This window comes from Phyllobates terribilis, unplaced genomic scaffold (genome assembly GCF_046119375.1).
Source record: "Phyllobates terribilis strain yellow unplaced genomic scaffold, ASM4611937v1 Scaffold_7__3_contigs__length_470593459, whole genome shotgun sequence".
Taxonomy (NCBI): domain Eukaryota; kingdom Metazoa; phylum Chordata; class Amphibia; order Anura; family Dendrobatidae; genus Phyllobates; species Phyllobates terribilis.
The window spans coordinates 155,808,213-155,952,391 of record NW_027362767.1 but is presented as its reverse complement, the minus strand read 5'-3'; the positions used below and the strand labels follow the sequence as shown (position 1 = coordinate 155,952,391).

Sequence of the window (144,179 nt, the reverse complement as noted above, 5' to 3'; positions counted from 1 at the left end):
CTCCTCTCTACACTGCTCTTTCTCCTCATACACTGTGCTCCTCTCTACACTGTGCACCCACACTGCCCTTTCTCCTCATACACTGTGCTCCTCTCTACACTGTGCACCCACACTGCCCTTTTTCCTCATACACTGTGCTCCTCTCTACACTGTGCACCCACACTGCCCTTTTTCCTCATACACTGTGCTCCTCTCTACACTGTGCACCCACACTGCCCTTTCTCCTCATACACTGTGCTCCTCTCTACACTGTGCCCCCACACTGCCCTTTCTCCTCATACACTGTGCTCCTCTCTATACTGTGCCCCCACACTGCCCTTTTTCCTCATACACTGTGCTCCTCTCTACACTGTGCCCGTACACTGCCCTTTCTCCTCATACACTGTGCTCCTCTCTACACTGTGCCCCCACACTGCCCTTTCTCCTCATACACTGTGCTCCTCTCTACACTGTGCCCGCACACTGCCCTTTCTCCTGTTACACTGTGCCCCTCTCTATACTGTGCCCCCACACTGCCCTTTCTCCTCATACACTGTGCTCCTCTCTACACTGTGCCCTCACACTGCCCTTTCTCCTCATACACTGTGCTCCTCTCTACACTGTGCCCCCACACTGCCCTTTCTCCTCATACACTGTGCACCTCTCTACACTGTGCCCCCACACTGCCCTTTCTCGTCATACACTGTGCCCCTCTATACTGTGCCCTCACACTGCCCTTTCTCCTCATACACTGTGCTCCTCTCTACACTGTGCACCCACACTGCTCTTTCTCCTCATACACTGTGCACCTCTCTACACTGTGCCCCCACACTGCCCTTTCTCCTCATACACTGTGCCCCTCTATACTGTGCCCTCACACTGCCCTTTCTCCTCATACACTGTGCTCCTCTCTACACTGTGCACCCACACTGCTCTTTCTCCTCATACACTGTGCTCCTCTCTACACTGTGCACCCACACTGCCCTTTCTCCTCATACACTGTGCCCCTCTATACTGTGCCCTCACACTGCCCTTTCTCCTCATACACTGTGCTCCTCTCTACACTGTGCACCCACACTGCCCTTTCTCCTCATACACTGTGCCCCTCTATACTGTGCCCTCACACTGCCCTTTCTCCTCATACACTGTGCTCCTCTCTACACTGTGCACCCACACTGCCCTTTCTCCTCATACACTGTGCCCCTCTATACTGTGCCCTCACACTGCCCTTTCTCCTCATACACTGTGCTCCTCTCTACACTGTGCCCCCACACTGCCCTTTCTCCTCATACTCTGTGCTCCTCTCTACACTGCCCTTTCTCCTCATACACTGTGCCCCTCTCTACACTGTGCCCTCACACTGCCCTTCTCCTCATACACTGTGCAGCTCTCTACACTGTGCCCCCACACTGCCCTTTCTCCTCATACACTGTGCTCCTCTCTACACTGCCCTTTCTCCTCATACACTGTGCCCCTCTCTACACTGTGCCCTCACACTGCCCTTTCTCCTCATACACTGTGCTCCTCTCTACACTGTGCACCCACACTGCCCTTTCTCCTCATACACTGTGCTCCTCTCTACACTGCCCTTTCTCCTCATACACTGTGCCTCTCTCTACACTGCGCCCCTCTCTACACTGTGCCCTCACACTGCCTTTTCTCCTCATACACTGTGCTCCTCTCTACACTGCCCTTTTTCCTCATACACTGTGCTCCTCTCTACACTGTGCACCCACACTGCCCTTTCTCCTCATACACTGTGCTCCTCTCTACACTGTGCCCCCACACTGCCCTTTCTCCTCATACACTGTGCACCTCTCTACACTGTGCCCCCACACTGCCCTTTTTCCTCATACACTGTGCTCCTCTCTACACTGTGCCCGTACACTGCCCTTTCTCCTCATACACTGTGCTCCTCTCTACACTGTGCCCCCACACTGCCCTTTCTCCTCATACACTGTGCTCCTCTCTACACTGTGCCCGCACACTGCCCTTTCTCCTCATACACTGTGCCCCTCTCTATACTGTGCCCCCACACTGCCCTTTCTCCTCATACACTGTGCTCCTCTCTACACTGTGCCCTCACACTGCCCTTTCTCCTCATACACTGTGCTCCTCTCTACACTGTGCCCCCACACTGCCCTTTCTCCTCATACACTGTGCACCTGTCTACACTGTGCCCCCACACTGCCCTTTCTCCTCATACACTGTGCTCCTCTCTACACTGTGCCCCCACACTGCCCTTTCTCCTCATACACTGTGCTCCTCTCTACACTGCCCTTTCTCCTCATACACTGTGCTCCTCTCTACACTGTGCACCCACACTGCTCTTTCTCCTCATACACTGTGCACCTCTCTACACTGTGCCCCCACACTGCCCTTTCTCCTCATACACTGTGCCCCTCTATACTGTGCCCTCACACTGCCCTTTCTCCTCATACACTGTGCTCCTCTCTACACTGTGCACCCACACTGCTCTTTCTCCTCATACACTGTGCTCCTCTCTACACTGTGCACCCACACTGCCCTTTCTCCTCATACACTGTGCCCCTCTATACTGTGCCCTCACACTGCCCTTTCTCCTCATACACTGTGCTCCTCTCTACACTGTGCACCCACACTGCCCTTTCTCCTCATACACTGTGCCCCTCTATACTGTGCCCTCACACTGCCCTTTCTCCTCATACACTGTGCTCCTCTCTACACTGTGCAACCACACTGCCCTTTCTCCTCATACACTGTGCCCCTCTATACTGTGCCCTCACACTGCCCTTTCTCCTCATACACTGTGCTCCTCTCTACACTGTGCCCCCACACTGCCCTTTCTCCTCATACACTGTGCTCCTCTCTACACTGCCCTTTCTCCTCATACACTGTGCCCCTCTCTACACTGTGCCCCTCTCTACACTGTGCCCTCACACTGCCCTTTCTCCTCATACACTGTGCAGCTCTCTACACTGTGCCCCCACACTGCCCTTTCTCCTCATACACTGTGCTCCTCTCTACACTGCCCTTTCTCCTCATACACTGTGCCCCTCTCTACACTGTGCCCTCACACTGCCCTTTCTCCTCATACACTGTGCTCCTCTCTACACTGTGCACCCACACTGCCCTTTCTCCTCATACACTGTGCTCCTCTCTACACTGTGCACCCACACTGCCCTTTCTCCTCATACACTGTGCTCCTCTCTACACTGTGCCCCCACACTGCCCTTTCTCCTCATACACTGTGCTCCTCTCTACACTGTGCACCCACACTGCCCTTTTTCCTCATACACTGTGCTCCTCTCTACACTGTGCACCCACACTGCCCTTTCTCCTCATACACTGTGCTCCTCTCTACACTGTGCACCCACACTGCCCTTTCTCCTCATACACTGTGCTCCTCTCTACACTGTGCCCGCACACTGCCCTTTCTCCTCATACACTGTGCTCCTCTCTACACTGTGCCCTCACACTGCCCTTTCTCCTCATACACTGTGCTCCTCTCTACACTGTGCCCCCACACTGCCCTTTCTCCTCATACACTGTGCTCCTCTCTACACTGTGCACCCACACTGCCCTTCCTCCTCATACACTGTGCTCCTCTCTACACTGTGCCCCCACACTGCCCTTTCTCCTCATACACTGTGCTCCTCTCTACACTGTGCACCCACACTGCCCTTTCTCCTCATACACTGTGCACCTCTCTACACTGTGCCCCCACACTGCCCTTTCTCCTCATACACTGTGCTCCTCTCTACACTGTGCCCCCACACTGCCCTTTCTCCTCATACACTGTGCTCCTCTCTACACTGTGCACCCACACTGCCCTTTCTCCTCATACACTGTGCTCCTCTCTACACTGTGCACCCACACTGCCCTTTTTCCTCATACACTGTGCTCCTCTCTACACTGTGCACCCACACTGCCCTTTCTCCTCATACACTGTGCTCCTCTCTACACTGTGCACCCACACTGCCCTTTTTCCTCATACACTGTGCTCCTCTCTACACTGTGCACCCACACTGCCCTTTCTCCTCATACACTGTGCTCCTCTCTACACTGTGCCCTCACACTGCCCTTTCTCCTCATACACTGTGCTCCTCTCTACACTGTGCCCCCACACTGCCCTTTCTCCTCATACATTGTGCCCCCACACTGCCCTTTCTCCTCATACACTGTGCCCCTCTATATTGTGCCCTCACACTGCCCTTTTTCCTCATACACTGTGCTCCTCTCTACACTGCCCTTTCTCCTCATGCACTGTGCTCCTCTCTACACTGTGCACCCACACTGCCCTTTCTCCTCATACACTGTGCTCCTCTCTACACTGTGCACCCACACTGCCCTTTTTCCTCATACATTGTGCTCCTCTCTACACTGTGCACCCACACTGCCCTTTCTCCTCATACACTGTGCCCCTCTATACTGTGCCCTCACACTGCCCTTTCTCCTCACACACTGTGCTCCTCTCTACACTGCTCTTTCTCCTCATACACTGTGCTCCTCTCTACACTGTGCACCCACACTGCCCTTTCTCCTCATACACTGTGCTCCTCTCTACACTGTGCACCCACACTGCCCTTTTTCCTCATACACTGTGCTCCTCTCTACACTGTGCACCCACACTGCCCTTTTTCCTCATACACTGTGCTCCTCTCTACACTGTGCACCCACACTGCCCTTTCTCCTCATACACTGTGCTCCTCTCTACACTGTGCCCCCACACTGCCCTTTCTCCTCATACACTGTGCTCCTCTCTATACTGTGCCCCCACACTGCCCTTTTTCCTCATACACTGTGCTCCTCTCTACACTGTGCCCGTACACTGCCCTTTCTCCTCATACACTGTGCTCCTCTCTACACTGTGCCCCCACACTGCCCTTTCTCCTCATACACTGTGCTCCTCTCTACACTGTGCCCGCACACTGCCCTTTCTCCTCATACACTGTGCCCCTCTCTATACTGTGCCCCCACACTGCCCTTTCTCCTCATACACTGTGCTCCTCTCTACACTGTGCCCTCACACTGCCCTTTCTCCTCATACACTGTGCTCCTCTCTACACTGTGCCCCCACACTGCCCTTTCTCCTCATACACTGTGCACCTCTCTACACTGTGCCCCCACACTGCCCTTTCTCGTCATACACTGTGCCCCTCTATACTGTGCCCTCACACTGCCCTTTCTCCTCATACACTGTGCTCCTCTCTACACTGTGCACCCACACTGCTCTTTCTCCTCATACACTGTGCACCTCTCTACACTGTGCCCCCACACTGCCCTTTCTCCTCATACACTGTGCCCCTCTATACTGTGCCCTCACACTGCCCTTTCTCCTCATACACTGTGCTCCTCTCTACACTGTGCACCCACACTGCTCTTTCTCCTCATACACTGTGCTCCTCTCTACACTGTGCACCCACACTGCCCTTTCTCCTCATACACTGTGCCCCTCTATACTGTGCCCTCACACTGCCCTTTCTCCTCATACACTGTGCTCCTCTCTACACTGTGCACCCACACTGCCCTTTCTCCTCATACACTGTGCCCCTCTATACTGTGCCCTCACACTGCCCTTTCTCCTCATACACTGTGCTCCTCTCTACACTGTGCACCCACACTGCCCTTTCTCCTCATACACTGTGCCCCTCTATACTGTGCCCTCACACTGCCCTTTCTCCTCATACACTGTGCTCCTCTCTACACTGTGCCCCCACACTGCCCTTTCTCCTCATACACTGTGCTCCTCTCTACACTGCCCTTTCTCCTCATACACTGTGCCCCTCTCTACACTGTGCCCTCACACTGCCCTTTCTCCTCATACACTGTGCAGCTCTCTACACTGTGCCCCCACACTGCCCTTTCTCCTCATACACTGTGCTCCTCTCTACACTGCCCTTTCTCCTCATACACTGTGCCCCTCTCTACACTGTGCCCTCACACTGCCCTTTCTCCTCATACACTGTGCTCCTCTCTACACTGTGCACCCACACTGCCCTTTCTCCTCATACACTGTGCTCCTCTCTACACTGCCCTTTCTCCTCATACACTGTGCCTCTCTCTACACTGCGCCCCTCTCTACACTGTGCCCCCACACTGCCCTTTCTCCTCATACACTGTGCACCTCTCTACACTGTGCCCCCACACTGCCCTTTCTCGTCATACACTGTGCCCCTCTATACTGTGCCCTCACACTGCCCTTTCTCCTCATACACTGTGCTCCTCTCTACACTGTGCACCCACACTGCTCTTTCTCCTCATACACTGTGCACCTCTCTACACTGTGCCCCCACACTGCCCTTTCTCCTCATACACTGTGCCCCTCTATACTGTGCCCTCACACTGCCCTTTCTCCTCATACACTGTGCTCCTCTCTACACTGTGCACCCACACTGCTCTTTCTCCTCATACACTGTGCTCCTCTCTACACTGTGCACCCACACTGCCCTTTCTCCTCATACACTGTGCCCCTCTATACTGTGCCCTCACACTGCCCTTTCTCCTCATACACTGTGCTCCTCTCTACACTGTGCACCCACACTGCCCTTTCTCCTCATACACTGTGCCCCTCTATACTGTGCCCTCACACTGCCCTTTCTCCTCATACACTGTGCTCCTCTCTACACTGTGCACCCACACTGCCCTTTCTCCTCATACACTGTGCCCCTCTATACTGTGCCCTCACACTGCCCTTTCTCCTCATACACTGTGCTCCTCTCTACACTGTGCCCCCACACTGCCCTTTCTCCTCATACACTGTGCTCCTCTCTACACTGCCCTTTCTCCTCATACACTGTGCCCCTCTCTACACTGTGCCCTCACACTGCCCTTTCTCCTCATACACTGTGCAGCTCTCTACACTGTGCCCCCACACTGCCCTTTCTCCTCATACACTGTGCTCCTCTCTACACTGCCCTTTCTCCTCATACACTGTGCCCCTCTCTACACTGTGCCCTCACACTGCCCTTTCTCCTCATACACTGTGCTCCTCTCTACACTGTGCACCCACACTGCCCTTTCTCCTCATACACTGTGCTCCTCTCTACACTGCCCTTTCTCCTCATACACTGTGCCTCTCTCTACACTGCGCCCCTCTCTACACTGTGCCCTCACACTGCCCTTTCTCCTCATACACTGTGCTCCTCTCTACACTGCCCTTTTTCCTCATACACTGTGCTCCTCTCTACACTGTGCACCCACACTGCCCTTTCTCCTCATACACTGTGCTCCTCTCTACACTGTGCCCCCACACTGCCCTTTCTCCTCATACACTGTGCACCTCTCTACACTGTGCCCCCACACTGCCCTTTTTCCTCATACACTGTGCTCCTCTCTACACTGTGCCCGTACACTGCCCTTTCTCCTCATACACTGTGCTCCTCTCTACACTGTGCCCCCACACTGCCCTTTCTCCTCATACACTGTGCTCCTCTCTACACTGTGCCCGCACACTGCCCTTTCTCCTCATACACTGTGCCCCTCTCTATACTGTGCCCCCACACTGCCCTTTCTCCTCATACACTGTGCTCCTCTCTACACTGTGCCCTCACACTGCCCTTTCTCCTCATACACTGTGCTCCTCTCTACACTGTGCCCCCACACTGCCCTTTCTCCTCATACACTGTGCACCTGTCTACACTGTGCCCCCACACTGCCCTTTCTCCTCATACACTGTGCTCCTCTCTACACTGTGCCCCCACACTGCCCTTTCTCCTCATACACTGTGCTCCTCTCTACACTGCCCTTTCTCCTCATACACTGTGCTCCTCTCTACACTGTGCACCCACACTGCTCTTTCTCCTCATACACTGTGCACCTCTCTACACTGTGCCCCCACACTGCCCTTTCTCCTCATACACTGTGCCCCTCTATACTGTGCCCTCACACTGCCCTTTCTCCTCATACACTGTGCTCCTCTCTACACTGTGCACCCACACTGCTCTTTCTCCTCATACACTGTGCTCCTCTCTACACTGTGCCCCCACACTGCCCTTTCTCCTCATACACTGTGCTCCTCTCTACACTGTGCCCTCACACTGCCCTTTCTCCTCATACACTGTGCCCCTCTCTACACTGTGCCCTCACACTGCCCTTTCTCCTCATACACTGTGCCCGCACACTGCCCTTTCTCCTCATACACTGTGCTCCTCTCTACACTGTGCCCCCACACTGCCCTTTCTCCTCATACACTGTGCTCCTCTCTATACTGTGCCCTCACACTGCCCTTTCTCCTCATACACTGTGCTCCTCTCTACACTGTGCCCCCACACTGCCCTTTCTCCTCATACACTGTGCTCCTCTCTATACTGTGCCCTCACACTGCCCTTTCTCCTCATACACTGTGCTCCTCTCTACACTGTGCCCCCACACTGCCCTTTCTCCTCATACACTGTGCTCCTCTCTACACTGTGCCCCCACACTGCCCTTTCTCCTCATACACTGTGCTCCTCTCTATACTGTGCCCCCACACTGCCCTTTCTCCTCATACACTGTGCTCCTCTCTATACTGTGCCCTCACACTGCCCTTTCTCCTCATACACTGTGCTCCTCTGCCTACCATAAAAGAGGAATCTTCGACTGATTCGGCTCCATGGAGCGCCCACCCTCGCACTTTCTTTCCCGCCTCTGCGGCAGAGCAGTGACGTCAGCAGCGTGCTCGCACGTCCGGACTGGGCGTTGATTTGCGCTTCACTGCCCCGTACAGCGCATGCGCAGGGATCGGTGGCAGAGCCCTGTGGACTGACTTACTGACAGCGCCCCCGTGTGTGCGTCTACAGCAAAGACGTGTTCTAGGTTTATGGCTCATTTATTGGTGATTGTAACTGACACTGTAAATGGGGTTCTCATTTATAGGGTTCAGTCACTGTACATGGGGGTTCATGAGAATCTCACTATATACTGTATAGATTTCTCGTTTATAGGGTATGTTTCTTACACTTTATATTGGGGTACTTTATATCAGATTCTGTATATGGGGAATCAGGCTTAAACTATATACTGTATATATAGTTATATATATAAAATCACAATCTTTGAGTGGCTCATTTAAATTCATGTTATGTCAGACATTGTATATGAGGGTCATGTGTATGACACTGTATATGGGGGGGTCATGTGTATGACACTATATGGGGTCATGTTTATGACACTGTATATGGGTGTCATGTGTATGACTCTGTATATGGGGGCAGGGCTGGTTTTAGAAAAAAGTGGGGCCCTGGGCAAAAGTTTAAAGGGGGCCCCTAATGCTGACACATTGCCCCATCACACAGAAATATTTCGGTTGTATTTACATGTGCTGAGTTCAGGCCATTAAAAAAGCGGTCGACAATATTGAAGTCGTTCGGCGATTGTTTCCCGGCTTCTTTACACCAACTGAGGAAGAATGATGGCGACCGAACGATCAATAATAGATCAATCTGTCCCCATACACATCATGTTATCAGCAGTAAATCTGCAGATTACACTGGGCGATGTGCTGCCGAGAACAATGATTTTTGTTCCGGCATAAGCAATCCAATCACTCAATGAATAGGCAGTATTAATGCACCCCATAGTCCTCCATATAATATAATGCAGAAGCAATAGCCCTCCACATAGTATAATGCACCCCATAGTCCTCCATATAGTATAATGCACTCCCCATATTCATCCATATAGTATAATGCGCCCTAAAGTCCTCTATATAGTATAATGTACCCCCCATAGTGCTCCATATAGTACAATGCACTCTCCATAGTCCTCCATATAGTATAATGCGCCCTATAGTCCTCCATATAGTATAATGCATCCCCATAGTCCTCTATATAGTGTAATACACTCCACACAGTCCTCAATAAAGTATAATACACTCCCCATAGTCCTCCATATAGTACAATGCACAGTTTCATGTAGCCCCCATATAGTATAATGCAGCCCCATATAATGTAACCCCCATATAGTATAACGTAGGCCCTGGTATAATATAATTCAGGCCCCCATAGAGTATAATGCAGCCCCCATATAATATGATGCTGCCCCATACAGTTTAATGCAGTCCCATATAGTATAATGCAGCCCCCAAATAATATAATGTAGACCCATATAATAGAATGTATGCCCATATAACATAATTTAGCCCCCATATAGTATAATGCAGCCCCATACTGTATATTGCAACCCCTTATAATAAAATGCAGCCCCCATATAATATAATGTAGCCCCCATATAGTTTAATGCAGCCTCCATAAAGTATAATGAAGCCCCCCATAGAGTATAATGCAGCCCCATACAGTATAATGCAGCCCCCATAGAGTGTAATGCAGCCCCATAAAGTATAATGCAAGCCCATATAATATAATGCAGCTCCATACAATATAATGCAGCCCCCATATAGTATAATGCAGGCCCATATAATATTATGTAACCCCCATTATAGTATAATGCAGCCCCATACAATATAATGCAGCCCCATATAGTATAATGAAGCCATCATATAATATATTTTTGCCCCCTTATAGTATAATGCAGCCCCATATAGTGTAGTGCAGGCCCCCATAGAGTATAATACAGCCCTCATATAATATAATGTAGTCCCATATAGTATAATGTTGTCTACATATAGTATAATGCAGTCCATATAGTATAATGCAGCCCTCATATAATATATTTTAGCCCCGATATAATATATTTTAGCCCCCATATAGTATAATGCTGCTCCATATAGTACAGTCATGGCCAAAAGTATTGAGAATGAGACAAATAGTAATTTTTCCAAAGTTTACTGCTTCATTTTTTGTAATGGCAATTTGCATATACTCCTGAATGTCAAAGAGTGATCAGCTTAACAGCAATTACTGTTCTTGCAAAGTCAATATTTGCCCAGAAAATGAACTTTAACCCCCAAAACACATTTCAACATCATTGCAGTCCTGCCTTAAAAGGAGCAGCTAACATCGTTTTAGTGATTGATCCATTAACACAGGTGTGGGTGTTGATGAGGACAGGGCTGGCGATCAATCAGTCATGATTAAGTAAGAATGACATCACTGGACACTTTAAAAGGAGGCTGGTTCTTGGTATCATTGTTTCTCTTCAGTTAACCATGGTTATCTCTAAAGAAACACATGCAGCCATCATTGCACTGCACAAAAATGGCCTAACAGGGAAGAGTATCGCAGCTACAAAGATTGCACCTCAGTCAACAATCTATCGCATCATCAAGAACTTCAAGGAGAGAGCTTCCATTGTTGTCAAAAAGGCTCCAGGGCGCCCAAGAAAGACCAGCAAGCGCCAGGACCGTATCTTAAAATGGTTTCAGCTGCGGGATCGGATTACCAGCAGTGCCGAGCTTGCTCAGGAATGGCAGCAGGCTGGTGTGAGTGCTTCTGCACGCACTGTGAGGCGGAGACTCTTTGAGCAAGGGCTGGTTTCAAGGAGGGCAGCAAAGAAGCCACTTCTCTCCAGAAAAAACATCAGGGACCGACTGATATTCTGCAAAAGGTACAGGGAGTGGACTGCTGAGGACTGGGGCAAAGTCATTTTCTCTGATGAATCCCCTTTTCGATTGTATGGGACATCTGGAAAACAGCTTATTCAGAGAAGAAGAGGTGAGCGCTACCACCAGTCTTGTCTCATGCCAACTGTAAAGCATCCTGAAACCATTCATGTGTGGGGTTGCTTCTCAGCCAAGGGAATCGGCTCACTCACAGTCTTGCCTAAAAACACAGCCATGAATAAAGAATGGTACCAGAATGTCCTCCATGAGCAACTTCTCCCAACCGTCCAAGAGCAGTTTGGCGCCCAACAATGCCTTTTCCAGCATGATGGAGCACCTTGCCATAAAGCAAAGGTGATAACTAAATGGCTCATGGAACAAAACATAGAAATTTTGGGTCCATGGCCTGGAAACTCCCCAGATCTTAATCCCATTGAGAACTTGTGGTCAATCATCAAGAGACGGGTGGACAAACAAAAACCAACAAATTCTGGCAAAATGCAAGCATTGATTATGCAAGAATGGACTGCTATCAGTCAGGATTTGGTCCAAAAGTTGATTGAGAGCATGCCAGGGAGAATTACAGAGGTCTTGAAGAAGAAGGGGCAACACTGCAAATATTGACTTGCTGCATTAACTCATTCTAACTGTCAATATAACCTATTGGTCCTCATAATATGATTGCAATTATATTTCTGTATGTAATATAAACATCAGACAAACACTAATAAAAACCAGAGGCCAGCAGATCATGGGAAAATATAATTTTGGTGTCATTCTCAAAACTTTTGGCCATGACTGTATAATGCAGCCCCCATAGAGTATAATGCAGCCCCCATAGAGTATAATGTAGCCCCCATATAGTATAATACGACCCCGATTTAATATAATGTAGCCCCATATAGTATAATGTAGCCTCCATATAGTATAATGCAGCCCCATATAGTATAATGCATCCTCAATTTAATATAATGCAGCCCCCATATAGTATAATGCAGCTTCCCATTGAGTATAATGCAGCCCCATATAATATAATGCAGCTCCCACCCACCCCCACACCCCCACATACAGTATAATGCAGGCCCACAGTCCTCCAGTATTATGGCCACCATTTACTCACTGATGTAAAAAATAAATAAATACATACTTACCTCTCCTTGTTCCTCCAGTCTCTGCAGCGCGTCTCAGCAGCTCCACTGCCCGGGCGCATGATGAAATTACGTCGTCGGAGGCAGTGTCACGGGTGTATCAAGTGTGACAGACAGTCGCTCTGGATCCGGTTGTAGAAGGTCACTGCGCTTGGCATTGCAGATGCCTTCTTGATCCTCTCATCTCTGTAGTGTAGTGATATCCGTCTTCTTTTAGGACCCAGCAGCGACCTCCACCTTCTGCTACTAATTTACACACCCTTGTTTGGTAGTTAAAAACTCTGTGTCTCCAGAGAGTCGCCGGTGATAGTTCTTTGTTTCTCGTCCATGCCCGGAGTACTAGTAGTTGGCTAGTTTTTCTCGGTCTTCCCTTGGAGGACAGTTGGCGTTAGCTCTCTGGTGTTTTCTCAAGCTAAGTGTATCCCCTTTGTTTCTTTGCCTTATTGTCTTTAGTTACAGTGGGGCCTGACTAGTGTTCACCCCGCCCCCTCCCTACCTAGGGCCTAGCTCTAGGGACATTCAGGGATTAGGTTTCCTGCTCGGCGATAGGTGCAGAACCTATATAGGGATGATAGGGTAGTCAGGGTGATATTAGATCTGCCTAGGGATCTCCACTCCCCCTTCCCTAGTTGTTGGGCTCCCTTCCCCCACTTCCCGTTGTTGTAAACTTGTTCCTTCCTTCACCTTGCGTGACAGGCAAATGAGGAATGATAGGAGAGGAAGCTGCACATGACACTGTCTCTTCCATTATTGCTTTCAACTGTGATACAGTTGAATTCATGATGCGGGTGAGGGGGGCGGTGCCAGCACCACATACTCAGGGGCCCCATAGCAGCTATTAGCGTCATGCCACTGGCTGGGGGCCCCTGGGAGAGTGGGGGCTCTAGGCAGATGCCTAGTCTGCCTTCCCCTAACACCGGTGTATGACACTGTATATGGACAGTTATGTGGATGACACTGTATATGGGGGGATCAAGTGGATGACACTGTATATGGGGGGTCATGTGGATGACACTGTATATAAGAGGCCATTTTTCTGCACTTCTCTCCGCTGTCCTGATACTTTGTTACAATGTATCAGTGCAGCGCCTGAATCTCGCCGGTTTCTTTCTGGAGAAATGGATTTCGATCTGTAATAATGGGGCCGCTGTGACCCTTGTGAGCAAACACCCAGCCTCTCCTTACCAGTATCCTGAGGAGTGGAGCTCCGATAACCCCGACACACAGAGCGTGCAACGCTCTTTATAAATGAGACACAGTGAATAGAGGCAGCGGACAAGCGATGAAAAGGCTTATCAGGGTGGAGCGCGTCACCTATCTCCATCCCATCAACCCGGGGGGCCCCCACCCAAAGCCGAAACTGCAGACGTCACTCCGAAGAATCTGGAGCTGCAATATCAAGTAAATATACACTGACAATATAATATAGGACGAGAGGTCACCAGGGACATGACAAGGGGAATCATCCTGCACCCCAAGGGTCAGTGTCATTATCCTGCACCCCAAGGGTCAGTGTCATTATCCTGCACCCCAAGTGTCAGTGTCATTATCCTGCACCCAAAGTGTCAGTGTCATTATCCTGTACCCCGAGTGTCAGTGTCATTATCGTGGACCCTGAGTGTCAGTGTCATTGTCCTGGACCCCGAGTGTCAGTGTCATTGTCCTGGACCCCGAGTGTCAGTGTCATTGTCCTGGACCCCGAGTGTCAGTGTCATTATCCTGTACCCCGAGTGTCAGTGTCATTATCCTGTACCCCAAGTGTCAGTGTCATTATCCTCTACCCCGAAATGTCAGTGTCATTATCCTGTACCCTCAGTGTCAGTGTCATTATCCTGTACCCCGAGTGTTAGTGTCATTATCCTGTACCCTCAGTGTCAGTGTCATTATCCTGGACCCCGAGTGTCAGTGTCATTATCCTGTATCCTGAGTGTCAGCGTCATTATCCTGGACCCCGAGTGTCAGCGTCATTATCCTGGACCCCTAGTGTCAGTGTCATTATCCTGTACCCCCAGTGTCAGTGTCATTATCCTGTACCCCGAGTGTCAGCGTCATTATCCTGTACCCTCAGTGTCATTATCCTGGACCCCGAGTGTCAGTGTCATTATCCTGGACCCCGAGTGTCAGTGTCATTATCCTGGACCCCTAGTGTCAGTGTCATCATCCTGTACCCCAAGGGTCAGGGTCATCATCCTGCACCCCAAGGGTCAGTGTCATTGTCCTGTACCCCAAGTGTCAGTGTCATTATCCTGTACCCTCAGTGTCAGTGTCATTATCCTGTACCCCTAGTGTCAGTGTCATCATCCTGTACCCCTAGTGTCAGTGTCATCATCCTGTACCCCAAGGGTCAGGGTCATCATCCTGCACCCCAAGGGTCAGTGTCATTGTCCTGTACCCCAAGTGTCAGTGTCATTATCCTGTACCCTCAGTGTCAGTGTCATTATCCTGGACCCCGAGTGTCAGTGTCATTATCCTGTACCCCTAGTGTCAGTGTCATCATCCTGTACCCCAAGGGTCAGGGTCATCATCCTGCACCCCAAGGGTCAGTGTCATTGTCCTGTACCCCAAGTGTCAGTGTCATTATCCTGTACCCTCAGTGTCAGTGTCATTATCCTGGACCCCGAGTGTCAGTGTCATTATCCTGGACCCCGAGTGTCAGTGTCATTATCCTGGATCCCGAGTGTCAGTGTCATTATCCTGTACCCCTAGTGTCAGTGTCATTATCCTGTACCCCTAGTGTCAGTGTCATCATCCTGCACCCCAAGTGACAGTGTCATTATCCTGCACCCCAAGTGTCAGTGTCATTATCCTGTACCCTGAGTGTCAGTGTCATTATCCTGGACCCCGAGTGTCAGTGTCATTGTCCTGTACCCCGAGTGTCAGTGTCATTATCCTGTACCCCGAGTGTCAGTGTCATTATCCTGTACCCTCAGTGTCAATGTCATTATCCTGTACCCCGAAATGTCAGTGTCATTATCCTGTACCCCGAGTGTCAGTGTCATTATCCTGTACCCCGAGTGTCAGTGTCATTATCCTGTACCCTCAGTGTCAGTGTCATTATCCTGGACCCCGAGTGTCAGTGTCATTATCCTGGACCCCGAGTGTCAGCGTCATTATCCTGTACCCCTAGTGTCAGCGTCATTATCCTGGACCCCGAGTGTCAGCGTCATTATCCTGGACCCCGAGTGTCAGCGTCATTATCTTGTACCCTGAGTGTGAGCGTCATTATCCTGTACCCTCAGTGTCATTATCCTGGACCCCGAGTGTCAGTGTAATTATCCTGGACCCCGAGTGTCAGTGTCATTATCCTGTACCCCTAGTGTCAGTGTCATCATCCTGTACCCCAAGTGTCAGTGTCATTATCCTGTACCCCTAGTGTCAGTGTCATCATCCTGTACCCCAAGTGTCAGTGTCATTATCCTGCACTCCAAGTGTCAGTGTCATTATCGTGCACCCCGAGTGTCAGTGTCATTATCCTGTACCCCGAGTGTCAGCGTCATTGTCCTGTACCCCGAGTGTTAGTGTCATTATCCTGGACCCCGAGTGTCAGCGTCATTGTCCTGTACCCCGAGTGTCAGTGTCATTGTCCTGTACCCCGAGTGTCAGTGTCATTATCCTGTACCCCGAGTGTCAGTGTCATTATCCTGTATCCCGAGTGTCAGTGTCATTATCCTGTACCCCGAGTGTCAGCGTCATTATCCTCTACCCCGAGTGTCAGTGTCATTATCCTGTACCCCGAGTGTCAGTGTCATTATCCTGTACCTCGAGTGTCAATGTCATTATCCTGTACCCCGAAATGTCAGTGTCATTATCCTCTACCCCGAGTGTCAGTGTCATTATCCTGTACCCCGAGTGTCAGCGTCATTATCCTGGACCCCGAGTGTCAGTGTCATTATCCTGTACCCCGAGTGTCAGCGTCATTATCCTGTACCCCGAGTGTCAGCGTCATTATCCTGGACCCCAAGTGTCAGCGTCATTATCTTGTACCCCGAGTATGAGCGTCATTATCCTGTACCCTCAGTGTCATTATCCTGGACCCCGAGTGTCAGTGTAATTATCCTGGACCCCGAGTGTCAGTGTCATTATCCTGTACCCCAAGTGTCAGTGTCATTATCCTGCACCCCAAGTGTCAGCGTCATTATCCTGGACCCCGAGTGTCAGCGTCATTATCCTGGCCCCCGAGTGTCAGTGTTATTATCCTGGACCCCGAGTGTCAGTGTCATTATCCTGTACCTCCAGTGTCAGTGTCATTATCCTGTACCCCAAGTGTCAGTGTCATTATCCTGTACCCCGAGTGTCAGCGTCATTATCCTGGACCCAGAGTGTCAGTGTCATTATCCTGGACCCCGAGTGTCAGTGTCATTATCCTGGACCCCGAGTGTCAGTGTCATTATCCTGGACCCCGAGTGTCAATGTCATTATCCTGTACCCCGAGTGTCAGTGTCATTATCCTGGACCCCGAGTGTCAGTGTCATTATCCTGGACCCCGAGTGTCAGTGTCATTATCCTGGACCCCGAGTGTCCGTGTCATTATCCTGTACCCCGAGTGTCCGTGTCATTATCCTGGACCCCGAGTGTCAGCGTCATTATCCTGGACCCCGAGTGTCAGTGTCATTATCCTGTACCCCGAGTGTCAGCGTCATTATCCTGTACCCCAACTATCAGCGTCATTATCCTGTACCCCAAGTATCAGTGTCATTATCCTGTACCCCAAGTGTCAGTGCTATTATCCTGTACCCCAAGTGTCAGTGTCATTATCCTGCACCCCAAGTGTCAGTGTGACTGTATTTGCTGATAATCACAGTTTAGCGGTATAATGCTACGTAGTTGCTGCCTCGTTGATATTAGAGGGATCTCTGTAATAAGATGCCCCTTCTCACATCACGGGATGGATGATGTATTATGGGGCTGGCGATGTGATGTCTCAGCTGATTCAGGCATTGTGCCAGTGCAGGAAGTGGGTGAGGGGGTACAAGTAATGATGTTGGGGAAGTGGCGAGAAGAGCTCCCCATCTTGATTTTACCACGGTACATAACCACGCAAGTCACGAAAGCGGATGAGAGGAAACTGAGTGTGGGATTGGGAACAGAAGTCGTCCCTGTGGGCGCACGGTCATCAGAAGAGTCACTGAGCTGACGGTGATGCCACCAGTTTCAACACACTGGTTTCTATAGATAGGATTTTCTGTAGACTCTATATACAGCCTCATCAGATGCAGAACGCACATTCAAGGGGCTGAAATTGGTAGGTGGTCCTAAAAAGGGGGGTGTCAGGATCCTACCGCTCCAGTCACCGTCTATAGGAGAGGTGGTTGCACACGCTCACTACCGCTCCAGTCACCGTCTATAGGAGAGGTGGTCGCACACGCTCACTACCGCTCCAGTCACCATCTATAGGAGAGGTGGTCGCACACGCTCACTACCGCTCCAGTCACCGTCTATAGGAGGTCACACTCGCTCACTACCGCTCCAGTCACCGTCTATAGGAGGTCACACTCGCTCAGTACCTCTCCAGTCACCGTCTATAGGAGGTCACACACGCTCACTACCGCTCCAGTCACCGTCTATAGGAGGTCACACTCGCTCACTACCGCTCCAGTCACAGTCTATAGGAGGTCACACTCGCTCACTACCTCTCCAGTCACCGTCTATAGGAGGTCACACACGCTCACTACCGCTCCAGTCACCGTCTATAGGAGGTCACACTCGCTCACTACCGCTCCAGTCACCCTCTATAGGAGGTCACACTCGCTCAGTACCGCTCCAGTCACTGTCTATAGGAGGTCACACACGCTCACTACCTCTCCAGTCACCGTCTATAGGAGGTCACACATGCTCACTACCGCTCCAGTCACCGTCTATAGGAGGTCACACTCGCTCACTACCGCTCCAGTCACCGTCTATAGGAGGTCACACTCGCTCAGTACCGCTCCAGTCACTGTCTATAGGAGGTCACACACGCTCACTACCTCTCCAGTCACCGTCTATAGGAGGTCACACACGCTCACTACCGCTCCAGTCACCGTCTATAGGAGGTCACACTCGCTCACTACCGCTTCAGTCACCGTCTATAGAAGAGGTGGTCGCACACGCTCACTACCGCTCCAGTCACCGTCTATAGAAGAGGTGGTCGCACACGCTCACTACCGCTCCAGTCACCGTCTACAAAAGAGATGGTCACACATTCTCACTACCTCTCCAGTCACTGTCTATAGGAGAGGTGGTCATACATGCTCACTACCTTTCCATTCTTCGTCTATAGGAGAGGTGGTCGCACACGCTCACTACCGCTCCAGTCACTGTCTATAGGAGAGGTGGTCGCACACGTTCACTACCTCTCCAGTCACTGTCTATAGGAGAGGTGGTCATACATGCTTTTTACCTTTCCATTCTTCGTCTATAGGAGAGGTGGTCGCACACGCTCACTACCGCTCCAGTCACTCTCTATAGGAGAGGTGGTCGCACACGCTCAATACCTCTCCAGTCACTGTCTATAGGAGAGGTGGTCATACATGCTTTTTACCTTTCCATTCTTCGTCTATAGGAGAGGTGGTCGGACACGCTCACTACAGGTCTGTGGGTATGCAGGAATCACAGGAGTTTTACAAAGCTGACTGCACAATGTGAACAGATGGTGGAGCACTCCAAACAAGTACTAAAATCTAGAGTCTCAATACTAAGACACAAGTGTCCACCAACCTCCTTTAATCCCACAACAAATAGGGCTTTTTCCTCAGCTGCAACAACATTTTTGACCACAACCGTTTTTACCATACAGATCAATGCAACAGCGCCACCAATCTCCAGTTTAGATCCAAAAGATGTCGTATAACTCAATAATATATATTGGTTTGGAAACGGCAGATACGTTGTCATAAGCGCCAAGAAAATCTGAAGAACCTGTCCTTGGTAAGACAATTAATGTAAGTGCTCCTTTAAGTTTCCGCATATGTGATTTTGAGACCTGACTAGTCAATCCAAGATTTATTATTTTGGGATAGAAGCAGCGAAGTAAGAGGTCCAAAAATCTGATGAGTCATAATGTTTCCTTTTTGAGGACACATTGGACGGCTCACCCGTGGCTTTTCGTTGGGTTAACCTCTGTTTATGAACCACACAGGCTAAAGTGAAGATGGAAACAAGGATGACGAGCCGATCTGACACCAAGAATACAGGGATATTTATATCCAGCTAGCCGCATGTTCCCAACACCTCCAATACAAGCCTATAATCACCACCCCACGTCCCCAGTGATTACCAGTAATACAAGCGTCAGGATCCGGGCGACTCTGACTCTGCCAAACTGTGATGTGTAGAGGACTGGGCCAGGGCATCTCCAGAATATGGCGGATCTTGTGGGAAGTTTCCGGTATACAGTGGGTCCCGCTGTGTTTTTCCGGTATACGGCGGGTCCCGCGGGGTGTTTCTGCTACACGGCGGGTCCCGCGGGGTGTTTCTGCTACACGGCGGGTCCCGCGGGGTGTTTCTGCTACACGGCGAGTCCCGTGGGGTGTTTCCGGTATACGGCGAGTCCCGTGGGGTGTTTCTGCTACACAGCGGGTCCCCTTGGGTGTTTCCGGTATACGGCGGGTCCCGTGGGGTGTTTCCGGTATACGACGAGTCCCGTGGGGTGTTTCCAGTATATGGCAGGTCCCGTGGGGTGTTCCCGGCATATGGAGGTTTTTGGCTTTTTTTTTTTTTTTTAGTGCCTAGCGGTGCAACATCAAACCCTAACAGAAATAAAAACATTCATGGCCATCATTATGACCAGGGATAATCTGACCAACGATCTTCTGTAAAAAAAAAAAAGGGGGTGAAATCTGCAGCACCTACTGACACTACAGAGCCATGCAGCGCTCCAGAAAATCAGTGGGATCAGCAACTGCACACCATCATAAAAAATATCAGTTCCATCAACAGCAACTTGCTGATGGTTTCTCGGTACCAACATAACATTTTCTTCTGCCTCCCAAAAATACAAACGAACAATTTCTTACGTTTCTTGTGACCAAAGGTGTTTTCGGACCACCCTGAAGAATATGGAACAAAACCCCTACATTTTTTTCTGAAGCTTTTCCCTTTTGTCTCCGTAATTTCTGGAGTTTTTCTCCCCCATGTGGCGGATGAATTTCTTGCAGGCCGGGACATCATCCATAAAAAAAAAAAAGCTAGTAGGAAGTGGCCACCGGTGCCTCGTCTAGACCGCAGGCTATTTATAGGGCCGGGGTATTTTTAGCCTTTATGTGCACAGTAGGAGTTTTTGGAATGGAAAAAAAAATAGAAAAAAAAAAAGTTTGTTTCGTTCTGTGTCTTAAGACCAAAGGACATTTATAGAGCGGTGTGAAGGAAGTGACTGTGCACACACCGGGGTTATCAATAGGGCCACAGTCTCTGCCCGGGAAGAACAATGGCGCTATTTTAGAATCATGAATAGGCAAAATGTGTGTGAGGCCAAGTGCCAGGATACCGGTAACCAAAAGTCACCCAACACTGCGCCGCGCTCACTGCGTCTGCCCAGACCCTGCCAAGACCCCAGCCATAATCCTCAGGAGGAATCCGGGCTGAGCCGAAACAATGGGTCACTTCTCCCCTCTATAGAAAAATAAATACATAAAAATATTAAAAATAATTAAATAGTATTAACTTCAAAAAATAAAGACTTATAACAAAAAAAAAAAAAATTAAAACATTAAACAATTATTAATAGTATTAACTTAAAAATAAAGACTGCCCATAAAAAAAAGCTGTAAAGTAAAAAATATTAAAAAAAAAAAAAATGGTAAAAAAAAAATGGACTAATGATTGAAAGTATAAAAGTAAAAAAAAAATGAACTATTAAAAAAAAAAAACAGATTAAATAGGTTAATAGGTTAAAGAAATCTACTAAATAAAATAAAAGTTGTGAAACAGAAACTGAAAAATATTAATTAAAAAAAAAAATATATATATATATATAAAACTAAAAAGAGTAAATAAATTAAAAAAAATAACCTTGGAAATAAACAAATAACATAAATGAACCATTAAAAAATAATAGATGGCAATAAAAAAAAAAGCTGAAAAGTGTATAAAGTTAAGTGCACACGTAGCGTTTTTGAAAAACCGCAGTGAAAACGTATCGGTAATCAGCCTGCCAGCTATTGCAATGGCAATCCTGATGTGCTGTGCACATGATGCGTAAATTTCGGCTCAGGATTACCATTGCGGAAAAAAAACGCAGCATGTCCCTTCTATGAAGCGTTTCCCGCATATTTTTGTTGCTTCCAAAACATTCTATTGAACGCATGTAAATCTACATGTTCACTGACCCATGCAGATTTACCGCATTCAATACATTCTAGTGGTCAAATTTCTGTTGCGGAGACTAGCGACTCCGCAGGGGAATTTGACATGCTGTGGTCCTGAAAGACGCGCCACATGTCAGTGTCCACAGGTGATCCGCAGCCTCAGATGCACGTATAGTGGACATGGGATTTCTAGAGATCCCATCCACTATGCTGTAATATCTGGACGCTGCGGGTTTGACGCTGCACAAATACGCAGCGGCTCCTGACCGTGGCCACGTACCCAAACTCACCTGCAGCATGTCAATTTCTCTAGTGAACACGCTTGTCTCCGCTGCAGCTTTTGACAGATTTAAGTGTCATTACATGCAGTGGATTCACATGTACCGACAACAAAAGTACGGCATTAGAACACAGTGTTTTGGACGCAGCAAAAATCTGCAGCGTTCAAAGCGCTGCTGAGTGCTGATCGGGGGGACGTAGCGGCTGACAAAACAGCTGTGAGCTGTTAATAAAGGCCAGAGACCACGTTTGCCTTATGGCACCTTCCTAGGCTAAAAATAGCAACTCACAGCTACCCCAGAAATTACATGAATGGAAATGCTAATGAAAATTGGGTGAATGGGATTAGCTGACACCCAACTCTTTTGTTTGGTGATGACAAGGTGTCAATCAGACCCTTTTATCACCAAATCTAATTAAAGAGTTAGATAAAACACACACACACACACACAGTAAAACACTATTTGAAATACAACAGACACATTCTTTAATCATTTAAATTAACCAATATACTCACCCCAGTTCTGACGGTAAACCAAGGGTTAAGGCAATGTCCCACCAAATTGCTTTTTGGAGCTAAAGTTTTCATTGATGTACAAAAACGCTTAAAAAAAACTGCGGCAAAACTGTATGTTTATTCCGCAGTGTTTTTACTGCCAAGGAGATGCAGAAACGCTGCAGGAATTTCTGATTCAAATCCTGAACATGCGCACATAGCCTAAAACAAGTTTTAAAAAAAATAAATAAAAGAAAATAAAAATATAAAAAGTGTGTAAATTAAAAAAAAAAATTTTTTTTTATTTATTATGGAAGTAATATTCATTTCAAGACATTTGACCACTGATTTGCTTTATTTAAAGGAAATGTCCACGGACATTAAAAAGAAAAAAAAAAAGTTAGTTGCAAATGGGCATGGATTTCACAAAACTCCTGAGACGGAAGGGATTGGAGACTATAGCTCGTTTTTTCCAAAAACAGCTCCACCCCAGGTTGTATGTGGTATTGCAGCTTAGCTCCATTCATTGCAATGTAACTGAAGTGCAGTGCCAGACATGATCCCTGGACAGATGAGGACAATCCGCAAGTCCCAGACCAGCTATTGTTAACACTGCTTTATGTAAAGCCATTTATAAAAAAATTAGTAACGCAATACCCCTTTAAGAAATCATCTGTTTTACAGCCTTGATAAATTCTTTTTCTCAGTTCTAAATTTGCCATGTGGCAAAATCTTAAACCAGAGCAGCTGGGCGTGTGCGACCCAACATGTTTTCTTAGCAACTTTCTCTTTCACAGCTGCCCAGCAAATATTATTCTACAGCAGAAAGGAGGAAAATTACCCAGAATTATACAGCAAAGCCCAGAATTAAATACTGTGTCATTAAGACGCCATCATTTCATTTTAGTATCCATCTAGAATGAGAGAAACAAATGGTAATGTTATTTGTAATAGGCTTTCCACTGGTAAAGTTACTTATTCTGTTATATTCCAGAGCTGCACTCACTATTCTGCTGGTGCAGTCACTGTGTACCTACATTACATTACTGATCCTGTACTGATCCTGAGTTACATCCTGTATTATACTCCAGAGCTGCACTCACTATTCTGCTGGTGCAGTCACTGTGTGCATACATTACATTACTGATCCTGAGTTACATCCTGTATTATACTCCAGAGCTGCACTCACTATTCTGCTGGTGCAGTCACTGTGTACATACATTACATTACTGATCCTGTACTGATCCCGAGTTACATCCTGTATTATACTCCAGAGCTGCACTCAATATTCTGCTGGTGCAGTCACTGTGTACATACATTACATTACTGATCCTGTACTGATCCCGAGTTACATCCTGTATTATACTCCAGAGCTGCACTCACTATTCTGCTGGTGCAGTCACTGTGTACATACATTACATTACTGATCCTGTACTGATCCTGAGTTACATCCTGTATTATACTCCAGAGCTGCACTCACTATTCTGCTGGTGCAGTCACTGTGTACATACATTACATTACTGATCCTGAGTTACATCCTGTATTATACTCCAGAGCTGCACTCACTATTCTGCTGGTGCAGTCACTGTGTACATACATTACATTACTGATCATGTACTGATCCTGAGTTACATCATGTATTATACTCCAGAGCTGCACTCACTATTCTGCTGGTGCAGTCACTGTGTACATACATTACATTACTGATCCTGAGTTACATCCTGTATTATACTCCAGAGCTGCACTCACTATTCTGCTGGTGCAGTCACTGTGTACATACATTACATTACTGATCCTGAGTTACATCCTGCATTATACTCCAGAGCTGCACTCACTATTCTGCTGGTGTAGTCACTGTGTACATACATTACATTACTGATCCTGTACTGATCCCGAGTTACATCCTGTATTATACTCCAGAGCTGCACTCAATATTCTGCTGGTGCAGTCACTGTGTACATACATTACATTACTGATCCTGTACTGATCCCGAGTTACATCCTGTATTATACTCCAGAGCTGCACTCACTATTCTGCTGGTGCAGTCACTGTGTACATACATTACATTACTGATCCTGAGTTACATCCTGTATTATACTCCAGAGCTGCACTCAATATTCTGCTGGTGCAGTCACTGTGTACATACATTACATTACTGATCCTGTACTGATCCTGAGTTACCTCCTGTATTATACTCCAGAGCTGCACTCACTATTCTGCTGGTGCAGTCACTGTGTACATACATTACATTACTGATCCTGAGTTACAGCCTGTATTATACTCCAGAGCTGCACTCACTATTCTGCTGGTGCAGTCACTGTGTACATACATTACATTACTGATCCTGTACTGATCCCGAGTTACATCCTGTATTATATTGCAGAGCTGCACTCACTATTCTGATGGTGCAGTCACTGTGTACATACATTACATTACTGATCCTATACTGATCCCGAGTTACATCCTGTATTATACTCCAGAGCTGCACTCAATATTCTGCTGGTGCAGTCACTGTGTACATACATTACATTACTGATCCTGTACTGATCCTGAGTTACCTCCTGTATTATACTCCAGAGCTGCACTCACTATTCTGCTGGTGCAGTCACTGTGTACATACATTACATTACTGATCCTGTACTGATCCTGAGTTACATTCTGTATTATACTCCAGAGCTGCACTCACTATTCTGCTGGTGGAGTCACTGTGTACATACATTACATTACTGATCATGTACTGATCCTGAGTTACATCATGTATTATACTCCAGAGCTGCACTCACTATTCTGCTGGTGCAGTCACTGTGTACATACATTACATTACTGATCCTGAGTCACATCCTGTATTATACTCTAGAGCTGCACTCACTATTCTGCTGGTGCAGTCACTGTGTACATACATTACATTACTGATCCTGAGTTATGTCCTGTATTATACTCCAGAGCTGCACTCACTATTCTGCTGGTGCAGTCACTGTGTACATACATTACATTACTGATCCTGAGTTACATCCTGCATTATACTCTAGAGCTGCACTCACTATTCTGCTGGTGTAGTCACTGTGTACATACATTACATTACTGATCCTGTACTGATCCTGAGTTACATCCTGTATTATACTCCAGAGCTGCACTCACTATTCTGCTGGTGCAGTCACTGTGTACATACATTACATTACTGATCCTGAGTTACATCCTGCATTATACTCTAGAGCTGCACTCACTATTCTGCTGGTGTAGTCACTGTGTACATACATTACATTACTGATCCTGAGTTATATCCTGTATTATACTCCAGAGCTGCCCTCACTATTCTGCTGGTGCAGTCACTGTGTACATCCATTACATTACTGATCCTGTACTGATCCTGAGTTACCTCCTGTATTATACTCCAGAGCTGCACTCACTATTCTGCTGGTGCAGTCACTGTGTACATACATTACATTACTGATCCTGAGTTACATCCTGTATTATACTCCAGAGCTGCACTCACTATTCTGCTGGTGCAGTCACTGTGTACATCCATTACATTACTGATCCTGTACTGATCCTGAGTTACCTCCTGTATTATACTCCAGAGCTGCACTCACTATTCTGCTGGTGCAGTCACTGTGTACATACATTACATTACTGATCCTGAGTTACATCCTGTATTATACCCCAGAGCTGCACTCACTATTCTGCTGGTGCAGTCACTGTGTACATACATTACATTACTGATCCTGAGTTACATCCTGTATTATACTCCAGAGCTGCACTCACTATTCTGCTGGTGCAGTCACTGTGTACATCCATTACATTACTGATCCTGTACTGATCCTGAGTTACCTCCTGTATTATACTCCAGAGCTGCACTCACTATTCTGCTGGTGCAGTCACTGTGTACATACATTACATTACTGATCCTGAGTTACCTCCTGTATTATACTCCAGAGCTGCACTCACTATTCTGCTGGTACAGTCACTGTGTACATACATTACATTACTGATCCTGTACTGATCCTGAGTTACATCCTGTATTATACTCCAGAGCTGCACTCACTATTCTGCTGGTGGAGTCACTGTGTACATACATTACATTACTGATCCTGAGTTACATTCTGTATTATACTCCAGAGCTGCACTCACTATTCTGCTGGTGCAGTCACTGTGTACATACATTACATTACTGATCCTGAGTTACATCCTGTAGATCTTTTATTATAAAAATGAAAAACATAATAATAATAATAACAGAAACATAACAAAATTAATAACCAGAAAATAAACAATGTAATGAACTGGTCCAGCCGCTCCCTCTCTCCTCACACACATATTATACATATATACACAATAATAACTACCTACACCATGACATCTGGTCCGGTTACCAAACAAATGATAACAATATAATAAACAATAACCGACAAATTATATACATACTAATATATACATTTTTATTTTTTTTTTTAAATAAATAAAATAAATACTAACTATACAAATATATACAAGACAAAACAAAACCCCCCACACTCGAGCCCACCAGTCCCTCCCCGGCACTGACCTGAGAGCTGGTCCTGCGCCTCATGCCTCAGTCCAACGTCCATAGGCCAGATCAGGCAGTGCCAGTTTTTCACCCAAATAACCAGTGTCCCACAAGATGAACCCACCTCCCCCCTTTTCCCTCCACCCAACCTAACACCTCCACCCAAACCCATATATACAATATATACAGAAACAAACAATACAATAATCACAACTGACAAAGCCCAAGTTCGGCGCCTGCAGCCCTACATCACTGTCTACTGATCAATAAAACAAAAATCTATGGTGTCAGCAGCAGCCCACCACCAGGAGAGGAGATGACCAGACTAGGGCACACTAAAAGAAAAGCCCCTCCAGAGGAGAGCGGCCCTCCGTGTACCCAGTCTCTCATACTCCAGAGAACGCACCTTCACCAGGTCACCGAGTATGGTCCTAAACACATCGTCCACTGGGAGGATTTTCCGCTGCGTCGATACTAAGCACCGTGCGTTCCACGTGTGATACCTAACCACTGCGCTAACTAGAAATAAGGTGCAGCGGTCCCGACCACCCAGGTCCCCGAATGCTCCATAGGCCCATTCCGCATAAGAGAGACCGGCCAGCCGGGGCCAGCCAATGGAGGCGCCCACCCTGTTGTACACCTCTGTGTTAAAGGGACAACGAAGCAGGAAGTGGTCCATGCTTTCAAGCATGGTACCACAATGCTCCCGAGGACAGTTCCTGTCCTCAGAGCTCCTACACTTCAGATTGTCCCTCACACACAGTTTCCCATGGAAGCAGCGCCAAGCTAAGTCCCAAACCTTCGAGGGGATCCTGATAGAATTCAAAAGATGCAGACCCACCCCAAGATCCCGACTTGGGCAATCCCTGAGCGCCAGAGGCCTCTGAAAATGGGTCAACAGAACCCTTTTGTCAAGGAGCTTCCTTGGCAGAGTCCTGACCTCCCACATTCCCAGACCCCACCGGCGAATTACCTTCAGAACCACGGTAGCGTAAGCCGGGAGATGTCCATGCGGTGTGCGGAGATCCTTCACTTGCCCTCCTGTCTCCCATTCCTGGAAGAAAGGCTGAAACCATCCCTTACAGGAGAATACCCACGGAGGAGGTTTGCAATATTGATCTTAATGAAGGTATTCACAAGGAATACCACAGGGTTGACCATACCCAACCCTCCTAGTCTCCTCGTACGGTAAGTAACCTCCCTCTTGACCAGGTTCAGTCTATTCGCCCATAACAGTTGAAAGAACAAACTGTAGACCCGAGTCCAGAGAGGCTCTGGCAAGATGCACACACTGCCCAGATAGATCAGCAAAGGGAGCAGGTAAGTTTTGATCAGGTTTACCCTTTCCCTTAGGGTCAAAGACCAACCGTTCCATTGGTTCACCTTCTGAGTGGCGATCTCTAGCCTGCTGTCCCAATTTTGTTTGGGGTAATCCCCCTGGCCAAATTCAATGCCAAGAACTTTTGCAGAGACTTTGGGTTCTGGAAGGGTGTCCGGGAGATCAAAACCAGCATCTCCTCCTCCCAGCCAGAGACTCTCACACTTATCCCGGTTGATCTTAGACCCGGATGCCTCCGAGTAGCGATTTACTTCTGACATCAGCCATTCTGCCTCCCCATCAGAGGAAACAAAAACGGTGACGTCATCGGCATATGCCACCACTCTCAGAGTGGCTTCCGGTGCTGCCCGGTCCATCCCGATCCCAGCTAACGGTCCACGCTCCACCCTCCTAAGAAGTGGGTCAATCGAAAACGCGTACAGTAGCGGGCTCAAGGGACAACCCTGGGGAACACCACACCCAACCTCAAAAGAGCTGCCAATCCAACCGTTCACAAGCGGGAAACTCTCTGCCCCAGCGTACAAGGTCTTAAGCCAATCAACGAACCCCCCCGGCAGGCCATACCTCAGAAGGACAGACCAGAGGTACTCATGATTAACCCGATCAAACGCTTTTGCCTGGTCCAATGACAGCATGTACCCCTTCCAGTGGCCAGCCCTACCCTGCTCCACCGCCTCTCGGACACAGAGTACAGCACTAATTGTACTGCGGCCCGGAACAGAGCAATGCTGGGCCCCCGAAAGGAGCTGGGGTGCAAATTTCACCAGCCGATTAAACAGCACCTTTGCCAAAACCTTCCTGTCTGCATTGAGAAGCGCTATGGGACGCCAATTCTCAATGCAAGATGGGTCCTTACCCTTTGACAAGATGATCAGGGCAGACCTCCTCATTGACTTTGGCAGAGTGCCCGAGGAAAGACACTCATTGAATACCTCAGTCAAGAGGGGAACCAAGGCGTCCTTAAAGGTCTTATAGAATTCAGATGTTAAGCCATCCGGACCGGGAGATTTCTTCAGGGCAAGCCCTTCAATCGCCAACTTAACTTCCTCTTCCCTGATCATCTCTGTCAAAATTCCAAGAGAGGGGTCTACCCCTGGTTCGGGGACGGCTTCAGCCAGAAAAGCCGACATCTCATCCCAATCCAGATCCCTCTTCCCCAAGAGGTGCGAGTAGAAGGATCTGACGACCTCCAGGATCCCCGATCTGGATCTTTTCAGGGACCCCGCAGTGTCAACCAGTCCTGTAACAACTTTACTATTCACTGACATCTTGCACTTTCTGTAAGGGTCGGGCGAGCGGTACTTCCCGTAATCCCTCTCAAAAACCAAAGATGCGTGTCTATCATACTGACACCTCATTAGCAAAGATTTCACTCTGGAGATCTCCTCGCGGCTACCTCCAGTTGAGACAAGATGCTCGAGTTTCCTCCTCAGGCCCTGATACAGGCGATACCTGTCCAGGCTCCTGAGGCTCGAGAGCTGGCGGAAGAATCTCGCCACCCTTTTCTTGAACATCTCCCACCACTCTGACTTACTACTACAAAGATCCAGTAAGGGTACCTGGCTCTGAAGAAAATCCTCAAAGGACTGTCTTATCTCCGCTTCTTCCAAGAGAGACGAATTGAGCCTCCAAAAGCCTCTTCACATCCGAGGGGTCTCTGTAACATTCAGGGAAAACAAAATCAAACAGTGATCGGAGAACTCCACCTCAACAACAGATACTGCTGAAGAGACGGCTTCCTCCTTTAAATAAAACCTGTCTATCCTGGACCTACAGTTACCTCTATGATAGGTGAACCCCTCGTGGCCTGCGGTGTGCCGGATGTGGACATCCACCAGGCGAGCCTCATTAGCTATACTATTAAGGGCGACGCTATCATAAGTCAGCTTGTCTCTGGAACCTCCTCTATCCTGGGGCCTCGTGACAGTGTTGAAGTCCCCTCCAAAGACGACCTGCCGACTCGTAAAAAGGTAGGGCTTGATCCTCGTAAAGAGACACTTCCGGTCCCACTTAGATTGGGGACCATAAATGTTAATGAGCCGAAGCTCCTGTCCCTTCATGAGGACATCTAATATCAGGCGCCTCCCCATTTCTAACTCAATAACCCGTCGGCATTCTACTGGTGCTGTAAAAAGGACCGCCACTCCGCTATACGGCTCGGCCGCAAGAGACCAATAGGAGGGCCCGAGTCTCCACTCCCTCTTAGCTATAAACACCTCTGCCATATTTGGCAGCCTGGTCTCTTGCAAAAAGAAAATGTCAGCTTCAACCCGGCTGAGAAAATCAAAGGCCGCAAATCTAGCCATATTTGACTTAATGCTGGCGACATTAATGGAAGCCAGCGTCAACGGAGTGGGTACCGCCATCATTGATGATTGAGTTAGATGGCTTTCTTCTTCCCACTCCCTTTACCCTCTGCCTCAGAGGAGGAATCCTTCCCCCTCTTTAATGACACAGAGGTGTCCATTCCCACATTTTTCCTTCTTTTCTCGTCCTCGTCTCCGGACTCTGGGCCAGTCCCTCCCCCCAAGGACCCTGCATCCCCAGGAGAAGGAGACTCGGCACCCCCTGTAAGCTCCGCTGAAGCCGGAACCTCATCCTCGGCCTCCTCCTCAGAGGAAGAGATGTTATCAAGGGCTTGGAACCGGTTAGAAAGACCAACCAGAGGGGAGTCAGTTTTACCTTCCTTAGGTACCTTGGTCAGAGCGGGAGAAGATGTTTTATCTCCCTTCTTTTTCTTCTTTTTGGTGCCGAGCTTACGCTTGTTCTCTAGCCACCGCTTATTATCCTCATCCATACTTTCATAATTGGAGGATTCTGAGGCAGAGGCGGTTTCCTCCCTGTGGATCCTCATGACCTCCTCATCCAACTCATCATCCCTCGGGGCCTCAGCAGCAAGACTGGCATCCAGGACAGGGGCTGCCCCGGTAGTCTGGGGCTCGCCCCGCTCCCTCTCCTGTCTGTGCTTGTCTAGACGCCTCAGCTGGGCAGGCGTCTTTTTATTGCTTTTCTTCCCTGGCCCCTCAGCTCCCCCACCCCTGCTAGTCCCCTCCCCAGCAGAATCGGCCTCACGGCTTACTCCCACCGGGGTCTCGACTGCATTAGCGAAGGAGCGAGGACAACGGCTGAATGGGTGACCCAACTCACCACACAGGTGGCACCTAATCTCCACACAAGAGGCGGCAAGATGGCCGACAACCCCACACAACGCCCATTTCTGCATGGTGCAGTTTGTACTGAAGTGTGTGGGGTCGCCGCACCTGTGACAGAGCTTCGGTTGCCCCTTATAGAAGACCAGGATACGATCCCTACCCAGGAAGGCAGACGATGGAATGTGGGCAACCATACCACCTGAACGCTTAAGTTTTACCATAAACGTCCAGGCCCCTGACCAGATACCAAACTCGTCACGGTTTTTCTTTGGCATCTCCACCACCTCTCCATACCGACCAAGCCACGTCATGATGTCATAGCAAGAAAGCGACTCGTTACGAGTCATCACGGTCACTTTCTTGATCTGGTTTTGGCGAGACACTGCCTGAACGGCAAAGTCTCGCCAGCCGGGCTCATTTTTTGCCAGCTCATAATTCGCCCAGAAGAGCTCAAGCCCCTCCGGCCGAACAAAGCTGACATCAAACTCAGGCGTGGAATAGGGATGTATCAAGGCGTAGATGTCAATCGCCTTGAAGCCCATCCTCAGCAGGAGCTCCACAACTTTAGACCTTGGAGGACATGCATCACTGCCCCTCCACCGAAGACGGACCACATTCCTACGCACACTGCCTGGCCCGGCTGTTGGGAGGGACCACACTGTATCCCCACCTTTTTGCTCTCGGAAGGCCCCGAGGCCATGCCTCTCTATCCAGAAGGATAGATCAACCTCTCGACCCTCTACCATTAGTGATCTCTCCCCCTTCTTTAGAGCCTCCAGAAGGCGCCGTTGCAACATGCCGTCCCCAAAGCCCGGAGACAAGGAGGATGCCCTATTTGCCCCGGAGGTGACACTGGCATAACTCTGGACAGGTGTTGCCACCCCCGGGGGGGCAACCGGACCAGTGACCACATCAGCCCGAACAGCAACACCATTACCCACCTCCATCTCACCCTCCACCAAACCAGCAACCACACCACTAGACAATGAATTATCCTCATTCACCTCCACCACCACATTCATTCCTGCTGGACCAGTAACAATGGCGGATGACATTTTGACCTCTGCATCAGGCACAAGGGGCTCAGTCACCTCCATAGAACTGGAAGCGACCTCACCCCCGGTCTTATGTGTGCCCTCCACATCATTGGTCGGTAATTTCCGCTGTTTGGCATTCGGAATAATGTGCCGCTGATCTTTAGATGCTGTTAGGCGCCGCTGATCTTTAGCATCAGGATCTTCCGGACCAGCGACGCCAACACAAAATAGCACTTTCGTGGGAGGACTGGAACGCTCAGCCCCGACAGCCCCCTCACACTGCCGTCGCTTCTCAACTAAGTGATCAGCGGCAACAGCATTCAGAGTCGCCGAGGCTACCGGAGCTGCCCCCGACACCGGGCCGCTCCCCCCTCCCGCTGAGGAGCGCACCACAGCATCGTGGCCTGATGGAACGCCCGCCGCCGGGCCGCCCTCACTGTCCAGCCTCTCGGCTGATGCACCTCCTGCTGCGTCCCCGCTACTACAAGCAGAGACGGAGCTCTGCGCCTCACTACCGCGCTCTGTAATCTCCCCGCGCCTTTGCACCGGATCCACAGCAGAACCCGGGCTGGGCTGGGCAACGGGGCTTATACAGCGAGCTGAGCCTGCCGCCGACTCAGGGGGTACAGGGAGGGGGGCATATACGTATCTTACCGCTTCCTGCAGCCTTGGCTTGGTCTTCTTTGCCTTTTTGTGGTCCCCAGGTGCCTCTTCTGGTAGATCGTCACCAAGATGGAAGTTTTGGAGGCACACTGGGGACTCCAGGAGCTTAATCTCCGCCATTAGCGCCCCTCCCTGGCCGCTGCTGTCACTGTCCTCCCCAGAGCCAGCAGAACTGCGACCGGATGTCACTGTCGCCTGTCCTGCAGGGAGCTCGCTGCACGTGGCCTGCGGGTGACTTTTCAGGCTGCCAGGTGGGGCTTGCTGCTGGTCATCATCACTCTCATCATCCACCTGGCTCTCAGGCTGCAGCCCCATCTCCCTTTGCTCTCTGGTATCAGCCATTTCTCTGTAGCGGTCTTCATTTATAAGTTTTTCTTTGAAATGACCACTTTGCTCCCTGATTTCAGCTTTCCTAAGTTCCAGGCGTTGAATTTCACTGCTCAGTCTTTTTACCTCGGCTTGGAGCTTGGCCTTCCTTGGTTTGGAGGCCCCCGCAGCTTTGGCGCTTGTGCAGCACAGCTCCTCCCGGAGCCTCCTGATGAGCTTACTGGCATCTTCGTACTCACGGAGGTGGATCATGACCCGGGAGGCATAGGTGGACACAGACTCCCGGGGTCCCTGCAGCGCCCATTCCCCCTCAGGGAGGTCGGCTTCACCTCCGTGAGCACTCAGCTTTCCTCCGGAAGGAGCGCGATCTTGCACGCCGCTGTCAGGCTTTTCCTCCATGCTGGAAGCCTTGCGGCTTCTGGGGGTCTCCACAATCCCGGGGGGAGTAGGAGCCACATTGCTGCGACTCCTGGTGCAGCGTCTCACCCCCGAGTCCTCTGATGTGCAGGCCGGTTGCTGGTTTCTTCTGCCCCCCGCCGGCCTGGTTCGGGAAGCAGAAGCCTGGGACTTGGCTCCATCACTCATCCCAGAAACCCGCTCCCTCCCTGGGAAAGAGAGAAAGCAGGTCCCCAGGTGGAGAGGTGTTGGTTCTCAGAGATCAGGAGCTCACAGCAGGATCTGCAGCCACCACACCCGTAATCAGCACACTGACTAGCAGCTGATCAGAGCTGCACCCAGTATGATGCTGGTGCAGTCACTGTGTACATACATTACATTACTGATCCTGAGTTACATCATGTATTATACTCCAGAGCTGCACTCACTATTCTGCTGGTGCAGTCACTGTGTACATACATTACTGATCCTGAGTTACATCCTGTATTATACTCCAGAGCTGCACTCACTATTCTGCTGGTGCAGTCACTGTGTACATACATTACATTACTGATCCTGAGTTACCTCCTGTATTATACTCCAGAGCTGCACTCACTATTCTGCTGGTGCAGTCACTGTGTACATACAGGATGTAACTCGGGATCAGTAATGTAATGTATGTACACAGTGACTGCACCAGCAGAATAGTGAGTGCAGCTCTGGAGTATAATACAGGAGGTAACTCAGGATCAGTACAGGATCAGTAATGTAATGTATGTACACAGTGACTGCACCAGCAGAATAGTGAGTGCAGCTCTGGAGTATAATACAGGATGTAACTCAGGATCAGTAATGTATGTACACAGTGACTGCACCAGCAGAATAGTGAGTGCAGCTCTGGAGTATAATACAGGATGTAACTCAGGATCAGTAATGTATGTACACAGTGACTGCACCAGCAGAATAGTGAGTGCAGCTCTGGAGTATAATACAGGAGGTAACTCAGGATCAGTAATGTAATGTATGTACACAGTGACTGCACCAGCAGAATAGTGAGTGCAGCTCTGGAGTATAATACAGGATGTAACTCAGGATCAGTAATGTATGTACACAGTGACTGCACCAGCAGAATAGTGAATGCAGCTCTGGAGTATAATACAGGATGTAACTCAGGATCAGTACAGGATCAGTAATGTAATGTATATATACAGTGATTGCACCAGCAGAATAGGGAGTGCAGCTCTGGAGTAGAATACAGGATGTAACTCAGGATCAGTAATGTATGTACACAGTGACTGCACCAGCAGAATAGTGAGTGCAGCTCTGGAGTATAATACAGGATGTAACTCAGGATCAGTAATGTAATGTATGTACACAGTGACTGCACCAGCAGAATAGTGAGTGCAGCTCTGGAGTATAATATAGGATGTAACTCAGGATCAGTAATGTAATGTATGTACACAGTGACTGCACCAGCAGAATAGTGAGTGCAGCTCTAGAGTATAATACAGGATGTAACACAGGATCAGTAATGTAATGTATCTACACAGTGACTGCACCAGCAGAATAGCGAGTGCAGCTCTGGAGTATAATACAGGATGTAACTCAGGATCAGTAATGTAATGTATGTACACAGTGACTGCACCAGCAGAATAGTGAGTGCAGCTCTGGCGTATAATACAGGATGTAACTCAGGATCAGTAATGTAATGTATATATACAGTGATTGCACCAGCAGAATAGTGAGTGCAGCTCTGGAGTATAATACCGGGTAGGTAATATAACGCCTTATTATGCAGACGTGAGGTGACCGATTTCCATGAATTAACCAAACATCAGCAGTTACAGAATAATTGAGCTTTATTAAAATGAATGACAGAAAAATCAAGACAAACCAGCAATTCTGTTATTTTAAAAGAAAGCCGCCATTCGCCCGCACACAGAGGAGCGGCAGCAGTTTTGCGACTACAGATCTGTCGAAGAAATAGGGGCCAAACACTGCAACAAAGTGGAGTTACATGAGGGAGATTATTATGAAGGGGGGGGGGGGGGGTGTATAAATATTTTGGGGGTGGGAGCAGGTGATTGACGCATACACACAGATAAAAGTAGACTTGGACAATGAAGGCTTCTGCAGACCTGATGAGAAGGTCGGTTTACCGAGAGTGCAGAATGTCTGCTCGCCAGATGCGATCGGTAACCATCATAGTGGGGGAGGGGCTGACAACTACTACAGAGACTTGGTAGTTAGGTTCCCATGGTTTGTCAGGTAGATTGTAACCATTATGTATTCTGCTGAGTGCAAGAGTTCAGGCCTTGAGTGTCTAAGTTAACACTGTACATTAGGAAATGCTGGAAGTTATAGTGCTTTAGCAACTTGCATAGGTTTCTTTTCTCCAGTTTACAGATATGAAAGCTTAGGATAAGATACAGAATGTCAAAATTCCCCACACACAGCTTAAATAACGTTTTGCCTGATGCAACCACTAGGGGGAGCTCCCAGCATATTGTTTATACATTGAATTCAATAGTAAAACAGTATACTGTGAGCTCCCCCTAGTGGTTGTAGGCAGCAAAAGATGCAGAGGCTTAGGAGCTGTAAGAGCAAAGACAACCAATAAATAGATACTGTATATTAGGAATACCTGGTACACAAAGGAGCTTCTTTAGTCAGCAAATCAGCAAGGGTGCTGGGAATCAGATCCTTACAATAGGTCCCTTTAAGGAGGACATGTTACGAGTGGCCAGCTCTTGCCACTAATTTATTCCCGCTGCTCTCCAGAGTAATCCGTTTTTTGTTTTGTTTATATCGGTCATACGGTTCCAGAGATATAGGCCTTTTTATTTATCGCTGATTTATGGTCTGTATAAAAGGGGCGTGGCTCACAGGGTGATCGCGCAGAGCGGCCAAAGACACGCCCCCGAGGATCCCGCTGCAGACTAAAAGGCCCATACCTCTGGAACTATATGTCGGATTAAAAAAAAACAAAAAACGTGTTACTCAGGGAAGCAAAAGGAATAAAATAAAAACAAAAACTGACTAATTTTAATCTGGTGACAATTCCCCTTAAAATAAAGCCCAACAATGTTACTGGTGCTCTTCTCTATGTTGTTCAGAAGTCAACCATTGGCTCTCAAAGTTCCAGTCTTTGGAGAAAGTATAAACTGGTAAAAGACGAGAGTGAATGTGTTAAATAAAAATAAGTGCAGAAAATCGCTATAAGGCAAGATCAGAGGCGGATCCAAGGTGGCTCATTATGGAGGCCTCTTCCTTCATCAATAAAGACCTCTGACTTTAAATCAGCATGGTGTGTAGTAAAAGTGACATTATTGCACAAATCACTGAAATAATCAGCTTGGAAGATCAGGAAAATGACGATTTGTTCTTTCTGGCACTAGCACAAGGCTGGAAGTAAAGTTTAAAGCCTGAGGAAGGCGTGGGGCCAATAACAATCAGTTCACAGAACCATAAAGCAGCATTCAGGTTAGATTAATACATCTGCAGTACAGATATTAACTAGCAAGGAAACAGGATTCATGGAGGCACTGTGGTTACATTAGCTGCAGTTTCCCTTTCGGCCATTAGAGGGCGGTAGTCTCCCATCGCAGCAGCATGCAGTGGTGTAGTGCTCATTGGAGGCGGACAGCAGAGTTCCCGCAGATCGCTCAGGTCTTGCGGAAGAACTTCTTGTTTAGCAGGAAGATGAGTAGGTTCACGTTAATTTTGGCTTTATCGAACATCTTCATGACGGCCACTCCCTCGTACTGCAGCTGGAGGAGATCCTGGTGTGAAACGGACATAGGAGGATAAGAGGGTTAAAGGAAAGATTTCAACCTGTCTTCTGAAACAAGTAGAACTACTGAAAAAGGATAAAAGACTTTATTGCTAACTTAAAGGGGTCATGACACTTTACATAAACAAGTAATTTTTTTTTACCTGATGTAAATGCCGCTGTTGTCCTGAATCCGGCGATGTTTTTCTTTTGTTCCTGCGCCTCTCTGTTCCTGAGATATGGCCTCCTCTTCTGTCTATAAATCTAGTCTTGTAAGAAAAGTGGGCGTGGTCTCAGGAAGATGACCACAGACAAGAGTTAAGGCACACGCCCACTCAGCTAAAATGCCTGGGATTTACATACAAAGAAGAGGAGGCCATATCTCAGGGAAGGAGAGTCGCAAGAACAAAAGAAAAACATCACCAGATTCAGGAGAACAGCGACATTTACACCGGGTAAAAAAAATTACAAGTGACACGTCACCTTTAAGTTTGGGGTACTCTATTTTTAAGGCCTCTGCTTCCTGGCAGGGAATAGTAAACAGAGGTTAAAATCCCGTATAGAGCTAATATTTTCGCTTGCCTTTCTTACAATTCCAGACAGATGCAGTGATGGTGTCTCCAGAAGGCACCAAAGCAGAACCTGCATCAGTGCCCCTCCCCCGCCCATCATGTGCCGGACAGAATACTGGCATCTTCTTATGCAGCAGACGGGCCTCGATGGGTACTGAAGTCAAGGTGCAAGGTCCAGTTTGATGCCAGTTAGCTCTGATTACATGATCATAGATATATACTCAAATTTCAGTGCTCTAGTGACTTTATATTTGACAATTAACCCCTCAATCCCCATAACCTGCTCACTGACCTGATAATTAAGCTGAAACTTTTCCATATCAACTCCCAAAAATTTAGTCTTCACTTGAAACTTCCCGGGCTCCTCACAGGGGGTGATGTCAAAAATGACGTTACGAAACCTGGAAGAGATAACATAATTTGGGGTTTTGCTCTTGTAGGACTGCGACAACGTCTGCGATCTGGGGATAAGTACTGACTGGCTGAATGGGAGGTCTTCTATCTCCAGTAAGACGCCCTTCTCGTGCAGTCGGGTCGCCGTGTAGTTCAGAGCGTTCTGCTTCTTATTTTTCCCTGTCGGTCTAGGGAGGAAACAAAGGAAATCAATAAGGAGTGCAGGAGAGATTCCCTGTGCGACGATACCAGTACTAGAGAGCAGCATACTTCTGGTTGGCAGGGAGGTTGTCCAGGCAGGTCTTGATGTACTGGTTGTAGAAGTCGATCTGCTCCTCGTGGAAGGCCGTCTTGCAGTGTAGTCTCTGCATGGTTTGACGGAGCTTCACCAACTCCGCTTTTCTGTGCTGACGATATCTCCTCTGGTTACGGATATCCTAGAAGTGGTGAAAGAAAAAAACTAAGCTTCCAAATATAAAACTATTTAGCCTACACCCTGAAAAAGCTTGAAGACTTTAGACCCAAAGAATTGTGAATGCAGCTCTGGAGCATAATAATTGGAGACAGTCAACAAGTTGACAAACAATTTAGCTGAGCTAATAAAGTATTATATATTATTATACAGCGCGTGCTGTAAATATTTTCTGGAATACAAGGAGGAAATGATGAGAGATGTAAGAATTGTGAATGCTGCTCTGGAGCACAATACATAACTAAAATGCCATACAACTCCAGCCATAAAGCAATGGCCTCCAAGTCTCGGGGCATGATCGGAGTTGCTGTTTTAGAACAGCCAAATGGCCTGTGGCTGTCGAGGAATGCTGGGAATTGTAGTGCCGCTGAAATTCAGTGCAGCCAAGAGTTGAGATATAGAGTAGAGACCACCACTCTAAAGTTTAGGGTACACAGCCTATTCATTAGGTGTTATACTCCAGAGCTGCAATCACAGTTCTACTGTTACTGGACACAGCAGAATTGTGAATGCTGCTCTGGAGTACAATGTGCTGATTACAAGTTACACTGACATCGTGTGTGATGGCAGATACCTTAGCGATCGTGTTGATCATTTCCTGGTAATGGTTGTGAGAGGACACCAGGCCCAGGCTCTCCAGTTTGCGCAGATTCCGGATGACCTTGCGCTTCTTATCCTCGATTGATAGTTTACTGTTGCCCAGCAAGGATCGGTGGCGTTTCATCTTCTCCGGGGTCTGGGCATCTCTGAGGGCTCGTTGGTGCATTAAGTGGTAGTGAGACGCTTCCTGACCAGATAAAAAGTTAAATATTACGCCCTCCATTGGAGGAGATGAGCCGCCATCCAGAGGATAGCGTTCCTGTACTTGCCTGCTGAGCCGAGGCGGAGGTGTTCAGGACTTCTGCCAGGGAATCTCCGGGCTGGGACTGGATGATGTCCACCAACATGTGCTTGGTACTAGATACATGAAGAGCAGGAGTAGGAGCGTGAAAACACATGGCCTACTTTTCCCACCAACACATCAAGACATAGGGATCTCCCTGGGATGGTCCCACCCAAGCCCTCACCTTAGCAGTAGGCTGTGAGAGTCCATGTCTTCTGCACTGGCCCCGAGCAGGTCAAACTTATTTGTAAGAGTAAGAGACATCTCCAGCTTCCGGAGCTGGGCCAGAGCTGGCTCTGAAGCTGCGTCGTGCAGGTTGGAGCTGCTTTCTCCTGGAGTATAGAAGAGGTTCACAAATATTACAGTCCCCTAAAGAGGTCCTCAGCAGCTCCAGAGCACATGCAGTGTATACTGAGTTCTATCCAGTAAAAAGGTGCAGACGCTGCAGAGTCAAGATAAGCAGACCACATTTACTCCCCCTTCTATATTGCTTGATTGAGGTCCATCAAACAGGACTTATGATGACCTTCCATGCCTACAAGGACATCAGTCAAGACATATAGTGCGGAAATACAATGAGGCCAGCTTATCTGGACTCAGCAGCATCCGCACCTCCTTGACTGAATATCAGGTCATGCCTTAGCTGAAGGAAAACAATTATATTTATGCATTGTGTCAGGATGTCATGTTCAAGCGTACCACACTTTACAAGACTCAACGTTTCGATGCACCTCTCCACAAAGCTTCCCCTACACTGTTCCTGACAGGGCATGACCAAGGCAAGGGTTAACCGAATCGTTGGTCCATCTTGTGACGTCTGGTGCCCCTGAACATGACATGCCAACATCAATAAATTTAGTTTTCTTCACTGCAACTAAGGACCACTGTGGTCTTTCCTACATTATCCAGACAAGCAAGTGGAGTCGCTGCCGAGTCAAGATAAGCTGGTCACGACCTATTTCTGCACTATAAGGCCCAGTTGGCGTCCCTATAGACAAAGATCATCATCACAAGCAACAATTTTTAGGGAATTAAAGCAAGCCACATAGAGCAGGAGCAACAATAGCATCTTCACTCTGCAGCGTCTCTACCATACAAACCTCATTAGTATACAGTGCAAGTGGGCGTTGAACTTTATTCTTAGCAAAATGACCCATGGTTAACTTTGGACACCTTGGCTGCCCAAGTTCATGTGACTTTTTGCTAAAAATGAAGTTTAATGCCTGCTTGCACTGAATTCAGTCAAGGTGGAGATGCTGCAGAGTCAAGATAAGCTGACCATGCTTTGTCTCGCTGTATATAGCTTGATTATTAATGTCCCGAAAGATATGGCTTATTTTTAAGCTTTTTTCACTGTTTTCAGAACATTAACAATAAGAACATGGAAGAGTCCAGGAGCCATTTGGTGAGCTGCATATCCTGCTCCATGTTCACAGACTTGCCAGTGGAAAAGCCAGACTTCACATGCCAGAAATGCAAGCTTGTGTCCCTGTTGGAGGAAAAGTTGCGAAATCTAGAAGAGAGGTTAACTACCTTGAAAATCATTAAGGAAGGTGAAGAGTTCTTAGACAGAGCAGAATTATCTCTTCATGATTCAGAAAGAGAAGAAATTCGAACTGCACCTGACGAAACAGAGGAATGGAAGCCTGTGACCCAGAGAAGCAGGAGGATCGAGAGGCAGTCAGCACCCATACTGCTCAGGAACCAGTACCAGGCGCTCACGCAGGAGAACCATGAAGAAATACAGCAAAATAAGACTTTGCCAGCAATGAATAACCTTGTAAGCCCTCAGAATCCTCCTGGATGGAGAAAGAAGAATGTTGTGAAGAAAAAACGGAGAGTGATGGTCATGGGGGATTCCCTGTTAAGAGGAACAGAGGCCGCTATCTGCAGACCAGACATAACCTCAAGAGAAATGTGCTGTCTTCCAGGAGCAAAAATTAAAGATGTGTCTGACAGGATATCAAGACTCTTCAGACCTACAGATCACTACCCATTCCTGCTAATACATGTGGGGACAAATGACACCGCAAGAAAGGACCTGGAAACCATCTGCAGTGACTTTGAAGACTTTAGGCAAGAAAGTGAAAGAATTGTGAGCGCAGGTGGTCTTCTCATCCATCCTCCCAGTGGATGGCCATGGAACAATGAGGTGGAATAAGATTCTACAGGTGAACAACTGGCTACGTCGATGGTGCCATCAACAAGGATTTGGATTTCTGGATCACGGAATGAATTATCTATACGATGGACTACTTGCTAGAGATGGGGTGCACCTTACGAAGACTGGAAAACATGTATTTGGAAGTCGCCTTGCTACACTCATCAGAAGAGCTTTAAACTAGAACAATGTGGGAAGGGAAGCAAAAGGCCAGAAAAAGCCATACAACTGACAAATACTATTGAGATCTCTGCTACTGGAAGTGGAAAAGAAGAACAAAGACCAAAAAATCTAAATAATAAAAATATGGGAGGAAGAGAAACCAATCACAAACTAAAATGTTTTTATACAAATGCACAAAGCATGGGCAACAAACAAGGAGAATTGGAACTACTAATGCAGGAAAAGAAATATGATGTCATTGGAATCACTGAAACTTGGTGGGACGATACACATGATTGGAATAAAAGGCTAAAAGGATACAACTTATTTGCAAGAAACAGACTTGATAAACGAGGAGGAGGTGTTGCATTGTATGTTAGAAAAGCGTATATCTGCACAGAGATTGAAGCTTCAGAGACTGGGAGTTCTGTGGAAACTGTTTGGGTAAGAATACAAGGAGAGAACAACGGAAAGGACACCATTGTAGGCATTTACTACAGGCCACCTGGGCAAGCTGAAGATATGGATGAACTCTTTATGTATCAAATGACCAAGTTCTCCAAAAAATATGACGTAGTGGTCATGGGAGATTTCAACTATCCAGACATTTGTTGGGAATCTCTCTCAAGTAAAACTAACAGGTCAAGCAAATTCTTATCCTCTCTTGCTGACAACTTTATCTTCCAAAAGGTAGGGGAGAAAACAAGGGGATCTGCTACTTTGGATCTAATTCTTATAAACAGGGAGGAAATGGTTGAGGAGGTAAAGGTGGCTGGGACCCTAGGAGGCAGCGATCATGCTATTATAGAATTTTGGATAACTAGAGGAGGAAGACATGTGAAGACTCAAACTTCAAGGTTAGATTTTAGAAAGGCAGATTTTAAGAGACTCAGAAAGAGAATAGGAGGGATCCAATGGCTGGATGTCCTTAAGGACAAAAATGTCCAGGAAGGATGGGAAATTTTTAAAAATGAGATTCTCAAAGCACAATCGTTAACAATCCCGAAAAGTAGGAAGAATGGGAAGCATTTAAGGAAACCAGGATGGATGAACACAGAACTTAAACACATGCTAAAAAGAAAGAAAGAAATGTTTATTAAATGGAAAGAGGGAGGCATATCTAAAGAAGATTATAATGCAGTCTGCAGATCCTGCAGGGCACGTATCAGGTTAGCTAAAGCTGACAATGAATTAAGGCTTGCAAGAGATGTCAAAAGCAATAAAAAAGGATTTTGGGGTTATGTCAAAAGTAAAAGAAAAGTCAAAGATGCTATAGGATTTTTACAGGATGAAAATGGAGAAATGGTAAGAGAGGATGTTGAGAAGGCCGAACTTTTTAATTCCTATTTTGCATCTGTTTTCTCTCAGAAAGAAAATGTAACATCAACTGATGTTCACTGTCCTTTTAAAGGAATAGAGGAATCCAAGTTATCAGTAAACAGAAAGATTGTGAGGGAATATTTAGCTAACATAAATGAGTTCAAGTCTCCAGGTCCAGATGAATTACACCCCAGAGTACTGAAGGAGATTGTAGAAGAAATTTTAGAACGACTCTCCATAATCTTTGAAAATTCTTGGAGAACAGGAGAAGTCCCAGAAGACTGGAGAAGAGCAAATGTTGTTCCTATCTTCAAAAAGGGGAAGAAGGTGGACCCAGGGAACTATAGGCCGGTGAGTCTGACTTCTATACCAGGAAAGATCTTTGAACAAATTATTAAACAACATGTATGTAAGTACATGGATAAGAATGAAGTGATTAACCAGAGTCAGCATGGGTTTGTAACTAACAAGTCATGTCAGACTAACTTAATTTCCTTCTATGACAGAATCACTGACTGGGTGGATCAGGGAAATGCTGTAGATATAGTATATCTTGACTTCAGCAAAGCATTTGACAAAGTATCTCACATCATCCTTATTGAAAAAATGACCAAGTATGCAATGGACCAGGCAACTGTTAGGTGGATTCATAACTGGCTTAGTGATCGGACTCAAAGGGTGGTTGTAAATGGCTTCACATCCAGCTGGATGAATGTCTCAAGTGGGGTACCACAGGGCTCCGTCCTGGGACCTGTATTGTTCAACATCTTTATCAATGATTTAGATGAAGGAATTGAGGGTAAACTGATTAAATTTGCTGATGACACAAAGCTAGGAAGGATAGCTAATACTAGAGAAGAGAGAGAGAGGATTCAAAAAGACCTAAATAAACTGGAGCAGTGGGCAGCAACCAACAGAATGGTTTTTAACAGGGAAAAATGCAAAGTACTACATCTGGGCAATAAAAATGAAAAAAGCATATACAGAATGGGAGGAATAGAGCTAAGCAACAGTACATGTGAAAAAGACTTAGGTATACTAATAGATCATAGACTGAACATGAGTCAACAGTGTGATGCAGCAGCAAAAAAGGCAAATACAATTCTGGGATGTATTAACAGAAGCATACAGTCTAGATACGTGAAGTCATTATCGGTCTTTACTCCTCTTTGGTCAGACCTCATCTGGAATACTGTGTACAGTTTTGGGCACCACATTTTAAAAAAGACATAGACAAACTGGAGCAAGTTCAGAGAAGAGCGACCAGAATGGTGACTGGTCTGCAAACCATGTCCTATGAGGAACGGTTGCAGGATTTGGGAATGTTTAGCTTGCAAAAAAGACGACTGAGAGGAGACTTAATAGCTGTCTACAAATATGTCAAGGGCTGTCACATTGTAGAAGGATCATCTTTATTCTCATTTGCACAAGGAAAGACTAGAAGCAATGGGATGAAACTAAATGGGAGGAGACACAGATTAGATATTAGAAAAAACTTTTTGACAGTTAGGGTGATTAATGAGTGGAACAGGCTGCCACGAGAGGTGGTGAGTTCCCCTTCAATGGACGTCTTCAAACAGAGGCTGGACAGACATCTGTCTGAGATGATCTAGTGAATCCTGCTTTGAGCAGGGGGTTGGACCAGATGACCCAGGAGGTCCCTTCCAACTCTACCATTCTATGATTCTATGATTCTATGATATTCCTTGTTCTTAGGGACATCAATCAGGCCATATAGTGTGGCAGTAAGGCTTGGCCTGCTTATCTTGACTCTGCAGCGTCTCCATCTTCTTTACTGGATAGACCTAAACAGTATGTAGTATAAGAAGGCTGACGTTTATTGGGGGCTAATAAAGACACCTTTGAAAAGCTATCAGGCATTGATGGCACTTTGGGGGGAGGCATCAACCCAAATCAAACCATTCTTGAATATATGTGGGCATTGTTGAGGATGGTGACTCGGATCAAACTTTCTAGATTATGTACCATACCGATCAAGGACTGGACTGTAGGAAGTTCTCCGAGGTCCTCAAGGAGTTCATGTATTGGATCTTTGTGGTCCGGGGCAATGGCATCTTGGTGCTCTAACAACAACTGAAAATGCAAGAAGCAAGGCAGTAATCTCATCACCGCAGTTGAGGGTGGCCACCAAGCCCATGTGCTGGCCATCCAAACCCGTACCTTGTGTGTGTCTATCAGCTCCCCAACCGTTATGTATATGACGGGTTTAATGGTGTTGACCATCTCAGAGTACTCGTCTACATTGAATCGTTCCTCCGGTTCGGGGACATTACAAGCGGTCAAGATAAACTTCCTATTGACAAAGAACGGAGACTTGTAAGTCCGAGCACAAGCCTCGAGGATATCAAGAGGTGGTTGACACTCACCTGAACTTCCAGTGCATCTCCGCCAGATACTGGTTGACCAGTCCCAGGTGGGAATCATCTAACATCTTGTTGGCAGCCGCATGCTGAAGCAGCTTGGCGATGGAGCCCAATGTCCGTCTTTGATCTGGGTGTATGGTGCCGCCCGCTGACATGTCCACTATGTCAAAAGAATCAGGAGCCACCACGGCCGGGTTCATAAAGCGGTAGTAGAGCAAGTTCCCCACAATCTGCCGATTAGAAATATAGAGAGATAAGTGCAGGAGCATAAACCTATGTAGAGCGCTGTAGTAGATGTGAATGAGTACCGCACAGGAGAGGCTGGAGGCTGCGCTCGAGGCAGCAGCTCGCATCTCGCAGGCTCACCTTGTGGATCTCCTCTTCTCTGGCCTTTGGGAATTTTTGACCCAGTGAATTTTTCAGCACTTTCCCGACATAACGCATGCCGTAACTTAAAGAAAAGAAGCAACGAACCTTCACATACATATAAATTATGAACCTTAAGACTTTAGGGTCTCGACCGTTGGGCTCATGGCCATCTTTGTACTTACGGTATCTGGTCAACGTTGGCAAAGATGGTGGAGAAAAATCTGTCGGTCACAGCAATGAGGTTCCGGACAGAGATATCGAGACGCCTCAGTACCTCCGAGTGGGTGAGCGCCTGCTCCGGAGTGACATCGTATGGGAGCGTGCTGAAAAACCCAATGATACAGCGCAATTAAATTATTGAAGGCTTCAAGAGCCAGATCTTTTCTTCATCCATAGATATAGGAAGACATTAGTGGAAACTAGCAGACCTGTATAGAGCAGTGATGGTGAGGGCTCAGGAGCAAGTACCTTGTAACTGCAGCTTTAGCCCTAATCCCAATAATCTAACCCCCTTACATGCTGTTGTCAATATCCACAGCAGCATCTAAGCTTCTGATCTAATATGGCTAACCTATAGCAAAGTCCTGGAGAATCCCCTTAAATATCAAATATGCGTCGACCCTTTAAGAGCTGACCAGCCATCCACACTACCTCTTCTTTCCGGTCTGAGACTCCACTTGGTTCACCCAGCTCTTATAGATTTCGACTGGGTTGATGCGGATATTTATTGTTTTGTCCTGCAAAACCTCCTTCACCACGTTCCCCAGGATCTGGCGCAGGGCGTTCTGGCCACGGGCGCTGCGGTAAAAGCTGACCAGCAAGCGGATGACCGTAGGGTTCCCAGTGATGATGTCTTGTATTCTGTCCACTTTGAAGCTGCAAGGAAGGAGACAGATACATATAAATTAATGCCTGTGGTATATGGAGTTGGCGCATGTGTCCTTAAAGGGGTACTCACGTTATTTCCTCCTGGAGAGCCGTGCGGAAGAGTCTGAGGAGCAGGTAGGCTTCCCGCCGATTAGAGGCGTAGTTGTAGAGGGTGAACGTTACTGACTCCATGAATTTGGTGGATTTGTTCTGAGGCATCTGGAAGATCAGCCTAGCCATGTACTCCGGGTTTGTCTGAAAACCACAGGTTATAAGATATTAATATAACCAATAACTGTCAGTGAATGGAATGCCGTGCAGGCACACAGGCGAGGGCGGCGACGTGCAGGCACACAGGCGAGGGCGGCGACGTGCAGGCACACAGGCGAGGGCGGCGACGTGCAGGCACACAGGCGAGGGCGGCGACGTGCAGGCACACAGGCGAGGGCGGCGACGTGCAGGCACACAGGCGAGGGCGGCGACGTGCAGGCACACAGGCGAGGGCGGCGACGTGCAGGCACACAGGCGAGGGCGGCGACGTGCAGGCACACAGGCGAGGGCGGCGACGTGCAGGCACACAGGCGAGGGCGGCGACGTGCAGGCACACAGGCGAGGGCGGCGACGTGCAGGCACACAGGCGAGGGCGGCGACGTGCAGGCACACAGGCGAGGGCGGCGACGTGCAGGCACACAGGCGAGGGCGGCGACGTGCAGGCACACAGGCGAGGGCGGCGACGTGCAGGCACACCTGTAACAGGTAGCAGAGGTGCTGATAAGCCTCCAGCTTCTGCCGCTTCTCCTTGCTCAGAGACTTTAACCCTTTCTCCTTATCGATGGCCATCAGGTCCGACAGCTGCTCCTTGTTTTTCTTGGTGAGTTTCTTACAGTGAGATACGACTTCCTGCACAACAGATAAAGGGTAGTGGTCACTGTAAGTCTACCGGGGATGGATAAGCGGAGCAGGGGGGTGGCCGCGCTCTACCTGCAGGGTGATCCTGTTCTTCACCAGCAGGCCGATCTTTATATCCATCGCATTGAGGTCGTTCTCCAGCCGTTGATTTGATCGGATTTTCTTCACCACCTCCTCACGCAACTTCATCACCTCCTGCTCCTCCCAAAAATCCCGCTCACTCTGCTCCAGCAAGTGGGCAAACTTCCGCAGGGTGCTGAGAGGGGGGTTCCTGGTGTGGACTGGGACAAGGAAAGAGAAGCAACGCCGTGACATACAGCCCAGATTGGAGCTAATTCTGATCCGGGCCAAGATAAACCCTTACAAACCGCGGTGATTACCACTGCAGCGTCTAAGCAGTTGATGGGGCGAGAACTGCTCCCCCTTACACAATCATGGGATTGTGCCCGCTGGGATTGGTCTGACCGTTGTTATTGATGCCGATCACTAGACCTATGGAAGGGACTGCCAGGGGCAGAGGGACCATGGCCTCGCAGTGACCCTTACCCAGCATCCTGTAGTCCCCTCGGGCCTTGCTTGCTCGGAAGAAAGCCTGGATCTTGATCACGCTACCGACCTGCAAATGCAATAGATCAAAACAGGATTCGGACATGGCGGCTCTGATCATACAAGGTCTCAGTGTATACTACGTACATTCCTCCGTAAATATCGGAGCCTCTCCCGGTATTTCTTGCGGGCGAGCCACATCCTCACAAGGGACTGGATCTATAGAGAAAAGAAAGATTTGTCATGATCCGTTACAGCCGCACCGAAACATCCAATAGTAGTACCTTAATCACGGCGTCCACGTTCCCATGTAAATGTCTGGTCCTCTGTAGATACTCCTGTCGCTGCCTGTAGCCCCGCCAGTGCGCCTGTCAACAGCCCACATCAAATCCTATCAAAACCAGTGTCCGGCATGCTGGGAGTTGTAGTCTTACAACAGCTGGAGCGTCGGAGGTTTGTACCTGGATTAGGGTTACGGCGGGCACTTGCTTGTGCAGTAGATGGACCCTCTCGGAGAACTTCTGGCGGATCAGGAAGCCCCTCATCCGCGCTTGCAGTCTCACCAGCATGTCCGTGTTGGCCTCCCACTGCTTCTCACGCTTGAAACCACTGGTCACTTTATTAATGGTGGACTGTGCAACAGGCAGGAGTCAATACATCCCGTACCGCAGCGAAGGCCAAAACCTTCCTACAGAATCTTTCCCCTTACCTGGACTTCCTCCCGGGACAGGTGCGTCGTGCAGGGACTGAAGCCTGGCGGCTGTTCCCACGTCCCCTCGAATGAGCGCAGATGAAAGAAATAGTCACCCCTCTCCTTCACCTTGTGTCTCACCCAGTAATTGGCTGCATCCCCTGCAGTAAGCAAAGACAGTCACAAGAGGGCAGCAGAGCTCAGAAAAGTCGCATACTCAGGCCCATGATGCTTTGCGGCACTATGTAGTTTACCCCACCTCTTTTTCGTTTTGCGGTCATGACCGAGCAGAGTTCGGATTGATATCCCTGGGCGCAGTCTGACACCACCCCGCACAGCAAGGCATCCGGGTTACGGAGCACCCGCAGGGTCTGTGATGCCTTCCCTTCCTTTATGGCCTGGTTGATGGCCGCTATGCCCAGCGCCACTGAGGAGCAGAGGTGAAGAGTAGGAGAATGTAAAAATAATTACAGCCTTCAAAAAGAGGTTTAATTTTTTGGGGTACAATATAGCTAAGAAAAAAAATATAGAAGATTTTTTTTTTTTTATTAATAAACATAAAAATATATATTATTATTATTATTAACAGTAAAAAAATAATAAATAAAAATCCAGAAAAAAAAAAAAACAAACAGTTCTGTGTATAAAAAAAAACAACAAGTAAACACAAAATAGGACTGAAACACTCCAGTTTACAGGGGTTAATGACACGTCCCATTAGACATTTTGACTCACTTTTCCGGGCTCTTGCATTTTCCTGATTTGCCTGGGACACTCCTTGCTGTATTTCCTCCAACCAGAGCACTGCGGAGTCATCCCGGGTCACCTGTCACAATCACCGAAATATGGAGTCATTCCAGCCATAGCCTTGTCCCCTGCACCCACCACCAGGGGGAGCTCAGCACATGTGCATTTATATAGTGAAGATTTCATTGTCTGCAGTGAGCTCCCCCTGGTGGCAGCTACAGTAAAACACAATTCTGTCATTTTAGGAGAACAAAAGGCTGCAGCATCACCTTCTTCTTGTGCCGCAGGTCACCGGTGAGGATCTGGTGATAGAGGCAGGCTACTGGGAGGGTGAGGTCACTGAGGGCAGCCGCTGGTAGCAGCAGTGCAGCAAATGTTTTTTGGGGATCGTTCTGTTCAAGTGCTTCATTAATGAGGCTGACGGCCAGAATTTCTAGGAGATAAAAAAATAAGTATAAAATACATTTACATATATACACCATCAAATACATGCATACATACATTGGGCTGGAGTAGCTATGCAATCTCTGGAGGATGTAACGATGTAATGGGTGGCAGGGGACCAGTCTGATCCCTGATCGGTGGAGGTCTCCTCACTAGCCTTCAGGGGTCCTGCTGATCGAGGACCTGCCATGACGGGGCCGGACTCGTGCACTTACTGTCATGTTCTTCTTGTGTGGAGTGGTTGGTGTGATTGACGCAGGACTGCAGATCGTTCCAGCTGAGGTATCCGCAGACCCCCTGGGAGCGCCGCCGCCGCTTGCACAGCTTGTTGAAATACCTGAAAGAACAGGGGTCGGTGTACCTGGTGTAAGTGGAGCGGTACTGCACATAGGGGGGCACTGCAGCATCACCCCTGTGTGTGATCCCCAGGAGACCCCTCCTCACCTCTGCATGTTCTCCTCATCCACATCAGCCAGGCCCAGAGCGGAGCTGGCCATGGCGGCCCAGAAAGCATTCAGATCCCCGGCCTCCGCGGCTCGGTTCACCAGGGCTACGGCGGACAGCATCTCCACGGCCACGAACAGCTCCTCCTGCAGCAGCGAGCCCTGGAGGGAGAAGAGCGGTCACATCCAATCCTCCGGAGATGGCGGACCTGTATCATAGGCCTGTGGCAGCCATATTGCTTGTCCTCACCCGAGGACTCTGGCCCTGGAGGACGGAGAGCTCCTGCTGGTAGAGGTCAGCGGCGAAGGGGTACACGTCCGGCAGCTGTGCGTCCGGGCTGGTCAGCTCCTTTACAGTCAGCGCTGCCACTCCTTCACAAATGGCGGTATTAATCCGGGAGACGGCCTGCTCCACTACAGGAGAGAGCACAAGAGAGTCACACTTCACACCGCAGGACTGGCGCCCCCTGAGGCCAGGGCCAATAGCAGACAAGGACAACTTCCCCAAGCAGCAATGAGTTCTGCTTGCCAAAGTGGTCGCAGACCTGAGGGTACTGGCCCTCAAGCCACCCCCCAAAATATCCAAATCGGATATGATTAAGGCAATGCAAAATGGTTAAATCACATTCTGTTAATATGGACTTCCCCTTTAAGGTCTGACACATACTGGCGTGCTCTCTGACCGCGTTGTGATTGGCTGCATCCACTCCAGTTTGCAGCTCCTCCTTTTCCAGCAGATCCATGTATCCCAGCTCCTGGAACACAAAACATAGGACATGACCCAGAGAGCAGGGGAGAACTCGGAGAAATGATCAGCGGCGCCCCCCTGCTCATCAGGTCATAGGACTCACCAGCGCCTTCTGCTCCCGGTCGCTGGTCAGATGCCCCAGGTAGCAGTCAGCGTTCTCCCTCCGCAGCCTGCGCAGGAGGAGCGCCGAGTCCTGCAACGCCGCATACAGGCTCCCCACATCCCCCCTCTCCAGGGCAGCGTGCACTGAGGAGGAGAGGAGGTCAGAGCGGCACACAGCGTTTGCTACGTACGACAGTGACATCGCGGGGGAACCTCACCGTTCACTTTGTTGACGTTCCCCTGTATTTCTGCTTGTGTAAGGCAGAGATCGTAGATATCCTCACTGTCCAGGGAATCCTGCAGAATCTACAGAGAAGGTAGGAGGGCAATACAAAGCCAGCAGAATAGTGAGTGCAGCTCTGGAGGATAATACAGGAGGTAACTCAGGATCAGTAATGTATGTACACAGTGACTGCACCAGCAGAATAGTGAGTGCAGCTCTGGAGTATAATACAGGATGTAACTCAGGATCAGTAATGTATGTACACAGTGAGTGCACCAGCAGAATAGTGAGTGCAGCTCTGGAGGATAATACAGGATGTGACTCAGGATCAGTAATGTATGTACACAGTGACTGCACCAGCAGAATAGTGAGTGCAGCTCTGGAGTATAATACAGGAGGTAACTCAGGATCAGCACAGGATCAGTAATGTAATGTATGTACACAGTGACTGCACCAGCAGAATAGTGAGTGCAGCTCTGGAGTATAATACAGGAGGTAACTCAGGATCAGTACAGGATTAGTAATGTATGTACACAGTGACTGCACCAGCAGAATAGGGAGTGCAGCTCTGGGGTATAATACAGGAGGTAACTCAGGATCAGTAATGTAATGTATGTACACAGTGACTCCACCAGCAGAATAGTGAGTGCAGCTCTGGGGCATAATACAGGAGGTAACTCAGGATCAGTAATGTATGTACACAGTGACACCACCAGCAGAATAGTGAGTGCAGCTCTGGAGTATAATATAGGATGTAACTCAGGATCAGTAATGTAATGTATGTACACAGTGACTGCACCAGCAGAATAGTGAGTGCAGCTCTGGGGTATAATATAGGATGTAACTCAGGACCAGTAATGTATGTACACAGTGAGTGCACCAGCAGAATAGTGAGTGCAGCTCCGAAGTATAATACAAGATGTAACTCAGGATCAGTAATGTAATGTATGTACACAGTGACTGCACAAGCAGAATAGTGAGTGCAGCTCCGAAGTATAATACAGGATGAAACTCAGGATCAATACTGTAATGTATGTACACAGTGAGTGCACCAGCAGAATAGTGAGTGCAGCTCCGAAGTATAATACAGGAGGTAACTCAGGATCAGTACAGGATCAGTAATGTAATGTATGTACACAGTGACTGCACCAGCAGAATAGTGAGTGCTGCTCTGGAGTATAATACAGGCTGTAACTCAGGATCAGTACAGGATCAGTAATGTAATGTATGAACACAGTGACTGCACCAGAATAGTGAGTGCAGCTCTGGAGTATAATACAGGATGTAACTCAGGATCAGTACAGGATAAGTAATGTAATGTATGTACACAGTGAGTGCACCAGCAGAATAGTGAGTGCAGCTCCGAAGTATAATACAGGATAAGCAGTGGGAGTAGGGTCGGGTCAGTCAGCACATCTTGCCTTGTTGTGGGCATTTGCCATCTTGGCTTCCTTGGCCTGGTGGAGGAGCTCTTGGTACACTGCGGCCAGCTTCTCCTGGAGGTTCACCAGCATGGCATTAGGATTGCGTAGGGCGACCATGGTGTCCTGCACCACTCCTCTCTCCACAGCTTCATTAATGGCAATGACAGCTGCATGTACTGCAACAGACCGACACTTTGGGTTACTTGTTTCTATAGCGGAGGGTTTGCTACAGTGTGTCCAGTGCAGGAAATCCTTCGGATTCCAGATGGAAACAATTTGCCAGCGCTGACACATTGTAACAATCTCCGTGAGAGATTAGAGCTGCGGCACATTCAGCTTCTGAATGTAAATGTTCCCATTCAATGACAGCAATCAGAGAAGTGGAGACAGAAGGGACAGAGTCGCTGACCTGCAGCTTCGTCCACAGATAGCTCGTTGGCCAGGATCCCCCCGATTTTGCTGAACGCCGGCATCTGTAACCCGTACTTGTCCAGCTCACATTTCATGTGGTTGATTTCCTCCTCTGGATGGAGAATGGTATAATAAGAGACCCCATTAGACCCCCGACACCATGCCCAGGTCAGGGGGGCACAGGTAAGAAATACCATATTTACCTGTAAAATTCACTTTCCCGTATAAATCCTGAATCTGAGAAGCCAGACCGAGCTTAAAGAGGTACAGACTGCAAAAAGATAAAAACAAATGCTGGAATAATAGATCCGGCAACTTAAAGGGCAATTCCACTTATATTCAAACATCCGTCTGAAGGGTTTGTTAACCCCTAAGAAAAAAACATTTGACATTGACATCCCCTTTATATCTAACAAAATGTCCGGTCTCACCTGAGGGCATGCACACAGTACACCACGCGGGGCATGTTCTTCTTGTCGTATATGTCCGTGGTCTCAGGCTGAAAAAGCTGCAACAAAATGGCGGCTTATGTACGGATGGACTACAAGTCCCAGCATAGTAGTGACAGCTCGTACACACAGACACACGGGGGGGCGCTGTATTTCTTTTGCAGTCTGTGGACACATTAGTTCGCGCAGATGACTCATGACTTACTGTCGGCAGGCCAATGTGACTCATAGCGTGGCGCCAGTGGTTGATGTTATCCGTGTGTCGGAATTGAAGGCCCGCTGCCTGCAACACAGTTATTCGGGGGGTTAATCGACAGCCGCAATCACCCATTTACTTGCTGCAATACTGGAATAATATCGGGCCGGTGTCAGATCGCTGCCATTTAACAGTTTAGATGTCAAGGAGCGCCGACAACCCGCCGGCAGCAAACAACGGTGGAGCACCGATGGCGGCAAACAACCGCGGAGCGACAATGGGCCGCCGGAGGCAAATGTGGCAACTGGTTTGATATGGGGTTAAAAAAAAATAATAAAAAAATTATTAAACAAAAGTTAAGTAAAAAAAAAAAAAAAGGAAGGAGGCTTCATCTCTTCTTGCTCACCCTGTAACGCAGCTGGTCACCGTCATAGATTTTCTTCAGCGGCACAATCTCCGGAGCAAAGAAATTCCCCAACTTGGCGAGGACGACGCCATTGCGCAGACTCTCCTCCAGCTCAGTAGGGGGCGGCAGCTCCTCATTCAGACAGGACTCCATCCAACTGCAGAGAAAACCAGGAGACGCCGTGAGGACACGAGAACAGAAGCCGCCGGCGATCACGAGCGGTCACGTGCTGCTCACCGCTTCGCCTCCTCCAGGTGGCACAGGTACTGATAGGCGACATTCTGACGCCGCTGCTCGTCCATCTCATCCGCCGTCAGACGCTCGTCTGGGAGAGATGGAGATAGAACATTATATTATATGTGGTGAGGAGCGGGAGCCGGTCTAATAACACTAATAAACACATTTAAAAAAAAATTACTTTTGCATCTTAGTAGATAATATTGGCCCCTTCACAAAAAAATATTTGGGGGCACTTTATAGAATTCAGGTGCCTCATTGTATAACCGGCACCAATTATATTATAATGAGGTTTCTCATCAGGGAAAAAAAATTTATATATAAAAATAAATAAATATATTTTATTCTGTCATTTTCTGGTGAGAACCCTTAGGGTATGTGCCCATGATCAGGATATAGCAGCGTTTTGGAAGCAACGTATTTTCGCTACATCCGATCACGCAGGTGATCACTGAACCATGCAGCATTACCGCACCCTATACATTCTATTGGGGAAATTTCTCTAGCGGACACCAACGTCTCCACAACAGAAATAGACATGCTGCGGCTCATAAAGCCGCACCGCCGGTGAGTTTACGCAGCGTCTCATAGAAGCACAGCGGGCATGGGATTTCTATAAATCCATCCAATGTGCAACACAGCGGTTTGGACGCAGCACAGGTGAGCTGCGCCCAAAACGCTGCTAAAGAAATTTTACATAAAAATATTACAATGATCAAAAAACATTACAAATAATGAAAACAAGTGTAAAAATATTTGTTTAAATAAAAAAAAAAAGGAGATTTAAAAATAAATAAGTAGGTGAACAGATATCACAAAAGACAGCCCGACCAAGAAATCCATTGTGGAGGGTTGGTACGTGGTAAAGAATAAAAGAAATTTGACAAATGTTGCAATGAAACTCGATGCTGAAGTTGGTTTCTAATTTGGCAATTTCTTTTTTTCTGTTTTTTTACAGGTTTAACAACAAAAGTACAAAAATCACAATAATAAAATACAATACAGCGAGGTGCCCTGATGTGCATACGCTTTAAAGGAGGGCTGTGAAGTCGGTATAAAATGGAGCGACCCCTAAAATATATAATAAATTGGGTGCAGTAGTTCAATGCAGTTTGTGGGGAATATTTTTTCATATGAATTTGGGAAAGTTATGAAATGTCCTATAAATGTCTGATCTAAGGGTCTGGACTTTTATCTGAGATGAATCTGTGCTGCTGTAAATTTATCACTTAAACATGAGCCGTGTATGAGGGAGTCGGAGGTTTGGCTTATCGACCCCACAGCCCTGCTTTAAAGCAGCTACAAGAGTTATAAAACTGGTACAAAAATGGGCATCAAAGTTGGCACGGAAGGGCGTTATTTGGGCCACTAATCTCACACCAGAATTACACAGATAGTGATGGCCCACATCATATTCAGGGCACTCCAGCCGGGCCCAGAGGGGTTCTGGGAATGAGAACTAGCATCAAAACAGGCAAGTAACCAATTTTCACAGATTTAAAAAGGGAACCTGTCACCAGTTTTGTCCTATATGAACTATAACTTTATTCAACGCCTGTGCTGTGTTCCATAAATGCCCATACAACCCCCTGACTCCCCCTGTATACCCCCCCAAAAAACTTTTTAAGTTCTCCTGCACTGCCAATGGGCAAAGTTTCGGGCCTCTCCATCCCCCGCTCCAGGTGCCGACCCTGGAGAATCCTCACAGTGAGCGTGATGTAAGGATTCACAAGTCTGCAGTCACATAGAGAAACTGCAGACTTTTTAGATAAAACAGGACAACCGCTTTATCCCTTACAACAAATAAGTAACTTATTCAAATCAGTACAAAGTTGTAATTTGCCCACTTTGATGCCAGTTCTCATGCACAGAAAGCATTTGGGCCAGGCTGGAGTGACCTGAATTTGTTGCAGGCCATCACTATGTATGTATTGGTGGTGTGAGATCAGTGGCCCAAAGTCATTTAACCCTATCAATAACACCCTTCTGTGCCCACTTTGACACCCATTTATGTGTCAGTTTTATCATTTTTTGTAGCGGCTTTTAAGTGTATTCACATCAGGGCACCTCGCTGCATTGTATTTTATTATTGTGATTTTTTACTTTTGTTGTTAAACCTGTAAAAAAAAATATATATATATAACCAAATAGGAAATCAAAGTCAGCATCGAATAAGAAACTGGACAAATAAGAAACCAACTTCAGGCCCATTAATTCAACATTTTAAATAACAGTAAAATATACAAAAATATTTGTGGTTAATTAAAAAAAAAAAAAAAGTGAAAAAATATATAAAAAAGGTAATATACAGTATATAGAGTATGAAGAGAACATTATTAATAGAAATAAACAAAATATTAATGACCCCTATAAGTGACAGGTGACGAATAAAATCACGCTTATATAGAAATGTTAAGAGACAGAAATATTAAAAATTAATAAAGTAAAATATTATATTTTTTTAAGGGAAATAAAGTGAAAAAAATAATAAAAGTATCACATAAAAAACAATGCTACACGTTTAATTAAAAACATATACAATAAATAACAAAAAACGTATAAAATAGATGTTAAAAGAAAAAAAAAACTATTAATACTAATAATGCGATAATGTGAGTTTAGACGTCACGTGACTAAATGAGAAACATGACGGTTTTGTCTACGGGACAGCACATGTGGGAGGCTCGCTGGGACTGCTCCGGAGGCCTCCCCTGCAGGTACCGCACTCACAGCCGTTGGTGGGCGGCCCGGGCCCGGCTCTGGTCCCCATGTCTGCCCGCTGCGCTCCGTCCTCTCCTCTGCTCTCCTCTGGATTTGAATGTCCCGCCGCCAGTCACTTCCGGACCAACTGTCAGCCTGTGAGCGCTCGCCGATGACGTCACCAGAGTCACAGGCATGCCGGGAACTGTAGTCCCTGTCTCCCAGTCGCTGCTGTCGCTTGTCGATGACGTCGTGTGAGGTGCAGGGCTGCCGGGAACTGTAGTCTTTGTCATCAATAAACTGCTGTTGAACAGTGAGAGTATACGGGGCATAGTCTTCACACTCGGGATAGTAATTACATCATGTTCTATCACATCAGGGGCTAGTGGAGCATTTCCTAGTCATGCACGCTCACTAGTTGCATAATTCATTCTGGGCCATCTATTTCATGAATAAAATACTAGCAGTGAAGACTGACACGGATGCAACAAATGCATATATAGAGCTGGCGGATATAAACATTCGTTTATAAGTTGTGCAGGATCTGATCTGTGGAAAACCGGCCCCAGCCATTTTAATATCATTTTATGGGGCTTCTCAAGGGGTCTTGCATGCAGAATTGCAGGTATTCTCCTCAGTCCCCCCCCCCCATGTGCAGTGCTGTTCACCCCTGTGTGGTGCTGATATGTTGCTCATTTTAACCCTGAGGGTCCTAAACCGGGAATGGAATGCCAGAAGTGCAGTGTGGACTGACATACACTTAATTTCTTGTATTTACATATTTATTTATTTTTTATTTACTAATTATTATTTTTATTGTTGTTTATTTTCTGTAATTTATTTGTTGTATTTATTTTATTGTTGTTTTCATTTTATTCTTATTCATTTTTATCTATTTTTGTTTATTTTGTACTTTATTTTTTATCTGTGTTTATTTAGTTTTCATTTATGTATTTTTGTTTATTTACATATCTAATTTTTATTCATTTTTAATTATTTATTTTGTATTTTTTATTGTATTTACTTATTTATTTTATTCTTGTTTTATTTTTATCCATCTATTTTTGTTTATTTTGTTCTTTGTATTTTTTCGTTGTTTTTTTTTCCATTTATTTTTGCTTATTTATTGTATTTACATCTTTAATTTTTATTTATTTTTAATTTGTTTATTTTGGTATTTTTATTTATTTAATTTGTCATTTATTTGTTTATTGTTTTTTTAAATGTATTGTACTTACATATTTAGTTTATTTTTGTTTTTATTTTATTTTCATTTATTTTTCATAATTTTTTAAACAATTTATTCATTTTATGTTTTTTTTTATTTTAGGAAACAGAAGACAGTGTAGAAAGGAAAGCGTTAAAGGGGTATCCCCCAGGTAGGGTATGACTGGCATCAGGAGGAGGAGGAGGAAAGCGGCTCCGCCATTGTTGATCCCGGTTACCATGGGAGGCAGAGACAAAGCAAGATGATCTCCTCCAGGAAACTCAATAGGGCTCAGCCATAGAGGCCACGAGTCTGCGAGGCGGCGAGCGGGGACCACGGCTGCTCCTCCTGCCAGGACACTGGTATGTGGTGCCCAGACCCCTGATAATGCTCACTGTGCCAGGGGGGTCAACGCCTCACCCTGCCACCTGGTGTATAGGTGGTGTCTGAGTTGGGGACTCCACAATTTTGGGGTCTCCATTTCTTCCTTCTATGACATGTTGCCCACTGTCACCCAGTGGCATTTCTTGGCATTTCTCTGGGCACTGTATGTGGGTGTGATTATATTTGGGCACCGTATGTCAGTATTATTCTTTTAGAGCTATGACAGTTTTATTCTATGGGTGCTATTATAATTGGGCATTACATGTTTTGTAGCTATTACAACTGGGTGCTGAATGACGGTATTATTTTTTTAGGTGCTATTATAATGAGGCACTGTATGGCAGTATTATCCTTTTGGTGCTTTTTTAATTGGGTACTGTATGGCAGTTTTATTCTTTGGGCGCTATTATAATTGGGAACTATGGCTGTATCATTCCATTGGAGCTACCACAATTGAGCACTGTATGGCAGTAATATTTTTAAATCCTGCTATAATTGGGCACAGTGTTATTCTTTTGGTACTATTTTAATTGGGCACTGTATGGCGATATTATTGAAGGTGCTTTTTAATTGGGCACTGCGTGTACTGTATGGCGCTGTTGTTTGTTTGGTTTTATTATTTAGGTGCTTTCATATTTGTGCTCTATATGGCAGTATTATGATGCTCAGTAAATTGGCCCTGAATTGTAACATTATTAAGGCACTAATATTTGGGCACTATTATGTCCACAATGGCACGGTATCCTAAGATTTTATGTGACCTTTGTTGTATTTTTATTTGGTACTATATGGTGGTATTCTTATTCAGGGCCAATTATTTGGACATTTTTGTGTTGTATCACATACCAATGTTATGAGGGTTTTATACTCAGCACTATGTAGTGGTAATATTTATTGAATATGTTTTGGGCACTGTATAGCACTATTATTTGGACACTTGTGTTGGCACTATAGACTAATGTTATTAGGCTTTTTATTCACTATATGGAGGTAATATTTATTACATGTATTTTGGGCACAGTATAGCACTATTATTTGGACATTTGTATGTTGGTAAGATATACTAATATTCTGGAGGTGTTATATTTAGCACTATATGGCGGTAATATTTATTAAATGTATTTTGGTCACCATATAGCACTATTATTTGGGCACTTTTATGGGGGTACCATATACTAATGTTAATGGGCTTTATATTCAGCATTATATGATGGTAATATTTATTAAACTTATTTTGGGCACTGTATAGCACTATTATTTGGTTACTTATGTTAGTAACATATACTAATGTTATTGGGCTTTATATTCAGCAGTATATGGCAGTAATATTTATTAAATGTATTTGGGGCACTGTATAGCACTATTATTTGGTCACTTATGTTAGTACCATATACTAATGTTATTGGGCTTTATATTCAGCACTATATAGCGGTAATATTTATTAAATGTATTTGGGGCACTGTATAGCACTATTATTTGGACACTTATGTTAGTACCATATACTAATGTTATTAGGCTTTATATTCAACAGTATATGGCAGTAATATTTATTAAATGTATTTGGGGCACTGTATAGCACTATTATTTGGTCACTTATGTTAGTAACGTATCCTAATGTTATTAGGCTTTATATTCAGCACTATATGGCGGTAATATTTATTGAATGCATTTTGAACACTGTATAGCACTATTATTTGGACACTTATGTTAGTACCATATGCTAATGTTATTAGGCTTTATATTCAGCACTATATGGCGGTAATATTTATTGAATGCATTTTGAACACTGTATAGCACTATTATTTGGACACTTATGTTAGTACCATATGCTAATGTTATTAGGCTTTATATTCAGCACTATATGGCGGTAATATTTATTGAATGCATTTTGAACACTGTATAGCACTATTATTTGGACACTTTTATGGTGGTTCCATGTACTAATGTTATGATGGCTATATGTTTCCGATATCAGACATGGCTTCTGAGGACTTGCAGACCGAGCCACCAAACCCTGAAGACTCTGGGCCACCACCGCAGCCTCGGCCCATCAAGAAGAAGAAGAAGGTAAAGGAGGAGATGAAACCGTCTGGAGAGGATGGTGGAAGGAAAGATGAGGGCTCCTGCAAATCTCAGGCCGAGATAGAAGGTTTAACCAAGGTTGGACACAAGGCTCTGATGGCCGGGGACCTCCCGGTGGCTATGTCCCATTTCAAGAAGGCTTTCCTACTGTCTCTCAGCACCAAACAGAAGATCGTCCAGCGGGCCTGTGCCTTTAACCTAGGGGCCGTGTATGTAGAGATCGGGAAACCAGAGAAGGGGCTGGAGTTCCTCCTAAAGTCCCAACCAAGGGACGGAGAAGAAGAACCTAGTGGAGACCTCTTCTTCAACCTCGGCTTGGCCTATGAATCCTTACAAGACTTCCCCAGGGCACTTGAACATTTTAGGAAAGCGGTGCTCCTCTACGAGCCCTCACAGCGTGGCCACGAGGCGGACGCCCACATGAAGATGGGCTACTGCTACCTGAGCATGAAGGACAAGGCTCGGGCTGCTCAGTGCTTCCAAGAAGCCGCAGATTTCTACATGGAAGCCCAGAAGCTGGATATGGCCGCCGTAGCGCTCAACGAGGCCGCCAACTACATGCTGCAGAGTCACTGCTATGACTCAGGACACGTCCTACAGATCCTTAACGAGGCCCGAATGGTGTGTGAGCAGCTAACGAGGAAAGACCTGCTAGGTAGGATTAGTATATGTGGTAGAGAATACAGTGTCATGGTGGCCAGCTGGAATAACATAAGCATCTTCTATGTAGTGATATGGACCATGCTGGTATAACCTGGGCATCTTCTGTATATAATTATATATGTACAACTGGTATAACCTGGGCATCTTCTGTATATAATTATATATGTACAGCTGGTATAACCTGGGCATCTCCTGTATATAATTATATATGTACAGCTGGTATAATCTGGGTATCTCCTGTATATAATTATATATGTACAGCTGGTATAACCTGGGCATCTCCTGTATATAATTATATATGTACAACTGGTATAACCTGGGAATCCTATGTATATAATTATACATGTACAGCTGGTATAACCTGGGCATCTCTTGTATATAATTGTATATATACAGCTGGTATAACATGGGCATCTCCTGTATATAATTATATATGTCCAGCTGGTGTAACCCGGGCATCTCCTGTATATAATATATAATATATATGTACAGCTGGTATAACTTGGGTGTCTCCTGTATATAATTATATATGTACAGCTGGTATAACCTGGGTATCTTCTGTATATAATTAGGTATGTACAGCTGGTATAACCTGGGCTACTCCTGTATATAATATACACTGCTCAAAAAATAAAGGGAACACTTAAACAACACAACGTAACTCCAAGTGAATCAAACTTCTGTGAAATCAAACTATCCACTTAGGAAGCAGCACTGATTGACAATCAATTTCACATGCTGTTGTGCAAATGGAATAGACAATAGATGGAAATTATTGGCAATTATCAAGACACCCTCAATAAAGGAGTGGTTCTGCAGGTGGGGACCACAGACCACATCTCAGTACCAATGCTTTCTGGCTGATGTTTTGGTCACTTTTGAATGTTGGTTGTGCTTTCACACTCGTGGTAGCATGAGACGGACTCTACAACCCACAGAAGTTGCTCAGGTAGTGCAGCTCATCCAGAAAGGCACATCAATGCGAGCTGTGGCAAGAAGGTTTGCTGTGTCTGCCAGCGTAGTGTCCAGACTCTGGAGGCGCTACCAGGAGACAGGCCAGTACACCAGGAGACGTGGAGGGGGCCATAGGAGGGCAACAACCCAGCAGCAGAACCGCTACCTCCGCCTTTGTGCAAGGAGGAACAGGAGGAGCACTGCCAGAGCCCTGCAAAATGACCTCCAGCAGGCCAAAAATGTGCATGTGTCTGCACAAAATGTTAGAAACCGACTCCATGAGGGTGGTATGAGGGCCCGACGTCCACAGATGGGGGTTGTGCTCACAGCCCAACACCGTGCAGGATGCTTGGCATTTGCCACAGAACACCAGGATTGGCAAAGTCGCCACTGGCGCCCTGTGCTCTTCACAGATGAAAGCAGGTTCACACTGAGCACATGTGACAGACATGACAGAGTCTGGAGACGCCATGGAGAGCGATCTGCTGCCTGCAGCATCCTTCAGCATGACCGGTTTGGGAGTGGGTCAGTAATGGTGTAGGGTGGCATTTCTTTGGAGGGCCGCACAGCCCTCCATGTGCTCGCCAGAGGTAGCCTGACTGCCATTAGGTACCGAGATGAGATCCTCAGACCCTTATGAGACCATATGCTGGTGCAGTTGGCCCTGGGTTCCTCCTAATGCAGGACAATGCCAGACCTCATGTGGCTGGAGTGTGTCAGCCGTTCCTGCAAGATGAAGGCATTGAAGCTATGGACTGGTCCGCCCGTTCCCCAGACCTGAATCCGATTGAGCACATCTGGGACATCATGTCTCGCTCCATCCACCAACGTCATGTTGCACCACAGACTGTCCAGGAGTTGGCGGATCCTTTAGTCCAGGTCTGGGAGGAGATCCCACAGGAGACCATCCGCAACCTCATCAGGAGCATGCCCAGGCGTTGTAGGGAGGTCATACAGGCACGTGGAGGCCACACACAATACTCAGCCTCATCAGGAGCATGGCCAGGTGTTGTAGGGAGGTCATACAGGCACGTGGAGGCCACACACAATACTCAGCCTCATCAGGAGCATGCCCAGGCGTTGTAGGGAGGTCATACCGGCACGTGGAGGCCACACACAATACTCAGCCTCATCAGGAGCATGCCCAGGCGTTGTAGGGAGGTCATACAGACACGTGGAGGCCACACACAATACTCAGCCTCATCAGGAGCATGCCCAGGCATTGGAGGGAGGTCATACAGGCACGTGGAGGCCACACACAATACTCAGCCTCATCAGGAGCATGCCCAGGCGTTGTAGGGAGGTCATACAGACACGTGGAGGCCACACACAATACTCAGCCTCATCAGGAGCATGCCCAGGCGTTGTAGGGAGGTCATACAGACACGTGGAGGCCACACACAATACTCAGCCTCATCAGGAGTATGCCCAGGCATTGTAGGGAGGTCATACAGGCACGTGGAGGCCACACACAATACTCAGCCTCATCAGGAGCATGCCCAGGCGTTGTAGGGAGGTCATACAGGCACATGGAGGCCACACACAATACTCAGCCTCATCAGGACCATGCCCAGGCGTTGTAGGGAGGTCATACAGGCACGTGGAGGCCACACACAATACTGAGCCTCATCAGGAGCATGCCCAGGCGTTGTAGGGAGGTCATACAGGCACGTGGAGGCCACACACAATACTGAGCCTCATTTTGACTTGTTTTAAGGACATTACATCAAAGTTGGATCAGCCTGTAGTGTGTTTTTCCACTTTAATTTTGGGGGTGACCCCAAATCCAGGCCTCCATTGGTTAATAAATTTGATTTCCATTGATGATTTTTGGGTGATTTTGTTGTCAGCACATTCAGCTTTGTACAGAACAAAGTATTCAATGAGAATATTTCATTCATTCAGATCTAGGATGTGTAATGCGAGTGTTCCCTTTATTTTTTTGAGCAGTGTATATAGCTGGTATAACCTGGGCATCTCCTGTATATACTGTAGCTATATACCGCACCCATTGTATATCCTGATCCCGCCCTCTCTTATTACCCTACAGCGAAGCTTTACAATGATATCGGGCTGAGTTATGCCCAGCTGAAGGTTTTCGCCCTGGCGGTGGAGTGTTTCCAGATGGCGCTGCCGCTGTGCCAGGAAGATGCTTCAGAGCGACACAAGGAGGCGGTGGTCCTACAGAACCTGGGGGCCGCGTACAACACGTTGGAGCAGTATGACGAGGGGCTGGAGCACCATAGGAAGGCAGCAGCGTTACACAGTATGGCTGATTCTTCGTGTGGGGAGATCACGTATTGGGTGGGACTACGGTGTGAATATTACACAGTATATGGGGCTTATAGACTGGGATGTAATGATGTGACCTGACCACCAGGGGGTGCAGTATGACCAGTGTATAGAGGAGATGGCAGAGTGTGGTCACAGTCACACCCTGCAGTGTATATAGTATATACACTATATGTTACCTGGTGACAGTGGGTGAGCGTCATGCCTCCTCTTGTGTGTTGCAGGCTTGCTCGGTAACCGCCGGGCGCAGGGCCAGTGTTTTGGAAACTTGGCCTATGCTCTGAGTCAGCTCAGCGACCACGAGGCGGCCGGAGAGTATTATCTGCACTCACTACAGGCGTTCAGAGACTCAGGTACGAAGCGCGTCTGCTATACACCGCCGGCCTTTGCGGGAGGGACAAGTCATAGTGACAGCGCCCCCATAACAGAGACATACACAGCGCCCCCATAACAGCGACATCCACAGCGCCCCCATAACAGGGACATGCACAGCGCCCCCATAACAGCGACATACACAGCGCCCCCATAACAGCGACATGCACAGCGCCCCATAACAGCGACATACACAGCGCCCCCATAACAGAGACATCCACAGTGCCCCCATAACAGCGACACCCACAGCGCCCCCATAACAGCGACATACACAGCGCCCCCATAACAGCGACATGCACAGCGCCCCATAACAGCGACATCCACAGCGCCCCCATAACAGCGACATGCACAGCGCCCCCATAACAGCGACATACACAACGCTGCATAACAGCGACATCCACAGCACCCCCATAACAGCGACATGCACAGCGCCCCCATAACAGCGACATCCACAGCGCCCCCATAACAGGGACATCCACAGTGCCTCCATAACAGCGACATCCACAGCGCCCCCATAACAGCGACATCCACAGTGCCCCCATAACAGCGACATCCACAGCACCCCCATAACAGCGACATCCACAGCTCCCCCATAACAGCGACATACACAGCGCCCCCATAACAGCGACAAACACAACGCTGCATAACAGCGACATCCCCAGCACCCCCATAACAGCGACATGCACAGCGCCCCCATAACAGCGACATGCACAGTGCCTCCATAACAGAGACATCCACAGCGCCCCATAACAGCGACATCCACAGCGCCCCCATAACAGCGACATCCACAGTGCCCTATAACAGCAACATCCACAGCGCCCCATAACAGCGACATCCACAGCGCCCCCATAACAGCGACATCCACAGTGCCCTATAACAGCAACATCCACAGCGCCCCATAACAGCGACATCCACAGCGCCCCCTTAATAACAGTGATATCCACAGCGCCCTATAACAGCGACATCCACAGCGCCCCCATAACAGCAACATCCACAGTGCCCCCATAACAGCGACATACACAGCACCCCATAACAACGACATACACAGCGCCCCCATAACAGCGACATACACAGCGCCCCCATAACAGCGACATACACAGCGCCCCCATAACAGCGACATCCACAGCGCCCCCATAACAGGGACATGCACAGCGCCCCCATAACAGCGACATACACAGCGCCCCCATAACAGCGACATGCACAGCGCCCCATAACAGCGACATACACAGCGCCCCCATAACAGAGACATCCACAGTGCCCCCATAACAGCGACACCCACAGCGCCCCCATAACAGCGACATACACAGCGCCCCCATAACAGCGACATGCACAGCGCCCCATAACAGCGACATCCACAGCGCCCCATAACAGCGACATCCACAGCGCCCCCATAACAGCGACATGCACAGTGCCCCCATAACAGCGACATACACAACGCTGCATAACAGCGACATCCACAGCACCCCCATAACAGCGACATGCACAGCGCCCCCATAACAGCGACATGCACAGCGCCCCCATAACAGGGACATCCACAGCGCCCCCATAACAGCGACATCCACAGTGCCCCCATAACAGCGACATCCACAGCACCCCCATAACAGCGACATCCACAGCTCCCCCATAACAGCGACATACACAGCGCCCCCATAACAGCGACATACACAACGCTGCATAACAGCGACATCCCCAGCACCCCCATAACAGCGACATGCACAGCGCCCCCATAACAGCAACATCCACAGCGCCCCCATAACAGGGACATGCACAGCGCCCCCATAACAGCGACATACACAGCGCCCCCATAACAGCGACATGCACAGCGCCCCATAACAGCGACATACACAGCGCCCCCATAACAGAGACATCCACAGTGCCCCCATAACAGCGACACCCACAGCGCCCCCATAACAGCGACATACACAGCGCCCCCATAACAGCGACATGCACAGCGCCCCATAACAGCGACATCCACAGCGCCCCATAACAGCGACATCCACAGCGCCCCCATAACAGCGACATGCACAGTGCCCCCATAACAGCGACATACACAACGCTGCATAACAGCGACATCCACAGCACCCCCATAACAGCGACATGCACAGCGCCCCCATAACAGCGACATGCACAGCGCCCCCATAACAGGGACATCCACAGCGCCCCCATAACAGCGACATCCACAGTGCCCCCATAACAGCGACATCCACAGCACCCCCATAACAGCGACATCCACAGCTCCCCCATAACAGCGACATACACAGCGCCCCCATAACAGCGACATACACAACGCTGCATAACAGCGACATCCCCAGCACCCCCATAACAGCGACATGCACAGCGCCCCCATAACAGCGACATCCACAGCGCCCCCATAACAGGGACATGCACAGCGCCCCCATAACAGCGACATACACAGCGCCCCCATAACAGCGACATGCACAGCGCCCCATAACAGCGACATACACAGCGCCCCCATAACAGAGACATCCACAGTGCCCCCATAACAGCGACACCCACAGCGCCCCCATAACAGCGACATACACAGCGCCCCCATAACAGCGACATGCACAGTGCCCCATAACAGCGACATCCACAGCGCCCCATAACAGCGACATCCACAGCGCCCCCATAACAGCGACATGCACAGTGCCCCCATAACAGCGACATACACAACGCTGCATAACAGCGACATCCACAGCACCCCCATAACAGCGACATGCACAGCGCCCCCATAACAGCGACATGCACAGCGCCCCCATAACAGGGACATCCACAGCGCCCCCATAACAGCGACATCCACAGTGCCCCCATAACAGCGACATCCACAGCTCCCCCATAACAGCGACATACACAGCGCCCCCATAACAGCGACATCCACAGCTCCCCCATAACAGCGACATACACAGCGCCCCCATAACAGCGACATACACAACGCTGCATAACAGCGACATCCCCAGCACCCCCATAACAGCGACATGCACAGCGCCCCCATAACAGCGACATGCACAGTGCCCCCATAACAGCGACATCCACAGTGCCTCCATAACAGAGACATCCACAGCGCCCCATAACAGCGACATCCACAGCGCCCCCATAACAGCGACATCCACAGTGCCCTATAACAGCAACATCCACAGCGCCCCATAACAGCGACATCCACAGCGCCCCCATAACAGCGACATCCACAGTGCCCTATAACAGCAACATCCACAGCGCCCCATAACAGCGACATCCACAGCGCCCCCTTAATAACAGTGATATCCACAGCGCCCTATAACAGCGACATCCACAGCGCCCCCATAACAGCAACATCCACAGTGCCCCCATAACAGCGACATACACAGCACCCCATAACAACGACATACACAGCGCCCCCATAACAGCGACATACACAGCGCCCCCATAACAGCGACATACACAGCGCCCCCATAACAGCGACATACACAGCGCCCCCAAAACAGCGACATCCACAGCGCCCCCATAACAGCGACATCCACAGCGCCCCATAACAGGGACATCCACAGCGCCCCCACAACAGCGACATCCACAGCGCCCCCATAACAGCGACATCCACAGCGCCCCATAACAGCGACATCCACAGCGCCCCCATAACAGCAACATCCACAGCGCCCCATAACAGCGACATCCACAGCGCCCCCATAATAACAGTGATATCCACAGCGCCCTATAACAGCGACATCCACAGCGCCCCCATAACAGCAATATCCACAGTGCCCCCATAACAGCGACATACACAGCACCCCATAACAACGACATCCACAGCGCCCCCATAACAGCGACATCCACAGCGCCCCATAACAGCGACATACACAGCGCCCCCATAACAGCGACATACCCAGCGCCCCATAACAGCGACATCCACAGCGCCCCCATAACAGCGACATCCACAGCGCCCCATAACAGCGACATACACAGCGCCCCCATAACAGCGACATACCCAGCGCCCCATAACAGCGACATACACAGCGCCCCCATAACAGCGACATACCCAGCGCCCCCATAATAACAGTGATATCCATAGCACCCCATAACGGTGACATCCACAGTGCCACCATAACAGCGACATCCACAGCGCCCCCACAACAGCGACATCCACAGCGCCCCCATAACAGCGACATACACAGCACCCCATAACAGCGACATACCCAGCGCCCCCATAATAACAGTGATATCCATAGCACCCCATAACGGTGGCATCCATAGTGCCACCATAACAGCGACATCCACAGCGCCCCCATAACAGCGACATCCACAGCGCCCCCATAATGGCAACATACACAGCGCCCCCATAAGTTACAGTGCTGTCTATACTGGTAGCAGCAGCAGTGCCCCCTATAACAGTGACAGGAGCCTTCCTTGTGTAATGGTGACAGCCATAGTGCCGCCACCCTAATGTCAGTGCCATGCAGTGCTGTACACCACGCTGCCCCCGTCCAGCCCCTAATGTCACACACCGGTGTTTTGTGCCGTACCCTACATGGCCCCCTCCTGCTCCTGGGCCGGGATGTGGACATTTCATGGAATATTCGGCTGACATCCGCCATGTCCTTCTTGTCCGCTAGATGATGTCCATGGCCAGTGGCAGGCGTGTGAAGGACTCGGAGCTGCCAGATTCCGTCTGGGGGATGCGGAGAAGGCCGTTCTGTATTACAAGCAGGCGCTGGCCTTACTCTCCAAAGCCAAGGTCAGATCTCCCTGCAGACCCCGCGCTGCACATCAGGAGCCAGGCAGCGACAATGATTGTACATCTGAGCTTGGGACGGGAATCCCACTGTCGGATAAAGGGATTTTCCCTTTATATATGCTAGCTGGGGGTCCGATCGCTGTGATCCCCACCAATCCCAAACTCCTTGTCCCAATGGAGCGGTCGCACCCTACATTCACTTCTAAGGAACAACTACAGACGTGGCCAAAAGTGTTGGCAGCCTTGAAATTGCTCCAGAAAAGGAAGTATTTCTCCCACACAATTACTACAATTACCCACGTTTTGTTACACACATCTTTATTTACTTGGTGTGTATTGGAACAACACAAAAAAAAATTAGAAAAAAAGGCAAATTGGACATAATTTCACACAAAACCCCAAAAATGGGCAGGACAAAATTGTCACCTTCAACTTTGGAATAAATAACTGCAATCAATCGCTTCCTATAACCATCAGCTTCTTACATCTCTCAGCTGGAATCTTGGACTCTTCTTTTACAAACTGCTCCAGGTCTCATATTTGAAGGCGTCTTCTCCCAACAGCAATTAAGATGGGATTTAGATCCGGACTCATTGCTGGTCACTTAAACTCTCCAGCGCTTTGTTTCCATCCATTTCTGGGGGCTTCTTAAAGTATGTTTGGGGTCATTGTCCTACTGGAAGTCCCATGACCTAGGACATAAACCCAGCTTTCTGACACTGGGCACTACATTGTGACCTAAAATCTGTTAGTAATCTTCAGATGTCATGATACCTTGCACACAGTCAAGACCCCCAGTGCCAGAGGCAGCAAAACAACCCCAAAACATCTTTGAACCTCCACCATATTTGACTGTAGGTACTGTGTTCTTGTCTTTGTAGGCAAAGACAAGAACATGTGCCCACGATGCAGAAATGCTCCAGATTTTTCCTGAGCATTTCTGCATCTCCCTGGCAGAAAAAACGTGGAATTTACATGCGTTTTTCCTGCCAGGTAGAAGCGTTTGTCAAGTGTTCTTCACATGCATTTCTACATGCGGGTTGTCAAGCGTTTTTCCAAGGTATTTTAGCATCACTTGGAAAGTGCTTGACACCTTGGTCACACTATATAAATCCATGCAACCGGCATGGATTTATATAGTGTGACCAAGTTACGATGCTGCAAATGCAGCTTCAATAGTAAAAAAAAATAATAAAATGGTGAAAAATAAAAAAAAAACATTATACTCACCTTCCGATGGCCCCCGGTCTCCTTCTCCTGTGTCCTCGGCATCCAGCAGTGGTGTAAAAAGACCTTCCATGACGTCATTTAGTCATGTGACAGGTCACGCGACCACCGTGAGCAGCCAAAGAGCCAGCAGTGCCGCCGGGAGCAGACAGGGGGCCATCAGAAGGTAAGTATATGTTTATTTTTATTCCTTTTTAACTACAGGTACTATGGTACCCATGTACCATCCGCACATTAATTGCATAAGATCCGCATGACTACATATACTCATGCAGATATTAAGCGATTCAATGCAAGTCAATGGCGGCGATTATACCACGTATCCGCAAAATAAATGGTAGTGCTGCGGATTTTTCCGCAATGATAATCCGCAGCGGAAATTTCCGCAGCATATGCACAGCACATGCGGATTATCATTGGGGAACATGGCAGACCTTCTGCCAAGCGTTTTTTAAGCGTTTCCGCGGCAGAATTGCCGCTGCAGAAATGCTTAAAAAACGCATAGTGGGCACACAGCCTAACAGTAAATAGTAGAATGATGTGCTTTACCAAAAAGCTCTATCTTGGTCTCATCTGTCCATGAGACTCTGTCCCAGAAGGATTTTGGCTTACTCACGTATATTTGTTAAACTGCAGTCTAGCTTTTTTATGTCACTGTGTCAACAGTGGGGTCCTCCTGGGTCTTCTGCCATAGCATTAATATGTGGACGGATAGATCGCTCTGACACTGATGCACCCTGAGCCTGCAGGACAGCTTGAATTTCTTTGAAACTAGATTGGGGCTGCTTATCCACCATCAGTACTATCCTGTGTTGCAACCTTTCACCAATTTTTCTCTGCCGTCCACGTCCAGGGGGATTAGCTACAGTGCCATGGGTTGTAAACTTCTTGATTATTTTGCACACTATGGACAAAGAACATGAAGATCTCTGGAGATGGACTTGTAACCTTGAGATTGTTGATATTTTTCAACAAGTTTGGTTCTCCAGTCCTCAGACAGTTCTCTTCTCCTCTTTCTGTTCTCCATGCTTAGTGCGGCACACACAGACACACAATGCAAAGATTAAGTCAACTTCTCCCCTTTGTATCTGGTTTCAGGTGTGATTTCCATAATGCCCACACCTGTTACTTGCCACAGGTGAGTTTGAACAGCCATCACATGCTTGAAACAAAGTTGTTTACCTACAATTTTGGAAAGGTGCCAACAATTTTGTCCGGCCTATTTTTGGGGTTTTGTGTGAAATTATGTCCAATTTGCCTTTTTTCTGTTTTTTTTTGTTGTTCCAATACACACAAAGGAAATAAACATGTGTGTAACAAAACATGTGTGACTGAAATCATTTTTCTGAAACAATTTCAAGGGTGCCAACACTTTCGGCTATGACTGTATGTCTGCCAGTCCCATAGAAGGGAAGTGGTGGTCACGTCTGCACACTGCCGCTCCTTTCACATCGGGCACCCCTAGATCTATAGGGGTCTTTGCTGCCAGACGCCCCCATGATCATATATTTATCTCCTACCCTCACCGGGGTTGTCAAAGGAGTAAAAAAATTGTCATATTGGCCTTTGCCCATTACAGACCCTTTGAGTCGCTTTAACCCTTAAAGTGTAGAATATCATGTCTCTGTTCTCAGATAAGGGAGACTAGAAATGAGAAGGGTGGAGGTGCCCAAATCAGCAGCCTCCACTTACTCTCTGTCTTCCTCTTGTTCTCTGTCTCCCACTTGCTCTCATCTTCCTGCTTGCTCCCTGGTTTTCCCTTCCTCTCATTTTCCACTTGCTCTCATCTTACCGCTTGCTCAAAGCCTCCTGCTTGCTCTCTTCCTTTTGCTTGCTCTCATCTTACCGCTAGCCCTCAGCCTCCCGCCTGCTCTTTGCCTCCTTTCTTTTTCACTTCCGCTTTACTCTCTGCCTTCTGGCTTACTCTCTGCCTCCTGCTTGCTCTCAGTCTCCTGGTTGCTCTTCTCCTTTTGCTTGCTCTCAGTCTGCCTCTTACTCTTTGCCTCCCTCTTGCTTTTTGACTCCCACTTACTCTCTGCCTTCTGGCTTATTCTCAGCCTCCTGCTTGCTCTCTGCCTTCTGGCCTATTCTCAGCCTCCTGCTTGCTCTCTGCCTTCTGGCTTATTCTCTGCCTCCTGCTTGCTCTCTGCCTTCTGGCTTATTCTCAGCCTCCTGCTTGCTCTCTGCCTTCTGGCTTATTCTCAGCCTTCTGCTTGCTCTCTGCCTTCTGGCTTATTCTCGGCCTCCTGCTTGCTCTCTGCCTTCTGGCTTACTCTCTGCCTCCTGCTTGCTCTCTGCCTTCTGGCTTACTCTCTGCCTCCTGCTTGCTCTCTGCCTTCTGGCTTATTCTCAGCCTCCTGCTTGCTCTCTGCCTTCTGGCTTACTCTCTGCCTCCTGCTTGCTCTCTGACTTCTGGCTTATTCTCAGCCTCCTGCTTGCTCTCTGCCTTCTGGCTTATTCTCTGCCTCCCACTTGCTCTCATCTTCCTGCTTGCTCCCTGGTTTTCCCTTCCTCTCATCTTCCCACTTGCTCTCATCTTACCGCTTGTCTTCTGCCTCCCGCCTGCTCTTTGCCTCCTTCTTTCTTTTTCACTTCCGCTTTGCTCTCTGCCTTCTGGCTTACTCTCTGCCTCCTGCTTGCTCTCTGCCTTCTGGCTTATTCTCAGCCTCCTGCTTGCTCTCTGGCTTCTGGCTTATTCTCAGCCTCCTGCTTGCTCTCAGCCTCCTGGTTGCTCTCCTCCTTTTGCTTGCTCTCAGTCTCCTGCTTACTCTTTGCCTCCCTCTTGCTCTCTGACTCCTGCTTGATCTCTGCCTAATGCTCTCAATTGAATCCCCTATCTACAGTAAAACAGCATGCTTTATATGCAGTATCGTTCTTGACTCTTACAGGAGGACTCGTCCAATGCTCAGGAACGCTTAGTGAACAAGCTGACTGACGCCCTCCAGTACAAGCTGTCCTTAAACCGTCACCTCAACTACGGGGGAAGGCTACCCCTGACTGCACCTCTGGTAAGTGCATCCCTATCTGCACCGTGTGCGGTTTTCAGAGAAACCTTCCCGATTATCTATCACATTCCTGCGGCCGACCCTGATGAATGCACAGTACGACCTTGAAACCACAATCTGTGAGAACAGCAGCTGATTAACATTAATTACTGCACATAACTGCAGGGTCCTGGTCCTGATAAACCCCCCAAATAGGTCTAAAATGTAGGAAGAGGGGTGTTAAAGGGGACCTGTCCAGGTCAATAGTGGCCAGTTTTTGCTCTTTACTTTATTCCCACTGCTACCCTGAGTTTTCCAGTTTTTCTTTTTTTTTTTTCTTTTTTTTTACTCCGCCATACAGTTCCAGAGATATGGGCCTTTTAATTTAATGCTGATTTTTATGCTCTTCACACAGGGGCGTGGCTCACAGGCTTCTTTGTGGGGGTGTCTACATAACTACTCTGTGACCACCGCCCCCACGATAAAGACAATGAAATGTAGCACTAAACAAAAAGGCCCATATCACTGAAAACATGACAGATTTAAAAAAAAAAGAAAAAAAAAGTGGAACACTCAGGGGTGCAGCAGGAATAAAAGAAGACCAAAACTGTTCTCTTTTGACCTAGCAATAGATTCTCCTTAAAGGGGTGTTCCACCTTTTTATCTTGTTGTAAGGATGAAACCTAAGAAAAGAAGACAGCTTGTCACGCCACTGTTGCAGGATATCCCGGGGCTAGGGGCTCCTTAGCTATTCCTGCTCCCCTCCAAATGCCTCCTCAAACAACCAACACCTCCAACTCCAGAACCAAGCAGCATGAAACTAACACTAGTAGCATCCCTGATTGCCAGAGGCCAGTATAAATAGCTGAGGGGGGAGGCCAACACTGAACAGCTGGGACCATCAAAGCAGGAAAGCTCCAGGATCTCTAGACTGAACAGATTAACCCCTGCACTGCTAGCAGAAACCTGCACTATTTAAAATGATGGTGAAGTGCTTCTAATCAGTGCACGAGTACATGAAATCAGACATCGCAGTCTTCTGGCCCCTTTCTGTCACGGTAAACCCGTGACACAGCTACTTCCTTCTTTTATAAAAAAAAACAACCTGCTTCACCCCAAATCTCTTGATTGAGTCCTACCTTCGTGCCCCTCATCATCCTATATCGGTGCCCTATATACCATACCGTGCTAAGGATATAATTTTCAGGGAAAGGAGAAAGTGAATACTGTTTTACCATTTAACAATTTTTCTAGAGAGGATTCGGCGGAAAAATCCCCGGAGCAAAGCTTGCAAGACATCCTTCAAGCATGAACGCGGGGTATGCCACATTGATGCACATGTCTCCTCCAGATGCCCAAGAGTGAGTACAAATCTGCACTTTCTCCTACCTGTCAGTGCCAAAGAGGAGAGCCTGTACTCCAAAAGTATACAACCAGTGGCGAAACCACAAACTCCATCATGCCTGGACAGCCGTTGATTGTCTTGACACGCTGAAGTTGTAGTTTTGCCACAGATTGGACACCACTGATGATAGTTATTCCTCCAATCCAGCTACTTTGAAACTACAACCATATATCAGGGCATTTCCAGTTGTAGTTTCACAACAGCTGGAGGTCTTCAGGTTGCCGATACCGGCAGTAGGTCAACAAGGATCTTACCTAGTGCAGTCATATTGATGCCAACAGTACTGGAAAAAGAGAAGGTCGTACTCATGAGGATTTTCTGAAACACCAGCCCAGATGTATTGGCCCAAAAGTGTGAATGAGGGTTTCCAAGTTCAGGGGCCAGGACCCTTCTCTTCATTTACAATCTTATCCATTCCTCAGATCCCGAAGAACTTCCCAAAGACTAAGCCGCCCACCCCCACCTGAAGAGATGTACGCAACTATAAAGACCAGGATGACAACCACAACCAATGGGCAACCGGGCAAAGAAAACAGTGGTAGGTCGACTGTATCATATCTAATATGGAAAAACCTGATTACTGGTACGATCGATCCTACAACACTACTAATACGTCTTTCCTTTTATGCTTTTTCGAGTCCTCGTAATGATAAATCTCCGAAAAGATTGGGTACTGTTGATAATTATGGAAATAATGCAATACCTAATTTCTCCTGTGGGGGCACTGCAGAAAAATAAAGCACCTGTTGCCAGATTCAAACCCTTACTGATAAATCTCACTCTATTATGTTTTTTTTTTGAGCCATCATAATGAAATACCTCCAAAAAAGAGGAAATTAATGACAGATTACTGCAATACCTCATTTTTCCTGCAGGGGCTCTGCAGAATAATCAAACATATGATACGACAAATAAATGTCCCCTATTATTTTTTTTTCTTAAGACATCTGATGATATAACTCCAAAAAGATTGGGTAGGATCAATCAGATCTGTCAAGAAATTATGGATCATTTCTTGCAATACCTCATTTTCCCTGTGGGAATGCTGCAGAAAAATGAAGCACCTGCTGCCAGATTCCATCCTATACTGATAAATCTCCCGTTATGTTCTCCTTACGTCTTCAGAATGAAATATCTCCAACAAGATCATGTTAAGAAATAATAGGCAGATTGATGTAATACCTCATTTTCCCTGTGGGGGCACTGCAGAAAAATGAACAGAAAAAAATGCCCAGCTGATTGCCATGGATCCTACTGTACTAGTAATAAATCTCCACCATTATGTTTCTCTTGAGACCTCATAATGAAACATCCTCAAACAGAACAGGTATAATTGATCAGGATCACTAAGAAATTATTTACAGTTTCTTGCAATCCCTCATTTTCCCTGTGGGGGCACTGCAGATTCCAGCTGATTGCCATAGATTTTACGATACTAGTAATAAATCTTTCCAATTATGTTTTTGTCGAGCAATAATAATGAAACATCCCAAAACAGATCGGGTACAATCAGAGTCTTATTCTTGGGTTGGTTGTTCTTCCACGGCAATCAGCTGGAATCTAGCAGCAGGTGTTTCATTTTATTTGCAGCTCCCCCACAGGAAAAATTAGGTATTACAACCAACTGTCAATAATTTCTTAAAGGGATCCACAACTGGACAACCCCTACTTAATAAATTCAGGGCTCTATTTAAAATAAAAGCTATGGATACTCCCCTCCCACAGCGGTGATGCTATAGCTGGTGGGTGCCAATCAGTGATCAGCCGCAGGAGCTCAATATTCCATCAGAGCAGATGCTGATTGGATGCTGCATTGGGTGCGGAAAATCCAGAAGTGATTAAGCAGGGGTTGTCCAGTAATGGACCAATATAAGAATTTATTGACAGTTTGTTGCATTTGTTGCAGTACCTCCCTATAACTGCGGGGGAGCTGTAGAAAAATGAGACACTTGTCAGATTCCAGCTGATTGCTGTAGATCTTAAAAGTGGGATACCTCATGATCTCCTTATCATCGGGAGACCTTTTTAATAAAAAGGGGGTGTGCCAAAAACAGACAGATAATCTAGTTCCTCGACCTAGGCATCGACCATTTCTAGATCTTAGATAGTTTTACCAAAGTTCCCAAACGACCTGAGGTGTTCGCAGGTGTAAAAGAGTAGAGAAAAACGCAGGAAGTGACAGTCTTCTTGCAAATTACTTTAAGTGCCTGTACTGTTGCGTCCCACGAAGCACCAGTTTCTGCTCCACCTGCGGCAGATTTGTGTTTGCACCTGCAGATCTGTGTGATTTTACTGTCGCCTTTGGTAAGAGCAATCATCCCTCCTCCACACAAAGAGCGCAGCTGTAGGACCCGCTGCTTTATTTTTCAGATGTACTTGGGGAGGAGGATGACTCCGACACTCTCACGGTGGTAACTAATGCATACTCCGAGGACTGCGAGGAGACCGCCACCACCGCCGCCGATTGTTCTAGAAATTATCCTCAAGCCAACAGGTAATATATCTTCAGATCAGCCAAGATGATTCATTTAAAGAGATCCTTTAGGGCAGGGTTCCCCAACTCCAGTCCTCAAGGCCCACCAACAGGTCATGTTTTCAGGATTTCCTTAGTATTACACAGGTGATAATTGCATCACCTGCACAGGCAATAATTCCATCACCTGTGCAATACTAAGGAAATCCTGAAAACATGACCTGTTGGTGGGCCTTGAGGACTGGAGTTGGGGAACCCTGCTTTAGGGTAAGAAAAAAAACATTTTCTATTCCAAAAATAGCGCCACCCCTATCTGCAGGTTGTATGTGGTATTGCAAGCTTTGCACTATTCATTTCAATGGAGCTGAGCTAGAATGCCCAACACAATCTGTAGATAGGGGTGGCGCTGTTTTTGGAAAAAAGACAGCCCTGATAGCTTACTTTATCGCAGTGGACCCATGTGGGCACCAGGTGCCGGGTGCATCTACGCTATAGGGGATGTTCCATGATCTTCTGGGCATCGTTACTTATCTGCAGCTCTTTCTTTCAGCAATCTGAATAACACGTATCTGCATCCAGAACCGTTCTACCAGAACTGCGCCCTGCAGAATACACAGAAAAGTAAGTGGCGGGATTGTAAGAGTTAAAAAATGGTTTACAAAGGATTACGCTAGACTGGGGTCTCCACAGCTGCTAAACTACAACTCCCAGCATTAATCTTGGTGAAAATATGTAACACTGATGACATGGTAGGAGGTGGCATTATAAGAGAAAGTTTCTAATATATTCTTCTATATGTGTCAGGCAACCACGACTACGAAACACTAAAGCTGAAGACATTAGAGGCGGCGAGGTAAGACTGTAACTCCTATACTTTTCCCACAATTTCATACTCCAGAGCTGCACTCACTATTCTGCTGGTGCAGTCACTGTGTACATACATTACATTACTGATCCTGAGTTACATCCTGTATTATACCCAGAGCTGCACTCACTATTCTGCTGGTGCAGTCACTGTGTACATACATTACATTACTGATCCTGAGTTACCTCCTGTATTATACTCCAGAGCTGCACTCACTATTCTGCTGGTGCAGTCACTGTGTACATACATTACATTACTGATCCTGAGTTACCTCCTGTATTATACTCCAGAGCTGCACTCACTATTCTGCTGGTGCAGTCACTGTGTACATACATTACATTACTGATCCTGAGTTACATCCTGTATTATACTCCAGAGCTGCACTCACTATTCTGCTGGTGCAGTCACTGTGTACATACATTACATTACTGATCCTGTACTGATCCTGAGTTACATCCTGTATTATACTCCAGAGCTGCACTCACTATTCTGCTGGTGCAGTCACTGTGTACATACATTACATTACTGATCCTGAGTTACATCCTGTATTATACTCCAGAGCTGCACTCACTATTCTGCTGGTGCCGTCACTGTGTACATACATTACATTACTGATCCTGAGTTATATCCTGTATTATACTCCAGAGCTGCACTCACTATTCTGCTGGTGCAGTTGCTGTGTACATACATTACATTACTGATCCTGAGTTACATCCTGTATTATACCCCAGAGCTGCACTCACTATTCTGCAGGTGCAGTCACCGTGTACATACATTACATTACTGATCCTGTACTGATCCTGAGTTACATACTGTATTATACTCCAGAGCTGCACTCACTATTCTGCTGGTGCAGTCACTGTGTACATACATTACATTACTGATCCTGAGTTACATCCTGTATTATACTCCAGAGCTGCACTCACTATTCTGCTGGTGCAGTCACTGTGTACATACATTACATTACTGATCCTGTACTGATCCTGAGTTACATCCTGTATTATACTCCAGAGCTGCACTCACTATTCTGCTGGTGGAGTCACTGTGTACATACATTACATTACTGATCCTGTACTTATCCTGAGTTACCTCTTGTATTATACTCCAGAACTGCACTCACTATTCTGCTGGTGCAGTCACTGTGTACATACATTACATTACTGATCCTGAGTTACATCCTGTATTATACTCAAGAGCTGCAATCACTATTCTACTGGTGCATTCACTGTGTACATACATTACATTACTGATCCTGTACGATCCTGAGTTACATCCTATATTATACTCCAGAGCTGCAATCACTATTCTGCTGGTGCAGTCACTGTGTACATACATTACATTACTGATCCTGTACTGATTCTGAGTTACATCCTGTATTATACTCCAGAGCTGCACTCACTATTCTGCTGGTGCAGTCACTGTGTACATACATTACATTACTGATCCTGTACTGATCCTGAGTTACCTCCTGTATTATACTCCAGAGCTGCAGTCACTATTCTGCTGGTGCAGTCACTGTGTACATACATTACATTACTGATCCTGAGTTACCTCCTGTATTATACTCCAGAGCTGCACTCACTATTCTGCTGGTGCAGTCACTGTGTACATACATTACATTACTAATCCTGAGTTACATCCTGTAATATACTCCAGAGCTGCACTCACTATTCTGCTGGTGCAGTCACTGTGTACATACATTACATTACTGATCCTGAGTTACATCCTGTATTATACCCCAGAGCTGCACTCACTATTCTGCTGGTGCAGTCACTGTGTACATACATTACATTACTAATCCTGAGTTACATCCTGTAATATACTCCAGAGCTGCACTCACTATTCTGCTGGTGCAGTCACTGTGTACATACATTACATTACTGATCCTGAGTTACATCCTGTATTATACCCCAGAGCTGCACTCACTATTCTGCTGGTGCAGTCACTGTGTACATACATTACATTACTGATCCTGAGTTACATCCTTTATTATACCCCAGAGCTGCACTCACTATTCTGCTGGTGCAGTTACTGTGTACATACTGTACATTACATTGCTGATCCTGAGTTACATCCTGTATTATACTCGAGAGCTGCACTCACTATTCTGCTGGTGCAGTCACTGTGTACATACATTACATTACTGATCCGGAGTTACATCCTGTATTATACTCCAGAGCTGCACTCACTATTCTGCTGGTGCCGTCACTGTGTACATACATTACATTACTGATTCTGAGTTATATCCTGTATTATACTCCAGAGCTGCACTCACTATTCTGCTGGTGCAGTTGCTGTGTACATACATTACATTACTGATCCTGAGTTATATCCTGTATTATACTCCAGAGCTGCACTCACTATTCTGCTGGTGCAGTTGCTGTGTACATACATTACATTACTGATCCTGAGTTACATCCTTTATTATACCCCAGAGCTGCACTCACTATTCTGCTGGTGCAGTCACTGTGTACATACATTACATTACTGATCCTGAGTTACATCCTTTATTATACCCCAGAGCTGCACTCACTATTCTGCTGGTGCAGTTACTGTGTACATACTGTACATTACATTGCTGATCCTGAGTTACATCCTGTATTATACTCCAGAGCTGCACTCACTATTCTGCTGGTGCAGTCACTGTGTACATACATTACATTACTGATCCTGTACTGATCCTGAGTTACATCCTGTATTATACTCCAGAGCTGCACTCACTATTCTGCTGGTGCAGTCACTGTGTACATACATTACATTACTGATCCTGAGTTACATCCTGTATTATACTCCAGAGCTGCACTCACTATTCTGCTGGTGCCGTCACTGTGTACATACATTACATTACTGATCCTGAGTTATATCCTGTATTATACTCCAGAGCTGCACTCACTATTCTGCTGGTGCAGTTGCTGTGTACATACATTACATTACTGATCCTGAGTTACATCCTGTATTATACCCCAGAGCTGCACTCACTATTCTGCAGGTGCAGTCACCGTGTACATACATTACATTACTGATCCTGTACTGATCCTGAGTTACATACTGTATTATACTCCAGAGCTGCACTCACTATTCTGCTGGTGCAGTCACTGTGTACATACATTACATTACTGATCCTGAGTTACATCCTGTATTATACTCCAGAGCTGCACTCACTATTCTGCTGGTGCAGTCACTGTGTACATACATTACATTACTGATCCTGTACTGATCCTGAGTTACATCCTGTATTATACTCCAGAGCTGCACTCACTATTCTGCTGGTGGAGTCACTGTGTACATACATTACATTACTGATCCTGTACTTATCCTGAGTTACCTCTTGTATTATACTCCAGAGCTGCACTCACTATTCTGCTGGTGCAGTCACTGTGTACATACATTACATTACTGATCCTGAGTTACATCCTGTATTATACTCAAGAGCTGCAATCACTATTCTACTGGTGCATTCACTGTGTACATACATTACATTACTGATCCTGTACGATCCTGAGTTACATCCTATATTATACTCCAGAGCTGCAATCACTATTCTGCTGGTGCAGTCACTGTGTACATACATTACATTACTGATCCTGTACTGATTCTGAGTTACATCCTGTATTATACTCCAGAGCTGCACTCACTATTCTGTTGGTGCAGTCACTGTGTACATACATTACATTACTGATCCTGAGTTACATCCTGTATTATACTCCAGAGCTGCAATCACTATTCTGCTGGTGCATTCACTGTGTACATACATTACATTACTGATCCTGTACTGATTCTGAGTTACATCCTGTATTATACACCAGAGCTGCAATCACTATTCTGCTGGTGCATTCACTGTGTACATACATTACATTACTGATCCTGAGTTACATCCTGTATTATACTCCAGAGCTGCACTCACTATTCTGCTGGTGCAGTCACTGTGTACATACATTATATTACTGATCCTGTACTGATCCTGAGTTACATCCTGTATTATACTCCAGAGCAGCACTCACTATTCTGCTGGTGCAGTCACTGTGTACATACATTACATTACTGATCCTGTACTGATTCTGGAGTTGCATCCTGTATTATACTCCAGAGCTGCACTCACTATTCTGCTGGTGCAGTCACTGTGTACATACATTACATTACTGATCCTGTACTGATCCTGAGTTACATCCTGTATTATACTCCAGAGCTGCACTCACTATTCTGCTGGTGCAGTCACTGTGTACATACATTACCTTACTGATCCTGTACTGATTCTGAGTTACATCCTGTATTATACTCCAGAGCTGCACTCACTATTCTGCTGGTGCAGTCACTGTGTACATTACATTACTGATCCTGTACTGATCCTGAGTTACATCCTGTATTATACTCCAGAGCTGCACTCACTATTCTGCTGGTGCAGTCACTGTGTACATACATTACATTACTGATCCTGTACTGATCCTGAGTTACATCCTGTATTATACTCCAGAGCTGCACTCACTATTCTGCTGGTGCATTCACTGTGTACATACATTACAATACTGATCCTGAGTTACATCCCGTATTATACCCCAGAGCTGCACTCACTATTGTGCTGGTGCAGTCACTGTGTACATACATTACATTACTGATCCTGAGTTACATCCTGTATTATACTCCAGAACTGCACTCACTATTCTGCTGGTGCAGTCACTGTGTACATACATTACAGTACTGATCCTGAGTTACATCCCGTATTATACCCCAGAGCTGCAATCACTATTCTTCTGGTGCAGTCACTGTGTACATACATTACATTACTGATCCTGTACTGATCCTGAATTACATCCTGTATTATACTCCAGAGCAACACTCACTATTCTGCTGGTGCAGTCACTGTGTACATACATTACATTACTGATCCTGTACTGATTCTGAGTTGCATCCTGTATTATACTCCAGAGCTGCACTCACTATTCTGCTGGTGCAGTCACTGTGTACATACATTGCATTACTGATCCTGTACTGATCCTGAGTTACATCCTGTATTATACTCCAGAGCTGCACTCACTATTCTGCTGGTGCAGTCACTGTGTACATACATTACATTACTGATCCTGAGTTACATCCTGTATTATACTCCAGAGCTGCACTCACTATTCTGCTGGTGCAGTCACTGTGTACATACATTACATTACTGATCCTGTACTGATTCTGAGTTGCATCCTGTATTATACTCCAGAGCTGCACTCACTATTCTGCTGGTGCAGTCACTGTGTACATACATTACATTACTGATCCTGTACTGATCCTGAGTTACATCCTGTATTATACTCCAGAGCTGCATTCACTATTCTGCTGGTGCAGTAACTGTGTACATGCATTACATTACTAATCCTGTACTGATCCTGAGTTACATCCTGTATTATACTCCAGAGCTGCACTCACTATTCTGCTGGTGCAGTCACTGTGTACATACATTACATTACTGATCCTGTACTGCTCCTGAGTTACATCCTGTATTATACTCCAGAGCTGCACTCACTATTCTGCTGGTGCAGTCACTGTGTACATACATTACATTACTGATCCTGTACTGATCCTGAGTTACATCCTGTATTATACTCCAGAGCTGCACTCACTATTCTGCTGGTGTAGTCACTGTGTACATACATTACAGTACTGATCCTGAGTTACATCCCGTATTATACTCCAGAGCTGCACTCACTATTCTGCTGGTGCAGTCACCATGTAAGGTGCCCAGGGAGGTAGCTGTGGGCGAGCTGCTGCTTCTCCACACCCTGGCACCCCAGAAACACACAGTGTCCCAGTCGATAAGTGTCGTGCTGTGTACATTGCATTGTACTCCCTTGCAGGCCGGAGGCCTCTGCTCCATCCGCGTCCTTAGCTCCTCGATCAGCCGCACACTCATCAGGGCACACCCGTTTCGTTATAAGAAGTTCAACTTTACTGGACAATTCAAGTACATCAGTCTATAACATGCAGTATCGTGCACAGCACCCTCCAGTTTCATTGACACAGCACATTTCAAGCTCCTGCTCACGTTCAGCTCGGTCTATCCCTATGCCTGATCCTCCTGTCAGACTCAGGGATTTCACGTCCGGCACCACAGCACTCCCGAGATCCGTTACATTTCCCTCACGCGTTTTCCCTGTCCGGCTCCCTCTGTATGGAATGGATTAAAGCACACTTCCCAGTGCCAAGTTTGGGCCATAGGCCCTGGACGTTACAGGAATATCTGCAGGTAATTTTGTACGACCTCATGCTGCCAGAGTGCTATATGCTCCAGCCCACTGCCACTTAAACTCAAACTTGACACGAACCTCACATACTAACTCAGATTGACTAAATCAGGAAATGCATCTCCTTTTTGCTTGACCTTAACCTCCCCTACTATGCTGGGCTAGTCCCAAACATTTAACTGTATCTTATACTGTAATAAGACCCACGACTCCTATCTGCCCTAATGTTCCTATCTATCATTAACTAAGCCCTAAACTATGTTGTATACTGTCCCTACCCCTGAGCTGAGTGTACCAGGTTACCTTAGGCCTTACCAATACAGCACCCACACAGCAGCATCAGTACTTTTACACATTTCACATCATACAATAAAACGCACAAAAACCCAAGTCAATATTCACACTACAATTGTTATCTTCAGGGGCAGGAGTCTGACAGTCTCTGTCACACCCTTACAACCATGTCATATCTATTTCAGGAGTGATTGCAAGTCCTCGAATTGTCTTCATGTTCCCAGACCAGAACCTCTCGAGAAGCCAAGGAGATCCAAACTACAGTCCCGGATGTGTACCGTCATGTGATTCCCACCATTACCAGGACTGTAACATCAGCACAACAAAATTATTTTAATCTTGCCGCCAAAAAATACACCAACATCTAAGAAGGCCTAGAAATGGCCGCCATGTCCGCGTCAGCCGTGGAACATAAACGTCTACCTCTTTTTCTGGGAACTTGTGTAAATAGGAGGTTTCAAAATGGTGGTTGATAAAAGGATAAGCAGGGAAGATGACCAGGGCCCATGGTTGTGAATACCACTTTTATGGGGGCATTGTGGATGCTATTATTATGGGGCACTGTGGATGTTATTGTTATGGGGCACTGTGGATGCTATTGTTATGGGGCACTGTGGATGCTATTGTTATGGGGGCATTGTGGATGTTATTGTTATGGGGCACTGTGGATGTTATTGTTATGGGGGCATTGTGGATGCTATTGTTATGGGGGCATTGTGGATGTTATTGTTATGGGGCGCTGTGGATGTTATTGTTATGGGGCACTGTGGATGCTATTATTATGGGGCACTGTGGATGTTATTGTTATGGGGCACTGTGGATGCTATTGTTATGGGGCACTGTGGATGCTATTGTTATGGGGCATTGTGGATGCTATTGTTATGGGGCATTGTGGATGTTATTGTTATGGGGGCATTGTGGATGCTATTATTATGGGGCACTGTGGATGTTATTGTTATGGGGCACTGTGGATGCTATTGTTATGGGGCATTGTGGATGTTATTGTTATGGGGGCATTGTGGATGCTATTGTTATGGGGCACTGTGGATGTTATTGTTATGGGGCACTGTGGATGCTATTGTTATGGGGGCATTGTGGATGCTATTGTTATGGGGCATTGTGGATGTTATTGTTATGGGGGCATTGTGGATGCTATTGTTATGGGGCACTGTGGATGTTATTGTTATGGGGCACTGTGGATGCTATTGTTATGGGGCATTGTGGATGTTATTGTTATGGGGCACTGTGGATGCTATTGTTATGGGGCACTGTGGATGCTATTGTTATGGGGCATTGTGGATGCTATTGTTATGGGGCACTGTGGATGCTATTGTTATGGGGCATTGTGGATGCTATTGTTATGGGGCACTGTGGATGCTATTGTTATGGGGGCATTGTGGATGCTATTGTTATGGGGCATTGTGGATGCTATTGTTATGGGGGCATTGTGGATGCTATTGTTATGGGGGCATTGTGGATGCTATTGTTATGGGGCACTGTGGATGCTATTGTTATGGGGCACTGTGGATGCTATTATTATGGGGCACTGTGGATGTTATTGTTATGGGGCACTGTGGATGCTATTGTTATGGGGCACTGTGGATGTTATTGTTATGGGGGCATTGTGGATGTTATTGTTATGGGGCACTGTGGATGCTATTGTTATGGGGGCATTGTGGATGTTATTGTTATGGGGCACTGTGGATGCTATTGTTATGGGGCACTGTGGATGTTATTGTTATGGGGCAGTGTGGATGCTATTGTTATGGGGCACTGTGGATGCTATTGTTATGGGGCACTGTGGATGTTATTGTTATGGGGGCATTGTGGAAGTTATTGTTATGGGGGCGCTGTGGATGTTATTGTTATGGGGCACTGTGGATGTTATTGTTATGGGGCAGTGTGGATGCTATTGTTATGGGGCACTGTGGATGTTATTGTTATGGGGGCATTGTGGATGTTATTGTTATGGGGGCGCTGTGGATGCTATTGTTATGGGTGCACTGTGGATGCTATTGTTATGGGGCACTGTGGATGTTATTGTTATGGGGGCGCTGTGGATGCTATTGTTATGGGGCACTGTGGATGCTATTGTTATGGGGGCATTGTGGATGCTATTGTTATGGGGCACTGCGTTTGCCACTTTTATAGAGGCCATAGTGATGTTACTAAGCCATTAATTGTTGTGTTTTCCAAAATGGTTGCCACCATATAAGGTATAGGAGAGGCCTGTCAGCCATGGGTGCCTGACCACAGCAATGACAATAGAAAATGACAGCAGGATCAAAGTCTTTGTGGATCCACCTCCACCCCCAGAAATCTGAGGTCTCGGGGGCCATCGCCTCTTCAGTGCCCTCTATTTCTGGGATAAATATATAATGTCCTAGTCCAGCTGAGGAAGCTTTCAGCCATCTTATTATTGCACGCCGTGACTGAAGGACGGCCGCCTTGTCCCCTGGCTGATCAGTCTGCTTAGAAAATAAGAGTGATTTCCAGAGCATTCATTTTCTAAACCAAGTAGAAGATTGCTGTGGTATTAATGCGGGCAGAGAATAGACAAGATGGCCGCTGCCGGTGAGGTGATTTCTGAGGAGAGCTCTTATTGATGATTGCAGGTTCTTATTTCAATCAGAGCTCCTGTGTAATGTTCTCCAAAGAAATCACCCATCATGGCGGCGACCTGTTCTATTTATTCCCTTCATGACTTTTCACCAAGTAAAGGGCCCGGTCGAGTGATGTCTATTGCAGTGACTACATATAGCGGCAATTATGGGGCACATTTACACAGAAATCTGTGTGTCACCCTCTGATCAATACATCCTGGACGCAAGTGATTTCTTTCCCTACAGCACCTCCAGAGGACAGATGAGGTATTACACCGTTGTCATAGAAAACAATGGGCTCTCAGTGTGACGTACGGACATGTCGGGTCCTCCGAAGCCGTTTTTCAGTGAATTTAGGACGCCTTCTTCCTCTTTTATCTCAGAATTTCCTAAGTGGATTACAAATTTTATAAAAAAAAAAAAAAAAAAATGTGAAGGAAAAAAAAAAATCTCAGTTTTCTCCCCGGAGCCATGGACGAGACAGAGAAGATGAAAAATATATAAATGAAAAATGGCAGTGTCCTGAAGGCGAATCACTAGTGGGTTAACCCTGACCTAGTCAATTACGTAATAATACGGCGTAGGGAGGATGCGAGTGTCTGAAGCATCCAGGGCAGGTGCCGGCCATGTTATACAGCTGGCACCTGCTTCAAACAACAACAATGGCCGCCGTTTAACCACCTAAACGCTGCTATCAATCTCCGACAAAGGCATTTTAGTGGTGGGATCCCAGTGGGGTGTCCATTCCAGCTCCATCACCATCTCCCTCCCCGCTTTACCGCTGTGCGATCATGAGTGGCCATGGCAACCAGGTTATCCTGAAGAAGGTCACCATTGCCGCCATTTTGGTTCTCCCGTGAACACAGTCACAGAATTTTTATATATTAAACAAATCATACAAGTTTGGTATCGCCGTATTCGTACCGATCCTAGAGAGTTACGTTACCGGGTCACTTTTACAGCACGCTGGACAGTGTAAAACAAGACCCCCAAAATAATGGCAGAAATGAGGGGTTTTTTTTTCACTTTTTCGTGCAACTTGGATTTTTTTTTTCCCCATTTTTTCAGCACATTATGAGGTAAAATAAATGGAGTCATTCAAAACTACAACTCATCCCTAGAAAAATCCTATACGACTATGGGGAAGGAAAAAGAAAAAAAAAAAAAGAGGAAAAAACAAAAGCGCAAAAATGAAAATTGACTGCAATAAATTCAGTCATGTGACCAGGACAGACTACTTTATCCCATCTCGTCATGTGACTGCATACGGAGATTTTATCATCACTTTGTATTATTCGCAGGAGCCTTATAGTGTATAAAGTGTTTACATTGTATTTAAATGTGATGTCCATTAAAAAAAAATCTACTTTTTGAATGTATAGTAAATAAAATTATATTTTGTGATATTGATTCTTACTGTTTTTATCGCTTTTGGTCACAAAGTTCACAGCGCGCATGCGCGGAACTTATGTATTGCGCCTGCGCTCTAGACAAACCCGGAAAAAGCTATCGCTGGAGCTGAAGGGGCGTGGTTAGTGTCGGATGTACGGAATCCGGGCACTGTTCGGCCTCGGCCTCCTGGTTGGGGGTACTGCTCGCCTGGCAGTGAGGGCGGATACCTGTCTGCGGACAGTGGGAGACGGGAGAGTTCAGTGCAGGCAGTACCGAGCCAGTGCTGTAATGGAGGGGGGGCTCAAATACCTCAGGTGAGGGCGGAAAGGCTTTTTTATTTGTTCTATGCTCCCCCTAATGACGGCTCCTAGTGGTACAATCTCGATGCTGGAAGGGTTGCACTTAGCAACCAATCACGTTTCAGCTTTCAATTCCCTCTATCAGGTTAGAGGATAATACGCGTGATCTGATTGGCTGTTGTGGGAAACACCTCCTGCTAATTGCCTGCGCTAAATTTTAGACTGGTGTCAGACTGGTTTCCCCTAAATAAGCAAATCAGACTCATTTCTATCAATAAAAAGCAATGTTTTCTGATTATTTTCATGGCGGCTGGATTCAGAGACACATTATAGATGAAGACAGTGTTATTTATATATAGCGGATGTGACCCTCGAAGTAGGACCCCCAATTTTCTGTGCCATTGAAATGAATAGGAATTGCAGTTATTCCAGACGCTCTTACCCATAGGTTTCCGTTACCCCATTGATGCTTGTTTTCCCATCTCTTAGTCAGGCGGAGGCGCAGGCGGTGGACGAGGAGCTCTTTAACGAGTACAAGTTCAGTGTGGATCAGCTGATGGAGCTGGCCGGACTCAGCTGTGCCACCGCCATTGCCAAGGTGGGGGAGACGTCTGTGCCGGGGTCATACAGCGACAATAGACTTGTCTCTATGGTTACCAACTACAAATACACCCATTTTAGGTCTGTATTAATTGGTTAAGGCCACACCGGTCTGAACAGGAGCTGTGTACACAAAACGGGAACCGATATGTAACGAGGAACCTGCAGCGCGGCTGTTCCTGTGATATGTAGTTTATGATGTCACCGGGTGTTTCGTATGGATGGGGCTTGGCCACTTTCAGGACCTCCGCTTGCTGTCAGGCTGTTATGCGATGCATTTGTTTGGTATTGCAGGCTTACCCAGTGAGCACCTTCACGTCCGGTCTGCCCACCGTGCTGGTTATCTGTGGCCCCGGGAACAATGGAGGTGACGGACTGGTGTGCGCCCGGCACCTGAAGCTCTTTGTAAGTTTTAGACTATACTTCTCCTTTAAGGATCTCAGCAGGCAGATCAGTCCTGTAATGATTGATGGTCCCTCAGACAAAAAAAAACAAGTTACCCCCGTGACCCTGTTCTCTCAAGTAAGATGATAATCCATCACTCCCACCATCCGCGCTCGCAGCGAATGTAAGACGTTGTGGTAAAAGTTTGCTGCTTTTCAAGGACACATCACATTAAGAGCAGCCGCCCCCGAGAAAATAACAGCGAGCGAGAAGCGGCACCGCGTCGTGGAGAAAGATAGACTAGGGTGAATATTACAGTGTGCCGACTAGTTAAAAGGCCACTGCAACAGAAGAAATGTTCTGTGAGACCGCAAGAGAGAAATCAGTACAGAAAATACCGCCATATGTCAGAATAATCCTACTGTCAGGCTTCATTATCCAGTATGATCCTCCAGAGCTGCACTCACTATTCTGCTGGTGCACTCACTGTGTACATACATTACTGATCCTGAGTTACATCCTGTATTATACTCCAGAGCTGCACTCACTATTCTGCTGGTGGAGTCACTGTGTACATACATTACTGATCCTGTACTGATCCTGCGTTACATCCTGTATTATGCTCCAGAGCTGCACTCACTATTCTGTTTGTGCAGTCACTGTATACATACATTACATTACTGATCCTGAGTTACAACCTATATTATTTATTATTATAGCGCCATTTATTCCATGGCGCTTTACATGTGATAGGGATATACATAGTAAAAACATTTACATAATCTTAACAAAACGAGTCAGCGACTGGTACAGGAGAGGTGAGAACCCTGCCCGTGAGGGCTCACAGTCTACAAGGGATGGGTGAGGATACATTAGGTGGGGGTAGAGGAGGTCATGCAGTAATGTGGTGGAGCGGTGGTTACTGCAGGTTGTAGGCTTGTCGAAAGAGGTAGGTCTTCAGGTTTCTTTTGAAGGTTTCCATGGTAGGCGAGAGTCTGATGTGTTGGGGTAGAGAGTTCCAGAGTAGGGGGAAGCGCGGGAGAAATCTTGTATGCGATTGTGGGAAGAGGAGATGAGAGGGGAGTAGAGAAGGAGATCTTGTGAGGATCGGAGGTTGCGTGCAGGTATGTACCGGGAGACTAGGTCACAGATATATGGAGGAGACAGGTTGTGGATGGCTTTGTATGCCATGGTTAGGGTTTTGAACTGGAGTCTCTGGGCAATGGGGAGCCAGTGAAGGGATTGACAGAGAGGAGAGGCCGGGGAATAGCGGGGGGACAGGTTAGTCGAGCAGCAGAGTTTAGGATAGATTGGAGGGGTGCGAGAGTGTTGGAAGGGAGGCCACAGAGCAGGAGGTTGCAGTAGTCGAGGTGGGAGATGATGAGGGCGTGCACTAGTGTTTTTGCAGATTCATGGCTGAGGAATGTGCGGATCTGGGAGATATTTTTGAGTTGGAGTCGGCAGGAAGTGGAAAGGGCTTGGATATGTGGTTTAAAGGACAGATCAAGACTCCAGGGTTACCCCGAAGCAGCGAGCTTGTGAGACTGGGGAGAGTGAACAGCCATTGACGTTGATGGATAGGTCAGATGGGGAATACGAGTGAGATGGTGGAAAGATGATGAACTCTGTTCTATCCATGTTAAGTTTAAGAAATCTAGCAGAGAAGAAGGATGAGATGGCGGACAGACATTGTGGGATTTTGGTTAGTAGGGAGGAGATATCGGGTCCAGAGAGGTAGATCTGTGTGTCCTCAGCATAGAGGTGATACTGAAAGCCGTGAGACTCTATGAGCTGTCCCAGGCCTAAGGTGTAGATGGAGAGGAGTAGAGGTCCTAGAACTGAACCTTGGGGGACACTGACAGATAGGGGGCGAGATGAGGAGGTGGTGCGTGAGTGGGAGATGCTGAATGTCCTGTCTGTTAGGTATGAGGAGATCCAGGATAGGGCCAAGTCTGTGATGCCGATAGATGAGAGAGTCTGTAGTAAGAGGGAATGGTCTAGGAGGAGGAGGACAGAGTAGTGTCGCTTGGATTTGGCGGTTAGTAGGTCGTTGGTGACTTTAGTCAGGGCAGTTTCAGTGGAGTGGTGCGGTCGGAAGCCAGATTGTAGGCGGTCGAAGAGAGAGCAGGAGGAGAGGTGGGAGGACAGTTCAAGGTGGACATGTTGTTCTAGTAGATTTGAGGCATAGGGGAGTGTAACGGGTCTGGGAGGCGGAACCTCTGAGCAACTATACAAGGGGGCGGCCCTTGTAAGGAAGCGGGTGGCGCCCAGGGAAAACGGGCAGGTAGTCACAGCAAGTGACAGGGACAGTCTCTGGGTAAACGGGCAGGTGGTCACGGCAAGTGACCGGGACAGTCTCTGGGTAAACGGGTAGGTGGTCACGGCAAGTGACCGGGACAGTCTCTGGGTAAACGGGCAGGTGGTCACGGCAAATGACCGGGACAGTCTCTTGACAGGCGGGTGATCACGGCAAGTGACGGCAGAGCCTCCAGGGAGGCAAGCAGGCTGGTAGCAGGTGGACGATCCCAGGTGAGCGGGCAAGAGTCTCTGGACAGGCTGGTGGTCACAGTACGTAACGGCGGAGCCTCCAGGTAGGCTAGCAGGCAGGCAGCAGATGTGCGCTCCCAGGTGAGCGGGCAGACGGATCCATAGACAGACTGGCAGGGCTGGTAGGCAGACTGTCGGACCGCAGGAATAGAAGCAGGTTGACACGAGACAGGCAGGTATCAGACAGGAAACTGGCAGGTAACTGGAAACGGGACCTGAGGGCTGAAGCAGAGTGATGAACTGTGCTACAACATTGCTCGGGCACCTCCATTTTGGAGGAGGTGCCTTATATATGGTGAAGTCCTCCGGCCATTGGCCGGGGACTCCTTAGGACGGCGCGCGCGGCCCCTTTAAGAGAGGGGGAGCACGCGCGCCCTAAGCACTGTGGCCGGGAAGGAGCGCGCGCTGCTAGCAGAGCGGGAGGAAGACGCCGGGCACGGAGCGGAGAGGTGAGGGGAACAGCGTCCCTGCCTAGCAGGAGGCAGGGACGCCGACGCTACAGTACCCCCCCCCTTTAGGCCCCCCTTTTTTAGGCCAGACAAGAATTTAGCAAGGATGAGAGGGGCATGGATGTTCTCCCGGGGCTCCCACGTTCTCTCCTCAGGACCAAACCCCTTCCAATCTACCAGAAAAAAAGTCTTTCCTCTTACCCTTTTGGTGGCCAGAATGTTCTCTACCTCAAACTCGTCTTCAGCAGAAACCGGAGCAGGAGGCGTACCTGTAGACTTGGAAAAAGAGTTAAGTACCACGGGTTTGAGGAGAGATACATGGAAGGAGTTAGGGATCCGCAGGTTGGCCGGGAGTTTCAATTTATAGGCCACCGGGTTGATCTGTTTGATAACCTCCAGTGGGCCGATGAACCGAGGCCCTAACTTGTAGGAAGGAACCTTGAGCCGGACATACTTGGACGAGAGCCAGACTTTATCTCCAGGACGGAATTGTGGAGGATCCAGGCGTTTTTTGTCAGCGTGTTTTTTCATCCGCTCGGACGACTGAAGGAGTGCGGATCGGGTACTCTCCCAAATGGAGGAAAATTCGCTAACGAGAGATTCCGCAGCCGGATTATCCACCGAGGTGGAGACGGGAAATGGGATCCGAGGATGCTGACCGAAGACTACAAAAAACGGGGATTTGGAGGAAGATTCGCTCTCGTGATTGTTGTAAGAGAATTCGGCCCATGGCAGGAGATCCACCCAGTCTGAATGGTGGGCATTAACGAAGTGCCGGAGGTAACTAGTCAGGTTCTGATTGATCCGCTCCACTTGACCATTGGACTGTGGATGGTAAGCGGAGAAGTCCAGGGTGACGTCTAGCAGTTTACATGTGGCTCTCCAGAAGCGAGAGGTGAACTGAACCCCACGATCCGACACGATGTGGAGAGGCAGGCCATGAAGACGGAAGATGTGGCGGATAAAGTCTTTAGCCAGCTCGGGTGCAGACGGGAGGCCTGGCAGGGGAATGAAATGGGCCATTTTGGAAAAGCGGTCAGCGACCACCCAAATGACTGTACAGCCGGCAGAGACAGGGAGATCCGTTATAAAGTCCATAGCTATATGCTGCCACGGGGCAGCAGGTACTGGAAGAGGAAGGAGGCGACCGGCTGGCAGGTGTCTCGGAACCTTGTTGCGGGCGCAGGACACACAGGCAGAAACAAAGTCTATTACGTCCTTGTGCAGGGTAGGCCACCAGTAGTGCCGGGTAATAAGCTGGAGGGTCTTTTTCTGACCGGCGTGGCCAGCTAGTTTAGACGAGTGACCCCAGTGTAGGATCCTCTCCCGATCAGGTACAGTGACGAACGTCTTACCGGGAGGGAGACGATTTAGACTCACGGGAGCCACCTGCATTACTCTGGCGGGATTGATGATATGTTTAGGTTCCTCCTCTAGATCAGACACCAGGAAGGATCGGGACAAGGCGTCCGCTTTGATGTTTTTGTCAGCCGGGCGAAAATGAAGAACAAAATCAAAGCGAGCAAAAAACAAGGACCACCGGGCTTGGCGCGGGTTGCGTCTCTGGGCACTCTGGAGGTAAGCCCAGTTCTTGTGGTCAGTGTAAATTATTACCGGGTGAAGAGCCCCCTCGAGCAGGTAACGCCACTCCTCCAAAGCCAGCTTAATGGCCAATAACTCTCGGTCTCCAATGGAATTGTTGCGCTCAGAAGAGGAGAAGAGTTTGGAGAAGAAGCCGCAAGTTACCATTCTCCCGGAAGACGATTTTTGGGTAAGTACCGCTCCGGCTCCAGAGGAGGAGGCGTCAACTTCCAGGAAGAACTGCTTGTTGCCGTCCGGGCGATGCAGCACCGGGGCGGAAGAGAAAGCCTGTTTTAAGGAAAGGAAGGCCTCCTCTGCTGCGGGCGGCCATTCTCTGGGATTAGTGCCCTTACGGGTGAGCGCGGAAATTGGGGCAGTCCGGGAAGAGAAGTGCGGTATAAAGAGGCGGTAATAGTTGGCAAAGCCCAGGAACCGCTGAATAGCCTTCAACCCCTCTGGTCGAGGCCACTTCTCGATGGCAGACAGTTTCCCAGGATCCATTCGTAGGCCGCTCTGAGAAATTATGTAGCCCAAAAACAGAAGCGAGGTCTGCTCAAAGAGGCACTTCTCATATTTAGCGTAGAGGTGGTTCTGCCTGAGCCTGAGCAGGACCTGACGAACATCCCTCCGGTGAGTCTGGAGATCCGGAGAGAAGACCAAGATGTCGTCCAGGTACACCACTACGCAGGAGTAGAGAAGGTCCCGGAAGATGTCATTGACCAACTCTTGAAAGACGGCGGGAGCGTTACAGAGACCAAAGGGCATTACCAGATATTCATAGTGGCCGTCCCGGGTGTTGAATGCCGTCTTCCATTCATCCCCCTGACGGATACGAACCAGATTATACGCCCCACGGAGGTCCAGTTTGGTGAAGATTCTAGCCCCCCTCAGGCGGTCAAATAATTCAGGAATGAGCGGGAGGGGGTATTTATTCTTCACTGTAATCTGGTTAAGGCCTCTATAATCTATACATGGACGGAGTGAGCCGTCCTTCTTTTTGACGAAGAAGAAGCCTGCTCCCGCCGGGAAGGTAGATTTCCGGATAAATCCCCGGGCCAGATTCTTCTCAATATATTCAGACATGGACCGGGTCTCTGCTGCAGACAGAGGGTAGATACGCCCACGGGGAGGAGTAGAGCCGGGTATCAGGTCGATTGGACAGTCATATGGTCTATGAGGGGGTAATGTCTCTGCTTCTTTTTTATTGAAGACATCCGCATAAGACCAATAGGGAACCGGTAGACCGGGTAGATTGACTGGGGTAGGAGAAGGACGAGCAGGATGAACGGGAACTAGACAAGTCTTATGGCAGTCCTGTCCCCAGCGAAGGACCTCTCCGGTCTGCCAGTCTAGCACGGGTGCATGTTTCTGGAGCCAAGGTAGACCCAGCAAGAGTGCGTGAGAGAGTCCAGGTAGAACATGAAAGGAGATGCTCTCAGAATGCAGCATTCCCACCTGCAGAGTTATGGATTCTGTGATGAGTTGGATGGGATGTGGTAAGAGGTCCCCATCCACGGCGGCGACAGATAAAGGTACGGCCAGAGGTTTGGTAGGAATGCGGTACCTCTCTACCAGGGATTGAGAGATGAGATTACTAGCAGCTCCTGAGTCAAGTTGAGCCAGTTCGAAATAGCGGTTCTCTCCGCAGGTGATAGAGACTGACAGCATCAGGGATGGAGAGGGTTTACTTTTGTCTAGGGCGACCTCTCTGAGCGACCCTAGACACAGGCGTTTCCCGATCTCTCAGGGCAGGAACGGATCCGGTGCTCCTTACTGCCACAGTAGAAGCAGCTCCCCTCGGCACGGCGTGAGTCTTGACGGGTTTTGACCATCTTGGTCTGGTCGACCTTCATAGGCTCAGGTGAGTGTGCCTGGGGAGTAACGGAGGGAGTGACTGGTTTCTGGAAAGTAGGGGCTAGACGTGGAAACCTCCTCTCACGGGTGATCTCTTTGGCGCGCTCCTGGAACCGGATGTCAATCCGGGTGGCAAGTGTTATCAAGTCGTCGAGAGTGGTAGGAATGTCCCGACCGGCGAGTTCATCTTTAATACGGCCGGACAGACCCTCCCAGAAGACAGACACCAGAGCATCGTTATCCCAGGCCAGCTCCGAAGCAAGGGTACGGAACCGTATGGCATATTGGCCCACGGTGAGATCTCCTTGACGGAGGCGTAGCAGAGACGATGCGGATGAGGTCTTCCGTCCGGGTTCGTCGAAGACTTTCCGGAAAGCCGTGAGAAAGGCTGGCAGGTCGGACACCAGGAGGTCTCCTCTCTCCCATAGAGGATTTAGCCAAGCCAGTGCCTCCCCCGTGAGATGAGACATGATGAAGGCAACTTTGGCCCGGTCGGAGATAAACTGGTGGGACAGGAGTTCAAAGTGCAGGGTGCACTGGTTTATGAAGCCCCGAGCTTGAGCGGGGTCGCCTCCGAAGCGAGGAGGTGCAGAAAGCCGGGGTCCGGGGCAGGATACCATGGTATTGGTGGGCAGCGGCGCTGCCGGGTTGCGAGTCATGACGCTAGCGGTGGTTGCTGGTGGAGCAGTCAGAGTGTCCAGGCGAGAATTGTCATTCCGCAGGTGACCCAGGATGGACTCCTGTTGGGACCTCTGACGGGACAGTTCATGACATGGGTCCGAGAGCGAGGGAGCTTGGGTGCCACCGGGTTCCATGGCCCGAGCAAACTGTAACGGGTCTGGGAGGTGGAACCTCTGAGCAACTATACAAGGGGGCGGCCCTTGTAAGGAAGTGGGTGGCGCCCAGGGAAGACGGGCAGGTAGTCACAGCAAGTGACAGGGACAGTCTCTGGGTAAACGGGCAGGTGGTCACGGCAAGTGACCGGGACAGTCTCTGGGTAAACAGGTAGGTGGTCACGGCAAGTGACCGGGACAGTCTCTGGGTAAACGGGCAGGTGGTCACGGCAAATGACCGGGACAGTCTCTGGGTAAACGGGCAGGTGGTCACGGCAAATGACCGGGACAGTCTCTTGACAGGCGGGTGATCACGGCAAGTGACGGCAGAGCCTCCAGGGAGGCAAGCAGGCTGGTAGCAGGTGGATGCTCCCAGGTGAGCGGGCAAGAGTCTCTGGCCAGGCAGGTGGTCACAGCACGTGACGGCAGGGCCTCCAGGTAGGCTAACAGGCAGGTAGCAGATGAGCGCTCCCAGGTGAGCGGGCAAGAGTCACTGGACAGGCAGGTGGTCACAGCACGTGACGGTGGGGCCTCCAGGTAGGCTAGCAGACAGGTAGCAGGTGAGCGCTCCCAGGTGAGCGGGCAAGAGTCTCTGGACAGGCTGGTGGTCACAGCACGTGACGGCGGAGCCTGCAGGTAGCAGATGAGCGCTCCCAGGTGAGCGGGCAAGAGTCTCTGGACAGGCTGGTGGTCACAGCACGTGACGGCGGAGCCTCCAGGTAGGCTAGCAGACAGGTAGCAGATGTGCGCTCCCAGATGAGCGGGCAAGAGTCTCTGGACAGGCTGGTGGTCACAGCACGTGACGGCGGAGCCTCCAGGTAGGCTAGCCGACAGGTAGCAGATGTGCGCTCCCAGGTGAGCGGGCAAGAGTCTCTGGACAGGCTGGTGGTCACAGCACGTGACGGCGGAGCCTCCAGGTAGGCTAGCAGGCAGGCAGCAGATGTGCGCTCCCAGGTGAGCGGGCAGACGGATCCATAGACAGACTGGCAGGGCTGGTAGGCAGACTGTCGGACTGCAGGAATAGAAGCAGGTTGACACGAGACAGGCAGGTATCAGACAGGAAACTGGCAGGTAACTGGAAACGGGACCTGAGGGCTGAAGCAGAGTGATGAACTGTGCTACAACATTGCTCGGGCACCTCCATTTTGGAGGAGGTGCCTTATATATGGTGAAGTCCTCCGGCCATTGGCCGGGGACTCCTTAGGACGGCGCGCGCGGCCCCTTTAAGAGAGGGGGAGCGCGCGCGCGCCCTAAGCACTGTGGCCGGGAAGGAGCGATAGCTGCTAGCAGAGTGGGAGGAAGACGCCGGGCACGGAGCGGAGAGGTGAGAGGAACAGTGTCCCTGCCTAGCAGGAGGCAGGGACGCCGACGCTACAGGGAGAAGTGAAATGGGGCAATTGCTAGTCAGAGAGGATGGGTCAAAGGAGGGATTTTTGAGGATGGGTGTGATTGAGGCATGTTTGAAACATGAGGGGAAGACATCGGTTGTTAGTGACAGGTTGAAGAGGTGGGTTACTCTGGTAAGGTTAGGTATGAGGTGGGATGGGATTGGGTCAAGTTCGCAGGTGGTGAGATGTGATTTGGAGAGTAAAGAGGAGACTTGACCTTCTGTAATGGTGGAGAAGTGGGGTTTGGAGGAGGAAGGTGGAGTAGATAGGAGGGGCTGTGGGGACTATAGGCAAAAGCTTTGTCTGATGGTGTCAATCTTGTGCTTGAAGAATGAGGCAAAGTCTTCGGCTGAGATGAGAGGGAGGAGGCGCTGGGGGACGAAGGAGAGAATTGAAAGTGTTGAATAGCTGTTTAGGGTTGTGAGACAGGGAGGATATGAGAGGTGAGAAGTAGGTTTGTTTTGCTGCAGTAAGTGTGGACTTGTAAATAGTGAGGGATTGTTTGAATGCGATGAAGTGCTCGATGGAGTGGGACCTTTTCCATCTTCGCTCGGCAACTCTGAAGGCCCGTCGCAGTTCTTTACTAAGGTTGGTGTGCCAGGGTTGCCTGTTGATTGTGCAAGCTTTGGTATGTGTGAGAGCTGCGACTGTTGTGGTATTATATAAAGCGGCAGCAACATCTGCATCGTGTAAGGAATTTATGTTTGTAAGAGGGAGGGGGGATCCAGAGAGTGAGTGGAGGTCGAGGTGTTTGAGGTTTCTGCGAGGGTAAGTTTGTGGAATAGGGATTGTGGACCTGGAAAGGAGAGGGCAGAGAATATAAGTAGGTTGTGGTCAGAGAGAGGGAGAGGAGAGTTAGAGAGGTTAGATAGGTAACAGAGGTGGGTGAAGATTAGGTCCAGTCTGTGGCCATCTTCGCAAGTCTCTGCAGAAGACCATTGAGCAAGGCCGAAGGAGGAAGTGAGGGATAGGAGCTTAGAGAGAGATGAGTGGGAAGTGTCATTGGGGATGTTGAAGTCACCCATTATGATAGTGGGGATGTCAGCGGAAAGGAAGTGAAGCAGCCTGGTGGTGAAGTGGTCGAAGAAAGTGGTGGCTGGCCCTGGGGGTCAGAAAATGACGGCCAGTTGGAGGGGGAGTAGATGCGCACACAGTGCACCTCAAAAGAGGGGAGTGTAACGGAGGGTGGCAGTGGGATTTGGGTGAAGGCGCAGGTATCTGACAGGAGAAAACCTATTCCTCCACCATGTTTGCCATTGGGGCGGGGGGTGTGGGAAAGGTGGAATCAGCCATACAAAAGTGCGGCTGGGGAGGCTGTGTCAGAGGGGGTGAGCAAGATTTCAGTAATGGCGAGGAAGGAAAGTTAGTAATGAAAAGGTCGTGGATGTAGGAAAGTTTGTTGCAGACGGAGAGAGCGTTCCATAGAGCTCCTGTTAGTGCAACTGAGGAAGTGGGGATTAGGTGGATGGGTATGAGGTTAGAAGGGTTGCGACAGTTTGTGGAAGGTCGTGGATAGGAGGTAGAAGTAACTGTGGGGATGTGGCGAGGAGGACCAGGATTTGGAGAGATATCTCCAGCAGTGAGGAGGAGCAGAGAAAGTGTTAGCAGGTGGGAGCAGGAGAGAGCATGAGGTGGCTGTCTGCGTTTGGAGATCCAGGATTGAATGTTGAGGAATAATTCTGAGGAGGAGGTCAGATGAATGGGGAGGATGGAGGGAGAGATTAACAGTTCCTTACTAGGTGTAGAGATTAAGGGGGTTAGTAGAAAGTGGAGGACTATAGGGGAAAAGGTGAACGCAAACAAAAACATAGTTAGAGAGTAAGCGGTTAAAGTGTTGGTTACCTGACTCCTGCCCTGACTAACGGCTTCTGAAATAACTGCCACTTATCTCTGAAGCCACTTTGCACAAGTAGACGCGTGCACAACCTCACACGCATACACCCCTTAAGGAGCTTCTAAATATATAGTGCACACTAAACCATCAGGTGAGGGGCATTGTGGGAGCTGCTTGTGGCTAAATTAGCAGCTGCTCATCTCACCAGGAGATGGCTGGGTGATCAAAGACAGAGCTAGGACTCTAGGCTCTGCAGTTCAGCACCTCTACACATCAGATAAACTCTAAAGTGGGGAAAGGACAGACATATGTGAGTATTGAATGGAATGGGACAGATAAAGCAGAAATATCAAGCGGAGAATTGTACCAGTAAGTTGAATCAGGGAAGCAGAGCATATCAGAGAAGTATATTACACTCCAGAGCTGCGCTCACTATTCTGCTGGTGCTGTCACTGTGTACATACATTACATTACTGATCCTGAGTTACCTCCTGTATTATACTCCAGAGCTGCACTCACTATTCTGCTGGTGTAGTCAATGTGTACATACATTACATTACTGATCCTGAGTTACATCCTGTATTATACTCCAGAGCTGCACTCACTATTCTGCTGGTGCAGTCACTGTGTACATACATTACATTACTGATCCTGAGTTACATCCTGTATTATACTCCAAAGCTGCACTCACTATTCTGCTGGTGCAGTCACTGTGTACATACATTACATTACTGATCCTGTACTGATCCCGAGTTACATCCTGTATTATACCCCAGAGCTGCACTCACTATTCTGCTGGTGCAGTCACTGTGTACATACATTACATTACTGATCCTGTACTGATCCTGAGTTACATCCCGTATTATACTACAGAGCTGCACTCACTATTCTGCTGGTGCAGTCACTGTGTACATACATTACATTACTGATCCTGTACTGATCCCGAGTTACATCCTGTATTATACCCCAGAGCTGCACTCACTATTCTGCTGGTGCACAATGTGTACATGTATTGAATTACTACTCCAGAGCTGCACTCACTATTGTACATACAGAGCTCACATATTCCTCCTCTCTCTCTGCAGGGCTATTTACCGGCCGTATATTACCCAAAGCGTCCAAACAAGGCCCTGTTTGAGAATTTAACCACACAATGTCAAAAAATGGACATCCCCTTTCTGTCGGAGTTTCCAGAAGAGGTAACGTTTTTTTAATAGCCATATAATAGATCGCCATCTGGGAGGAGCGTCTCCCCGTACTTTTGCTCCTCCCTCCCTCCCAATGCACATGGGGGAGGGGATGATATTTTCTTTGGGGCCATTGTATTTATTGTGGGATTTTTTGTGCTGGAAATTCTCTCGTGTTATTTTCCTCCAGGCCGAAGTCATCGATGTAGCCTATAACTTGGTCATTGATGCCATTTTTGGATTCAGCTTTAAGGGCGCAGTGCGGGAACCCTTTGGCAGCATCCTGAATACCCTGAGGCGAATCACTATCCCCATCGCCAGTGTCGACATCCCATCAGGTAAGGCCACCACACCCTCGTGCATTATACTAAATCCACACCAAACCTCTGTAAAATGGACTATATTCCAGAGCTGTATTCACAGTTCTACCAGCTGCAGAGCTGGAATATTCAAGGTGCCTCTGCTTATTCAGTGTCTGAACAGGACTCATTCTGCTAATTTACATTAAGGTAAAGTGCTGTCTATAAATGCAGCGCTGAAAACCAGCATCCTCTGAAGATGTTTTTTGCGCGACCTGCAGAATAGTGAGTGCAGCTCTGGAGTATAATACAGGATGTAATCAGGATCAGTAATGTGTATATATAATTTTTGATGTTCATTTTTAGGGTGGGACGTGGAGAAAGGAAATCCCGACGGCTTGCAGCCAGACATGCTCATCTCCTTGACGGCCCCCAAGCAGTCGGCCGTTCACTTCTCCGGGCGCTACCACTACCTGGGCGGGCGCTTTGTCCCCGTGGCCTTACAGAAGAAGTACAACCTCAGCCTCCCGGACTACCCCGATACAGACTGTGTCCGCAGACTGCTCTGAAGACGCAGCAGAACGACAGCTCTACCCCAGAGACACCTGGAGCCTCACAGAGAGCAGCGGACCATCACGGAGCTTCACTTCCATCAGGACTTTCATTAGAATTGAACCTGAGCACTTTGTAGAGAAACAATAAATACTTAAATAAATTAGTTTATGAAGATGTGTATTTATTAAAAAAAGCGTTCCTAATTGTGCAGTACGCCCACCAACGACTTTCTGATCCTCCTGCTGACATGTAGCCGCTTATCCTTTGCTCATCAGATAGTAGAAGGCACGTACAAGACAAACGCATCCCAAAGTTCTGTACCCATGAGACGCTCCCACTACATGATGGAGGTCACTCCCGATTTTACTGCATGATTTTATTTTTTTTTCCTCACTTGTTAAAAATATCCCTCAGGACGTAATTATGTCCCGCTCTAACACGTCTTTTGTAGCAGAACACCTTCTGGCCTCTACAGCTTCAATCAAAGATTTTACTTCTCAAACACTAGAAATCAAGATTTGAGGCTCCGGTGGTGGACAACAAAGATCCGACCACTTGAGGACCGATAAAAAATTAATTCCCAATAATACCACAAAAACGTGGCACATCGTCATCTCCAGCTCCCGGACACTGCTCAGTCCTTGTGTTTTGACTTCTTCTTCTTCTTGGCTCTGGTGTGTTCTTCATGGTCTTCCTTATCTACCAGTTTCTTCTTTTCCAGCCTTGATCTTCTTTCTCCCGCATTCAGATCATGTTCTTCCCTGCCCTCATCATCCACTTTCCATTTCTTATTTTTTGATTTTCTTGATGGCTTCTCTTTAGCCTTGACCAACTCTTCGTGGTCTTCTGTTCTCTTCTTTTTCTTGGACTTTCTTGCCTTATCTTCTATAAATTTATGTCCCATTTCTTCGTCATATGAGTGACCATTGCTTATGGACTCTTCACTCTTGGCTGTTTTCTTTTTCTTCTTCAGTCTTTGATGATCATTTTTGTTGTCACTGATGACCTCTGCTTCTTCGACCAGCCCTACTCTCTTCTTCGAGGTCCTTGTATCGTCCTCCATACAAGGAACATGAGCATGACTGTTGGGCGCCTCTTCACAGGTTTCCTTACTTTGCTTCTTTTTCTTCTTCTTACTAAATATTTCAGAGAGATTGTCCTGTTCTCCGTCATCGAACTTTCCTTCCCTCCATTTGTCCTTCTTCTCGTCCTCACAGTCCATCGACTTTACTCCAGACTTGGACAGTTGCACCTTAGTTTCCTTCTTCCCATACTTTTCCATAAACTCTTTTTCCTGCTCTTCAATTCTAAAGAGTTTGGCGCTCATGGTCAGTCCGTGTCTCGCCCCTCTGTGGAGACATGAAGCAAAACTTTACTAAAGTGGGCAAAGAAAACGCCGCAAACTTAACCACCAAGACTCAACCATCTATCATGTCTACTGCCATCACTAGAAATGCCACCTAAACTTTACAGGTCCCCTTCTCGCTGATACAAGAACTTCACTGGACCTACTTGTGCGCCGTCCGACCACCGCAGATCTTCACGAGGTCCTCATCAGACAACCTACGTGAACAAACATATACTGGTGAACACAGTGTAGGATTTGGTGGAAATCACATTATCTGGAGCCCCATCGATACGATCCACTTTATTGATCCCGAGGGAAATGTGATCCTCTTGTGGGCAGAAGATGGGTGCAGTCATTGTACAGGAGGAGGAGGAGCGCTGTGATATCACCTATTGTGAATGGTGGATCCTTTATCTACAATATATAGAGGTGTTATCAGTCATTGTACAGGAGGGGGAGGAGGTGAGCTGTGACCGCCTATTGTGAATGGTGGATCCTGTGTTATCTACTGTGTGTGTATAATTGGCGCATTCTAATGCAAGTCAATGGCGGCAAAAACGCAGCACTTCCGCAAAATAATTGGTAGTGCTGCATTTTTGCCGCCATTGACTTGCAGTAGAACGCGCCAATTCGGCAAGACTGCATCTGTACTTGCATAATTGGCGCGTTCTAATGTGCGGATGTTACCCGGGTGTGGAGGACAGGAGACTCTCCTCCGGACCCAGGTACCATTAAAAGCTGTAAAAAAAGAATAAAATAAAGATTATATTCACCTTCCGACGGCCCCCGGACTCCTTCTCTTCGCTTGCTGACAGATCGCGCAGGACTGAAGGACCTGTGCAACATCACAGTCATGTGACGGCAGGTCTTTTCAGTACCGCGATCTGCCGGCAGCCAGCACAGGAGTGCAGCAAGTCTCGGGGGCCATCGGAAGGTAAGTATCAGTTTATTTTTAACCATTCTCTCGGGTCACACTATATAAATCCATGCCGGTTGCATGGATTTATATAGTGTGACCTAGTTGTCACAAGCACTTTCCAAGTGATGCTAATCGCTTGGAAAGCACTTGTCAACCCGCATGCGGAAATGTCAGTGAATAACGCTTCACTTCCACATGTCCCTGGCAGGAAAACGCATGTACAATCCGCATGCACAATCCGCATGTACAATCCGCATGCGTTTTTTCTGCCAGGGAGATGCAGAAACGCTCAGGAAAAAATCCTGAGCATTTCTGCAGCATGGGCACATAGCCTAAATCAGGACTAGTAAAGGTCACAACTTACTTAGTCGCAGATGACAAATCAAGTTTTGAATCCTCATCTTCACTTCCTTCTGATGATGAAGATGACGACGACGACTCTTCCACCGGCTTCTCCCCCCCTGACATCAGCGTGGCTGACTGCGAATGCAATCGGACAGAAAACAGACTCAGCCCATTAAAGGGTAACTCCACCATTGTATATTCATATAGATCATCTCTGCAGAGACTTCGTTCAGTTTAGAATATACATACTCCATTCACATCCAAAGCTGCCTTCTTAAAGGGGTTGGGTTTTTTCTTACTTAAAAGCATGTATTTGGGGCTAAAAAATTATTTTTGCTATTGGGTTTCATTAAAAATGTTTCCTCGTTTGCCTTCTGTAGCCTCCATGTTACTCTGTCTATTGCTAGCTGCAGAATGAGTGAACTGAGAATCTATCAGTGAGCTGGTTCGGACAGTGTGTAGAAGTTTGTTACTCTTTTACTGAGCTCCTCGTTATATTTGGGGCGCTGAGATGTGGCAACGAACCTTAATGAAGCGTCCGTAGAGCATGTTATTGTTGAGCATGGCCTTCCGAGGCTTCTTACTGGACACGGCGCCATCATTTCCTGAGACCTTCTTCACCTTAACACCGTCCTGAAGACAGAACGAAAGCGAGGAGGTGACGTAGCCCTTGCTGTTACCCCTTGCATGTTCCCCTCCCCCAAACATGGCCGTTGAGGAAAGTGTGAGCAGAAGATCCTGCGCTCACCTCATCCGTCTCCACCGAGATGCTGGACGCCGTCTTATTGAACACATGATCCCACCAGTGGAAGGTGAACTGCTCGGCGGAGTTATGTCCCACCTACAGGGCGAGATGTCATGTTACAAGAGGGTCCGCATACAACACGTCAGGCAGTGTGGGGTATCAGGGTCTCAATTTTCTAGGAAGCATAACAGGGCACAAAGATTGGGCTCCCCCTGACGTCAGAGAAGAAAGTTTATGGGGACCTTCTAACAGAAAGGTCCAAAGCTTATGTGGAATGGTTGTCAGGGTCCTTGTGGAGACCCCCAGAACCAGGAATATGAGCCCCTTACCCCGGCGGTGTCACACTTCACTTTCACTTTAATGGCTTTGGAAATTCCGTCCTCGCGTTTCCCAAGTCCTTTTCCTGAAGAGAAGCAGAAGACTGCAGGTAAAACACATAGACCTCTACATGGAAAGGGCGAGACCCCCAGGAGCCCCCACATTACACTGCACCAATTTATGATGCAGAAATGACACTGCCCTCTACTGACTGTGGTAGAAATACCAAGCAAGGAGGACACACAGACCAGTGCTCCACTGCATGGCCCGGCTCTGCTACATCGCTCACCTTCCGTCCAGCCGTGCCGCTGCATCTGTCGCTCTGCGAAGTTCAGGCCCGCACTCCTCATATTGGACGGGGCGTCCATGTTATATACGGACCGGCAGCTCCTCTGAGGACAGAAGTACAAGCCCGGGTTATATAATGAGGAACCGACTACAAGAAGAGAGAACCTGGGGCTCCCGCTATAGGGACACTACAACTCCCAGCATGTACAGGACACATCAGCCTCTCTACCTGCAGAGGTCTATGGGGAGGCTTCAAAGGAGGAGAACAAGTCATATGATGAGTACATAGAAGCAGTCTGCAGGCAGTAGCAGAAATAATATATGCATGGAAAGAGTCAGCAGGCAGGAGCAGAAATAATATATGCATGGAAAGAGTCAGCAGGCAGGAGCAGAAATAATATATGCATGGAAAGAGTCAGCAGGCAGGAGCAATACTAACATGCATGGAAAGAGTCAGCAGGCAGGAGCAATACTAACATGCATGGAAAGAGTCAGCAGGCAGGAGCAGAAATAATATATGCATGGAAAGAGTCAGCAGGCAGGAGCAGAAATAATATATGCATGGAAAGAGTCAGCAGGCAGGAGCAATACTAACATGCATGGAAAGAGTCAGCAGGCAGTAGCAGAAATAATATATGCATGGAAAGAGTCAGCAGGCAGGAGCAATAATAACATAGATGGAGAGTGTCAGCAGGCAGGAGGAATAATAACATACATGGAGAGTGTCAGCAGGCAGGAGGAATAATAACATACATGGAGAGTGTCAGCAGGCAGGAGCAATAATAACATACATGGAGAGTGTCAGCAGGCAGGAGCAATAATAACATACATGGAGAGTGTCAGCAGGCAGGAGCAATAATAACATACATGGAGAGTGTCAGCAGGCAGGAGGAATAATAACATACATGGAGAGTGTCAGCAGGCAGGAGGAATAATAACATACATGGAGAGTGTCAGCAGGCAGGAGCAATAATAACATACATGGAGAGTGTCAGCAGGCAGGAGCAATAATAACATACATGGAGAGTGTCAGCAGGCAGGAGCAATAATAACATACATGGAGAGTGTCAGCAGGCAGGAGCAATAATAACATACATGGAGAGTGTCAGCAGGCAGGAGGAATAATAACATACATGGAGAGTGTCAGCAGGCAGGAGCAATAATAACATACATGGAGAGTGTCAGCAGGCAGGAGGAATAATAACATACATGGAGAGTGTCAGCAGGCAGGAGGAATAATAACATACATGGAGAGTGTCAGCAGGCAGGAGGAATAATAACATACATGGAGAGTGTCAGCAGGCAGGAGGAATAATAACATACATGGAGAGTGTCAGCAGGCAGGAGCAATAATAACATACATGGAGAGTGTCAGCAGGCAGGAGCAATAATAACATACATGGAGAGTGTCAGCAGGCAGGAGCAATAATAACATACATGGAGAGTGTCAGCAGGCAGGAGCAATAATAACATACATGGAGAGTGTCAGCAGGCAGGAGGAATAATAACATACATGGAGAGTGTCAGCAGGCAGGAGGAATAATAACATACATGGAGAGTGTCAGCAGGCAGGAGGAATAATAACATACATGGAGAGTGTCAGCAGGCAGGAGCAATAATAACATACATGGAGAGTGTCAGCAGGCAGGAGGAATAATAACATACATGGAGAGTGTCAGCAGGCAGGAGCAATAATAACATACATGGAGAGTGTCAGCAGGCAGGAGCAATAATAACATACATGGAGAGTGTCAGCAGGCAGGAGGAATAATAACATACATGGAGAGTGTCAGCAGGCAGGAGCAATAATAACATACATGGAGAGTGTCAGCAGGCAGGAGCAATAATAACATACATGGAGAGTGTCAGCAGGCAGGAGGAATAATAACATACATGGAGAGTGTCAGCAGGCAGGAGCAATAATAACATACATGGAGAGTGTCAGCAGGCAGGAGGAATAATAACATACATGGAGAGTGTCAGCAGGCAGGAGCAATAATAACATACATGGAGAGTATCAGCAGGCAGGAGGAATAATAACATACATGGAGAGTGTCAGCAGGCAGGAGTAGCCATAATAATAATGTAATTTGTAAATGGAAAGTGTCAGCTGCCAGAAGCAATGACAATGTATACAGAGAAGGGGTCAGCAGCAGACCAATACTAATTTGGTCATGGAAGACGTCAGCAGGCAGTATGACGTCATGCCCCGGGCACTTACCTCACAGCTCGGGGTTCTGGGATAATTCGCGCATTCACCAGCAGAGCGACGCCGGCGTGGAGCGTAGCATGGGCGCCGCCATCTTCCCGGAAGTGACGTCACTCACGCACAGCTCCGCCTCTAGTTACTGCGGGGAGGCCGCAGCTCTGAGTATACAGTGTATACTGCTCATTGTGACGTCAGCACACCAGCTATACACTGCAACTACAAAAAAGAAACTAGGGGGCGGCAGAGCTTCCTGTCTGATAGGACAATGTGCTGTGTAGGGATTCCTGTCAGACCCAGCTACACCTGTATGGTTGAGGGCGGATTCCTCATCTCCCATAGTGACGGACGCTGTTATGGGGGATCTGTGGATGACGCGCTGTTATGGGGGATCTGTGGATGACACACTGTTATGGGGGATCTGTGGATGACGCACTGTTACGGGGGATCTGTAGATGACGCTGTTATGGGGGATCTGTGGATGACGCGCTGTTATGGGGGATCTGTGGATGACGCACTGTTATGAGGGATGTGTGGATGACGCGCTGTTATGGGGGATCTGTGGATGACGCTGTTATGGGGGATCCGTGGATGACGCGCTGTTATGGGGGATGTGTGGATGACGCTGTTATGGGGGATCCGTGGATGACGCGCTGTTATGGGGGATCTGTGGGTGACACACTGTTATGGGGGATCTGTGGATGACGCACTGTTACGGGGGATCTGTAGATGACGCTGTTATGGGGGATCTGTGGATGACGCGCTGTTATGGGGGATCTGTGGATGACGCACTGTTATGAGGGATGTGTGGATGACGCGCTGTTATGGGGGATCCGTGGATGACGCGCTGTTATGGGGGATGTGTGGATGACGCTGTTATGGGGGATCCGTGGATGACGCGCTGTTATGGGGGATGTGTGGATGACGCGCTGTTATGGGGGATGTGTGGATGACGCGCTGTTATGGGGGATCTGTGGATGACGCGCTGTTATGGGGGATCTGTGGATGACGCGCTGTTATGGGGGATCTGTGGATGATGCGCTGTTATGGGGGATCTGTAGATGACGCTGTTATGGGGGATGTGCGGATGATGCGCTGTTATGCGGGATCTGTGGATGACGCTGTTATGGGGGATCCGTGGATGACGCGCTGTTATGGGGGATGTGTGGATGACGCTGTTATGAGGGATCTGTGGATGACGCGCTGTTATGGGGGATCCGTGGATGACGCGCTGCTATGGGGGATGTGTGGATGACGCGCTGTTATGGGGGATGTGTGGATGACGCGCTGTTATGGTGGATCTGTGGATGACGCGCTGTTATAGGGGATCTGGATGACGCGCTGTTATGGGGGATCTGTGGATGACGCGCTGCTATGGGGGATCTGTGGATGATGCGCTGTTATGGGGGATCTGTGGATGACGCGCTGTTATGGGGGATCTGTGGATGACGCGCTGTTATAGGGGATCTGTGGATGACGCGCTGTTATGGGGGATCTGTGGATGACGCGCTGTTATGGGGGATCTGTGGATGACACGCTGTTATGGGGGATCTGTGGATGAAGCATTATTATGGGGGATCTGTGGATGACGCGGTTATGGGGGATCTGTAGATGACGCTGTTATGGGGGATCTGTGGATGATGCGCTGTTATGGGGGATCTGTGGATGATGCGCTGTTATGGGGGATCTGTGGATGACGTCCTGTTATGGGGGATCTGTGGATGACGCGCTGTTATGGGGGATCTGTTGATGATGCGCTGTTATGGGGGATCTGTGGATGATGTGCTGTTATGGGGGACCTGTGGATGACGCATTATTACGGGGGACCTGTGGATAACGCACTGTTATGGGGGACCTGTGGATGACGCACTGTTGTGGGGGATCTGTGGATGACGCGCTGTTATGAGGGATCTGTGGATGACGCATTGTTATGGGGGATCTGTGGATGACGCGCTGTTATGGGGGATGTGTGGATGACGCGCTGTTATGGGGGATCTGTGGATGACGCGCTGTTATGGGGGATCTGTGGATGACGCGCTGTTATGAGGGATCTGTGGATGACGCACTGTTATGAGGGATCTGTGGATGACGCACTGTTATGAGGGATCTGTGGATGACGCACTGTTATGGGGGATCTGTGGATGACGCGCTGTTATGGGGGATCTGTGGATGACGCGCTGTTATGGGGGATCTGTGGATGATGCGCTGTTATGGGGGATCTGTAGATGACGCTGTTATGGGGGATGTGCGGATGATGCGCTGTTATGCGGGATCTGTGGATGACGCTGTTATGGGGGATCCGTGGATGACGCGCTGTTATGGGGGATGTGTGGATGACGCTGTTATGAGGGATCTGTGGATGACGCGCTGTTATGGGGGATCCGTGGATGACGCGCTGCTATGGGGGATGTGTGGATGACGCGCTGTTATGGGGGATGTGTGGATGACGCGCTGTTATGGGGGATCTGTGGATGACGCGCTGTTATAGGGGATCTGGATGACGCGCTGTTATGGGGGATCTGTGGATGACGCGCTGTTATGGGGGATCTGTGGATGATGCGCTGTTATGGGGGATCTGTGGATGACGCGCTGTTATGGGGGATCTGTGGATGACGCGCTGTTATAGGGGATCTGTGGATGACGCGCTGTTATGGGGGATCTGTGGATGACGCGCTGTTATGGGGGATCTGTGGATGACACGCTGTTATGGGGGATCTGTGGATGAAGCATTATTATGGGGGATCTGTGGATGACGCGGTTATGGGGGATCTGTAGATGACGCTGTTATGGGGGATCTGTGGATGATGCGCTGTTATGGGGGATCTGTGGATGATGCGCTGTTATGGGGGATCTGTGGATGACGTCCTGTTATGGGGGATCTGTGGATGACGCGCTGTTATGGGGGATCTGTTGATGATGCGCTGTTATGGGGGATCTGTGGATGATGTGCTGTTATGGGGGACCTGTGGATGACGCATTATTACGGGGGACCTGTGGATAACGCACTGTTATGGGGGACCTGTGGATGACGCACTGTTGTGGGGGATCTGTGGATGACGCGCTGTTATGAGGGATCTGTGGATGACGCATTGTTATGGGGGATCTGTGGATGACGCGCTGTTATGGGGGATGTGTGGATGACGCGCTGTTATGGGGGATCTGTGGATGACGCGCTGTTATGGGGGATCTGTGGATGACGCGCTGTTATGAGGGATCTGTGGATGACGCACTGTTATGAGGGATCTGTGGATGACGCACTGTTATGAGGGATCTGTGGATGACGCACTGTTATGGGGGATCTGTGGATGACGCGCTGTTATGGGGGATCTGTGGATGATGCATTATTAAGGGGGCTCTTTGGATGACGCACTGTTATGGGGGATCTGTGGATGACGCACTGTTATGGGGGATCTGTGGATGATGCACTGTTATGCTGATCTGTGGATGACGCATTATTATGGGGATCTGGGAATGATGTGCTGTTATGGGGGGTCTGTAGATAACGCTGTTATGGGGGATCTGTAGATGACGCGCTGTTATGGGGATCTGTAGATGACGCGCTGTTATGGGGGATCTGTGGATGACGCACTGTTATGGGGGATCTGTGGATGACGCCCTGTTATGGGGGATGTGTGGATGACGCCCTGTTATGGGGGATCTGTGGATGATGCACTGTTATGGGGGATCTGTGGATGACGCCCTGTTATAGGGGATGTGTGGATGACGCGCTGTTATGGGGGATCTGTGGATGACGCGCTGTTATGGGGGATCTGTGGATGACGCGCTGTTATGGGGGATCTGTGGATGACGCGCTGTTATGGGGGATCTGTCATCTGCCTCAGATACAGCTCTGCAGACCTCAGGAGATCAGCGCTTCCCCTGCTTGTCGTCCACCTCCCCTCTGCGCTCATGGCTCCCTTACCGGCTATTATGGGAGGACGCTGGTGGTCGATTCTGAAGAAATGGACTTGACATTCAGCGCGGGTGTAATCACAGCGTACTCCCGCCTCGTTCTGCAGCTTTGATGTCTTTTATAAAAGGAATATTTATAGGGAGTTGTAATTTCTCCTTTGATGTCGAGTCCAGTGATTGATAACGTGTAATACAGCAACGATACATTACACCGAGCGAGCGGGACGGGAACACGCTGTGAAATTAGTGACCACTTACCATGCATTGACCCTAATTGTTCAGAAACTGAACTGTATGTAAAGTCGATGTAACATGATGTCAGATTATCATAAGATGTACGAGGTACAGACAGAACACACCATTATACCCCAGAGCTGCACTCACTATTCTGCTGGTGCAGTCACTGTGTACATACATTACTGATCCTGAGTTACATCCTGTATTATACCCCAGAGCTGCACTCACTATTCTGCTGGTGCAGTCACTGTGTACATACATTACATTACTGATCCTGAGTTACATCCTGTATTATACTCCAGAGCTGCACTCACTATTCTGCTGGTGCAGTCACTGTGTACATACATTACATTACTGATTCTGAGTTACATCCTGTATTATACCCCAGAGCTGGACTCACTATTCTGCTGGTGCAGTCACTGTGTACATACATTACATTACTGATCATGTACTGATCCTGAGTTACATCATGTATTATACTCCAGAGCTGCACTCACTATTCTGCTGGTACAGTCACTGTGTACATATATTACATTACTGATCCTGAGTTACATCATGTATTATACTCCAGAGCTGCACTCACTATTTTGCCGGTGCAGTCACTGTGTACATACATTACATTACTGATCCTGAGTTACATCCTGTATTACACTCCAGAGCTGCACTCGCTATTCTGCTGGTGCAGTCACTGTGTACATACATTACATTACTGATCCTGAGTTACATCCTGTATTATACTCCAGAGCTGCACTCACTATTCTGCTGGTGCAGTCACTGTGAACATACATTACTGATCCTAAGTTACATCCTGTATTATACCCCAGAGCTGGACTCACTATTCTGTTGGTGCAGTCACTGTGTACATACATTACATTACTGATCCTGAGTTACATCCTGTATTATACTCCAGAGCTGCGCTCACTATTCTGCTGGTGCAGTCACTGTGTACATACATTACTGATCCTGAGTTACATCCTGTATTATACTCCAGAGCTGTGCTCACTATTCTGCTGGAGCAGTCACTGTGTACATACATTACATTGCTGATCCTGAGTTACATCCTGTATTAAACTCCAGACCTGAACTCACTATTCTGCTGGTGCAGTCACTGAGTACATACATTATTTATCCTGAGTTACATCCTGTATTATACTCCAGAGCTGCACTCACTATTCTGCTGGTGCAGTCACTGTGTACATACATTACATTACTGATCCTGAGTTACATCCTGTATTATACTCCAGAGCTGCACTCACTATTCTGCTGGTGCAGTCACTGTGTACATACATTACATTACTGATCCTGAGTTACATCCTGTATTATACTCCAAAGCTGCGCTCACTATTCTGCTGGTGCAGTCACTGTGTACATACATTACTGATCCTGAGTTACATCCTGTATTATACTCCAGAGCTGCGCTCACTATTCTGCTGGTTCAGTCACTGTGTACATACATTACATTACTGATCCTGAGTTACATCCTGTATTATACTCCAGAGCTGTGCTCACTATTCTGCTGGTGCAGTCACTGTGTACATACATTACATTACTGATCCTGAGTTACATCCTTTATTATACTCCAGAGCTGCGCTCACTATTCTGCTGGTGCAGTCACTGTGTACATACATTACATTACTGATACTGAGTTACATCCTGTATTATACTCCAGAGCTGCACTCACTATTCTGCTGGTGCAGTCACTGTGTACATACATTGCATTACTGATCCTGAGTTACATCCTGTATTATACTCCAGAGCTGCGCTCACTATTCTGCTGGTGCAGTCACTGTGTACATACATTACTGATCCTGAGTTACATCCTGTATTATACTCCAGAGCTGCGCTCACTATTCTGCTGGTGCAGTCACTGTGTACATACATTACTGATCCTGAGTTACATCCTGTATTATACTCCAGAGCTGCGCTCACTATTCTGCTGGTGCAGTCACTGTGTACATACATTACATTACTGATCCTGAGTTACATCCTGTATTATACTCCAGAGCTGCGCTCACTATTCTGCTGGTGCAGTCACTGTGTACATACATTACATTACTGATCCTGAGTTACATCCTGTATTATACTCCAGAGCTGCGCTCACTATTCTGCTGGTGCAGTCACTGTGTACATACATTACATTGCTGATCCTGAGTTACATCCTGTATTATACTCCAGAGCTGAACTCACTATTCTGCTGGTGCAGTCACTGAGTACATACATTACTGATCCTGAGTTACATCCTTTATTATACTCCAGAGCTGCATTCACTATTCTGCTGGTGCAGTCACTGTGTACATACATTACATTACTGATCCTGTACTTATCATGAGTTACATCCTGTATTATACTCCAGAGCTGCACTCACTATTCTGCTGGTGCAGTCACTGTGTACATACATTACATTACTGATCCTGTACTTATCCTGAGTTACATCCTGTATTATACTCCAGAGCTGCACTCACTATTCTGCTGGTGCAGTCGCTGTGTACATACATTACATTACTGATCTTGTGCTGATCCTGAGTTACATCCTGTATTATACTCCAGAGCTGCACTCACTATTCTGCTAGTGCAGTCACTGTGTACATACATTATTTTGCTGATCCTGAGTTACATCCTGTATTATACTCCAGAGCTGAACTCTCTATTCTACTGGTGCAGTCACTGAGTACATACATTACTGATCCTGAGTTACATCCTGTATTATACTCCAGAGCTGCACTCACGATTCTCCTGGTGCAGTCACTGTGTACATACATTACATTACTGATCCTGTACTTATCCTGAGTTACATCCTGTATTATACTCCAGAGCTGCACTCACGATTCTGCTGGTGCAGTCACTGTGTACATACATTAAATTACTGATCCTGTACTTATCCTGAGTTACATCCTGTATTATACTCCAGAGCTGCGCTCACTATTCTGCTGGTGCAGTCACTGTGTACATACATTACTGATCCTGAGTTACATCCTGTATTATACTCCAGAGCTGCGCTCACTATTCTGCTGGTGCAGTCACTGTGTACATACATTACATTACTGATCCTGAGTTACATCCTGTATTATACTCCAGAGCTGTGCTCACTATTCTGCTGGTGCAGTCACTGTGTACATACATTACATTACTGATCCTGAGTTACATCCTGTATTATACTCCAGAGCTGCGCTCACTATTCTGCTGGTGCAGTCACTGTGTACATACATTACATTACTGATCCTGAGTTACATCCTGTATTATACTCCAGAGCTGCACTCACTATTCTGCTGGTGCAGTCACTGTGTACATACATTACATTACTGATCCTGTACTGATCCTGAGTTACATCCTGTATTATACTCCAGAGCTGCACTCACTATTCTGCTGGTGCAGTCACTGTGTACATACATTACATTACTGATCCTGAGTTACATCCTGTATTATACTCCAGAGCTGCACTCACTATTCTGCTGGTGCAGTCACTGTGTACATACATTGCATTACTGATCCTGAGTTACATCCTGTATTATACTCCAGAGCTGCGCTCACTATTCTGCTGGTGCAGTCACTGTGTACATACATTACTGATCCTGAGTTACATCCTGTATTATACTCCAGAGCTGCGCTCACTATTCTGCTGGTGCAGTCACAGTGTACATACATTACATTACTGATCCTGAGTTACATCCTGTATTATACTCCAGAGCTGTGCTCACTATTCTGCTGGTGCAGTCACTGTGTACATACATTACATTGCTGATCCTGAGTTACATCCTGTATTAAACTCCAGAGCTGAACTCACTATTCTGCTGGTGCAGTCACTGAGTACATACATTACTGATCCTGAGTTACATCCTTTATTATACTCCAGAGCTGCACTAACTATTCTGCTGGTGCAGTCACTGTGTACATACATTACATTACTGATCCTGAGTTACATCCTGTATTATACTCCTGAGCTGCACTCACTATTCTGCTGGTGCAGTCACTGAGTACATACATTACATTACTGATCCTGAGTTACATACTGTATTATACTCCAGAGCTGCGCTCACTATTCTGCCGGTGCAGTCACTGTGTACATACATTACATTGCTGATCCTGAGTTACATCCTGTATTATACTCCAGAGCTGCGCTCACTATTCTGCTGGTGCAGTCACTGTGTACATACATTACATTACTGATCCTGAGTTACATCCTGTATTATACTCCAGAGCTGCACTCACTATTCTGCTGGTGCAGTCACTGTGTACATACATTACATTACTGATTCTGAGTTACATCCTGTATTATACCCCAGAGCTGGACTCACTATTCTGCTGGTGCAGTCACTGTGTACATACATTACATTACTGATCATGTACTGATCCTGAGTTACATCATGTATTATACTCCAGAGCTGCACTCACTATTCTGCTGGTACAGTCACTGTGTACATATATTACATTACTGATCCTGAGTTACATCATGTATTATACTCCAGAGCTGCACTCACTATTTTGCCGGTGCAGTCACTGTGTACATACATTACATTACTGATCCTGAGTTACATCCTGTATTACACTCCAGAGCTGCACTCGCTATTCTGCTGGTGCAGTCACTGTGTACATACATTACATTACTGATCCTGAGTTACATCCTGTATTATACTCCAGAGCTGCACTCACTATTCTGCTGGTGCAGTCACTGTGAACATACATTACTGATCCTAAGTTACATCCTGTATTATACCCCAGAGCTGGACTCACTATTCTGTTGGTGCAGTCACTGTGTACATACATTACATTACTGATCCTGAGTTACATCCTGTATTATACTCCAGAGCTGCGCTCACTATTCTGCTGGTGCAGTCACTGTGTACATACATTACTGATCCTGAGTTACATCCTGTATTATACTCCAGAGCTGTGCTCACTATTCTGCTGGAGCAGTCACTGTGTACATACATTACATTGCTGATCCTGAGTTACATCCTGTATTAAACTCCAGACCTGAACTCACTATTCTGCTGGTGCAGTCACTGAGTACATACATTATTTATCCTGAGTTACATCCTGTATTATACTCCAGAGCTGCACTCACTATTCTGCTGGTGCAGTCACTGTGTACATACATTACATTACTGATCCTGAGTTACATCCTGTATTATACTCCAGAGCTGCACTCACTATTCTGCTGGTGCAGTCACTGTGTACATACATTACATTACTGATCCTGAGTTACATCCTGTATTATACTCCAAAGCTGCGCTCACTATTCTGCTGGTGCAGTCACTGTGTACATACATTACTGATCCTGAGTTACATCCTGTATTATACTCCAGAGCTGCGCTCACTATTCTGCTGGTTCAGTCACTGTGTACATACATTACATTACTGATCCTGAGTTACATCCTGTATTATACTCCAGAGCTGTGCTCACTATTCTGCTGGTGCAGTCACTGTGTACATACATTACATTACTGATCCTGAGTTACATCCTTTATTATACTCCAGAGCTGCGCTCACTATTCTGCTGGTGCAGTCACTGTGTACATACATTACATTACTGATCCTGAGTTACATCCTGTATTATACTCCAGAGCTGCACTCACTATTCTGCTGGTGCAGTCACTGTGTACATACATTACATTACTGATCCTGTACTAATCCTGAGTTACATCCTGTATTATACTCCAGAGCTGCACTCACTATTCTGCTGGTGCAGTCACTGTGTACATACATTACATTACTGATCCTGAGTTACATCCTGTATTATACTCCAGAGCTGCACTCACTATTCTGCTGGTGCAGTCACTGTGTACATACATTGCATTACTGATCCTGAGTTACATCCTGTATTATACTCCAGAGCTGCGCTCACTATTCTGCTGGTGCAGTCACTGTGTACATACATTACTGATCCTGAGTTACATCCTGTATTATACTCCAGAGCTGCGCTCACTATTCTGCTGGTGCAGTCACTGTGTACATACATTACATTACTGATCCTGAGTTACATCCTGTATTATACTCCAGAGCTGTGCTCACTATTCTGCTGGTGCAGTCACTGTGTACATACATTACATTGCTGATCCTGAGTTACATCCTGTATTAAACTCCAGAGCTGAACTCACTATTCTGCTGGTGCAGTCACTGTGTACATACATTACATTACTGATCCTGAGTTACATACTGTATTATACTCCAGAGCTGCGCTCACTATTCTGCCGGTGCAGTCACTGTGTACATACATTACATTGCTGATCCTGAGTTACATCCTGTATTATACTCCAGAGCTGCGCTCACTATTCTGCTGGTGCAGTCACTGTGTACATACATTACTGATCCTGAGTTACATCCTGTATTATACTCCAGAGCTGCGCTCACTATTCTGCTGGTGCAGTCACTGTGTACATACATTACATTACTGATCCTGAGTTACATCCTGTATTATACTCCAGAGCTGCGCTCACTATTCTGCTGGTGCAGTCACTGTGTACATACATTACATTACTGATCCTGAGTTACATCCTGTATTATACTCCAGAGCTGCGCTCACTATTCTGCTGGTGCAGTCACTGTGTACATACATTACATTGCTGATCCTGAGTTACATCCTGTATTATACTCCAGAGCTGAACTCACTATTCTGCTGGTGCAGTCACTGAGTACATACATTACTGATCCTGAGTTACATCCTTTATTATACTCCAGAGCTGCATTCACTATTCTGCTGGTGCAGTCACTGTGTACATACATTACATTACTGATCCTGTACTTATCATGAGTTACATCCTGTATTATACTCCAGAGCTGCACTCACTATTCTGCTGGTGCAGTCACTGTGTACATACATTACATTACTGATCCTGTACTTATCCTGAGTTACATCCTGTATTATACTCCAGAGCTGCACTCACTATTCTGCTGGTGCAGTCGCTGTGTACATACATTACATTACTGATCTTGTGCTGATCCTGAGTTACATCCTGTATTATACTCCAGAGCTGCACTCACTATTCTGCTAGTGCAGTCACTGTGTACATACATTATTTTGCTGATCCTGAGTTACATCCTGTATTATACTCCAGAGCTGAACTCTCTATTCTACTGGTGCAGTCACTGAGTACATACATTACTGATCCTGAGTTACATCCTGTATTATACTCCAGAGCTGCACTCACGATTCTCCTGGTGCAGTCACTGTGTACATACATTACATTACTGATCCTGTACTTATCCTGAGTTACATCCTGTATTATACTCCAGAGCTGCACTCACAATTCTGCTGGTGCAGTCACTGTGTACATACATTAAATTACTGATCCTGTACTTATCCTGAGTTACATCCTGTATTATACTCCAGAGCTGCGCTCACTATTCTGCTGGTGCAGTCACTGTGTACATACATTACTGATCCTGAGTTACATCCTGTATTATACTCCAGAGCTGCGCTCACTATTCTGCTGGTGCAGTCACTGTGTACATACATTACATTACTGATCCTGAGTTACATCCTGTATTATACTCCAGAGCTGTGCTCACTATTCTGCTGGTGCAGTCACTGTGTACATACATTACATTACTGATCCTGAGTTACATCCTGTATTATACTCCAGAGCTGCGCTCACTATTCTGCTGGTGCAGTCACTGTGTACATACATTACATTACTGATCCTGAGTTACATCCTGTATTATACTCCAGAGCTGCACTCACTATTCTGCTGGTGCAGTCACTGTGTACATACATTACATTACTGATCCTGTACTGATCCTGAGTTACATCCTGTATTATACTCCAGAGCTGCACTCACTATTCTGCTGGTGCAGTCACTGTGTACATACATTACATTACTGATCCTGAGTTACATCCTGTATTATACTCCAGAGCTGCACTCACTATTCTGCTGGTGCAGTCACTGTGTACATACATTGCATTACTGATCCTGAGTTACATCCTGTATTATACTCCAGAGCTGCGCTCACTATTCTGCTGGTGCAGTCACTGTGTACATACATTACTGATCCTGAGTTACATCCTGTATTATACTCCAGAGCTGCGCTCACTATTCTGCTGGTGCAGTCACAGTGTACATACATTACATTACTGATCCTGAGTTACATCCTGTATTATACTCCAGAGCTGTGCTCACTATTCTGCTGGTGCAGTCACTGTGTACATACATTACATTGCTGATCCTGAGTTACATCCTGTATTAAACTCCAGAGCTGAACTCACTATTCTGCTGGTGCAGTCACTGAGTACATACATTACTGATCCTGAGTTACATCCTTTATTATACTCCAGAGCTGCACTAACTATTCTGCTGGTGCAGTCACTGTGTACATACATTACATTACTGATCCTGAGTTACATCCTGTATTATACTCCTGAGCTGCACTCACTATTCTGCTGGTGCAGTCACTGAGTACATACATTACATTACTGATCCTGAGTTACATACTGTATTATACTCCAGAGCTGCGCTCACTATTCTGCCGGTGCAGTCACTGTGTACATACATTACATTGCTGATCCTGAGTTACATCCTGTATTATACTCCAGAGCTGCGCTCACTATTCTGCTGGTGCAGTCACTGTGTACATACATTACTGATCATGAGTTACATCCTGTATTATACTCCAGAGCTGCGCTCACTATTCTGCTGGTGCAGTCACTGTGTACATACATTACATTACTGATCCTGAGTTACATCCTGTATTATACTCCAGAGCTGCGCTCACTATTCTGCTGGTGCAGTCACTGTGTACATACATTACATTACTGATCCTGAGTTACATCCTGTATTATACTCCAGAGCTGCGCTCACTATTCTGCTGGTGCAGTCACTGTGTACATACATTACATTGCTGATCCTGAGTTACATCCTGTATTATACTCCAGAGCTGAACTCACTATTCTGCTGGTGCAGTCACTGAGTACATACATTACTGATCCTGAGTTACATCCTTTATTATACTCCAGAGCTGCACTCACTATTCTGCTGGTGCAGTCACTGTGTACATACATTACATTACTGATCCTGTACTTATCATGAGTTACATCCTGTATTATACTCCAGAGCTGCACTCACTATTCTGCTGGTGCAGTCACTGTGTACATACATTACATTACTGATCCTGTACTTATCCTGAGTTACATCCTGTATTATACTCCAGAGCTGCACTCACTATTCTGCTGGTGCAGTCGCTGTGTACATACATTACATTACTGATCTTGTGCTGATCCTGAGTTACATCCTGTATTATACTTCAGAGCTGCACTCACTATTCTGCTGGTGCAGTCACTGTGTACATACATTATTTTGCTGATCCTGAGTTACATCCTGTATTATACTCCAGAGCTGAACTCTCTATTCTGCTGGTGCAGTCACTGAGTACATACATTACTGATCCTGAGTTACATCCTGTATTATACTCCAGAGCTGCACTCACGATTCTGCTGGTGCAGTCACTGTGTACATACATTACATTACTGATCCTGTACTGATCCTGAGTTACATCCTGTATTATACTCCAGAGCTGCACTCACTATTCTGCTGGTGGAGTCACTGTGTACATACATTACATTACTGATCCTGAGTTACATCCTGTATTATACTCCAGAGCTGCGCTGACTATTCTGCTGGTGCAGTCACTGTGTACATACATTACATTTCTGATCCTGTGCTGATCCTGAGTTACATCCTGTATTATACTCCACAGCTGCACTCACTATTCTGCTGGTGGAGTCACTGTGTACATACATTACATTACTGATCCTGTACTGCTCCTGAGTTATATCCTGTATTATACCCCAGAGCTGCACTCACTATTCTGCTGGTGCAGTCGCTGTGTACATACATTACATTACTGATCCTGAGTTACATCCTGTATTATACTCCAGAGCTGCACTCACTATTCTGCTAGTGGAGTCACTGTGTACTTACATTACATTACTGATCCTGTATTATACTCCAGAGCTGCACTCACTATTCTGCTGGTGCAGTCACTGTGTACATATATTACATTACTGATCCTGTGCTGATCCTGAGTTACATCCTGTATTATATTTCAGAGCTGCACTCACTATTCTGCTGGTGCAGTCACTGTGTACATACATTACTTTACTGATCCTGAGTTACATCCTGTATTATACTCCAGAGCTGCACTCACTATTCTGCTGGTGCTGTCACTGTGTACATACATTACATTACTGATCTTGAGTTACATCCTGTATTATACTCCAGAGCTGCACTCACTATTCTGCTGGTGCTGTCACTGTGCACATACATTACATTACTGATCTTGAGTTACATCCTGCATTATACTCCAGAGCTGCACTCACTATTCTGCTGGTGCAGTCACTGTGTACATACATTACATTACTGATCCTGTACTGATCCTGAGTTACCTCCTGTATTATACTCCAGAGCTGCACTCACTATTCTGCTGGTGCAGTCACTGTGTACATACATTACATTACTGATCCTGTACTGATCCTGAGTTACATCCTGTATTATACTCCAGAGCTGCACTCACTATTCTGCTGGTGCAGTCACTGTGTACATACATTACATTACTGATCATGAGTTACCTCCTGTATTATACTCCAGAGCTGCACTCACTATTCTGCTAGTGGAGTCACTGTGTACTTATATTACATTACTGATCCTGTATTATACGCCAGAGCTGCACTCACTATTCTGCTGGTGCAGTCACTGTGTACATATATTACATTACTGATCCTGTGCTGATCCTGAGTTACATCCTGTATTATATTTCAGAGCTGCACTCACTATTCTGCTGGTGCAGTCACTGTTTACATACATTACTTTACTGATCCTGAGTTACATCCTGTATTATACTCCAGAGCTGCACTCACTATTCTGCTGGTGCTGTCACTGTGTACATACATTACATTACTGATCTTGAGTTACATCCTGTATTATACTCCAGAGCTGCACTCACTATTCTGCTGGTGCTGTCACTGTGTACATACATTACATTACTGATCTTGAGTTACATCCTGCATTATACTCCAGAGCTGCACTCACTATTCTGCTGGTGCAGTCACTGTGTACATACATTACATTACTGATCCTGTACTGATCCTGAGTTACCTCCTGTATTATACTCCAGAGCTGCACTCACTATTCTGCTGGTGCAGTCACTGTGTACATACATTACATTACTGATCCTGTACTGATCCTGAGTTACATCCTGTATTATACTCCAGAGCTGCACTCACTATTCTGCTGGTGCAGTCACTGTGTACATACATTACATTACTGATCATGAGTTACCTCCTGTATTATACTCCAGAGCTGCACTCACTATTCTACTGGTGCAGTCACTGTACATACATTACATTACTGATCCTGTACTGCTCCTGAGTTACCTCCTGTATTATACTCCAGAGCTGCACTCACTATTCTGCTGGTGGAGTCACTGTGTACATACATTACATTACTGATCCTGTACTGATCCTGAGTTACCTCCTGTATTACACTCCAGAGCTGCACTCACTATTCTGCTGGTGCTGTCAGTTTGTACATACATTACATTCCTGATCCTGAGTTACCTCTTGTATTATACTCCAGAGCTGCACTCACTATTCTGCTGGTGCTGTCACTGTGTATGTGGCACCCCAGGGGTCTGGTTTCCACAGTAATGTAATGTTATGTCTGAGAGCAGGTGGGAGGTCTCTTGGTCAGGAATCCTATGCATGCCACACCTCCTGCCCAGTCCTGGGAGGGGAAGGACTTCCCCTATATAAACCTGGGGCTGAGGCAGGGTTAGAGAGTTGAGAGGGAGAGTTCAGCCAGGAGGGCTGACAGGGAGCTGTGGCTCCGGCTGGGCCCAGCTCCTGGGCCATGCCAGAAGTAGAGAAGAGAAGCAGCATAGGAAGAAACAACAGGAGCTCTGTGGGAGCAGTGTTACAAAGAGTCAGGGGCTGGCAGCTGCAGAGCTCGCCCTCACTGAGAAGATTTCTTACCGGACCCGGAGTCCGAGGCTGTGGGGACTAACTCCTACCCAGCAGCAGAATCCGTCAGGCAGGGGATTTCAGGTCCTCTGGCCAAGAAACCCGAAGGCACGGTCACACGCATGGGACCAGCACCGCCGTCGTGGAGCGGAAGCTACTAGAAGGCCCCGAGTCACCGGCCATACGGGTGAGCACCACACGGTACACTCAGGGACGTGGGCTACTTATACCCGCTTCTAGCAAGGTAGCCAGAAGAGTACAGTTAGTTTGGGAGGCCTACAACTCCGCCTGGCCAGGGGAGATCCCATCTGCTCAAGGACTGACCAGGCCCCAATCGCTAGCCAGTACTCCGGGAGGGTCTATCGTTGTCACCAGTAAAGACCCTGAACTACACCGTACCGTCTCTGAGTGGTTCCTGCTACCCCCATCATCCACGTCGGCTGCCCTGAGGCCATACCCCTCCCGTTGGGGGTTATACTATCACGCTGCACAATCCTACCACCGGCCTCAGCGGTCTGCCCTGCAGCAGCAGCTCCTTAGCTGTACTCAACGGGTGGCGTAGTCGTCCAACATCTATCGCTAATACAGCGCCACTTAGTCTGACTCCCTGGGCACGGACCGGATCACCGCCACGAGACTACAACCCTCAAGAGATCCGGCTCCGGGTAAGCTCCCGCGTGCGCAACGCAGCGCGACACAGGCCCAGGGGCGCGTCAACTTTTGGCGTAGTCGGCAGGATTTCGTGCCCGCAACCACCGGGTACTGCGTGCCTGAAAAAGACTGTTCAAACTTACCAGTGGTGAAGATTCCCGCCATCCGGCGCCATCTTCTGTCTTCTTCCCGCCATCCGCGAAGTTTTCCCGCCATCCGGCGCCATCTTCTGCCTTCTTCCCGCCATACGTGGAGTTTTCCCGCCATTGGACGCCATCTTGAGGACGCCGCGCGGGAAGAAGAGGGGCGTGGACTCCGAAAGCGCGCGAGAACTGAAGCCCCGCCTCACGTCCGGACGTTGCGTAAGGTCCTGGAAGGAGCCCAGCAGACGCCGACGTCACAGGAGCGCGACGGAAGGTCCTCAACCCTGACGATCCACTGCGGAGCCGCGGCCTACGGAAGAGGATCATCGCAAGGTAGGCCACGGTCCACTAGGGGGGAGAAGGATGTCGGATACGGAGGAGAGCTTCACCGCTTCAACCCCCGCCAGCGCCACCGCTGTTGCGGTCATGCCTTTCACCATGCCCTATATCCCGGGGGCAGCCTGGCTACCCCAGTACTCAGGGGAGTCACATACCCTGCATGACTTTAGAGAAAAGCTGGATAGCCTCTTCCAGGTGTACCCCCTCACAGAGGAGCAAAAAGTGGGCATCCTGGTGGCCCAATTTACCTGGACAGCCCAAAGGGAGGTAAAGTCCTGGCCACCTGGGAGGAGGACTGTCGCAGAGATACTAACCCAGCTAACCGAGGAGGAGCTGCAGTACTACCAATACGAGGAAAGCCAAGAGGACCCGGACGGGTCTGAGGACTACCCTCAGGAGGGAACACAAAGAGGACATAGCTACTGAAGGGAAGTAGCGTGAATAAAGAGCTGTACATAGTTACCCGTTAGGGTACAAGGACTGCTGCTAATTAAAATATGGTCCCCGTTGGGATTAGTGAATTGTTCCCCATGTGCCCCTATCTTAAACCAGGCTGAGGACTGTGAGCAGCCATTCCTTATCCCCACTGGCCGAGGACTGAGAGCGGCCATATCCTGTAAATAATTATGTGTTTCTAGTAATTTTTAGGAGTCCTTGGTGGATTTACCGGGAATCCTTGTACAATTAGTTGGAGCGTAACCCAGGATGGACTAAAAGACTGATAAGGACTCGGGGCAGGACAGACCCCTACCTGGTTACGTCTCCCTGTTTTGGTGAAATGGACACCTTTGTTTCCTTCAAAGACTGCACCCGGTTGCGGACATGCCGTGACCACCTTTATGTGTTTTTCTTATTGTATTATTATTGTTTATACCTTGTTATGTTTTTCTAAAAATATGTTTAGTCCCGGAGTACTAAATTTCACTAGGGGGGAATGTGGCACCCCAGGGGTCTGGTTTCCACAGTAATGTAATGTTATGTCTGAGAGCAGGTGGGAGGTCTCTTGGTCAGGAATCCTATGCATGCCACACCTCCTGCCCAGTCCTGGGAGGGGAAGGACTTCCCCTATATAAACCTGGGGCTGAGGCAGGGTTAGAGAGTTGAGAGGGAGAGTTCAGCCAGGAGGGCTGACAGGGAGCTGTGGCTCCGGCTGGGCCCAGCTCCTGGGCCATGCCAGAAGTAGAGAAGAGAAGCAGCATAGGAAGAAACAACAGGAGCTCTGTGGGAGCAGTGTTACAAAGAGTCAGGGGCTGGCAGTGTTAGAACCTTGCTGTTAGTTTTTTTTTCCTTTGCTGGTCACATGACCTTGTTGGCCTATTTAATCCTGCTCCGCCCTTCTGGCTTGGCTGGACTTCATTGTATATCTACTTTCTAGCTAGCCTGTGCTCTGTATCTTGCTCTGTTAGTTTGCTTGGTCTACGGACCTCTATGTTCTATCTATTTTGTTTGTTCGTCTGTCTGCTACTATTTCTGTTAGGAGGTGTCCCATATTCCTCCCAGTCCTTAGTACTTGTAGGGATTCCCTCCCCACATCTATAGGTCTCCGTACAGACTAGATTAGGACTTTAGCAGGTCTGATCGCAGGATCAGGTTCCCTGTTACATCGTAGGGATTCAGCTGAGTCCTATAGTAGGGACAGATCTCCTCTCTTTCCTTAGCTTTGGTAGCAGAACATAACAGTAAGTCCAGCCTGCAAATTCTCTAAGGAAAGATTTTTTTTTTTTTTTGTTCCATCATGGTGTCGGTTCAGGATTTGGCTAAACACGTGCAGGGACTCTCTCTGGAAGTGGCCGAGCTCCGTCAGCACGTGAGTAACTGTCCTGGAGCATATTTCTTGGAGCCTAAGGTATGTTTGCCGGATTTATTTTTTGGTGAACATCAAGAATTTTTTTCATTTAAAAATGCTTGCTTATTGTATTTTCGTTTGAGACCCAAGTCCTCTGGGGATGAATCCCAGCGCGTAGGGTTCATAATGTCACTTTTGCGCAAAGAGCCTCAGGAGTGGGCCTTTTCTTTGCAACCTAGTGATACATGCTTCAGATCAGTGGATAGTTTTTTTTCTGCTTTAGGATTATTATATGATGATCCTGACCGTGTGGCATCAGCTGAGACTGAGTTGAGACGTTTAAAACAAGGATCAGGTAATGTGGAAAAATATTGTACTCATTTTCGTCGTTGGTCCACTCAAACAGGGTGGAACGATTCTGCTCTGAAAAGTCTATTTCTTGCTGGGCTCAGTGAAAGGGTTAAAGACCTGCTAATTGCTTATCCTACACCTGAGGATTTGCAACAGGCTATGCAATTAGCTATACGGGTGGATAGAAGACTGCGTGCTAGGGTTAATGAGAGCAAATCCTCTGTCATGTCAGTTTCTGGTTATGATAATGTGTGTACTAACAGTGGTGAACCGATGGAGATTGGATCGGTGGCACCTCGCTCTCAAGAAAAAGACCGTCGTTTTTCGGAAGGCTTGTGTTTCTATTGCGGAAAATCTGGTCATTTGATTAAAGGCTGTGAGCTTCGTATGAAGAAAGAAAAAAAAATGGTCAGTCACGCCCGTATTGCCTGTTTAAATTCCAAGGGTATATTTTTAGCTGCTTCCACGATTGCTCAGGAAAAATTAATGGAATTTCGGGTGTTTGTTGATTGCGGGTCTACACTGAATGTAATTGATGGGGGATTCGTGGAAAAACTCAATTTAAAACCTGAACCTTTATCATCCCCCATTGCTGTGGTTTCTGTGGATGGCTCCCCTTTGAAGAATATTACTCTCAAGGTCAGTGAATTTCCTCTCACTATTAATGGTGTTCACCATGAGAAATTGGATTTGGTAGTGTTGAATAACTTGCCTTCTCCAGTAATATTGGGTTTGCCCTGGTTAAAATTTCACAATCCTGTACTGGATTGGTCTACCAATGAAATTAAATCCTGGAGCCATAAATGTTATGACAAGTGTTGTAACGGGCGTATTGCAGCTTTGGATAGGGGAGAATTGCCTGTTCCTATTCAGGATTTTTGGAGAGTTTTTTCTGAGAAGGAATCGCAGGTTTTGCCTCCCCATAGAGACTATGATTGTTCTATTGAATTTGTCCCTGGAGCGACTCTTCCTAAGAGTCGTTTATTTAACCTTACTATTCCTGAGAGGAAGGCTTTGGAGGAATACATACAGACAAGTTTGGCCGCCGGTCACATTAGGCCCTCTAAGTCTCCTGTGGCGGTTGGATTTTTTTTTGTAAAAAAAAAGGACGGCGGTTTACGTCCTTGTCTGGATTTTCGTGAGATTAACAAAATTACGGTACGCAATCCTTACCCACTGCCATTGATTCCTGATCTGTTTAACCAGTTATTGGGGGCCAAGTGGTTCTCTAAAATTGACCTTAAGGGGGCATACAATCTGTTGCGCATGAAGGAGGGTGATGAATGGAAGACTGCTTTTAACACTCCTGTGGGTCATTTTGAGAATCTGGTTATGCCTTTTGGTCTTACTAATGCTCCAGCATTTTTTCAGAATCTGATTAATGACATCCTTAGACCTTTGATCGGTAAAAATGTGGTTGTGTATTTGGATGACATTTTGATTTATTCGCCAGATCTGGAGTCTCATTGGCGGAGCGTGCGTGAGGTATTACAGTTATTAATGGACAATTTGCTTTTTGCTAAGCTGGAGAAATGTGAGTTCGCTGTACAGAGAATTAGTTTTTTGGGCTACATTATCTCCAGCAAAGGTTTTGAGATGGATCCGGTTAAGGTTCAGGCTGTGCAGGAATGGCCTAGGCCTATTGGTTTGAAATCGATACAGAGGTTTTTGGGTTTCGCCAATTACTATAGAAAATTCATAAAAAATTTTTCTAGTATTGTCAAACCTCTGACTGATCTCACCAGGAAAGGTGCTGATGCGGTTCAATGGTCTTCTGAGGCCATTGAAGCTTTTGTGTATCTCAAGGAGAGGTTCACCTCTGCTCCCATCCTTATGCAGCCTGATGTTACTAGGCCGTTTTTGGTTGAGGTTGATGCTTCCTCTGTGGGGGTTGGCGCAGTATTGTCTCAGGATAACGGGGATGGATTACATCCCTGTGCCTTTTTTTCAAAAAAATTTTCGGAGACTGAATTGAATTACGATATTGGTAATCGGGAATTATTGGCTATTAAACTCGCATTTGAACACTGGCGCCACTTCTTGGAAGGTGCGGAATTTCCCGTTCAGGTTCTTACGGATCATAAAAATCTGATATATCTTGATGCTGCCAAGCGCCTGAATGCCCGTCAGGCTAGGTGGGCACTGTTTTTCTCGCGGTTTAATTTCTCCGTTACTTACATCCCTGGTACTAAGAATGTTAAGGCGGATGCCTTGTCTCGCAGTTTTTCTCCCATAGTCGGTGCTGAGAAAGAGGAAAACATTTTACAAGAAGGTGTTGTGATAGCTGCTTTAGACTCCGTTTTGGAAGATGAGATTCTTAAAGCACAGGAGAATGCCCCATCTAACACTCCTCATGGGAGGTTGTTTGTGCCTGGGACCTTTAGGAGAGATTTGTTTGTTGAGTGTCACGAATCTCGGTTGGCAGGTCGTCCCGGAATCTCTGAGACCAAGAGACTGGTGGGTCGCAGTTTTTGGTTGCCTGGATGGCAGAAGAAAGTCATTAAGTGGGTGCGCCAATGTACTATATGTGCTAGATCTAAGTCCTCACATACTCCTGCTGCGGGGTTACTTTGTCCTTTGGAGGTCCCCAGTGCTCCTTGGACACATTTGGCTATGGACTTTATAACTGACCTTCCCCCCTCTGAGGGTTTTACTGTCATCTGGGTGGTCGTAGACCGTTTTAGCAAGATGTGTCACTTGGTTCCCTTCGTCAAACTGCCCTGCGCTAAAACTCTCGCTAAGGCCTTTGTCAAGGAAATTGTCAGACTTCATGGCGTTCCTACTGACATTGTTTCTGATAGGGGTCCTCAGTTCATGGCTCGTTTTTGGCGTGCCTTTTGTGACAGGTTGGGAATTCATTTGTCGTTTTCGTCCGGATATCATCCTGAATCTAATGGCCAGACAGAAAGGAAAAACCAGGATGTTGAGCAGTTCTTGCGTTGTTTTGTGGCAGACAATCAAGAGGGGTGGTCTGAGTTTCTGCCACTTGCCGAATTTGCTCTGAACAATCATACATCTTCTTCTGCTGGTTGTTCGCCTTTTTTTTGTTGTTCTGGGAGACATCCGTCGTTTCGGTCGTTCTCCAAGTTGGGATCTGCCGTGCCTGAGGAGGAGAATTTTTCCGGTGATTTGGAAAGAGTTTGGACGGATGTGCGTGGTAATCTTCAGGAGGCCAACAGAAAATCTAAAGACTACTTTGATAGGAAACGACAGGAGGTTTTGTTCGCTGTTGGTGACATGGTTTGGTTGTCCTCTAGGAATCTGCGGTTGAGGATTCCTTCTAAGAAATTGGGTCCCAAGTTTGTAGGGCCCTTTAAGGTGCTTCAGGTTGTCAACCAATCTGCTGTTAGGTTGGAGGTTCCTACCTCCTGGAGAATTAATCCGGTCTTTCATGTCTCTCTGTTAAAAAAAGCTGTTGTGTCGGATGGTGACGCCTCTGCCTCTGTTCCTCCGGTGGTGGAGGACGGGGAATATGAAATTTCTCGCATCCTTGACTCTAGACGGTATAGAGGTAGTTTGCAGTATCTTGTGGCCTGGAAAGGTTTCGGACCCGAGGATAACTCTTGGGTGAGGTCAGATGATGTTTCCGCGTCCAGACTTATCAGAGCGTTTCACAGGAGATTTCCTGATAAGCCTGGTCCTAGGGGATCCGGAGGATCCTCTTAGAAGGGGGGGTACTGTTAGAACCTTGCTGTTAGGTTTTTTTTCCTTTGCTGGTCACATGACCTTGTTGGCCTATTTAATCCTGCTCCGCCCTTCTGGCTTGGCTGGACTTCATTGTATATCTACTTTCTAGCTAGCCTGTGCTCTGTATCTTGCTCTGTTAGTTTGCTTGGTCTACGGACCTCTATGTTCTATCTATTTTGTTTGTTCGTCTGTCTGCTACTATTTCTGTTAGGAGGTGTCCCATATTCCTCCCAGTCCTTAGTACTTGTAGGGATTCCCTCCCCACATCTATAGGTCTCCGTACAGACTAGATTAGGACTTTAGCAGGTCTGATCGCAGGATCAGGTTCCCTGTTACATCGTAGGGATTCAGCTGAGTCCTATAGTAGGGACAGATCTCCTCTCTTTCCTTAGCTTTGGTAGCAGAACATAACAGGCAGCTGCAGAGCTCGCCCTGACTGAGAAGATTTCTTACCGGACCCGGAGTCCGAGGCTGTGGGGACTAACTCCTACCCAGCAGCAGAATCCGTCAGGCAGGGGATTTCAGGTCCTCTGGCCAAGAAACCCGAAGGCACGGTCACACGCATGGGACCAGCACCGCCGTCGTGGAGCGGAAGCTACTAGAAGGCCCCGAGTCACCGGCCATACGGGTGAGCACCACACGGCACACTCAGGGACGTGGGCTACTTATACCCGCTTCTAGCAAGGTAGCCAGAAGAGTATCGTTAGTTTGGGAGGCCTACAACTCCGCCTGGCCAGGGGAGATCCCATCTGCTCAAGGACTGACCAGGCCCCAATCGCTAGCCAGTACTCCGGGAGGGTCTATCGTTGTCACCAGTAAAGACCCTGAACTACACCGTACCGTCTCTGAGTGGTTCCTGCTACCCCCATCATCCACGTCGGCTGCCCTGAGGCCATACCCCTCCCGTTGGGGGTTATACTATCACGCTGCACAATCCTACCACCGGCCTCAGCGGTCTGCCCTGCAGCAGCAGCTCCTTAGCTGTACTCAACGGGTGGCGTAGTCGTCCAACATCTATCGCTAATACAGCGCCACTTAGTCTGACTCCCTGGGCACGGACCGGATCACCGCCACGAGACTACAACCCTCAAGAGATCCGGCTCCGGGTAAGCTCCCGCGTGCGCAACGCAGCGCGACACAGGCCCAGGGGCGCGTCATGTACATACATTACATTCCTGATCCTGAGTTACCTCCTGTATTATACTCCAGAGCTGCACCCACTATTCTGCTGGTGCTGTCACTGTGTACATACATTACATTACTGATCCTGAGTTACATCCTGTATTATACTCCAGAGCTGCACCCACTATTCTGCTGGTGCAGTCACTGTGTACATACATTACATTCCTGATCCTGCGTTACCTCCTGTATTATACTCCAGAGCTGCACTCACTATTCTGATGGTGCAGTCATTGTGTACATACATTACATTACTGATCGTGTATTGATCCTGAGTTACATCCTGTATTATACTCCAGAGCTGCACTCACTATTCTGCTGGTGCAGTCACTGTGTACATACATTACATTACTGATCCTGTACTGATCCTGAGTTACATCCTGTATTATACTCCAGAGCTGCACTCACTAGTCTGCTGGTGCTGTCACTGTGTACATACATTACATTACTGATCTTGAGTTACATCCTGTATTATACTCCAGAGCTGCACTCACTATTCTGCTGGTGGAGTCACTGTGTACATACATTACATTACTGATCCTGTACTGATCCTGAGTTACATCCTGTATTATACTCCAGAGCTGCACTCACTATTCTGCTGGTGCAGTCACTGTGTACATACATTACATTACTGATCCTGTACTGATCCTGAGTTACATCCTGTATTATACTCCAGAGCTGCACTCACTAGTCTGGTGGTGCTGTCACTGTGTACATACATTACATTACTGATCTTGAGTTACATCCTGTATTATACTCCAGAGCTGCACTCACTATTCTGCTGGTGGAGTCACTGTGTACATACATTACATTCCTGATCCTGAGTTACCTCTTGTATTATACTCCAGAGCTGCACTCACTATTCTGCTGGTGCTGTCACTGTGTACATACATTACATTCCTGATCCTGAGTTACCTCCTGTATTATACTCCAGAGCTGCACCCACTATTCTGCTGGTGCTGTCACTGTGTACATACATTACATTACTGATCATGAGTTACCTCCTGTATTATACTCCAGAGCTGCACTCACTATTCTGCTGGTGCAGTCACTGTACATACATTACATTACTGATCCTGTACTGATCCTGAGTTACATCCTGTATTATACTCCAGAGCTGCACTCACTATTCTGCTGGTGCAGTCACTGTGTACATACATTACATTACTGATCATGAGTTACCTCCTATATTATACTCCAGAGCTGCACTCACTATTCTGCTGGTGCAGTCACTGTACATACATTACATTACTGATCCTGTACTGCTCCTGAGTTACCTCCTGTATTATACTCCAGAGCTGCACTCACTATTCTGCTGGTGGAGTCACTTTGTACATACATTACATTACTGATCCTGTACTGATCCTGAGTTACCTCCTGTATTACACTCCAGAGCTGCACCCACTATTCTGCTGGTGCTGTCACTGTGTACATACATTACATTCCTGATCCTGAGTTACCTCTTGTATTATACTCCAGAGCTGCACTCACTATTCTGCTGGTGCTGTCACTGTGTACATACATTACATTCCTGATCCTGCGTTACCTCCTGTATTATACTCCAGAGCTGCACTCACTATTCTGCTGGTGCAGTCACTGTGTACATACATTACATTACTGATCCTGAGTTACATCCTGTATTATACTCCAGAGCTGCACTCACTATTCTGCTGGTGCTGTCACTGTGTACATACATTACATTCCTGATCCTGAGTTACCTCCTGTATTATACTCCAGAGCTGCACGCACTATTCTGCTGGTGCTGTCACTGTGTACATACATTACATTCCTGATCCTGCGTTACCTCCTGTATTATACTCCAGAGCTGCACTCACTATTCTGCTTGTGCAGTCACTGTGTACATACATTACATTACTCATCCTGTACTGCTCCTGAGTTACCTCCTGTATTATACTCCAGAGCTGCTCTCACTATTCTGCTGGTGGAGTCACTGTGTACATACATTACATTACTGATCCTGTACTGATCCTGAGTTACCTCCTGTATTATACTCCAGAGCTGCTCTCACTATTCTGCTGGTGGAGTCACTGTGTACATACATTACATTACTGATCCTGTACTGATCCTGAGTTACATCCTGTATTATACTCCAGAGCTGCACTCACTATTCTGCTGGTGTAGTCACTGTGTACATACATTACATTACTGATCCTGAGTTACCTCATGTATTATACCCCAGAGCTGCACTCACTATTCTGCTGGTACAGTCACTGTGTTCATACATTACATTACTGATCCAGTACTGATCCTGAGTTACATCCTGTATTATACTTCAGAGCTACATTCACTATTCTGCTGGTGGAGTCACTGTGTACATACATTACATTACTGATCCTGTACTGATCCTGAGTTACATCCTGTATTATACTCCAGAGCTGCACCCACTATTCTGCTGGTGCTGTCACTGTGTACATACATTACATTACTGATCATGAGTTACCTCCTGTATTATACTCCAGAGCTGCACTCACTATTCTGCTGGTGCAGTCACTGTACATACATTACATTACTTATCCTGTACTGATCCTGAGTTACATCCTGTATTATACTCCAGAGCTGCACTCACTATTCTGCTGGTGCAGTCACTGTGTACATACATTACATTACTGATCATGAGTTACCTCCTATATTATACTCCAGAGCTGCACTCACTATTCTGCTGGTGCAGTCACTGTACATACATTACATTACTGATCCTGTACTGATCCTGAGTTACATCCTGTATTATACTCCAGAGCTGCACTCACTATTCTGCTGGTGCAGTCACTGTGTACATACATTACATTACTGATCATGAGTTACCTCCTGTATTATACTCCAGAGCTGCACTCACTATTCTGCTGGTGGAGTCACTGTGTACATACATTACATTACTGATCCTGTACTGATCCTGAGTTACCTCCTGTATTACACTCCAGAGCTGCACCCACTATTCTGCTGGTGCTGTCACTGTGTACATACATTACATTCCTGATCCTGAGTTACCTCTTGTATTATACTCCAGAGCTGCACTCACTATTCTGCTGGTGCTGTCACTGTGTACATACATTACATTCCTGATCCTGAGTTACCTCCTGTATTATACTCCAGAGCTGCACCCACTATTCTGCTGGTGCTGTCACTGTGTACATACATTACATTCCTGATCCTGCTTTACCTCCTGTATTATACTCCAGAGCTGCACTCACTATTCTGCTGGTGCAGTCACTGTGTACATACATTACATTACTGATCCTGAGTTACATCCTGTATTATACTCCAGAGCTGCACTCACTATTCTGCTGGTGCTGTCACTGTGTACATACATTACATTCCTGATCCTGAGTTACCTCCTGTATTATACTCCAGAGCTGCACTCACTATTCTGCTGGTGCTGTCACTGTGTACATACATTACATTCCTGATCCTGAGTTACATCCTGTATTATACTCCAGAGCTGCACTCACTATTCTGCTTGTGCAGTCACTGTGTACATACATTACATTACTCATCCTGTACTGCTCCTGAGTTACCTCCTGTATTATACTCCAGAGCTGCACTCACTATTCTGCTGGTGCAGTCACTGTGTACATACATTACATTACTGATCCTGTACTGATCCTGAGTTACATCCTGTATTATACTCCAGAGCTGCACTCACTATTCTGCTGGTGCAGTCACTGTGTACATACATTACATTGCTGATCCTGAGTTACCTCCTGTATTATACTCCAGAGCTGCACTCACTATTCTGCTGGTACAGTCACTGTGTTCATACATTACATTACTGATCCAGTACTGATCCTGAGTTACATCCTGTATTATACTTCAGAGCTGCACTCACTATTCTGCTGGTGGAGTCACTGTGTACATACATTACATTACTGATCCTGTACTGATCCTGAGTTACATCCTGTATTATACTCCAGAGCTGCACTCACTATTCTGCTAGTGCAGTCACAGTGTACATACAGTTAGGTCCATATATATTTGGACAGAGACAACATTTTTCTAATTTTTGTTCTAGACATTACCACAATGAATTTTAAACAAAACAATTCAGATGCAGTTGAAGTTCAGACTTTCAGCTTTCATTTGAGGGTATCCACATTAAAATTGGATGAAGGGTTTAGGAGTTTCAGCTCCTTAACATGTGCCACCCTGTTTTTAAAGGGACCAAAAGTAATTGGACAATTGACTCCAAGGCAATTTCATGGACAGGTGTGGGCTATCCTTTCGTTATGTCATTCTCAATTAAGCAGATAAAAGCCCTAGAGTTGATTTGAGGTGTGGTGCTTGCATTTGGAAGGTTTTGCTGTGAAGTAAACATGCGGTCAAAGGAGCTCTCCATGCAGGTGAAACAAGCCATCCTTAAGCTGCAAAAACAGAAAAAAACCATCCGAGAAATTGCTACAATATTAGGAGTGGTAAAATCTACAGTTTGGTACATCCTGAGAAAGAAAGAAAGCACTGGTGAACTCATCAATGCAAAAAGACCTGGGCGCCCACGGAAGACAACAGTGGTGGATGATCGTAGAATAATCTCCATGGTGAAGAGAAACCCCTTCACAACAGCCAACCAAGTGAACAACACTCTCCAGGAGGTAGGCGTATCAATATCCAAATCTACCATAAGACTGTGTGCCCACGTAGCGTTTTTCAAGCGTTTATGCTGCGGAATTTCCGCAGCATAAACGCTTGTGAAACGCTAGGTAATCCGCACCCCATGGTCCCCAAGGGGATTCCGCATGTTCTATGCACATGCTGCAGATTTTTCCGCAGCGTTTATGCTACGTACAAAAATCCGCAGCATGTCATTTAATTTTGCGGAAGCGCAGCGGAACTCCCGCCATTGACTTATCATAGAATCATAGAATCATAGAATGGTAGAGTTGGAAGGGACCTCCTGGGTCATCTGGTCCAACCCCCTGCTCAAAGCAGGATTCACTAGATCATCTCAGACAGATGTCTGTCCAGCCTCTGTTTGAAGACGTCCATTGAAGGGGAACTCACCACCTCTCGTGGCAGCCTGTTCCACTCATTAATCACCCTAACTGTCAAAAAGTTTTTTCTAATATCTAATCTGTGTCTCCTCCCATTTAGTTTCATCCCATTGCTTCTAGTCTTTCCTTGTGCAAATGAGAATAAAGATGATCCTTCTACAATGTGACAGCCCTTGACATATTTGTAGACAGCTATTAAGTCTCCTCTCAGTCTTCTTTTTTGCAAGCTAAACATTCCCAAATCCTGCAACCGTTCCTCATAGGACATGGTTTGCAGACCAGTCACCATTCTGGTCGCTCTTCTCTGAACTTGCTCCAGTTTGTCTATGTCTTTTTTAAAATGTGGTGCCCAAAACTGTACACAGTATTCCAGATGAGGTCTGACCAAAGAGGAGTAAAGACCGATAATGACTTCACGTGATCTAGACTGTATGCTTCTGTTAATACATCCCAGAATTGTATTTGCCTTTTTTGCTGCTGCATCACACTGTTGACTCATGTTCAGTCTATGATCTATTAGTATACCTAAGTCTTTTTCACATGTACTGTTGCTTAGCTCTATTCCTCCCATTCTGTATATGCTTTTTTCATTTTTATTGCCCAGATGTAGTACTTTGCATTTTTCCCTGTTAAAAACCATTCTGTTGGTTGCTGCCCACTGCTCCAGTTTATTTAGGTCTTTTTGAATCCTCTCTCTCTCTTCTCTAGTATTAGCTATCCCTCCTAGCTTTGTGTCATCAGCAAATTTAATCAGTTTACCCTCAATTCCTTCATCTAAATCATTGATAAAGATGTTGAACAATACAGGTCCCAGGACGGAGCCCTGTGGTACCCCACTTGAGACATTCATCCAGCTGGATGTGAAGCCATTTACAACCACCCTTTGAGTCCGATCACTAAGCCAGTTATGAATCCACCTAACAGTTGCCTGGTCCATTGCATACTTGGTCATTTTTTCAATAAGGATGGTGTGAGATACTTTGTCAAATGCTTTGCTGAAGTCAAGATATACTATATCTACAGCATTTCCCTGATCCACCCAGTCAGTGATTCTGTCATAGAAGGAAATTAAGTTAGTCTGACATGACTTGTTAGTTACAAACCCATGCTGACTCTGGTTAATCACTTCATTCTTATCCATGTACTTACATACATGTTGTTTAATAATTTGTTCAAAGATCTTTCCTGGTATAGAAGTCAGACTCACCGGCCTATAGTTCCCTGGGTCCACCTTCTTCCCCTTTTTGAAGATAGGAACAACATTTGCTCTTCTCCAGTCTTCTGGGACTTCTCCTGTTCTCCAAGAATTTTCAAAGATTATGGAGAGTGGTTCTAAAATTTCTTCTACGATCTCCTTCAGTACTCTGGGGTGTAATTCATCTGGACCTGGAGACTTGAACTCATTTATGTTAGCTAAATATTCCCTCACAATCTTTCTGTTTACAGATAACTTGGATTCCTCTATTCCTCTAAAAGGACAGTGAAGATCAGTTGATGTTACATTTTCTTTCTGAGAGAAAACAGATGCAAAATAGGAATTAAAAAGTTCGGCCTTCTCAACATCCTCTCTTACCATTTCTCCATTTTCATCCTGTAAAAATCCTATAGCATCTTTGACTTTTCTTTTACTTTTGACATACCCCCAAAATCCTTTTTTATTGCTTTTGACATCTCTTGCAAGCCTTAATTCATTGTCAGCTTTAGCTAACCTGATACGTGCCCTACAGGATCTGCAGACTGCATTATAATCTTCTTTAGATATGCCTCCCTCTTTCCATTTAATAAACATTTCTTTCTTTCTTTTTAGCATGTGTTTAAGTTCTGTGTTCATCCATCCTGGTTTCCTTAAATGCTTCCCATTCTTCCTACTTTTCGGGATTGTTAACGATTGTGCTTTGAGAATCTCATTTTTAAAAATTTCCCATCCTTCCTGGACATTTTTGTCCTTAAGGACATCCAGCCATTGGATCCCTCCTATTCTCTTTCTGAGTCTCTTAAAATCTGCCTTTCTAAAATCTAACCTTGAAGTTTGAGTCTTCACATGTCTTCCTCCTCTAGTTATCCAAAATTCTATAATAGCATGATCGCTGCCTCCTAGGGTCCCAGCCACCTTTACCTCCTCAACCATTTCCTCCCTGTTTATAAGGATTAGATCCAAAGTAGCAGATCCCCTTGTTTTCTCCCCTACCTTTTGGAAGATAAAGTTGTCAGCAAGAGAGGATAAGAATTTGCTTGACCTGTTAGTTTTACTTGAGAGAGATTCCCAACAAATGTCTGGATAGTTGAAATCTCCCATGACCACTACGTCATATTTTTTGGAGAACTTGGTCATTTGATACATAAAGAGTTCATCCATATCTTCAGCTTGCCCAGGTGGCCTGTAGTAAATGCCTACAATGGTGTCCTTTCCGTTGTTCTCTCCTTGTATTCTTACCCAAACAGTTTCCACAGAACTCCCAGTCTCTGAAGCTTCAATCTCTGTGCAGATATACGCTTTTCTAACATACAATGCAACACCTCCTCCTCGTTTATCAATTCTGTTTCTTGCAAATAAGTTGTATCCTTTTAGCCTTTTATTCCAATCATGTGTATCGTCCCACCAAGTTTCAGTGATTCCAATGACATCATATTTCTTTTCCTGCATTAGTAGTTCCAATTCTCCTTGTTTGTTGCCCATGCTTTGTGCATTTGTATAAAAACATTTTAGTTTGTGATTGGTTTCTCTTCCTCCCATATTTTTATTATTTAAATTGTTTTGTCTTTGTTCTTCCTTTCCACTTCCAGTAGCAGAGATCTCAATAGTATTTGTCAGCTGTATGGCTTTTTCTGGCCTTTTGCTTCCCTTCCCACATTGTTCTAGTTTAAAGCTCTCCTGATGAGTGTAGCAAGGCGACTTCCAAATACATGTTTTCCAGTCTTCGTAAGGTGCACCCCATCTCTAGCAAGTAGTCCATCGTATAGGTAATTCATTCCGTGATCCAGAAATCCAAATCCTTGTTGACGGCACCATCGACGTAGCCAGTTGTTCACCTGTAGAATCTTATTCCACCTCATTGTTCCATGGCCATCCACTGGGAGGATGGATGAGAAGACCACCTGCGCTCCCAATTCTTTCACTTTCTTGCCTAAGTCTTCAAAGTCACTGCAGATGGTTTCCAGGTCCTTTCTTGCGGTGTCATTTGTCCCCACATGTATTAGCAGGAATGGGTAGTGATCTGTAGGTCTGAAGAGTCTTGATATCCTGTCAGACACATCTTTAACTTTTGCTCCTGGAAGACAGCACATTTCTCTTGAGGTTATGTCTGGTCTGCAGATAGCGGCCTCTGTTCCTCTTAACGGGAATCCCCCATGACCACCACTCTCCGTTTTTTCTTCACAACATTCTTCTTTCTCCATCCAGGAGGATTCTGAGGGCTTACAAGGTTATTCATTGCTGGCAAAGTCTTATCTTGCTGTATTTCTTCATGGTTCTCCTGCGTGAGAGCCTGGTACTGGTTCCTGAGCAGTATGGGTGCTGACTGCCTCTCGATCCTCCTGCTTCTGTGGGTCACATGCTTCCATTCCTCTGTTTCGTCAGGTGCAGTTCGAATTTCTTCTCTTTCTGAATCATGAAGAGATAATTCTGCTCTGTCTAAGAACTCTTCACCTTCCTTAATGATTTTCAAGGTAGTTAACCTCTCTTCTAGATTTCGCAACTTTTCCTCCAACAGGGACACAAGCTTGCATTTCTGGCATGTGAAGTTTGGCTTTTCCACTGGCAAGTCTGTGAACATGTAGCAGGATATGCAGCTCACCAAATGGCTCCTGGACTCTTCCATGTTCTTACTGTTAATGTTCTGAAAACAGTGAAAAAAGCTTAAAAAAAAAAAGCTTCAAAATGCACGCGCCGGTTTACCGATGTCCTCTTTTCAGCTCCAACAGCCAAAATCCAGTGTTCTTTGAGCTCGCGGAGATTCTTCACTTACCCCAAAATGCAGTGGGAATATGCAAATTATCTCCTCAGGACTCCTCCCCTGGTTGCATTGAGACGCATAGAAACCGCGACTGTACATTTTTACAAGCGGCTTCTATGCGTCTCTATGTGCGGATGGTACCCAGTTCTGGAGGAGAGAAGACTCTCATCCAGACCTGGGTACCATTGTACCTGTAAAAAAAGAATAAAATAACAAATAAAGTTTATACTCACCTGTCCGGCGTCTTCTCTCTGAATGCCAGCAGCGCTGAAGGACCTTCGGTGACGTCACAGTCATGTGACCGCAGGCCCTTCACCGCTCTGTCTCGCGATATGCCGGCAGCCGGGAACCAGACAGGAACGAGCGCTGCTGCACACACCGGGGCCTCGGGGGTGAGTATAGCTTTATTTGTTTTCATTTTTACGGTTCACACTGTATAAATCCATGCTGTTTGCATGGATTTATACAGTGTGACCTAGTTGTCAAGCACTTTCCAAGTGATGCTATCGCCTGGAAAGTGCTTGTCAATCTGCATGCGGAAAAGCATGTGAATCCGCATGTGGATCCGCATGTATTCTGCAGGAAAAACGCATGTACAATCCACATGCGTTTTTTTCTGCCAGGGAGATGCAGAAATGCTGCAGAAATTTTCTGCTTCATTTCTGCATCGTGGGCACATAGCCTAAAGAGAAGACTGCATGAAAGTAACTACAGAGGGTTCACTGCACAGTGCAAGCCACTCATAAGCATCAAGAATAAAAAGGCTAGACTGGACTTTGCTAAAAAACATCTA

The 144,179-nt window shown here is 47.2% G+C and overlaps 4 protein-coding genes across 5 annotated transcripts; 2 read left to right on the top strand and 2 right to left on the bottom strand.

Annotated features, from left to right (window-relative positions):
- Positions 1-35,903: 35,903 nt before the first annotated feature.
- IQGAP3 (IQ motif containing GTPase activating protein 3) lies at positions 35,904-58,204 on the bottom strand. Its single transcript, XM_073639494.1, has 38 exons — positions 58,124-58,204; positions 55,394-55,481; positions 55,157-55,313; positions 54,760-54,837; positions 54,537-54,613; positions 54,309-54,376; positions 54,104-54,217; positions 53,692-53,870; positions 52,266-52,353; positions 52,049-52,191; positions 51,865-51,952; positions 51,448-51,611; positions 51,199-51,359; positions 50,970-51,091; positions 50,580-50,743; positions 50,299-50,389; positions 49,823-49,990; positions 49,582-49,724; positions 49,334-49,504; positions 49,157-49,240; positions 49,020-49,091; positions 48,873-48,942; positions 48,399-48,607; positions 48,165-48,317; positions 47,509-47,672; positions 47,202-47,426; positions 46,733-46,873; positions 46,548-46,632; positions 46,185-46,411; positions 45,979-46,111; positions 45,789-45,891; positions 40,339-40,486; positions 40,141-40,228; positions 39,846-40,058; positions 39,070-39,236; positions 38,886-38,987; positions 38,699-38,807; positions 35,904-37,844 (listed from the first exon to the last, which is right to left on the bottom strand). The coding sequence occupies exons 1-38, from the start codon at positions 58,161-58,163 to the stop codon at positions 37,728-37,730; spliced, it is 4,914 nt and encodes a 1,637-aa protein (XP_073495595.1). The 5' UTR covers positions 58,164-58,204; the 3' UTR covers positions 35,904-37,727.
- A 1,269-nt stretch (positions 58,205-59,473) lies between these two features.
- On the top strand, positions 59,474-90,231 carry TTC24 (tetratricopeptide repeat domain 24). The gene is made up of 12 exons (XM_073639490.1): positions 59,474-59,662; positions 61,660-62,421; positions 65,434-65,649; positions 65,900-66,028; positions 70,631-70,752; positions 74,868-74,987; positions 76,218-76,324; positions 76,791-76,906; positions 78,739-78,862; positions 79,392-79,462; positions 79,646-79,694; positions 86,410-90,231. The coding sequence occupies exons 2-12, from the start codon at positions 61,662-61,664 to the stop codon at positions 86,510-86,512; spliced, it is 1,917 nt and encodes a 638-aa protein (XP_073495591.1). The 5' UTR covers positions 59,474-59,662; positions 61,660-61,661; the 3' UTR covers positions 86,513-90,231.
- Positions 90,232-90,299: 68 nt separating this feature from the next.
- NAXE (NAD(P)HX epimerase) lies at positions 90,300-104,192 on the top strand. Its single transcript, XM_073639493.1, has 6 exons — positions 90,300-90,533; positions 91,008-91,116; positions 91,413-91,523; positions 103,074-103,187; positions 103,366-103,513; positions 103,841-104,192. Exons 1-6 carry the CDS (start codon positions 90,370-90,372, stop codon positions 104,041-104,043), a joined length of 849 nt encoding a protein of 282 aa, XP_073495594.1. The 5' UTR covers positions 90,300-90,369; the 3' UTR covers positions 104,044-104,192.
- On the bottom strand, positions 104,190-110,342 carry GPATCH4 (G-patch domain containing 4). 2 transcript variants are annotated; one of them, XM_073639491.1, is made up of 8 exons: positions 110,214-110,342; positions 107,994-108,096; positions 107,716-107,789; positions 107,390-107,482; positions 107,167-107,274; positions 106,661-106,776; positions 105,542-105,592; positions 104,190-105,378 (listed from the first exon to the last, which is right to left on the bottom strand). In XM_073639491.1, the coding sequence occupies exons 2-8, from the start codon at positions 108,070-108,072 to the stop codon at positions 104,664-104,666; spliced, it is 1,236 nt and encodes a 411-aa protein (XP_073495592.1). In that variant the 5' UTR covers positions 108,073-108,096; positions 110,214-110,342; the 3' UTR covers positions 104,190-104,663. The 2 variants fall into 2 exon arrangements, with proteins under 2 accessions (XP_073495592.1, XP_073495593.1); XM_073639492.1 differs by lacking the exon at positions 105,542-105,592.
- Between the last annotated feature and the right edge of the window lie 33,837 nt (positions 110,343-144,179).

Bases quoted from the DNA above. Each gene is read 5' to 3' on its own strand.
- GPATCH4 (XM_073639491.1), bottom strand. From the start codon at position 108,072: ATGGACGCCCCGTCCAATATGAGGAGTGCGGGCCTGAACTTCGCAGAG. The intron at 107,790-107,993 runs GTGAGCGATGTA...GCTTCTCTTCAG, and splicing joins GCGGCACGGCTGGACGGAAG to GAAAAGGACTTGGGAAACGC. The intron at 106,777-107,166 runs GTTCGTTGCCAC...TTGCATTCGCAG, and splicing joins TCTACGGACGCTTCATTAAG to TCAGCCACGCTGATGTCAGG.
- IQGAP3 (XM_073639494.1), bottom strand. From the start codon at position 58,163: ATGGGGACCAGAGCCGGGCCCGGGCCGCCCACCAACGGCT. The intron at 52,192-52,265 runs GTGAGGTTCCCC...TCTCCTCCTCAG, and splicing joins GAACGTCAACAAAGTGAACG to TGCACGCTGCCCTGGAGAGG. The intron at 49,505-49,581 runs GTAAGGGGAAAG...CCTGTTGCACAG, and splicing joins TGTCCCGGGAGGAAGTCCAG to TCCACCATTAATAAAGTGAC.
- TTC24 (XM_073639490.1), top strand. From the start codon at position 61,662: ATGGCTTCTGAGGACTTGCAGACCGAGCCACCAAACCCTGAAGACTCT. The intron at 74,988-76,217 runs GTAAGTGCATCC...CAATTTTTCTAG, and splicing joins TACCCCTGACTGCACCTCTG to AGAGGATTCGGCGGAAAAAT. The intron at 79,695-86,409 runs GTAAGACTGTAA...TATCTATTTCAG, and splicing joins AAGACATTAGAGGCGGCGAG to GAGTGATTGCAAGTCCTCGA.
- NAXE (XM_073639493.1), top strand. From the start codon at position 90,370: ATGTACGGAATCCGGGCACTGTTCGGCCTCGGCCTCCTGGTTGGGGGT. The intron at 90,534-91,007 runs GTGAGGGCGGAA...CCCATCTCTTAG, and splicing joins GGGGGGCTCAAATACCTCAG to TCAGGCGGAGGCGCAGGCGG. The intron at 103,514-103,840 runs GTAAGGCCACCA...GTTCATTTTTAG, and splicing joins CAGTGTCGACATCCCATCAG to GGTGGGACGTGGAGAAAGGA.